Genomic DNA, 115,924 nt, shown 5'->3' on the forward strand with positions numbered 1-115,924 from the left:
GGCATCATTTTCTGGTGTAGGAATATACAGGGTGTTTATAAATAATTCATACACCCAGCACACGCAAAATTTAATTATTTTTTACTTCTCGAGTGTAAGTTAAGGAAGTATCTATAGTAATCGAGTCCATCTGACGAATGACCACTTCTGTCTGTCTGTCGGTCTGGTGTCTGTATCCATTTTTATTAGACACGTAATCTCCGAAGCTGATGAACCGATTGCTGTCAAGTTTTGTAGATACGTATATTAGAAATATCAAATATCATGTAGGTGGTTAAATCCTAACCAAAATTTTGCCAATCATTGATAACGCCATTTTAAAGAACTCTATGATTGATTTAACTGTTATACAACAATATACTCCTATAAGTGTGGTGTACGAACTCGCTTTGAGTTTTTCCCTAACCGTCCAAATTTTTGCAAAAACTTAAAGCAAGGCATCCCGGTCGTGGTCTAATGGTTAAGGCTGAGGAATGCGGACCCGACGTCGCGCGTTCGATTCCAAGTTTGGCTTTCGTTTTTTTTCCTTTGTTTTTCTTTTCCCCTTGCATTGTGTATTATCTATGTTTATAGCAAATTTTTTATTGGTCACACGTCTGTATACAGGGTGTTATTGGAAGTTACGTACAACAAAATTGACAGTTCTTCGCGAAGTCTAAGAAGTCTGAAAATCTTATGTTGTGTTATCAAAATTATAAGGAGAAAATTAACCCTTATCCAACCTTTTTGGCCGCCACTGAAATATAAACAGGTAAAATTAATTTATTTTAGTAAATCCTAGCAATTGTAACAATCAAACTTTTGTCAAGACTAAATGTTGCTATAGAAACGAGAGATGATCTTTTTATCAGAGGCGTACAACGAATTTGGACATAAATTTTAATAATTTTTATCTCTAAAAGGAGAACACTTTTACTTGAACTTTTTTTATTTTCTACGTACCTTTCAATAACACGCTGTACAATAATGATAAAATAAAAATTATAATATTCAGAACATTTTGTTTGACTGTGGTTTAATTAATAATTTTAGTCCTCTGTTTTGAGAAAACAAACTCATCCAAATCAAACTAATTTTTACATGACATTCTTTCGATGTATACACATAAATAAACACTTCAGATTGCTATTACCTAGTGCTGAAGGACATTTTATCCCGTTAGTTAAGTGCTTTAAATATATTTTACATTGTCCGTACGGCGAGAGGCTGCGGGGTGTTATTTATGCCGCTGGTTTTATTTTACAGCGGATATTTCAAAGCGAAAATCGTAAAATCAAATTTTATAATTTTCTTAAAGAACTGGATTTGTCGGATTATACTTAGCCTTCGATCAATTTATTTAAATACATTAAAGAATTGTATCGTTTGTAAGAGATGATGTTCTAATCGTACTATATAGAATTTTGTTATAATCAAAACTTTAATAACTCACAAAAATTGTTTAAAGTGGACTCCATCTTACTATAAACACAACCTAACCCTGGTATTGTGATGTATGAATAATGTTTATAGACACTTTGTATTAATGAGTAGACTTTTTTAACGCAATTGAACCATTCATTGTGACCAATTATTTTTACTTGATCCCTAATTACGTCGATGGCACTGTCACTAAAATTTGGATTGTTGTTATTTCAACGTACTCTTGATTTTAATAGGGACCAAATCATTTCAATCGGGTTAAGTCGCAGTGATATGGAGGTAACCGCAGAACATAATGACCGTAAATCGCTGCCTCCTCGTCGATGACATAGCTTTTGTTAAATTCTTTTGTGTGAAGAACTTCTGGAAGTTGTTTTTTGTTATAGTGATCTTCGTAATATAAATAATTTTCTTCAAGAAACTTCTTAATTTCTTCTTTTTTCGATCCGGAATTTGGAATTTTTCTAGCCTGAATGGAATGATAACTTGGGTGATCGATTACAATTATGCTGTTGGTTGACAAATTTGGAAGAAGGTTAGTGGAAAACCACTCAAAAAATATGTCTCCCGTCATCTCATCGTGGTGATCAACTTCCACACTCTTATTGTTTTTCCAGGAAACATACAGAACTTTCGGAATAAAACCTTGTTTTGATTGTAAAATTATTATCCGTTGGCCTTCTCAATCGGGGCACGTTTAAAATACAATTTGAATTGCTATCAACCAATCCATTTTTTAACACGTCATGCGAATCGTACCGTGTTTCATATAGAAAAATAATGCTTCTGTCCTTTTTCCTGAATTTCACTACTTCACGAAGGTAGTATACCGTCATTCATTTATTGCTTTTGATTCTTTCATCACATGCCTTTTATCCACTGTTTTATAATCAAATCCCATATTTTTGTAGAAGTGTTCGAATTGTTTCAAGGCAACACTGCAATCCAATAATGTCTGGAATTTTTTCTTGAATATATTTCAGTGTCTGCACGTCATTATTTTTATATCCATCATAAATGATTTTTCTTACAGGGTACCTATATTCTTCTACTTTCAGTTTTCGAGCGACTCCCTTATCCACTCGTTCCTTTGGAACTTTTGTATATTCAGCTGTTGTTTCAATGAATTTTTCTTCTAGCACTACTTTTTTTTCTTTCAATGAATTATAGACATTAAGTTTAATTTGTTTTGCCCCTGGAGGAAGAAAAAGTCGTTTGAAGCAAACACCCCCACTGTTAATTTCGAAATTCTTTTCATGATTATCCACTGCCCCATATTCAAAATCCACTGCTGCGTCGTCTGCGAAATTCATTTCTTCATTTTGAACATTTATGGGTACCATTTCTTCAGTACTTATTTCGTTTCACGGTCTCCACAAGTTTAGTTATTTTCACCACCTTTGACTGATCGGAACGAAGTACTCTTATCAATTGAAAGCTACCGAGGTAGTAACGATTCTTTTATTTGCAAATGACTCAAAAAAGGTTTTTTGATTAAAAATTACTGTGCCGTTTATTTATTTGTTTACTTATTTATTTATTTTCTTAAAGACTGCTTAAATTGTTTTTCCATCAATTTTAATGAAACACGTCAAGTAACGTAAATTCACTAGCGTTTATTTTAAGGTAACGTTTTAAATTTGGTACAAAAACATAAGTATACACCTCTGTAAATCACTTGTGTAATATGCGTCAAGAATACAATATCACGTCTTTATTCCCTACGCTGCTGAGGTTACAATGGCAAGCCAGTTATTTCAACTTACTGCATCTTAAATAACATTATAAACAACCTACACTTAACTACTTAACACATGGTAACATTTAAAATAAAACATTCAAAAAAAATCCGCACAATAGCGACAAACCTTTATACAAAATTAAGCATAGGACTGTTACAAGCGCGTAATGCAGCACCATCAGTTTGTAGTACTTCACGGCTCCTTCTCGTAACGTAGACATCGGGTCCTTGAGCAAATAAGTTCTGGCACCTCGGACATACGTGTAAAAGTAACTGTCCCAGTTGAAGTTCTTCATTGAAAACTCGAACAGTTCCTTGTCACGTGTGGATAGCCTTTTCCACAGCAACTGCACATTGTCATTAGTAAAGACCCATTCTCGAGAGCTGAAGTAGCCTATGACGTCGGTGAATTTCTGCACCTTTTGGTAGCCCTTAACCAACCTGGAATAATAATAATAATGTTACGATACAAAGATTGTTTGACATTTATCATTTTCCAAGGATTATTCGATTACTGGAATACTTACATAGGTTTTTTGCCCAAGCAAACGGCGATAAAGTCCACCAAATATGCTGGAATGGTGTGTAAAAAGAAAACTGCAATTAGATGCTGCAGTTTCGAAGACCGCAACGTGAATATGTAATGCCAGAGGACGAGAGGACTCGGTACTTGCTTTGCATGTCTTTCAGCCAATTTGGTATAATCGTCTACAAAAAAACCATAGTTTATATGTTAAAGTAAAAAAAAAAACCGGTAGTACCCCACGTAATTGGGGACTCCGCAGAACTGACGAAATTGTAAATGGGTACTTGGTCTTCAAATTTGACGTGATGAGGCTCACGGCCGTTTTGCTCTTTGTTTTCGTTCAAAGTTTTTGTCGCAGCAACGTCGTAGGCAATCGCTAGGCCACAGTTGATGACGTAGTCGGCTGGTACCATTTCTGCTCTGTTTTCCTTTTTGCCGTAGAGACTTCTTAGGACACCCATAGCAGCTCCTACGAGTACTCCAGTGGCTCCGTAGAGGTTGTCGATCCATCCTGCTACGGGCTCTTTGAGGGATGCTATCACTGGAAATTCAAACATTGTATATAGATTTATCTTATATTCATCTATCTCTAACTTCGTGTTTTACTTTCTCTACAACTAACCTATAGATGGTCGAAGTACCGCAACCGGTAAGCTTTTTCCTTCGGTTCTGATCACATCTTCTGCTACCGCTTTAGTAAAGACATATGTGTTAGGGTAGTCATCCAGCAATCTGGAAAAAAACACACAAATTAGTACCAGATTTTCACTTTTTTAAAAAGTCACGTTGAACTTAGATGTTTTTAACTTACATGGGTGTAATTTTGTCCAATTTGTCGTCATCTAAAGATTCCAAAAGAGATAGTAACTTGTGGCTCTCAATCGGTGGTGGATAGAAGACTTCGCTGATTTCCTTCCTAACGCAGTGCGAAAATGCTGTAGATACGTAAATCATAGCCTGAAAATAATTAAATATATGGACTTTGGCAAAACTAATTGTCTTAAAAACAAGCTAGGAAAGAGCAAAACGTGCATAATTGTCGTAAAAAGGAACCAGGAAAAATAGGAACAGAAATCCTCTATAATAAAAGAAATACCACAATACAACTATGGTCAGGAGAAAAAAAAAGGGGACACCAGGAATAGCTTTTTTAAAATTTTCTTTGTTATACTCTTTGCTTCTCATTCTAAGTACTAATTTTATTTCTGTTCACTATAAGATCATTCATTTCATTCAGATTGCATGAAATCAATCACTGAAAAGGAGACAGGGTGGGTGGGCGGGGCTAATTATGTTCTTCTGAGTGGGAGTGGAAACTAATAATAGAATCCAGGACGTGAAAAAAGTAGAAAAAAAAACGCTAATCGTAACTTTTTTTGTTATACTATTTGCTATAAAATTTCTTATTTTATGCACTTGACGTGACCTGACCTGACTTCTCTATTGTCCCAAATGAACAAATTTTAATATTTCTATAAATATATAAAGACTACAAAGTACATTCTTCCAATATTAATTTCCTTTTTCATCTACAAAATTTTTAAAGCGAACTATTTTGACGAAACTGTAAAAACTGCTATATTTCGAGCAGCGATTTTGGGAAAACGATAGGAATTTCCGAAAAAGCGAAGCCGAAAATGACTTCTGCATATCGAAATCTACAAGAAAATGCCTTCAACAAATTTTCGAAAATAGTTGAAAATGGTCAACAATGTCAAAATCAGTCTTAACTTATCGAATACTAGCCCCGCCCACCCACCCACTATTTTCTCAGAGGATATGTCATTTGCCAAAATAAATCTTATTTAAACACATTCAGAGGCAGGGTAGTAAAACGCTTCTCGTCACGAATTGCGGCTCTCTGAATGATTCGCTCGTTATAAAAGGAATTGCGTCACTTGGCAGAGACGATTCGCATAATAAAATCGTCTATAGAACGCGGACATGCGGAAACGGTAAACCTGCATTTTCGAATTTTACGAGCTGTGAAAGCTGCTATCGTTTGAGCACAAAAATCTATCAACTATCTATGCATTATTAAACCGACGCCAAATAAATATTGTGTATATTATATAGTACCTACCAAGATAAAACCGATTTCGACAAATAACACCCTCTAAGAAAACAGAGGGGGGCTGGGTGGGGCTAGATATGACTGAACAATTTTAAGTACAGTTACTAGAACGAAGAGGGGGTGGGTGGGGGGGGGGGGGCTATTGCCTGTGTACTAAAGATTCAGTGAAGCAAAGTAAAACCTAGCCCCACCCACCCTTCCGTTTTCTTTTTTCTTGTGAAATAGGAAATACATTTCTTATACAAGTTTTTAGTTCTTTATATAAAACAGTTACGATTAGCGATTTTTTTACGTTTTTCACAGTCTAGGCTCTAATAGTTTCCACTCTCATTCGACAGAAGAATTATACATTTGCCAAAGTAAATCTTATCTTAGCAAGTACTCGCTCCGTTCACCCGCCTTCTATTTTCTTAAAAGGTATGTCACTTCCTAGTATTTGCTAAGATAAGACTGACTTTGGCAAATGACATAATCCTCTGAAAAAATTGGGGGTGCGTGGGCGGGGCTAGTACTTACTAAGATAAAACTGATTTTGGCAATTGCCATACCCTCTAAGAAAATAGGGGGCAAATCTAAAAAATATGAATGCAATGATAAATTACAAGTAAGAACTCATCATATTTTGGGTAGAATTTATTCGGCAAAATTTTGAGATGACGTTATTAATTTCTTGGGGGCAATGACCAGATATATTTGGTTACATGCTTACAATAACTTTAAAACAACTGCAAGATTTCAAAGTATTCATTTGTCAAAATCAATCTTATCTTACTAAGTACTAGCCCTGGCCATTATCATGAAATAATTGATAGGAAGCAAAATATTAATTAAAGAATTGGTCGAAAATTATTTCGACAGGACTTCCCTCGCCACCGAAGTGCAGTGCCACAAATCCCGCTTCTTTGAACAATTAAAAAATTAGATTTTGCGAATTTGTATTCAATCAAAAAATTTATTATAAACATTTTTGATGATGTTTTGATAGTGAGATTGGGCAAATTTTGGTTAGCGTTTTAGCATTGATTAAGCCCCGCCCACCCACCCTATCTCAATTGTGATGAATTTTTCATTTGTTGTCAGATTGATGGGAAGAGGTTAATTGCAAAATCCATTTTTCTCTAAAAAATTTATCATTTCAACTTTCTTTTAAGTTTGCTGTTGTAAAAAGATGATTATACGTATATTAAGAAAAAAAAAGACTAAATATAGCCCCTCCAGCCGGAATACAGACATTTTTGACGGAATGACAGAAGCAGACAAATTTTGATCTTTCCGTCATGGAAGTTCCTAACGTACATATAAAATACAATCGGTCCGGTAGTTTTGGAGATCATCTGCCTAATAAAAATCTGAATAGACTGAGCCACGAGACCTAATTTTTCATATTTATGGGTCATGAAATGTCGAGAAAACATGAAAGTAGCCAGTCGCTCTTCGATAGACTCGATTACAATACTTCCTTTATGAACCGATTTGCCCATAGCTCTCATTTTCGGTTTGTAAATCCATAGTTTTCTTTCAGCAACAGGATACTTAAAACATCTTTCACATGCATTTTCTTCTAGAAATTAGAAGGAGAAATATGGACTTTGCAATTAAGCTCCGCCTCCCGTCTCACGGTGAATAAAAAATGAATCACAAATGAGATGAGGGCGGGTGGGTGGGGCTTATTATTTCAACCATAAAAAAACACTTTTAAAATATCAAATGTTGGATTTGATGTTAGAATTATGTTTTAAGCGTAGTGTTATTGAAAGAAAATTCTATATTTTAAGGAAAAAAGCTAATGATTAAGCCCCACCCACCCATATCTCAATTGTGATGAATTTTTCATTTGTTGTCAGATCGAAGGGAGGAGTTTAATTGCAAAATCCATTTTTCTCTACAAAATTTATCATTTCAAATATCTTTTAAGTTTGTAAAAAGACGATTATACGTACATTAAGAAAAAAAATTGGTCTAAAGAGTTTAGACAGTACTTCCCTCGCTGTCAGAAACGTGACGATTGCACGCCTATTATGTTTTTTTTTCGCATTAGATTTCAAAGCATTCGGTTTTGTAGTTCTTGATTAAATCAATGAAATAAATTTGCGCATTCATTAATTTTTTGGGTCACCCTGTATATGCAAATCCAAAAAATTTCAATGGAATGATAATTCACAAGAAGAGACTCATCATATTTTGTACATTTTAGATAGGATTTATTCAGAAAAATTTTGGGATGGCGTCATCTATTTTTTAGGGGGGATGAGCAAATATATTTTGAGCAAAAATTTATCACGCTTAAATTTAAAACATTTCCAAGATTTCAAAGCATTCGGTTTTGTAGTTCCTGATTAAATCAATAAAATAAATATGCGCATTCATTAAATTTTTTGAGTCATCCTGTATATGCAAATTCCAAAAATGTGAATGGAATGATAAATTACAAGAAGAGCCTCATCATATTTTGTACATTTTAGATAGGATTATTCGGCAAACTTTTGAGCTGACGTCATCAATTTTTTGGAGGGGATAAGCAAATATATTTTGAATAAAAATTTATTATGTTCTTTATAATCTTAAAACATTTGCAAAATCTCAAAGCATTCGGTTCTGTAGTTCCTGATTAAATCAATAAAATAAATTCACGCATTCATTAATTTTTTGGGTCACCCTGTACATGCATACCCAAAAAATATGAATGGAATGATAAATCACAAGAAGAAACTAATCATATTTTGTACATTTTAGTTAGGATTTATTCAGCAAAATTTTGGGGTGACGTCATACTGTAAAGCATGTGCAAGATTTCAAAGCATTCGGTTTTGTAGATTCCAAATTAAATGTCAAAATGTTGTTTCCTAATTTTATTTATTTTTTTTTTTTCAAAAATCTGGACGTTTCGGGTAAAATCTCAATTCGGAGTCATAAACTACATGTGTAAGACTATATTATTTGATACAATTTAAAACCCAATTACTATGTACAATTTTGAAGTGACGTCATCACATTAGTGTTGGGGATGATTAGACAAATTTTGGTTAGCGTTTTACCATCTACATGATATATCTAATATAAGTACAAAATTTGACAACAATCTGCCTAGTACTGTCGGAGATTCTCTGTCTAATAAAAATCCGAGACGGACAGACAGACAGACAGACGGAAACGAGAGACCTATTTCTTCGTCTTCTAGGAGTCATGAAAGTTCAAGAAAATGTAAAAGTAGAGAGTAAAAAAAGGGTAAATATAGCCCCGCTAGCCGGAATATGTATGACAGAAATTGGCAAATTTTGATATTTCCGTCATGAAGTTCAGATTGCTATTCTATATTTTAAAAATTTCTAAACAAGAATCTAGAAAGTAATGACGACGTATTTTGGGTTGCGTTTAAAATTTATTCATGTGTTTAATAGTACCCAAGCGCAATTAAGGTTTGCAAATACACCTCAGTTATAAATAAGTGCTGACCGGTTCAACGGATTTGACTAAGATTCTAATAAAATAATAATGTTGTTGTTAATTAAGAATATTAAGAATAGTTATTAGAAGGAAGAGGGGGTGAGTGGGCGGGGCTACTCTAGAAAAAAGCTAAACTTAGCCCCGCCCACTCACCCAGATTCCGTGATCGGTCATTTTATTGGCTCTGAGAAAGAACTTGGATTTTATATTGACAAATAGAATCTATAGGATTACTTTTTTTTATAAATGTTGGTCTTGTATGTTTATTTAACTCCAGCTTAACAGATAGATAACTTGGTAAACAATTTGTGTATCTTCTCGTCAACCGTTCAACAGATTTGTGTAAGATTCTAATAAAATAATAACGTTGTCATTAATTAACAATAATAAGAATGGTCCCTACAATGAAAAACGGGTGGGTGGGCGGGGCTACTCTTTTTTTTGTTAGCGTTTTACCATCTAATATGTATAAATACAAAATTTGACAACAATCAGCCCAGGACTTTCGGAGATCATCTGTCTAATAAAAATCCGGGACGGCAGACAGACGGACGGACAGAGGGACAGACGACAGACGGAGAGACGGAAAAACAGACAGACGGAAACGGGAGACCTATGTCTTCGTACTGTAGGGATTATGAAAGATCGAGAAAACGTAAAAGTAGAGACTCGGTCGACCAACTCCATTACAATACTTCCTGAGCGTAATGCTTACGCTGAGGAACTAAAAATTGTCACTTTTTTTTAATTGTTCCGAATTTTTATTTTACGATAAAACTGAGAAAAAAAACTCTGCAAAGTTTAATATTTATTACTGTTGATAAGTTTTACTTGCTTTTGTAAAAAAATATTTTTTTAAAGTATTTTCTGGGCTTTGCTTTCTAAACACGTTCCTACGTAAGTAATACTAATAAAGCATGAAACTGATGAATTATTTAATTTATTATGCTTTTCTGGAGAATCTCATCCAACATTTTACCAAATTTTACGTCGAGTGAGTAGTGAATCTAATAAAGTTAAGCTTTAATTTAATTCTAATACAAATTTAAACGTACTGTTCAAAAAACTAAAACAGAAATGGTAATTCCGCAATTTGGTTTTTCAGCTTCTTTTTTTAAAGCGATGAATTTACGTGTGCACGTGGGCTGTTATTTTCCGTTTGCAAATTTAATCGCATTGTTTTTTGCTTTTTTGCTTTTGGCAAAATTGCTCATGAGTTTTCCCATACAAAAATTGGTTGATCACGTCATCAACATTTTAGCAAGGACACGTACATCAATTTGCATAGGTGCAGTAATACTATTAATAACAGTACTGTATCCTGAATTTTTTGGGAAAATGAAATGAACACTAAAACATGTCGCCCCATTTTTTTTTTTGAGTCATCTTATATATAAGCAATGCAAAAAAATATGACTGCATTGATAAACGACAAGTGCAGACTTTTAATACTGTACACACTTCGATGTATTCGATAAAATTTGAGACGACGCCATCAACTTTTTTCGGCATAACCGTAAGTTTTCAGAGCATTCTGTTTTACAGTGTCAAAGATAAGCTGGGAAATGTTCGAACATAGTTTTGATTTTTTTTCCAAAAGTCTGCGCGTCTAGGGTAATAATAACTCAAGGTGGATTCATAAATCACATATGCAGGAGTATGTTAGTTTATAAAATATGAATAACATTTATTCGGCAAAATTGTAAAATTTAGATAGCATTTATGTGGCGAAATTTTGAGATGACGTCAACAGTTTTTAGGGGGGTTGTAAACGAATAAATTTTGATTAGCGATTTACCGTGTTTAATTTTAAAACATTTGCTAAAGGTTTCATAGCAATTCTCCAGTAAGCTTTATTTTGGTTGTCAGACTTGTTTACCAATTTTGGTAATGATTTTGTTTCTCAGTTTGTACTTCACGTTTTAGTTTTTTGTACACTATATTTAAATTTGTATTAGAATTAAATTTACGTATTAAGTTTAGGTCTCTCAAGTCATTAAGTTTAATACTTCATGTGAACATTTGTTCTATTCTAAGGGTCATGAATCGTCGAGTAAACATAAAAGTAGCTAGTCTTCCGATGCACTGAATTGCAATAATTTTTATAAAATTCCAGTGAAAAGAAAGATTCATATTTGTGTACACTTACTGACAAATAATTAATTAATTAAATACCTAATTAAAAAGGAAACAATTAAATTATCTTGCAAATCTAGGAACGTTAAAATTTAACATCTCTTATTTGCAGTCTTCTATACTCACTCGATTTGAATTCAAATTTCGCGCTAAGAGAAACCGCATTTGAATAATCAATCTTTAAGTTGGTACTTTAATTTCATAAAATAACCATTGTTGTAACGAAAATTAATTAATTATTTATGCTTTTGTCACCGGAAATGAAGTTTCGTCAACGTCAACACGTGGCGTCAGTTTTTGTGCATTGTTTGTAAATTCACAGTTCACTTTATGATTTTTAACTGTTGCTGGTTCCAACACAATGTAACAGTCATGAAATTGTTCATATAAACCATGTGTTCAGAAATTCGCATAGTCAGGGTTCCTTTTTTTTTATCAAGTGATAACGAAAGTGTCTGGTTGTTTTTACTTAAATGTTACATTATAGTTTGCTAATAGTATATTTATAGCACTTAAACTGATTTTGAGAAAAAGGATCTTGAAGAGTTGTTGTTAAAGGCATACCCTCGTGGACTCGAAAAACGGGAGGGCTTTAATATTTTCTTATAGGATTGGTTAGTATTAATTTCAGATCTAATTATTTTCTTGCAGGATTAATAATATTTCGCGGCTTGAATTGAACATTTATTCCCGACTGTAGAGCGTTGCGTGTCATATGATCAGTTTTTACTTGTGATTCATCACTGCATTCATATTTTTTATTGATCAAATTAAAAACGAGTCCCCGTTTTCCCGAAAATGAGAAAATACAAACGCCTTTATTTAATAAGAATTGTAATAATGATTAATGATATTGAGAACATTGAGGGGACGAACTCATTCAAATCAAGCTAATTTCTACGTGACATTCTTCCGATGTATAAACATAAACACTTTCAAGTTGGTTTTCTTGTCGAGGATAACCTAAGGACGTACAGTAATGGAGTCCATCGGGCAATTTGGTACTTTTTTGGCCAAGTTCTGTCGAAGTAATCTTCGACCAATTTTTTTGTTGTAAGCAATCACTGGTTCCAACAAAGGAAATAGAAACAGCGAGTGAAGTGAGGAATAACATCCGTCAGTTTTTAGTTTCACTCAAGACCCTTCCTTCGACCCACTCTTCTTTCTTTTCATAACCGCGTTGTCACTGCGTTTCGATCAAGCAAAATAATTGCGTTTCTATAAACGGTTTTGTGAAAGTATGTCCAATTAAAAAGAAGGAACACTGTTTATGTAACACTTGTCCAAGGCCATTTTTACGGAGATGAAATTCAGTCTATCGGAGATCTATATGGTAAAAAAGTGAAAGTTGACATTAGAGAAGTGTAACGAATGCACAGTTATAAACTAGTTTTTGTGGGTATTTTCCGTGTTTTAGCTGCGATGCATGGTCAGAAGTGAGTCATGGTTTCACGGATTTGCGATTTTGCAGGAATTAAATCAGAGTGTGTTGAACCGAAGTTCTAAGGCTAGCTAGAACGGAATCAGCAATTTTTATTGGAGTTGAGGAAAACAACAAGCGGGACGTCATAAAATTAATGTTCCATTGAACGATTGTTGTTTACCTTTTCAGCTTTCAAATTGTTAATCTTGTCTCGACTATCTCAAGAAATTTATGGAAAAAAGGATTTACACATTCCACTACTAAGTACAGTCCTGAGTAATTAGAATTACATAGACAAGTTAATTAATTTGCTGATTAAGAAAGAAATAAAGTAATTGAGCAAGCAAAAAGGCAAATGACATCCTGAACTCGGATTGCTTAATCAAATGTTGGACATCAGTTTTTGGTATTTTTACTGATTACCTGCTATTTGTTGTCGAGTTCATTTGAAAAGTTGATAAATGTTTCAGTATTTATGGTTTTCAATTGTTTGTAAATTGTGTACGCTGGTTAGCATTTTTTACTCAATGGGTAATACTTATTTAGCAGTTTTTTTATTGAAACTTGATGTCAAGGCGATTTTTAGTTATAACGATTTCCTGTCAAAGAAAAGCAAAATTTTCCTAATACATTTTGCTACGTAGTTCGTCAACCTTTTGTTGATTTCAAATTGGACCGTTATATGATAATGAACACAGAGGAAATTGCAGGTACTAACAGACATACAAGCGGAAACATAAAATTAAACATCTGTACAAAGTGTCCTACTCGATTTGTGTAGTTAAGGGTACTTAACGTTTGTCGTAAGCACTTTTACAATGTTAATTTCCAGTTTTTATAGGTTTTGAAGTAAAATAAATGTTGTATTCTACTATAAATAGAGTTGCAAAATTTAAAAAAACTAGTAGTAGTACTTGAACATTAATGCATTAAATTGGGTTATACAACTAATGTAAATGTGCTGTTCATTTAAAAATATTTCAGAATGAAACCTTAGGATTATTTTGATTCTTGAGGTTCAATCAAGATTAACGCATTGTTTAATTAATACAAATGTTTGCACACATTGGCAAAACATTTAAAATTAATTTAAAAAATTTAAAAACTCAAAAACTTTGTCAGTGGAAATTTAGCCGGAAATAAATTTAAATTTTGCTTGTTTTGGGCTGTCGAACTACAATTTAGTGGGAATTTTTACGTTGATTTAATCTGAATTATTAAAAAAGCAACAAACGTAAATTTATTAATGCAACTACATCACTGCATTGTGTGTTGAAACAAATAAAAATTGTGTGAGATAAGAGATAAGATTTTGCATGAGCAACTAACTCTTCATTGTTTGACGTTATTGTCGATTTTTTCTACACTTATATTTTCATATTCAAATGATTTTATATTATCATTTATATCAGTCAAGGATAATGATGAGATATGCATTTTTCTTACGTTATATTTCTTATTATTATTTCCAGACGACCGGAATTTTTTGAGTAGGTAATTAAATTGTTATAGTTTCAGTATTTTCCGCATTAAATTTAAATTAGTTAATATGCCATTGGTTTTTACTATATAGAGGTACAAAGCAAAAACCACAAAATCAAATTTGATAATTTTTCAAAGAGGCGGGATTTGTTTCAGGGGCGAGGTAAGTTCTGCCGAAATAAACTTCGAGTTTAGGTAAGAACATCGTGCTGACCAAAATTTATTAATAATGTCCACCAACAATAAATGACGTAAAGACTTTTTTCCGTAGTAACTCATATTTACATTTTACAACATAACATAGTCCTATATTTGTGGTTTATGAGTCTGCCGTAATTTTTATCACAATTACTTTACAAAAATTTGTGTGCGCATAGCTCATATTTGGGTTACGTGCATAACCACTGCCGGTGAACGTGTGGATTTATTTCTACTTAAGTCATTTGACTTTAGACCAATTTTTTTGATTTGTGATCTAGTCACTCAAGAATTTATTAACAGAACTAATTTGGTTGAAAAGTGAGTCGTAATTTGACACGGTTTTCAATTAAAAAAAATTATAACATTTAATTCATTTTGTTCTTAAAAATGTACATTATTGTGATAACCTAATGAATACGGGTTGGCTGTGGCTGAGCTTAGAAAGTTGGGTTATAATATTATGTCAACAAGAATTAAACCCTTGTTGATTTAAAATGATTTATTTCTGATAAGTAACATATTTCATTGAATTTATAACAAATTTATGCAGTTTCGCTACATAAATTGACTCGGGGCTTTAGATTTCCAAATCTCGAGTAAGAACTTCCGGCGAAACACATTCATACTCTTGTACTTATGATTTTCACTTTTAGGTCCTCAATTTTATATATTGATTGTTTAAATATCGAGTTTTTCAAAGTCGGGAGCAATAACTAATCTAAAGGTCGTCGACTGAGAACTTGTTTGATCTACAGACCAGAGCGCACTCGGGCCAATATCGTCTCTAAGCGATTTATCTATAAAGCCGACTTTCGTTAGAGCTGATGTGAATCACATCCACTACTTTATTTTCCTATTTCTCGACTTCCCGAAGTTTCGATTTTTCTCTTCTTCAATTCTTCAATTTCCAATTTTTCAGGTTTTTTGATTTCTCAATTTTCTAATTTTTTAATCTCTCAATTTTTTGGATATTTATTTTGGTTTTGGAATTTTTCAATACTTCGATTTTTTGACTTTTCGATTTTTGGACTTTTTGATGTCTCGATTTTTTACTTTTTGGATTTTCAATTTTTTGTTAAGCTTTAGATGATTCAATTTCTTATGTCTTATTTTTTCAATTTTTAAAATTCTAAGTTTTTCGATTTCTCGAGTTTCCAGTTCTTTTTCATTTCAATTTTTCGATTTTGCGAATTTTAAAATTTTCTCCGATTTTTCTTTTTTTTTAGATTTTTCAATTTTTTGATTTCTCGATTTATCGAATTCAGATGTTTCGATGTTTTGATTGTTGAATTTCTCGATTCATCAATTTTTCAATTTTTAACATTTCTTCTAGGCTTTCGACTCCTCAATTTATGAATCCTTGATTTTTCGATTTCACGATGTCTCAGTTTTTGAATTTTTCGATGTTTCGATTTTTGGATTTCTCGGTTTTTCGATTTGTTACTTTTGGGCTTTTTAATTTTTCGATTTTCCAATTTTTCAATTTTTCAATTTTCTTCTGGGGTTTCGACTTCTCCATTTGTCACTTTTTCAGTTTTTCGATTTTTCAGTTTTTCGATATTTGAATTTTTCAATGTTTCAAATTTTAGATTTTCCGATTTCTCGATTGTTTGATTTTTCAGTCCTTCAGTATTTATATTTTTCACTTTTTCAAATTATGATGTTGCTAAATTTTCAGTTTTCCGACTTCTTAATTAATCTATTTTTTATTTTCCCATTTCTCGACTTCTCAAAGTTTCGATTTTTCACTTCTTCAGTACCCCGATTTTTCGATTTTTGGACTTTGCTTTTTTGGCTTTTCGATTTCTCAATTTTCAAATTTTTTAATTTCTCAATTTTTGGATATTTCTTTCAGTTTTTGGTATTTTCCATATTTTGATTCTTCGACTTTTCGATTTTTTACTTTTTGGATTTACAGTTTGGTTTTTTAAACCTTGGATTTTTCAATTTTTCGGTTGTTTTATATTGCGATTTCTCAAATTTTCAACTTTTCGAAAACTTTTTGAAAACGGAAAATTGAAAATCCAAAAAGCAAAAAGTCGAGTATTTGAAAAATTCAGAAATAGAAGAAAAATTAAAGAATCGAAAAACTGAAAAATTGGGAAACTTTGAGAAGTCGTGAAATGGTAAAATAAAAAAATTGATTAATTGAGAAATCAGAAAACTGAAGACTCAGAAACATCAAAATTTGAAAAATTAAAAAATACTGAAGAACCGAAAAATCGAAAAAGGTAAAATTTAAAATATTGAAAAATTAAATTTATGGTAAAATTGAAAAATGGAGAAACCCAAACATCAAAAAATGAAAAATAAAAATTCGAAAATCTAAAATTTGAAAATCGAAAACTGAAAAATCAACAAATTGAGAAATCGAAACTTGAAAATTTTAAAAATTGGAAAATCGAAAATTTAAAAATTCGGAAAATTGAAAAATTGAAAAATAGAAGAACTAAAAACTCAAAATATCGAAAAACCAAACATTTTAAAAATTGAAAAGTTAAAGTATCGAAAAATTGAAAAATTGACAAATCCAAGTATAAAACAGTCGAAAATTTAAAAATCAAAAGTTTTAAAAACGAAAAATTGAAAATCCAAAAATTAAAAGTCGAGAAAACGAACAATCCAGAACTCAAAACAACGAAAAGTCGAAATAAATACTAAAAAATCCCAAAACTGAAATATCGAAAAGTTGAAAAGGAAAAGAAAAATTGAAGAAAAATTGAAGAATTGAAAAACTGAAGGCAAAGTCTAAAAATCGCTAACTTAAAAAATCGAAAAGTTGAAAAATCAAAAACCTGAAAAATCGCACAATTAAAGAACTGAAGAACTGAAAAATCTAAACTTTGGGAAGTCGAGAAATGGGAAAATAGGAAAATAGATTAATTGAGAAATCAGGAAACTGAAAAATCAGGAACGTCACAATTTGAAAAATTAAAACATTGAAGAACTGAAAAATCGAAAAATTCAAATATCGTAAAATTGAAAAATGGGGAAATCCAAACATCAAATAATCAGAAAATAAAAAATCGGAAATTAAAAAATCAATTAATCCAGAAATCGAAACTCTAAAATTTTAAAAATTGGAAAATCGAAAATTTAAAAATTCCGAAAATTGAAAGAAGAACTATAAAACAGTCGAAAAATTGAAAAATCTAAAGTTTTGAAAACGAAAAATTGAAAATCCAAAAAGCAAAAGTCGCAAAACCCGAAAAGTCGAAATGCTAAAAATTCCCAGAACTGAAATATCGAAAAATTCAAAATTAGAAGAAAAATTGAAGAATCAGAAAACTGAAAAATCACAAAACTGAACGAAATATCCAAAAATTGGGAAATTAAAAAATTGAAAAATTGAGAAATCGAAAAGTCAAAAAAGCAAAGTTGAAAAACCACAAACTTGAAAAATCGAAAAATTGAAAAATCAAAAACCTGAAAAATCGAAACTTTGAGAAGTCGTGAAATGGTAAAATAAAAAAATAGATTAATTGAGACATTAGAAAACAGAAGACTCAGAAACATCAAAATTTGAAAAATCGAAAAATGTAAAATTTCATATATTGAAAAATTAAAATATCGTAAAATTGAAAAAATGGAGAAACCCAAACATCAAGAAATCTAAAAATAAAATTTCGAAAATCTAAAATTTGAAAATCGAAAACTGAAAAATCAAATCGAGAAATCGAAACTTGAAAATTTTAAAAATTGGAAAATCGAAAACGTAAAAATTCCGAAAATTCAAAAATTGATATATAGAAAAAGTGAAAACTCAAGATATTGAAAAACCCGAAATTTTAAAAATTGAAGAGTTAAAATATCGAAAAGTTGAAAATTTGGGAAATCGAAGTATAAGGCAATCGAAAAATTGAAAAATCCGTACCCCAAAAAATCGAAAAGTCGAAATACTAAAAAATCCCAAAACTGAAATAAAAGAGGAATTGAAGAATCGAAAAACTGAAAAATCACAAAATTGAACGAAATATCCAAAGAGTGGGAAATTAAAAAATTTGAAAAAATTGAAAAATCGAAAAGTTGAACTGAATAACTGAAAAATCGAAAAATCTAAAATTTAAAATAATGAAAAATTAAAAGATCGTAAAATTGAAAAATGGAAAAATCCAAACACAAAAAATAAAAAAAAAATAAAATTAAAAAATCAACGAATCAAGAAATCGAATAATTCACAAATCGAAAAGCCGAAAAGTAAAAAATCGAAAAAACCGGTGAATCCAAACATTGCAACATCGAAAAATCGAGAAATTGAGAAAGTATGAAAAAAAAAACACCAAAATTGTGACTAAAAATATGTAATCAAATTTTTTCCACCTTCATTCCTCTTGTGCTATTTAGAATTTATTATAGTAAATTTTCACAGTTTTTTTTTTTCTTCTATTCATTTTCCTCGTTCTATTATTTTTTTTCCAGTTGTGTCGAACAAAAATAGGATGTAATGTTTACTTTTAATTAGTTGTGCTTGGAGCAACTTTTTAAAATGTCTAAAAATCTTCATGGTTGGCATACAACAGATTCGTGGTTTGAAATCTTGCAATTGTTTTAAGGTTATCCTAAGCATGGTAAATTGCTAATCAAAATGTGTCTGTTTATTCCCCCCAAAAACTTGATGACATCATCTCAGTTTTTGCTGAATAAATCCTATTTAAAATATGCATCAGTGCATCCATATTTTAGAATTACTTATACAGACATCTCTTTTTTGCATCTTTAAACACAATACAATGCTTCTTTCAGTGTTCTTTGTTTGCAAAAAAAAATGTAAACGATTGTATAATTAAACGATTTTGCTTATTTTCTAATAGTTCTTAAACATGCATTGTTTTCAAACCAACCGACTTAATTACTAGTAAGCATTGTTTTCCGCATGGTCATCATTTAGTTGCAACTACGGTTTTATTTCCATTTTAGTTTGTATTAATAAATTCATATTTGTGAATCAATAGTTACAATTTCATTCACCCGCAAACTTAAAAATGGTTACAACTCCTTTATCTTAATCTTTAATTTCATCAGCCTTCACCAGTGACCTTTCTCAAAGAACCTCCACCTCGCAATTCTTCCTTACCTTCAAATCCTTCATTTGCTTGGCTATTTTCATCAAGTCCATGACGGCCCTGACGTTGATATTGGCGGCTGCGCGGATTTTCTCGTCGAAACGGACAGTGGCGGCGCAGTGGATGATGCAGTTAGTTTCGTTAATTAACTTGTCTAGGTCTTCGTCGCTTAAACCTAAATTGGGCAAAGAGCAGTCGCCGCTGACGAGGCAAACTTTGGTGGCGAAGTTGGGGCGTTTGCGTTTCAAGGGTTCCATGCTCTGAAACAGAAAAGAAAAATCGTGGTAGAGATTTGCCAACTGCCATGGGTGCGTTGCTCTTTGCTCCGGTGCACTTTTATCGAGGAAGTCATTTTGTCATGGTCAGCGAGTGTAAAGGTTTTCCAGATGTGAACTTGGACTAATCAAAGTGTAGAGAAGATTGATGGGAAAAATGGAACCCAACAACGGGTTTTGGTGTCATATTTATTTATTATTGTGGTTTTTATTTTTTGAAGGTTGTCAAGATGTGTTTTTTTCCTTTTTGACGTCAGTGTGTCAAGTGCATTATATAACTCAGTTTTTTTTTTAAATTCGTGTAACATTAGTGCTTTAGAGAATTTTGAATTTGTATTATTTTTCCGTACCATTAATAAAAAATTGTGATTTAAAATTTTCTCCCAAAAAACGAAACGATATAATTTTTTTAATTATGCCGTGGAAAAAATTTTGATTTGAATTAAATATTTAAGTCGCAATTCATCGTCATCATCAGGGTTTAAGTTAGTCTTGAAACGGACTGAAATATGGAATGTGTGTGTTATATTCACGACCTTTTAGACGTCAGTAGGCCATGGTATTTTTCTTTTTTGTTGGCAACCATGACTGAATGACGTGTTTTTTTTAATGTCATATCCGACATGTACCTTTCATGCATGTAACAGAAAAATGGTGTTTTTTTTTTTTGAAAAAAAAAGAATAGTTTACTTTTGGCTGATACCTGGAAATAATTGGTTTAATAATAATGTTTTTGGAAGATATTTAAGGTGGCAACAATGCTTAGGTTTCTGACACTACTAGATTTCCATGGCTTGCTGCTGTCGTGAATGCATTAGAACAAAATAAAATTAAAGACGCGCAACACTAATTTTTATTATCTTTTAATGTTTTGGTTTCCTTTTCTTAATTTTTTAAAATTTTTCTAAAATAGGTTTTGGTTCATTTTTTATTTCTTTCCATTTTTTTCGCCTAAACCTTACAATTCCATCTTTTAGAATCGTAATTTCAAAAATGTTCTGTAACATCATTTCGTCAATAGTTTGGAGCCGTTGTTGAATTGCTCCAGTAGTCTCAAATCATCAACAATTTCCTCACATGAAGACTTCTACGAGATTTTTCTTTATTGATACTGCCAGTTCAAACAAATATGTTGATTACATCTCTAATATGAACATCTAGCGATGTTTCTTGAATTATTAAATCACGGTATTTGGCCAGATATTCTTGCTTACAGGCGGTTACAGAATACACAACTCTTCGTTTAGGAAGTCCCATTGCGATAACAAGACATAACGATGAAAGTGTCTTGTTCAACAGAATAAACCATTTTCAATCTTCGCTTGCTAGCACAAAAGCAAAATTTTCATACGCAACCACCAAGAGTTCTGAAAATGACTGTTTTTTTCTTTTAAGCTTGGATCAACGAGAATTACTGTAATTCGCACTTGAAAAACATTGAAACAATAAAAACAACTATTTTAAATGACATATTACAAATGACATTAGACACTGATGTGACAAGTGAGAACTGGCTATAATGATGCATAATCACGGGCATAATTTCAGCGAAGCGGGATTTTTTAAATCCATGGCCAACTATGCCCTTAGAATCATTTATAAAAGCCTTGAATAACTTAATTTGTTCTTTGATTTTTATATTTTCATATTTGTTATTAGTTTTTTTTTCTTTATTCTGATATATTCTTTGATCTCTTGGTTCCACGAAATTGTTTGTTTTTTATGCTTATTTAGTTTTCAAATCCCACAAACTTCTTTTGTTGTGTTTAGAATTATACGAGGATGTTCCAGTGCATTCCATAATTCCTTTATAACCGTTTTTTATTCTTCCGTTGCATCTTTAATTTCTGTTCTACCCTATCTCCTACATTTTTCTTTATATTTTTCTGTCTTAAATACCCCTTGTGGTTTGTTTTTGAAGGAGTTTGAAACAATCTTGGAGGCTCCTCTTGTTTATTTTTCAATGAATTTTAAATGATCTTGAGATTCCTGCTTTTAAAATACCAGTGATATGTTGTTGAAAGAATTTCAAAATAAACTTGAGTGTTCCTGTTGTTTTTTTTTTTTTTATAAATTTCAAAGGATCTTGAGGCTTCTGTTGTTGAAAGAATTTTAAAGATTCTTTAATTTAATTTAATTTAATTTTTTAATTTAATTTAATTTAATTTGACGGGAAAACCCCAATTTACAATGCTATAAACTATACAAATTGAAATTATCTTAGAAAATACAGAAAAAAAAAACAAACTAATTAAGTAAATAAAATCTATATACTTATAAACCCTTCACTAATAATTTCTTAAAGAATTGAAAATGAATTAAACTTAAATAAATAAATATAATAAAATACACTTAATTCTAGATTTGAATTTTGATCTGTCACAATCAAATAATAAAAATGTTGAATTGTCCGCCATCCTGTTAGCCGTTTCCATCATACGTTTGATCGGATGATTTTGCGATTTGTTAGTCGTGGACACAGGTACCCTAAATATCACTGTGCTCCGAGTTTTTCTACTATTTGAAGGAGGTATTAGAAATGTTAGTTGACGCAACAAGCTAGGATTGTCTATGTAACCATTAACTAGCCCATGAAGAAAACAAACATCGTACATTTTACGTTGATCCTCTAATGACAATATTTTCAAATTACACATAATCCACGTATAATCCCCTCTTTGATGGACCCGATTAAGTTTGAATTCCAACAGTCGTAGAAATTTTTTCTGGACTCTTTCTAAAAGGTCGATATCTTTCTTATAAAATGGCGACCATACAGGAGAGCAATATTGAAGATTTGACTGCACCAAAGAAAAATACAAGGTTTTAAGAGCAGAGACAGATAATGTTCGACAGTGACGCCAAATGAGCCCCAGCATGCTTATTGATTTATTGAATATATAATGAAAATGCTCCTTGAACGTAAGTTTGGAGTCTAGAATGATTCCTAAATCTTTGACTTCATTTACACGAATTACTGACGATTTCCCTAATTGGTAATCAAAATACAACACTGATTTGACATTAAAAAAAGAAATTATACAACATTTTTTCAAATTCAACGGAAGTAAATTGCTCACTGTCCATTTATGCAGAGTATTTAGGTCTAGTTGAAAATCTGAAGCATCATCAACAGATTGAATAGTTCTGAATAATTTCAGATCATCAGCATATAGTAAGAATTTAGAGTGCTGAAATCCAATTGTCAAATCGTTAACGAAAATTGAAACAGTATAGGTCCACAATGTGAACCTTGTGGTACACCAGAAAATGCAAAGTATTGAGAAGACAAATGATTACCAATTTTAACTTGCTGAGATCTATTAAATAAAAACGATGTTAGCCACTTGATAGTCTTCCCACTGAAACCTAATTTAGTCATCTTAAAAATAAGTAACCTATGATTGACTTTATCAAACGCTTTTGAGAAATCAGCGTATAAAGAATCTATTTGACTTTTTCGAGAGAAAGCATCATTAAGATAACAGTAGTATTCCATCAAATTAGTTAATGTTGATCTGTTTTTATAAAAACCATTTTGTTTCTCAGAAATAAGAGACGAAGAAATCCACTGTAATTGTTTGGCCACAATAAAATCTAATATTTTTGGTATTACTGACTGATTACATACGCCCCTATAATTATCAATTTTACTCCGATTGCCTGATTTGAAGATGGGAGTTACATAGCTGTTTTTCCAAATTGTCGGAAAGTTCCCTAAAGATAAAGAAGTCTTAAATAACAAACACAATGGTAATGAGATTGAAAAAACACAGTTTTTTAGCAGAATACTAGGCACTCCGTCTGGACCAGGATTGCAAGAAGACTTTAATTGAGAGATATATTCAAATATTTCAGCAAGATTTACATTTAATCCACTATCGCATACTTCTCCATCAAGGCTGAAGTTAAAGTCTGAGTTGCTATTGTCATCAATAACATACACTGATGAAAAGAATTTAGCGAATAAGTTAGAGATATTTTCTCCACCATTGGCAAACGTATGAAAAAGACTCATTTCATTCGGGATGCCACGAGACTGTTTCTTATCATTAACGAATTTCCAAAAATATTTCAGAGGCCTTTGTAATTTATTTTTGAAATATTTAAAAAAAGCCTTTGAAATCCGTATTATTTTGTTTTTGAACGAGCTCAAAAACAATCTTTGGGAACCCTGTTGTTTATTCTTAAATATTTTTTAAATAATCCCGAGGTCCCTGATTTAAAAAAAAAAAATAGAATCTCAGGGGCTCCCTGTGGTTTGTTTTTGAAACAGCTTAAAAGAATCGCGGGGGCTCCTGTTGCTTTATTTTTGAATTACTTCAAAAAATCTTGGGGCTTCTACGAGTACTTTTGAATGAAATTTAAAGAATCTTGATGGTCCTTGTTTTGGCAAGATTAAAGTATCTCAGGTTGTACCCTGTGGTTTGTTTTTGAAAAGGTTTGAAATAAATCTTGAGTGTCCTGTTTTATTTTTGAATTTAAAGAATCTTAAGGCTTTTTGTTTTCAAAGAATTTTAAGGATTCTCATAGCTCCTATTGTTCATTTTTATTTTTGAATGGATTTAAAAAAATCATGTGGCTTCTGCTTTTGAAAGAAATGTAAAGAATCTCAGGGGCTCTCTCTGGTTTGTTTTAAAGCGAGTTTGAAAAAAAATCAGCAGCGTCTATTGCTTTATTTGTGAAAGAATTTTAAAAAATCTGAAGGTTCCTGCTTAAAAAAAAAAATTAAAGATTCTCAAGGGCTCCTGTAATTTGTTTTTGAAATAGTTAAAAAAAAAACCTTGAAGGTCCGTATTGTTTTATTTTTTAGTGGATTTTAAAGAATCTTGAAATCTCCTGATTTTGAAAAGATTTTAAAGAATCTTAGGAGCTCCATGTAATTTGATTTTGAACGAGCTCGAAAAAAATCTAGGGGGCGTGTTGTTTTATTCTTGAATGTATTTTAAAGAATCTTGATGTCCCTGATTTTGAAAAAAATATATAGAAACTCAGGGCCCCCGTGTGGTTTGTTTTTGAAAGAGTTCAAAAGAAACCTGTAGGGTCCTGTTTATTTTTGAATTTAAAGAATCTTGAGGCTGTTTGTTTTAAAAGAATTTTAAGGATTCTCAGAGCTCCTGTTGTTCATTTTTATTTTTGTATGAATTTCAAAAAATCTTGCGGCTTCTGCTTTTGAAAGAGATTTAAAGAATCTCAAGGGCGCGCTCTGGTTTGTTTTTAAAAGAGTTTGAAACAAACTCAGGAGCTTCTGTTGCCTTATTTTCGAACGAATTTTAAAAAATCTTAAGGTTCCTGTTTTTAAAAGAATTTTAACGAATCTGAGGTTTGTTTTTGATAGGATTTGAAAGAATCTTGGAGAGGGTCCTGTTGTTTTATTTTTCAACGAATTTTAAAAATAATCTTGAAACTCCTACTTTTGAAAGAATTTTGTAGAATCTCAGGGACTCCTTATGGTATGTTGTTGAAAGAATTTTAAAAGAACTTGCAAACCCTCGTTGATATTTTTGAATGGATTTTAAAGAATCTTGAATCTCCTGGTTTCGAAATGGTTTAAGGAATCTGAAGAGCTCCCTGCGGTTTGTTTTTGAAAGAGTTTAATAGAATCTCGGGAGCTCTTGTTGTTTTATTTTTGAATGGATTTTAAAGACTCTTGAGGCTTCTGCGCTTAAATGAATTTTAAAGAACTACTGGGACTCCTTATGGTTTGGTTTTGAAAGAGCTTAAAACAAATCTTGAGGACACCTGATATTTTATTTTTGAATGCATTTTAAAGAATGTTGATGTTCCTGATTTTGAAAAAATTTATAGACCCTCAGGGGCGAGTTCGAAATAAATAAATCTTGAGACTCCGGTTTTATTTTTGTATAAATTTTAAAGAATCTCGGGGATCCTGTTTTTTTATTTTTATTTTTGAATGAATTTCAAAAAATCTTGAGGATTCTGCTTTAGAGAGAATTTTAAAAAATCACTGGGGTTCCATGTGATTTGTTTTTGAAAGAGCTTGAAAAAAATCTTGAGGGCAGGTGATATTTTATTTTTGACTGGATTTTAAAGAATCTTGATATTCCTGATTTTGAAAATAAATTATAGAACCTTAGAGGTTCCCTATGACGAAAAAGCACGAAAAAGGACGAAGAAGGACGAAAAAATAAGAAAAGGACGAAAAGGACGAAAAAGGACGAAAAGTACGATAAAGGACGAAAAAGGATCAAGGAAAACGATAAGGACGAAAAAGGAAGTAAAGTACGAAAAAGGACGAAAAAGGACCAGAAAAGGACGGCAGGGACGAAAACAGATGAACAGTACGAAAAATGACAAAAAGGACGAACAAGGACGAAAAAAGAACGAAAAAGGACGAAAAGGACTCAAAAGGACGAGCAAAACGACAAAGGACGAGCAAAACGACAAAGGACGAAAAAGGACGAAAAAGGACGAAAAAGGACCAAAAAGGACGAAACTAACGAAAACGGTCGAACAGTACGAAAAAGGACGAAAAAGGACGAAAAGGACGAAAAAAGAGAAAAGGACAAAAAGGACGATAAGGACGAAAGATGACGAAAAGTACGAAAAAGGACGAAAAAGGACGAAAACGACGATCAAGGACGAAAAAGGACGAAATAGGACGAACAAGGCCGAAAAAGGACCAAGAAGGACGAAAAATACGAAAGGGACAAAAAAGGACGAGAAGGACAAAAAAGGACGAAAAGGAAAGAAAAGGACGAAAAAGGACGAAAAAGGACGAAAAAGGACGCAAAAAGACGAACAAGGACGAACAAAAACAAAAGAGACGAAAAAGGTCTAAAAAGGGCGAAAAGAACGAAAAAGGACCAAGTTCGATAAGGACGGAAAAAGAAGAAAAGGACGAAAAATACGGAGAAGGACGAAAAGGACGAAAAAGAACGGAAAGGACGAAAAAGGACGAGCAGAACTAAAAAGGACGAAGAAGGACGAAAAAGGACGAAGAAGGATGAACAAGCACGAAAAGGACGAAAAAGGAAGAAAATGACGAAAAGAACGAAAAAAGACCTAGAAGGACGATAAGGACGAAATAGGACGAAAAGTACGAAATAGGATGAAAAAGGACCAAGAAGGATGATATTAACGAAAAAGGACGAACAAAGACGAAAGGGACGAAAAAGGTCGAAAAAGGACGGAAAGTACGAAAAAGGACCAATAAGGACCAATAAGGACGATAAGGACGAAAATGGAAGCAAAGGACGAAAAGTACCGAAAAAGACGAAAAGGACTAAAAAGGACCAAGGAAAACGATAAGAACGAAAAAGGACTAAGGAGGACGATGAGGACGGAAAAGGACGAAAAGGACAAGAAAGGACGAAAAGAACGAAAAAGGACGAAATAGGACGAACAAGGACGAAAAAGGACCAAGAAGGACGAAAAAGGACGAAGAGGACGAAAAGGACGAAAGGGACAAAAAAGGACGAGAAGGACGAAAAAGGACCAAGTTTGATAAGGACGGAAAAGGAAGGAAAGGACGAAAAGGACGAAAAAGAACGGAAAGGACGAAAAAGGACGAGCAGAACTAAAAAGGACGAACAAGGACGAAAAAGGACGAAGATGGATGAACAAGCACGAAAAGGACGAAAAAGGAAGACAATGACGAAAAGAACGAAAAGGACGAAGAGGACGAAAAAGGACGAACAAGGATGAAAAAGACGAAAATGGACGGAAAGGATGAAAAGGACGAAAAGGACGAAAAAGGACGAAAAGTACGACAAAGGATGAAAAAGGACCAAGAAGGACGATAAGGACGAAAAAGGACAAACAAGGACGATAAGGACGAAAAAGGACGAACAAGGACGAAAAGGACGAAGAAGGACGAAAAGTACGAAAAAGGACGAAAAAGGACCAAGAAGGATAATATTGACTATAAAATACGGAAAAGGGCGAAGAAGGACGAAAAGAACGAAAAGGACGAAAAAGGACGAAAAGGACGAAAAAGGACGAAAATGGACCAAGAAGGACGATATTGACTATAACATACGGAAAAGGACGAAGAAGGACGAAAAGGACGAAAAAGGACGAAGAAGGACGAAAAAGGACTTTGAGGCTTGTGCCTTTGAAAGAATCTTGAGGTATCTCAGGAGCTTCTTGCAGTTTGTATTTCAAAGAGTTTGAAAAAAATCTTAAGGGCTCTTGTTTTATTTTTGAATAAATTTTTCTTTTAAAAGAATTGTAAGGAATCTCGAGGCTCCTGTTGTTTTATTTTTGAATGAATTTAAAATAATCTTGAGTTTTATTTAAAGTTGAAGTTTAACGGATCTTTTGGAATTAAAAAAAAAATCACATGAGCCGCCTGTGGTTTGTTTCTGAGAGAGTTTGAAGGAATTTCGGAAGCTTATCTGTTGCTTTACGTTTGAATGAATTTACTTAAGGTTACTGCTTTTGAAATAATTTTAAATAATCTCAAGAGCTAACTGTGTTTGGATTTTGAAAAAGTAATTTTTATTACACAGAAGGGAATCTTAGAATCTTGTTCCCGAAAATTGTTAAATTTTATATATCTGTTTGGAATATAGAAAATTCTCTTACTATTTAAGTTTTAGAAAACAGCATACCTACTCCTGTACTTGTGGTTCATGATTTTGTTTATTATTATTATTATACGTTTTTATTCCTTAATTTGTCGTGTTCTTTAGACACATAATACGATCTGCATTTACCTCTGCGGTAGTCAAGGTAGTCAGTTTTACAAATTAGAGGTCATGGAATCAAAGGCGGGGCCGAACACCAGTTTTTTTATTAATCAAATCAAGAACGGTTACACTTTAGCAGTCTGTAGATATTTCTACGTTACATTATAAGGGTTGGTTTAGTTTTATAATTTTTGGAAGGGAGGGTGTAAATAAACTTGGACCAATTTTTGTAATAAGAACATCTCGTTTTTCTTTTAATTACAAAAGGAATTATTTTCTTTGGTTCAAAAAATTAGGCAAGTTATCAAACAGCAGACACAATCGTAAATAATTCTTGTTGTTCTGAGTTTATGGTTTCTTGGAAAAATGCATTTGCGCCGATGGAAAATCTAATCCTCGATAGCAGATCAGCTGTTAAAAATTCACTACTGACATTGATATCACGATGGTCTTATTTGAAATTGCTTATTCAGACTGATCCAAAAAATGTATTAATGCGGCAATTAATTTTATTGAATAAATCAAGAACGGTTCACTCAATGTTTGCCAAAACAAAAGCACCTTGCGTGAAAACAAGTGCTAAAATTGACCCAATTTAAAATGGACTTTATTCAATGCAATTATTAACTTCAATGTAATATTAACTGTTGCACAGTTGCACACTTATAGTAAAAACATGTATAAAAATTTGTTGACTACAATTATTACATTTAAACTTGTTTGAATATGTTCCAGTTGCTAATTATATAAATGCAAACAACACAGATCCTTGTGGCCCACTCTCCCCATTGTTGATCCATTCCAAGGTAACTAGTTTATCGAACTCTTTAAAAGCGACAAGTATATCGAGATCAAGAATTCGAACCATTACATAATTTCAGAAATTTTTAGTGAAACCAGATGCTCTGACGCAAATTTCGTGGCAGACGGAATCGCCGTAACGCTGACCACATGTGTCCCCTATTGTTTCACATATGGAGACATTGACCTTGATTATTAAATTTTGTAATTAAAACCACCGTTTGTCACTTCAACAAATCGTTTTTTGTTGAACAATTATGAATTTTTAATTATGAACTTAATAACCATTGTTTGAGTTTTGCTATCGAATTAAATTATTCGGTGCAAAGGACAAGGTGAAGGTTTGCGCGATTTAAATGTGGCTAAAGTCAGGAAATTTGGGTATAATTACCATATAATGAGTGTGCAAATTATCGATTATTCATGCCTCGAGGTATTAGGTTTCATTTTTTCAAAATTCAAAGAAGGATGTTTAAATTACGTAACGGATTTTATTCTTCGTAAATAAATCTTCATTTCATAAACGTGCGTGTCAGTTTATCATCAGTTAATTAAATGCAAGAAACCGTGATGTGTTTATTTCACGATTTCTCGGGTTTACATTTATTAATCGTTAATTTCATAACGCAAAAGTTTGTAATTAATTAATTAGTGAATGAAATTTGGCGCTTTTTCTCATTACTAAAACAGCAAAAGAACAGTTAAAAATGGAAAAATGAAAATATCTTGGCTTTATTAGTGTTTTAGGTGGTTTTAATTTGTTATTGTAGACAGTTTGCTACCTGTCTACAATAACAAATTAAAACCTAAACTAAAACAAAAAATATTAGCCACACCTGCATGCAATATTAGTTCGTAGAAAATTACAATTCAAAGAAAATTTTCCATTTAAACCTTATTTGCTCATCGTCTCCTTTATAGCTGTTTTTTTGTCTGCTGCATATTCATGTATTGATTTAAATATTAGCAAAGTAAATACTATTTCGTAGGATAGCGCAAATGCATATCAAGAACTTTCAGGTTTGCGTGTTTGACGATTAAACTTAATGAATGTTTGTTATAAATTGTACTTAATTTTCGAACGATTATAGGGCAATTATAGTATTAAACTTTTTGCAGAAATGTCATTAAAAGGTAATAAAATGGAACATTTGTGCTAAACTGCAATTTAATTTATTTCTAGGAAACAGATTCATAATTTAGTACAAATTAAACTTTGGGCTTAAAATCTTTTAAATCGCGTTGTGAATCTATAACTGGATTATTTGCTTTTCCAAGTAATGGAAGGTCGTTTTCCGAGTTTTAGGCGCGATGGTTTTAAAAATTTCTAAGTTAGTTATAATTTCAAGAACGAATTTTTGAATTTCTTGAATTTGAAACTCAGAGAAAACTTGACCTCTTTAAATTTTACGTCTCGAAAATGGGAGAAATACTGAGGTCAGAGGTCTGAAAATTTTGAAATTTTTAACCACAGCCAACTTCAGCACAAGATGTTTTTGACTGCACTATTTATCTTTGGTTGAACCCGAGGTTTGATGGTGATGATTTTGATCTTAATTATGATCCTCTTTTTCCAAATTAAATAAGAAATTCTTAAGTACTTCATACAAAAAATTAAAATGGTTTTCACAGAATCTTCTAGAAAACTTTACCTTTAAAAATATTGAGATTAAAGTTCTGAAAATTTTGAAATTTTTAACTACAGCCAACTCTAAATCAAGATTTTTCTATCGCACTGTTGATCTTTGGTTTAATCGCGGTTTAATAATGTTCATGATTTTGCTTTTAATTACGTAAAAAAAATGAGTTCATAGAATTTCAGTGGAAACTTGACCTCTTTTAACTTTGCATTCCGCAAATCATAAATTTTCAGGAACACGCTATTTAAAAATCTTTGAAAATTCTGATTACAATTGAAAATTGAAACGAGGTCATTTAAAGATTTAAATGATATTTAAATAGTAATTCCGGAACGGTCTACATATTCTCATTTCTGAGTTTGTTAGAGCCAGGAAAATTTATAAGAATTTAAAAACAAGCTAAAAACGGAAAATACGTGTTCTTAAAAGGATTTCGAGTGATCAAAATTGTGAAAGTTATGAAACTTTTAAGTACAGCCAACTTTAAATCAAAATGTTTTCCACAGCATTATTTGTATTTGTTTAAATCCAAGGTTTAATCCAATTTGATGTTATGGAAAAATGTTAATTATTTTGAATTAGAAACACATTCGTCTAAAGCATTTAATACAAAATCCCTTATTAAAACGGCTATCACAGTCTCAGAGAAAAATTTAGAAAACCTGAACTCTTTAAATTTTACGTTCCGAAAATGTGGGAAATATCCTTTGAAAATACTGAGATTAAAAGTCTGAAAGTTTTTAAATTTTTAACTACAGCTAACTTTAAATCAAGATTTTTCTATCGCCCTGTTCATCTTTGTTTGAATCGACGTTTAACGATGTTCAAGATTTTGTTTTTAATTATATATACATAAAAAATGTTTTCATAGAATTTCAGAGGAAACTTGACCTGTTTCATTCCTACGCTCCACAAATGCTGAATTTTCGGGAACACTATTTAAAAAACTTTGAAAAATTTAAATAGTAATTACAAAAGATACCCGATTAATTTTATGATCCTTTTTTTCCAATTTGAATCAGAAATTCTTAAGCACTTTATACAAAAAATTTAAATAGTTTTCACAGAATCTTCCAGAAAACTTTACCTTTAAAAATATTGAGATCAAAGTTCTATAAATTTTGAAATTTTTAACTACAACCAACTCTAAATCAAGATCTTTCTATCGCACTGTTGATCTTTGTTTGAATCGAGGTTTAATAATGTTCATGATTTTGCTTTTAATTATGTAAAAAAAAATGATTTCATAGAATTTCACTGGAAACTTGACCTCTTTTAACTTTGCATTCCGCAAATGATAAATTTTCAGGAACACGCTATTTGAAAACCTTTGAAGATTCTTATTACAATTGAAAATTGAAACGAGGTCAATTAAATATTTAAATGGAATTTAAATAGTAATTGCGAAACGATCTACATATTCTCATTTCTGAATTTGTTAGAACCAGGAAAATTTATAAAAATTTAAAAACAAGCTAGAAACAGAAAATACGTGTTCTTAAAAGGATTTCGAGTGATCAAAATTGTGAAAATTATGATTTTTTTGAGTACAGCCAGCTTTAGATCAAAATGTTTTCCTAGCATTATTTGTATTTGTTTAAATCCTAAGTTTGATCTTATCGAAAAATGTTAATTATTTTGAATTAGAAACATATTTGTCTAAAGCATTTAATACAAAATATTAGAGCGGAGGTCACAGTCTCAGAGAAATCTTAACCTTTTTAAATTTTACGTCCTAAAAATGTGGGAAATATCCTTTGAAAATACTAAGATCAAAGGTCCGAAAATTTTGAAATTTTTACCCACTGCCAACTTCAACTCAAAATGTTTTCGATCGCACTATTTAGCTTTGGTTGAATCCGATATTTAATGGTGATGATGATTTTGGTTTTAATTAAGTACATTATAAAAAAAATGATTTGATAACATTTCAGAGAATACTTGACCTCTTTAGATATTACGCTCCATGAATGGCAAATTTCCGGAAACACTATTTAAAAAAGTTTAAATGGTAATAAAAAAAGATGACTGATTTTTTTTATGATTCTATTGTTCCATTTTGAATTAGAAAGACTTCAGAACTTTATACAAAAAATTAAAATGGATTTCACAGTATCTCCCAGAAAATTTTACCTTTGAAATTATTGTGATCAAAAATTTTGAAAATTTTAAATACAGCCAACTTTAAATCAAGCTGTTTCTATCGCACTGTTGATCTTTGGTTGAATCCGAGGTTCAATGATGTTCATGATTTAAATAGTTTAAATTATGTTATAAAAAAATGATTGCATAGAATTTCAGAGGAAACTTGACCTCTTTTAACTTTTGATTCCGTAAAAAATAAATTTTTGGTAACACGCTATTATAATTTAAAAAACTTTGAAACTTCTGACTACAATTGAAAATTGTAATTGATAACGAAGTCATCTAAATATGTAAATGAAATTTAAGTAGTAATTCAGAAACGATATATGCATAATTTCATTTTTGAATTTGTTAAGAGACAGGAAAGTTTATTCAAATTTATGAAAAACAAGCTAAAAACGGAAAATACGTGTTCTCAAAAGGATTAAGAGTGATGAAAATTACGAAAATTTCAGAACTTTTAATTATAGCCAACCTTAAATCAAAATATTTTCGATCGCACTATTAGTATTTGATTATATTCAAGATTTGATCTAATGCAAAAGTGTTAATCATTTTGAATTAGAAACACCTGATCTTAAGCACTTTATATAAAAATTTAAAATGGTTTTTGGTGCATTCTCCGAAAAAACTTGATCTTTTTAAATTTTACATCCCGCAAATTTGGGAAGTACCATTTAAAAAAAATACGGGGATGAACGTTCTACAATTAAAAATTGTAATTGAAAATGAGATTTAAATAGTAATTCAGGAACGATATACATAATCTCATTTTTTAATTTTTTATAGCCAGAGAACTTTATAAGAATTTAAAAACAAGCTAAAAACGGAAAATATGTGTTCTCAAAGGATTACGACTATGAAAATTACGAAAATTTTGAAACTTTTGTTTATAGTCAGCTTTAAATCAAAATGTTTTCTATCGCACTATAAGTATTTGATTAAATTCAAGGTTTGGTTTTATGGGAAAATGTTAACCATTTTGAATTAAAATCATTAATTTAATAACAACAGACTTGTTGAAAAAAATTTAATAAGGATATTTCAAATTATCATATTAATATACAGATTGTATTAATTGCTGATCTCACTCCGTATAAAATCTAAATTTACAGTTTTCATAGCTCACGCACTCCGGAAATTATAACACAAACTCCAAATAACATTGTTTGTTTTTAATTTTCCAGACCCGTCAATTTTAATTATCGCAATCCCCTTTAATTAGCAAATCATTACGAGATAATTACACTGCTCAGTCACAGTCGCATCAAACATTTCGTCAATTTTCTAACCTTCCAAATTTTCACTCATCCTCTACCAAAAAAATTACCAATATTCAATGATCTTCACCCAATTAACGCCAACGTTCTGTCGCAACGCTATGACGAAACTTATGACACGCACACAAACACGCAATGTATTTTTAGACAAGATGTAAAAAAAACTGTCACAAAAAATTTACGCACTCTAAATCTAGTCAGGCAGCTATTTCCATTCATAACTACTCACCGGACCATCGAAAATCTCCTCGAATCTGGTTTGCACATCCTTGCCTTTTTTCGGTCGTACCATCACATAGATTTTCTTCAAATCGTAACACTCCCTCAGGAGCTTTTCCATGCACATTTTCCCGAGGTAACCGGTGGCACCAGTCAGAAAAATCGTAGAGTTGGCGTAAAATTTCGCTATTTCGCTGGGTTCTTCCGGTACGACCATGTCGGCGGCGGTGATGTCGCCGCCTTCACGTTGTGGGGTTTCGTACATGGTGGCCTGCAAGGAACGAATTTGTGTGGTTTACTTTCGTGGTGGAGGACGACGTCGCAGCTTTAGTTTTAATTGTGTAGTGGTCGTACTTTGAATAGATAGTTGCTCTAAGAGAAGGACTTCAGTGTGTGATAGTTGTTGGTTATTGTTAGTGGTGGAGACTGAGGAGAACAGGATTTTGTAAAGTACTACTTTTACATCGGTGGGGAGTTTTAGTGGTACCGACACTAATTTACGGTACCACCTACCCTACACCAGATAGAGCTTTCGCCTAATTTTTATCTCCGATTCCACGTTAAAAAAATATTTGTAAACAACCGAAAATCCCACGAACTTTTCTCTTACCTTGAATAATCGTCTTCCTTTGATCAGTACCCGCAGAGCGTATTCACAGAACCACGTTCACTTTCCGAGCTCGGCGTGTGTAAAGGTGTCGAATGCCTGTAACTGACATTGCAAGTTCAGTATAAGACTTAACTTATGCAAGTTTACCCCACTTCCAGTAAGTACTGCTTCGAATCGGAATATCAGCGATTGTTCAAATTTTACATAGGTATTAGGGGACATTAACCTTGACTGCCGAATTCAAGAACAATTTTTCGAATTTTGCGTAAGAGTTGCTAGTCGGTGCTGCGTAATTTCCAGTGGTGTCACAACCGGGTCGCCGTTGGCAGAAGGTTCAGAGGTGAAGATTTACACAAAAATGGATGTGGTTTTGGTGTTGGAGGATAAGAGAAACTAGTGTAACGAAACTGGAAGCATAAACATTCAAGGATTAAAAGTGATGAAAGAGTGATGAATGGGTTCGAAACCGTGGAGGTTTTTTAGAGGAATTGGGTTGAAAAGAAATATTTATTTTATTCAAAAATGTCAAAAATTGGAGTTTAATGTTTCTGCCACTTTAGAAATTTTTCAGGCTCGAAACCATCATTTTAAGTCTGGCACTTCCTCCAGTATGAGTATATTCTTTGCTCCATGGTCAAGACTAATCTTTTTACCATCTTGTTTACACAAATGGCGTAAAAGTGGAGATTGGTATGTAGGTACTTAGCAAAGGGAATGAGATAAATTATTCATTCTTTCGTATCTACAAGCGCCTCATTAACAGTGTGAGCGTTCAAAAAAGTTCTGAATGAAAAAACATCTTTGGTTTTATTATGGATTAAAGATAATCCAGAACTAATTTGTAGTGACCAAAAAATTGTCTGCAAAGAATGCAGTAAACTCCAAGATTAATTGTTAATATATAAATTCAAATTTCTTTGCACCAAATTTATTAAAAAATATATATATTTAATTTTTTAAACTATCAAACGTAATGAAAATAATACTTTTTCACTTAAAACTGTAACGAGAGTTTTTTCACGATTTCATTGATTATGATAAATCTATAAATTTTTAATTTGACAGTTGTAATAATTTTAAAGCCATTTTTTATTAAAAAAAAAAGACGTGTGTAACACGTTTTGAAAGCTATTTTGTCACTCGTTTAATTGGCAAACTTTAAACTTGTGAGAAAAAAAGCATGAATCACTTACTTGAGTGTCTAATTTTAAGACGAATAATCCAAATGAACATTACAGCAGCATACCGACGAAATATGTATCAGCATTAAAAAAATTATTTTACAATATTTTCACTTTTTTGCACTTTGGTTTAGTGGAAAATGAGCCTAATAGTTACTGTTTTTATGAAACTCGTATGTATTTATTTTGACACTTTTTTAGGAATAATGAAATTTTTGAGAATATAGCACTTTATTTTATTTCCCTCATTCATAAAAATTACTTATTTTCTCTATAAACGCTATCATTTTTCGCCTGTGATCAATTGTCGCATGCGACCAGTTGTACTTGCGACGAATTGTGGTGCGATGAATTGTGACTGCGACCAATTGTCGTTGCGACCAGTTGTCGCTGCGACCAATTGACGCGGCGATCAGTTGTTTGCGATCAATTGTCGCGCGACGAATTGTGCGCGACGAATTGACGCGGTACCGCTAACACCTCAGTACTACTGAATTCCTTAACAATGCAGATATTAACATTAGAATTAGCTAGCAGCTCACATGTAGAATTTACAGCACATTTTCTTTCATACACACATCACCCTTGATGTTTAACATAGAACCTGGAATACGCGTTTCCCCTTTGAGACTGTTTATAAAGGACCACAGTTTTTTTGGATCATCTCGAATACAATTAGATACCATTGCAAAATAATTAACATGATCAATCTTAATACTCGATTTTACAAGTTTGCGATAATTCTTAAATTTAACACAAGGGATAGTTACAGGTTTTTTGCAACAACTATCTGAGGCATAGTTTTTTTCGTCTTCTTCCGATCTCCTTTTGCTTTTGAGAGAATAAGAATATTCAATCTTTATTTTTTCTCGAAATAGTCTATTTTCTGCAATATGATAATTCCTCAGACATATAGACTTTGCAACTAAGCTCCGCTCCTTGATCTCATGACAAATAAAATGTTCGTCACAATCGAGACCGGGGCGGGTGGGCGGGGCTTAATTTTTATTTTCTTAGTGTGTGTGTAGTTTTCTTTCAATAACACGATACTTAAAACATATGTTATATGGTAATATCTTGTAGAGACATATGATCTCATAATTTAAGCCACGTCCCCCGTCTCACAGTGAATAAAAAAATTAATCACAATTGAGATGGGGCGGGTGGGTGGGGCTTATCCGTTGATTTTCTGTTTGTAACATTTATATATGTATATATAGTTTTTTTTTCAACAATAAAATACTTAGAATATCAAATGGCGAATTTGAGATTAGAATTATGTTTTAAGTATTGTGAGAATTATATTCAGCGCAAAATAGACAACGGTTTTATTAGAAATACACCAAAGATCAGTTTTTTCCACTCTAATAATTTCTAATAATTATTCCTGAAAACACTCTAGCTTTCTGTCAGTACTTACGGATTGTTAAAGATAGTTCTCGACGTTTCAAAATTTATTGCTATTAGTCTCAAAAACAGATTAGGTATTATAACTACAAGGGCTTACATTTTGCCATTTTTTTCTTAATATGTGTAGTCTTCTTTTCACAACAGAAAGGTACCTAAAAAATGTTTAAAATGGTAAATTTTGCAGGAAAGTATGGATTTTGCAGTTAGGCTCCGCCCCTTGGACGAATAAAAAAATCGTCAGAATTGAAACAGGGCGGGTGGGCGGGGCATATATTTTGTCTTTTTTTTTCTTAATATACATAGCCATCTTTTTATAACAAGAAACTTAAAACATGGTTAAAATGCTACATTTTTGCAAGGAAATATGGATTTTACAATTATGGTATGGAGACTAATTGCAAATTTGATATTTTCTTAGACAAATTTTCATTTTAAACATATTTTAAGTTTCATGAAGAAGTCTACACATATTAAAACAAAAAGGCAAAATGTGAGCCGCCGCTCACCCGCCTGGTCTCGATTGTGATGATTTTTTTTTATTCTAAGATACTTAAAACACATTTAAAATGGTTTTGTAAGAAAATATGGCAGGACAGGCTTAGGCGGGGCTTAATCTTTGGCTTTAATTTTTCTTAATATACATAGTATTCTTTGAATAACATCTGTAGACTTATTTCGGCAACAAGAAACTTAAAACATGTCTAAAATGGTAAATTTTTGTAGTAATCAACTTAAATCCTTTTCTTCCTCCATTTCACTGACTTATTTTATTTACTTTACTTACAAATGCGACTTGAATTCTATTTTAAAACAAAGTCACAATTAACTAGATTTAAATATTGGGTATCGTTTGGTCAGGTTACAAGTTCACTATTGTAAAAATAAATAATAATTTTTATACATTTATAAGTATTTGTTATTTTGGTATAACCATGATTTTTTGACCAACAGTTTAAAGATTTGCCTAAGACTCTAATAAAACAATAATGTTGTCATGAAGAGGAGGCAGATGGGCGAGGCAATTGCTTGCCAATAGAAGACCCTGCAGGAAAAGTTAAACTTAGCCCCGCCCACCCACCCCTTCTTTCATTGGTTTCTTCTGAAATAAGAAATAAATCTTAAAGTACATAGTATAACAAAAAAATACGGTTATCCCTTTTTTTTAACAGCCCCATACGTATTCTACAGAAGAACAAATAAATTCCTATCATGAAAATCCGTGATAATTTTTCTCTTCAAACCCAGTTGCCTCACAATTAAATCTTCATTGATAAATAGTTTGGGGTTACGCACAAAAGTTTTAGATTTTTGCTTTTCTTTAATATCAGTCCCACTTCATCCTTAGAATTTAACACTATCTTTTAAGGTCGAATTTTATTTTCAGATCTATCTTTCCCTAATCTAAAAATCCCAATTTTGCCAGTATCTACTTTAACATCTAAATGTTTAAAAATATCATTCACCAAGAACATCATCCATAGTCAATGATTCATTATTACAAATAGGCGAGGACAATAATACTTAAAACTCACTCATTTGTTTCTGAAGCTGTTAAATGGCACTAGTAAGACCGGCAATTTGTCCAGCAACATCAATCTTAGAACAGGCAGTGCAGGTCCAGTTTATATTCTTTTTAGATCTGAGGGCACGAGTGTCTTTATCATTTAAGTTCGCACAACTATTATTATTGAAAGTATTTTACAGATGAAACAAGTAACCACTTCGCCAGCAGGATATTCTTTATTACAGCATTTACATACAAACGGTCATTATTGGAGCGGGAAAAAATAAAAAATACAGGGATACACACTTCACGCTTGTGCCCTTTGCAGCGACGTTGTAAGAAGACAAACACAGTAAAAAATAGGGAACGGTAGGGTTCTGTTACAGAGCACCCAGGAGCGAAAAACTAAATATATAGTGCAACACTATAAGGTAAGAGCGTAAAAAAGGGATTGTTAAGGTTATTCTTTATAGGAGCCAAAAAAGAATAAAAAGAACTCTGGACTCACCACAATTAAGTAAAGAGAAACTTCAGACCACTGATAACAGCAATATTAACACCCACTTCAGCAACATTTAAATTGTCAAACATTTAGCAGAAATTATGCTCTATACAGCTCAAATGTCAAACTCGCTTGTTCTTTTAGTGTCTTGCTATTATCTAGGTATACTTTTTGCGCAAAAGAAACGAGTATGCTTACTTAATTAACTGGTCCTCTCTTTCGTGTTGAAGAGATAAAATCAATCAAATGTCAGTTTTATATATGTATGTATTTAATGCCACCGTTGCGTACTTCAGTGCTGGCCCTGATACGATATGACCAGTGTTGGGGACAGATACTTTTAAAAGTATCTAGATACAGATTGTTTTCGATTTTTTAGAAATGTATCTAGATACAGATACAAGAAAACAGATACTTTTTGAAGCTTTGGCGAATAAAATAACTGAAAACATGTTTATGTATTTTTGTATGTATTATTTAATGAATTTTTTAAAATTAACAACATTTCGAACGTGTTGTCACCTAAATTATTTCTTCTTGGTGTCAGAATTTGGTCTCCGCTACTAAACATCCGTTCCACAGGTGCAGAAGAAGGGATTGTGGTATTAAATTTAAAAAATAAACATTTTACTGTAGCATAGTTATTCAAGACTCAAAATATTTTCTTTTTTCTTGCAAATAGGCCATCGCTTCGCTGTTTGATGTGTCGCAAATTGTGCAATATTTATTACGTACGCTTAAAAAGAATATTTTTTTTGTTTTTATTCCCATACTACAGCGTCCAAATTGTGTTTGAGTTTATCTAATAATTATCTCCAGCATTAAAATTAATATTTCAAAAGAATACGGGAAATGATTATTCTGTGCTGAAGGTCTGTTGTCGGCAACCTGTTATAAATTATTATTCTTTAATATCGGCTTACGATGTTTTTATGACCATGTCCGGTAATCGTCTATCCCGGTGCGGCAGGTATACACAATTTAGGAAGAATTGCTGGTTCCGTTTAAGGCAAAATAAGTACAATTTCTTAGAAAGGTATTTAAACACTTTATAGGATCAAAGACTGCTTGGCAAGCCGGAATCACCAGAGTGAAACTTTAAATTTTCAGATTTTTGTTGAAACTCATTTTATTTTAATCTCGTTTCACGATTTCTGAGAATATATCACGATAAATTATTCTACCGAGGGTTGTGAAAATATTAATTGTATTGCCCAAGATTTAAACTTAAACATAATCGGCACATTCTAGGGCAAAACGGACCTGCCAAGCCCGCCTCGCGTTAGGTCCAACAATGAAAAGTGAAGAAATGACACATGTGGCAACAGGAAAAGATGCTACATTTGTCTGAAAAATAAAGATATAAAACAGTAACAAATATGCGATTTATGCGAGAGAAATATATGTATTGAACATTCGATTAGTCGATTACAGAACTAATTTGTGCTAATTGAAAAAATTAATCATTATGTAACACGGAATTATTATTTTCTAAAAATAATAACATACCTTAAACAAATATTTTTACTATCAAAATTACTCTTATTTAATAACACAAATACAACCAGCGGGCCTATCGGATCCAGGTTGCTCAGGTACACAGATAAAATGCATTGCCCCGATAAGCGTAAAATGCAGTGAATAGTGAATTGTGGTTTATGGTTTTTAAAATACCATCTTACCATGGCTTAGATTTATTACCCCTCAGGATTATATTTAAAGATGTAGGTATAAGTACTGATGGCTGCAATGTAGGAAATAATGGTATTTAAAATATGAAAATTTCCGTGACAGAACACTATTAGTGGACTTCTTACCTCTATTTTTGTTTATGTGACCAAAATCACCAACATGAAGTATCAAAAATTACTACTAGTATAACTCAACTAATAACTACTGCGCCATTAATTTTGTATCTAGATACAGATATTTTGTGCTAAAATTCGATTTTATCTAGATACAGATACTAGATACCCAAAAATGTATCTAGATACTTTATTTAGATGCAAGTATCTAGATACTGCCCAACACTGGTGACTGGTATTATCTATAATTTTTTGTCATATGCTTAGGCGTTAATATAAAATATATAAATACATTTTCGCAAATTCCAGTTTTAAATGTTTCTAGTAATCAGGATTTGTTAGACTGTACTTCAGGAGCGATGTAACTTCTGCTTAAATAATCTTAATTAATGAAACATGAGATGTACAATCTTTATTCTGTTTTTTATTTTCTGAGCACAAGCTGAGGAATGGCTACTTTCGTGTTTTGCCGTCAATTTATGACCCTTAGGTGGTCTCCCGTTTCCGCGTTACTATCGTCTATGTGCCATATTTAATGTACGTTTTATAAATATTGCGTGGATGGTAAAGTGCTAACCAAAATTTGTCTGATGATCCCCCCAACAATTTGATAACGTCACCTCACAAATTTTGTAGGTAAATGCTATTTAAATTTCGGAATATCCTGTAGTTGTGATCTATGAATCCGCGTCGATTTTCACAAGAAAACAACATGAACTGGAGCACGAAATGTTAACGGTATTCAAAATTGAAGCAATCAGCTAACTAATGAATTTCAGTAAGTTTATATTTTGAAAATAAGTATATCAAAGAAACATTTTCTATTAGTTGATCCTTAATTTTTTATTGAATAATTCCTATCTAAAATGTCTAAAATATGATGAGTTTATAAACTTCTGGTTTATCATTCCGTTCATATTTTTTGGATTTGCTTATCCAAGGTGACTGAAAAAATTAATGAATGTGAATTTATTTTATTGGTTTAATCAGGAACTGCAGAACCCAATGGTTTGAAACCTTGAATTATATCTTCTTTTGTAATGTGAGAATGGAAACTAATAGAACGTAGGCTGTAAAAAAAAAAGCGTTAACCGTAATTTTTTTGTTATACTACTTATTTGCTATAACATTAGTTTTTTATTTCTGAAGAAAAAAATTAGAGAACGGGTGGGTGGGCGGAGTTAAGTTTAACTTTCTCCTACAGAATCTTTACCAGCAAGCACTAGCCCCGCCCACCCACCCCCTCTTCATTCCAGTGATTAGTCTTAATATTGTTCAATCATTTACCAGAATCAATCTTATTTTAAGACATACTAGCTATGCCCAGCCGCCTTCTATTTTCTTAATTAATACAATTTTGCAAAATCGAAATTTTTAAAATTTTTTGAATAACCTGGATTTGTTGGACTGTACTTCAGGAGCGAGAGAATTTCTGTCTAAACGACCTTAAACCAACTTTTTGACAGAAGTAATGTGGTTTTGATTTGGAATGACTGGATTAAGTAGACATAATTTCTTCGTCTTCAGAATATTTTTGCTTACCAACAAAGCCAAAACTTCCACACGTTTGCTTATAAGATAAGGAAATTCTTCTTTTTTTGAAGATTTCGCTTCGAACGATGAGGCCACATATAGAAAGGAAGATTTTCTGTATGTAAATAACTATTGAAAATATACCATCAAATTTTCTAGTGTGTAATGTTTTACTTATGTTGAATTTTACCTTCACATCGTTTATTGTTCGCCCAATTTCAAAATGGACTTCTTCGGGAATTTAGGGTCAAGAAGAACGAAAAGCTCGCGAGAAGAAAGAGTAATATTTCATTTAGATATTGTAACATTTTTGATAGCATGTCCCAAATATTTAAAGTCCAAACCTCAAGGTTCATATTTGGAATGGACACATTAATATCCAAAAGATTTTTCCGGGTTTTGGTCATGTTAATCCAGAAGCGTTTAGACGTTTCGTCCACTTTCAAAATGGACTTCTTCAGGAATTTAAAGACAAAAAGAACGGAAAGTTCTGAAGAAGAAAGAGTAATATTTCATTCAGATTTTGTAATATTTTTGACAGTATATCCCAAATATTCAAAGTTTAAACCTCACGGTTCATATTTGGAATCGAAAATTTAATATCAGAAAGACGTTTTTCTGGTTTGGATGATGTCAATCCTGAAGAGTTTAGATGCTTCTCCCACTTTCAAAATGGACTTCTTCAGGAATTTAGGGACAAAAAGAACGAAAAGTTCGGAATGCAACATTTCTGACAATCTGTTCCAAGCATTTAAAAGTCCAAACGTCAAGCTTCATACTTGGAATCGAAAAATTAATATCAAAGATGTTTTCCGGGTTAGGATCATGTGCATTCTGAAAAAAGTTTAGACGTGTCGCCCATTTTCAAAATGGACTTCTTCAGGAATTTAGGGACAAGAAGAACGAAAAGTTCGATAGAAAGAGACAGGTCTTGTCCGGAAAATATCCTTTCATTAATAATAACAATATGGTAGTATTTTATTTAGTTTTTTATAATATTTTTGACAGTATATCTCAAAAGCTTTAAGTCTAAACCTATTTATTTTATTGATGATTTCATCAAAATTAGTGATCAACAAACAGCCGTATTAGGGGTGAAAAAGGGGTCAGTTTCAAGTCAAATTAGCGACGTCGCAAAACAGCGTTGCTATCTAATGGATTGTATTAAATTAATATTTTCTAGGTAATCACAGTTTGTAGAAAATGAAAATACAAGTTTCTGTTTCTACATGTTGGTGATTTTATTAGATATTCGAAATTAATGAACCCTTTAAGTGTAGTGAAAACTGATTTCAGAAACTACATCAAGTGGGTTAATTTGAAATTCTGATGGGCACTAACATTGATTAAGAAATTACAGCATATAATCTAAAATGTGTTTATTCACACATTCTTCTACAAAGCTTATGACGTCACCTTTATTGAAAAATACGTCCAAGCACGAAGTATTATTTCCGTTGTAATAATATGTTAAATAAATTAATATATTTCTGAAATTTTGGAGACAGTGTTACATTGTATATTATAAAAGTCAATAGACATATTGGTGACGGTAAATTGCCAATTTCTTCATTTTGACACAAATTTCCAAATTTCAAAAAATTTTAGGGTTTAATTAATTTGTTTTGTTTGGTAGGTTATTATTGTAATGATATTAAAAAAAAACTAAAACACTGTTATGTCAAGTTGTCTATGGCCGCGATTGTAGTAAGTTAGGGAAGTGTTGTAACTATTTGACATATAGTTACCTAATTTCTTCCATTTTCGTCTTCCGTCTAATTCATCTGTTGGGAATTTTGTAGACAGAAAATCTCTGAAAATACTTCACGGAATGTTGTTAAGTTATAGACACATTTTTTAAGAATACCATGTAGACGGTAAAAACAAAATCGAATTTAATCTAATAATTCCCACCAAAAATTTGATGACGTCATAGCAAAATTTTGCTAGATAAATCCTGTCTATAATATGGGGTATGATTGATTTATACTTGTGACTTATTAATAGATCCTAATTTTGACCTCACGTACATAATTAATATTTATCCTCACTACAAAATTTATTAAAACACTTTTACTTGAAACATACACCATAACATTCTACTTTACCTCTCCCTGGATATCCACTCCTATTCTTATTTCTATTTGTATAGGAATTATCGTAAAAAATAAAATTTAGAGAATCAAATTTTATAAATTAAGAAACTGGACTTATTTTGACTTCAGAAAAGAATTAACTTCGGTCTAAGTAACTTCAGACCAATCTTTTTAGACCTGTTTATAAAATTCGGAACGTAAACAATCGTTATGATGCTTGTTTTATTCTCATCAATAATAATTAATGGTCATAGTAAACATCACAAGCAAAGTTTAATAAATACCTCAAACAACTAACAATCAATTTTTTGTTTACGGATGCTTGAAGTGTTCCATTTCGTGCTCATGTCACTGCAAACAATAGTGTTGACAATGAACTGGAAACATTGACACCTTTGAAAATTTATTCAATGTAGGTATTGCAAGTCAAATTCCAACCTTGAATTTCGTACAATTTCCTCTGGGAAACTTGTTCAGTTTCGGAAAAACGCCTAAAAATATGGAAAAATTCACAACTGATAAATAATTTCGTTACTGGCGACATGAGAATTGTATCAGAAAGGTTTTAATAAAAAAATATTCTCATATTATGTGCTTCGTTATGATTTTTACGGAGATCACAAAATTCACCGAAATAAAATTTCCCATTTAGACAAAATTTACTCCGAATGAACACCGGACGAAGTTTCTGGAGTGATTGTAGTATTCATTTCAATACGTTCCTTCAAAGGTGCAAAGATCGTATTGACGGAAACGACAAAAATTATTCGAGGTGCAAAAAACGAACGTTGACATTTTTGAAAATTATTTAGACAGGTGATTGTCCCAACATTAGCACACAATAGTGTTAATGTGAAAAAAAATCTGTATATTTACTTTTCAACACCTTCCCGTAGTACATATTTTCAGTGGAAATATAAAATAAAATTTTAATGATCATCGGAAAAATATCAGTCATTTTTCCAGATTATGCACTATTTTATAAAAATTTCTTTGCCAAGGACGTCCACAGCTATATTGTTTTTATTTTTTCTAGCTCTCAGTGAACGTTTTAATTTCAGACGCTGTGTACATGCATAATTAATAATATAATAGTTGATTCTATAGAAGGTTTTTTGGTTGTTCTAATAAATTTATTCAAATTATTCTGGTTATTTTCTTTCAAAAATTCTTATGCATAAATAAAATTATAAAGGATGTTTGCGATTTTTGTTTTCTGATAATACTCTATAACTACCATATCCGCATTTTTCCAGTTTTCAATTTTTATTTTGTCAATTTTTCTATTTACAATTTATCATTTATTTTTTTCAATTATTCGATTTTTCAATATTTCAATCTTACGATTTGCAACTCGTCGAGTTTTTATTTTCAAAATTTTTCAGTTTTTCGCTTTTCAAACTTTTGGATGTTTCACTTTTTAGATTATGAAATTTTTTGATATTTGAATTTTTAATAGTCAATTTTTCGATTTCCGTTTCTTCGTTTCGGTTATTTCATTTATTATTTTAGTTTTTCGATTTTTCCAATGTTACGTTTTTCAAGTTTTCGATTTTTTTAGTTTTTCGAGTTTTCAATTTTAGATTTCTCAGTTTCATTATTTTTCAATTTTTTGTTTCATCAATTTTTGATTTACAATTTTTCTAGTTTTCATTTTAAATATCTAATAATAATAATATTAAAATTTTTTCACTTTTTCAACTTTACAATTTTAGAATGTTTCCATTTTTCAATTTTTGAATGTTAGAACTTTTTCATTTATTTGATTTTCCAATTTTTCATTTTTGTAAATTTTCGATTTATAATTTATCCTTTTGTTCATTTTCTTTATTTTTTTCAATTAGTCGATTTTTCAATTTTATAATTTTTTGTTTTTTCAATTTTTGGATTCTGTAATCTTTCATTTCTTCAAAATTTAGACTTGCTATTTTTCGTTTCGGTTTTTCATTTTCTTGATTTTTAGAATTTTTTCAATTTTTCAATTTGTAATTTTTCAATTTTTCATGTTTTTTTGTTCCTTCAATCTTACGATTTGCAACTCGTCGAGTTTTTATTTTCAAAATTTTTTTTCATTTCGATTTTTTATTTACTTTATTATTTTAGTTTTTCGGTTTTTCAATGTTCTTATTTAATAATTTTTCTGTTTCACGATGTTAAATTTTTCAATTTTTCGATCTTTCAACTATCAGATTTTTTAGTTTTTCGGATTTTCAATTTTTGATTTACAATTTTTATAGTTTTCATTTTAAATGTGCAATAATAATATTGTAAAAAGTTTTTCTCTTTCTCAACTTTCCAATTATAGATTTTTTCATTTTTCTATTTTTGGATGTCAAGTTTTTTATTTGTTTGACTTTCCAATTTTTCATTTTTGCAATTTTTCGATTTACGATTTGTCTTTTCGGTTTCTCATCTTCTTCATTTTGTTCAATTATTCGATTTTTCAATATTTCGATTTTATAATTTTTTGTTTTTTCAATTTTTCGATTTAAAATTTCTCGAGTGTTCAATGTTTAATTTTCAATTTTTCGATTCTGTAATATTTCATTTCTTCAAAATTTTGACTTGCAATTTTTTGTTTCGTTTTTCATTTTCTTTATTTTTACAATTTTTCTATTTCTTGATGTTCCCGTTTTATAGTTTTTTGTTTTCTCAATTTGATTTTTTTTAATTTTTCAATTTGTAATTTTTCAATTTTTCATTTTTTTTGTTCCTTCAATCTTACGATTTGCAACTTTTCCAACTTTTGGGTGTTTCACTTTTTAGATTATGAAATTTTTCTAATATTTTCAATTTTTCTATTACCTTTTCTTCGTTTCAGTTTTTTATATACTTTATTATTTTAGTTTTTCGGTTTTTCAAGGTTTTTATTTAATAATTTTTCTTTTTTCCAAAGTTACATTTTTCAATTTTTCGGATTTTCAACTTTTCGATTTGTCAATTTTAGATTTCTCAATTTCATTATTTTCCAATTTTTTGTTTCATCAATTTTTGATTTACAATTTTTCTAGTTTTCATTTTAAATATGTAATAACAATAATTTAAAAACTTTTCACTTTTTCAACTTTACAATTTTAGAATTTTTCTATTTTTCAATTTTTTTATGTTAGAACTTTTACATTTGTTTGATTTTTCAATTTGAATTTTTTCAATTTTTCAATTTGTAATTTTTCAATTTTTCATTTTTTTTTGTTCTTATTTTAGTTTTTCGGTTTTTCAATGTTCTGATATAATAATTTTTCTGTTTTCCGATGTTCAATTTTTCAATTTTTCGATTTTTCAACTTTCAGATTTTTTAGTTTTTCGGATTTTCAATTTTTGATTCACAATTTTTCTAGTCTTCGTTTTAAATGTGTAATAATAATAATAATCTAAAAAGTTTTTCTCTTTCTCAAATTTCCAATTATAGATTTTTTCATTTTTCCATTTTTGGATATCAACTTTTTCATTTGTTTTTACTTTTCAATTTTTCATTTTTGCAATTTTTCGATTTACAATTTATCGTTTCGGTTTTTCATGTTCTTCATTTTGTTCAATTATTCGATGTTTCAATATTTCAATTTCATAATTTCTGGAGTTTTCAATTTTTAATTTTTCAAATTTTCGATTCTGTAATCTTTCATTTCTTTAAATTTTCTATTGGCAATTTTTCGTTTCGCTTTTCTTTTTGTTTATTTCAACAATTTTTTTAATTTTTCCATGTTCCGATTTTATAATTTTTTGTTTTCTCGATTTTTTTCAATTCTTCAATTTGTAATTTTTCAATTTTTCATTTTTAAAATTGTTTCGTTTTTCGCTTTCCCAACTTTTGGGTATTCCACTTTTTAGATTTTGCAATTTTTCGATTTTTGAATTGTTTGATGTTTTCAATTTTTCGATTTGCTTTTTTTCGTTTCGGTTTTTTATTTACTTTATTATTTTAGTTTTTCGGTTTTTAAATGTTCTGATTTAAATAATTTTTCTTTTTTCCAGTGTGAAACTTTTCAATTTTTTGATTTTTCGTTTCTTCAATTTTTGATTTACAATTTTTCTAGTTTTCATTTTAAAGGTGTAACAATAATAATTTGAAAAGTTTTCCACTTTCTCAACTTTACAATTTTAGAATTTTTCCATTTTTCAATTTTTAGATGTTAACTTTTTCGTTTTTGACTTTTTAAGTTTTCATTTTTGCGAATTTTCGAATTGTAATTTCTCGTTTCGGTTTTTCATTTTCTATATTTTTTCCGTTATACTATTTTTCATTGTCTCGGTTTTCTAATTTTTTGTTCTTTCAATATTTCCATTCTGTAATCTTTCATTTCTTCAAATTGCCGATTGGCAATTTTTCGTTTCGGTTTTCCGTTTGTTCTATTTTTACACTTTTCCATTTTTCGATGTTCCGATTTTATGAGTTTTTCTTTTTCAATTTTTGCAATTTTTCAGTTTATGGTTTTTCAATTTTTCATTTATTTTGTTCCTTCAATCCTGCGATTTGCAACTCGTCGAGTTTTCGTTTTTAAAATTTATCTCTTTTTCAATTTAGAATTTAGAATTTTTCCGTTTTTCAATTTTTGGATGTCAAGACTTACCAATTATTCGACTTTTCAATTTTTCATTTCTACAAATTTTCCGTTGTTATTTTCTTTATTTTTACAATTTACAATTTTTCAGTTTTTGGATTTTCCAACTTTTCGATGTTTCAATTTTAAAACGTTTCAGTTTGTAATTTCAGGAATTTTCAATTTTTAATCTTTTGATTTTCCAAAATTTAGATTTTTGAATTTTGCGTTTTCTGGATTTTTCAATTTTTCTTTTCTGATTTTGCACTTTTTCTAGTTTCAGTCTTAAACATGTAATAATAACTATCATTTTAAAAACTTTTCACTTTCAAAATTTGACGATTTTCGAATCTTTTTTTCATTTTTGGATTTTAAAACTTTTTCGTTTGATCGGCTTTTCAATTTCTCGATCTTTCAATGTTACAGTTTTTCGACTTTACAATTTTAATTTGATTTTCCAAATTTTCGATTCGATTCTTTTTTTTCTTCTTATCAAGTTTTCAATTCTTTTCGATTTTTAAGTTTCTCGATTTTTCGTTTTTAGTGTTTCAATTTCTCGTTTCTTCAGTTCTTCGATTTGCAGTTTTTTGATTTTCCACTTTTTCGTTTTTTCAGTTTTTTACTTTTCTAATAAAAAAGTCGAGAAATTACGAAAATCAAACTATATATGTTTTGTAAAATCGAAATATAAAAATATTAAAGACATCGTAAAATCGCAGGAACTGAAAAATTAAAAATTGAAATAATAAAGGAAATGAAAAAACCAAACATTGTAATGTAAAATGGAGAAAACGAAAATAAAAAAATCGGGAAAATGAAAAATAAAAATCAAGAACTGGAAAAGTTGAAGAAACAAAAATTGTAAAAGTAAATGAAAAGAAGCATGCTGCGCGTTCATTTTAGATGAGTTTTTCCATTACACAAATTTAAGTTGACGTCATTAATTTTTTGGAAGGGGATAAACAAATAAATTTTGATTAACGATTTACCATAATTATGATAACCCTAAAACGTTTGCAAAATTTTAGAGCATTTGGTGTTGCAGTTTGGATGTTAAATTTTGCAATTTAATGTTACACAATTTTGATTTTTTTTTTTTTCAAAAATCTGGATGTGTAGAGTAAAAACTGAACACGGATTCAGAAACATCTCAGTATCTTATTTTATAAAATTGAATTAATATTTACTAGTATAAATTTTGGTCCTATTGTTCGGCTAGACAGACAGACACAGAAAGACGGAAACGGGAGGCTATTTTTATGTGTGAATTTAATGTCCGCTGATGACACCTTACACCACATTTGATTAATGTTAAAATTAATTATTTTCTCCCTGAGGAAGCTAGTAAAACTGATTACTTAGGGGCTACGTCACATTAGCATTTAACCCTCACTTGAAACATCTGTAAATAAAATGTCAAAAAAATTGTTCCTTTTTAATGACACAGGAAAAATTCAACCTTATGTAAATCTGTTACTCAATATTCATGACTTTACCCCACTGAAGTTTTGATTCTTGACAAGAACTATGAAATACCTTTTCAAAATGTATATATGTATGTATTGTGTCCACACTGTATTATCAATAGATACATTGTAACATGGAATTAATAGCACATTCCACATCTATTCGCTAATTACAACCTAGTTGGCAAATATTTTGTTTAAACAAATTCGAGCAACAATTAAAGGGCACGAATGACAAAATCGGTACTTCGTCGACGCCTAGAAGAGTCAATGACATCGATCGACTGACTCACTAGAACAGTTTCTTTTAATTTTGTAAATTTACCTTGTAGTGCCATATGATGAAATATGTAGAAGCACGACACGTTCACTTTCTCCAAAAAATGAGTTAGAGTTATTGACAACCTTTTATTAAAGTACACACACAATAAACATTTGATTACATAAACAAGCTTGATTTGCATTGATGAGTACGGAAGCGAGAGGCAGTACTTGAAATTTAGTAACATTCAAAAACCTATTACAGAGGCAGCGATTTATCAATTCAATGTATCAATAAAGGTGCCATCAAACTTTGATTTACTGGCACAAAATAGCCCGAGTATTTTTATTGCTAATAAAATAAAATTTATAACGTGCGTGCGAAGTTAATTTTTGCCATTTACTGACTATTAAGCCACTGAAGAATCATTTTATTATCTATTATAAAACCGTCTCTCAACATGCACTAGTGTAGTAGAAATAAACTTAGAATGTTGTATTTTATTTTAGTGCATCGGACAGCGGTTTTTTCCGTCGATTAAACACCAACATCGGTTGCAAAAGCGCATCAACACTGGAGGATTTTACGACTTTAGCTTTTGTAAATATTCTGCAACACTTTCAACTGATATTTTCATTTAACCTTGTCCATTTTGCATCATATTCTAAGTGAACATGAGTGATTTAGGACCCTAATGAAATCTTATATTATTGGTGGGTTTGTTTGAGATCTAGCCCACACTCTAATTAAAACAAGTTTAGTCACATATGGTGGCGACTGGATATGCAAAAACTAAGAGAGAAAGAAAGACATGCGACAAACAAAGAGGATTTAGGAAATTTTTGTAACGTGGTGGAGGAAAAGTCAGAGCAACGTTATTAACTTATTAGCAAAGAGTGTGGTGGATGTCGTAATGGTACTTGGTTTTTAAGTAGGGTTTTCGTTGACAAGAAATGTTGCTCTGAAATGGCCAGAGAAAAATAATTAAATGCAGGAGTGGTAAATAAGTTTTGAATAGTTTTAATACGGAATAAGCATTCAACAATAGTAGGTAACACTTGGGGTTACGTACTCAAGGCTGTATTTTGAACAGAATGGAAAGAGTAAAAGTGAAAACGTGAATAATAATATCATAATCCATAATTTATTACCAACAATGATGTGACTTTTGTCATCGTTGAACTAAAGTATATAAAAAGTGGATGATCATTGTGACAAAATACTAATCACAAATATAAAAATTTGTTTAAAAAATCTCACTAAATAATGATTTAAACATGAAAATCAGCGAATTCTTGCTTCTGTATCAAAACATATCTTAAAACGTAGTTTCGTATTTAGGGACAAACTTTAAGTAAATTACAAATATCATCAGTTGAGTGATTTTTATTTTTCCTATATTGTATACTTAAGATAGGCAACCAACAATTTAACGTGTTAAATATAAATAATATTGTTACGTTGGATGGGTGTTTAAAATCAGCGTGGGTTAAACTCAACAATTTATTTCTTAGTAGCCAGTGTTGGGGAGAGATAATTTTAAAAGTATCTAGATACAGATTGTTTTCGATTTTTTCGAAATGTATCTAGATACAGATACTTTTTGAAGCTTTGGCGAATAAAATAACTGAAAACATGTTTATGTATTTTTTATGTATTGTTTAATGAATTTTTTAAAATTAAAAACATTTCGAACGTATTGTCACCTAAATTATTTCTTCTTGGTGTCAGAATTTGGTTTCCGCTACTAAACACCCGCTCCACAGGTGCAGAAGAAGGGATTGTGGTATTAAATTTAAAAAATAAACATTTTACTGTAGCATAGTTATTCAAGACTGAAAAATCTTTCCTTTTTTCCTGCAAATAGGCCATCGCTTCGCTGTTTGATGTGTCGCAAATTGTGCAATATTTATTACGTACGCTTAAAAAGAATATTTTTTTTGTTTTTATTCCCATACTACAGTGTCCAAATTGTGTTTGAGTATATCTAATTATTATCTCCAGCATTAAAATTCATATTTCAAAAGAATACGAGAATGATTATTCTGTGCTGAAGGTCTGTTGTCGGCAACCTGTCATAAATTATTATTCTTCAATATCGGCTTACGATGCGGCAGGTATATATGCATTTTAGGAAGAATTGCTGGTTCCGTTTAAGGCAAAATAAGTACAATTTCTTAGAAAGGTATTTAAACCCCTTATAGGATCAAAGGCTGCCTGGCAGGCCGGAATCACCAGAGTGCAACTTTAAATTTACAGATTTTTGTTGAAACTCATTTTATTTTAATCCCGTTTCACGATTTCTGAGAATATATCACGATAAATTATTCCACCGAGGGTTGTAAAAATATTAATTTTATTGCCCAAGATTTACACTTAAACATAATCGGCACATTCTAGGGCAAAACGGACCTGCCATGCCCGCCCGTCTCGTTAGGTCCAACAATGAAAAAGTGAAGAAATGACACATGTGGCAACAGGAAAAGACGCTACATTTGTCTGAAAAATAAAGGTATAAAACACTAACAAATATGCGATTTATGCGAGATAAATGTATGTATTAAACATTCGATTAGTCGATTCCAGAACTAATTTGTGCTAATTGAAAAAATTAATCATTATGTAACACGCAATTATTATTTTCTAAAAATAATAACATACCTTAAACAAATATTTTTACTATTAAAATTACTCTTATTTAATAACACAAATACAACCAGCGGGCCTACCGGACCCGGGTTGCTCTGCTACACAGATAAAATGCATTGCCCCGATAAGCATAAAACGCAGTGAATAGTGAATTGTGGTTTAAGGTTTTTAAAATACCATCTTACCATGGCTTAGATTTATTACCCCTCAGGATTATATTTAAAGATGTATAAATACTGAAGGCTACAATGTAGGAAATTATAGTATTTAAAACCACACTATTAGTGGACCTCTTACCTCTATTTTTGTTTATGTGACCAAAATCACCAACATGAAGTATTAATAATTAATACTACTAGTATAACTCAACTAATAACTACTGAAAAAAAGTAAAAAAAAAAATGTATCTCTATCTGCGCCATTAATTTTGTATCTAGATACAGATATTTTGTGCTTAAATTCGATTATATTTAGATACAGATACTAGATTCCCAAAAATGTATCTAGATACTTTATTTAGATACAAGTATCTAGATCCTGCCCAACACTGGTCGAAGCTTATGTTTAATAAAGTCTGTTTATTGGATTTATTCTCGTTCTTTTTATGTGCATCGCCATTGCAGTGTTGTTCAAAGTGTGATTTTTTTCGCACTTAAACTAGGAAACAAAAATGTGAATATAATTCAAGCTTCAGTATTTTAAATGTTTACTTACAACTTTTCCACACAGTTTGCAGAATACCTCATTGTCTTTGGTTGAAGAAGGAAATTGAAAATTAGTGTCTAAATTATTCCCTAACCATAATTTGATTTTATCGTTCATGGATGATTTTACCTTAGGCATTTTGGGGATTCTTTACTGTATGCACAAAAATCAAAACCGGCCCCAGCACACTCACTAACACGCAGAGACAATGGGCCATATGCATAAAGGTGAGCAGATGCTTATGCTCCAAAATTTTGGAATTTATTTTTTTATCGCAACAGAATTTGTTAATAAATCTTTTATCACACTGAACCCGTAACAAATTACAGACCTAATAATTAAAAAAATTGTTCATTTCGCCCAAAAAAACACGTTTCTTTGGGATTTATTCAGAAAAATTTCGAGCAAATGCTTTTGCTCACTATTTATTCATACGACCCACTAAGTATCACTAACAATAAACTTCTAAAATAAAATGCTTTTGCAGAGATTCACCTCCTTTCGGCTATATTCTAAATGAAATGCAGGCCAGCGTTGTCAGTTGGCGACGCCAACCCGTACCATTAAACTCAAGGGCGTTGTTTGCAACCCATTTTTAAACAATCTGCCAGCCGAAACAATGAATTCACGGAAAATCTCTATTGTGCAAGCACGTCCGCTTCGTTGGTCGTGGAATCCTATTTTAAGTCTTTTAAAATTTACAATTAGGTCGTTTAATTAACACTTTAGGTCTCTAACGGTAAATTAGGCATTTTATTTAGTAATAAATGGGCGTTAGATAAACAGAATTTTTTAAATTCGGATAAATATATAAATTTCACTGCAATGCCTGTAGTAGATATAAAAAGGCAAACAAACTAAGATGCGAAGCCTATTAATTACAAAGTAATTATGTACAAAATCATTCCGGCACAACTTGACTGATAGTATATGGATAGTATGTGGACCTTCCCAGTCTGGTGACAACTTCGAGCAACAACCTTTCCTTCGACGGGGATTATAAAGCCATACCAAATCCCCTGCCTGGAATCCTGCTGAGTTACCCTTGAGATCGTAGCGTGTTTTCATTCTGTTACTCGCCACGCGGATCTTATGGCGCAGCGTTTCGTGAACGTTCAGCAGCTTCTCCTTCAAATCATCGACGTGATCTATGATCTTCGGTTATTCGCTCGGAGAGCCGAACAAGATATCACAAGGTAGACGAAGATCTCTTCCGAAAACTATGCTCTCCGGTGTCTAACCCGTCTTGTCATGAACAGCTGATCGATAAGCCAGTAGGAACAGTGGAAGATGTCGATCCCAATCTTTCTCACTGTGGGTGCAACGGCGTAGTCCGTCTCTTCTGTATCCCTAGGACTTTAGTCGCCCTTTGGAATAGGTTTGCTCGGAAGTTTGTGCCTTGGTCCGAATAGAGTTCCATTGGGACCCCAAACCTGCTGATCCAATTGTCAATCAATCGGTATGGCCATTTGCTGAAGTAATCACTAGAGAGCGGATTTCTGTCGGGCTAGACAAGGCCAAACTCGGTACGGCTCGTACGGGATGGGAATTCATTGCAGTTAAGGGCTGCACTTCGTTTATTTGAGATTAGAATAACGCTGCTTCGTTGCACTCTGCTGTTAATTCTCGTTCTCATTTATCTAGCCGTTTGATTAATAAATCGTTAATTGTATTTATGGAATAAGTAACGATTAAATTTAGTGATTATCTATCACCCGCTACTGAGTCCCGGCGATCCAGCGCGTCCCCACCTATAATCGTGACGTAGCCCGACAGAAATCCGCTGTCTAGTAATCACTGACGACCATTATGTACTTATTCCCGTCCTCGGTCACCGGGAAAGGAGCTGCTATGTCCACTCCAATTCTTTCGAAAGGCGAACCGCCGTTGTATTGTTGCATCGGCCCTCTCGCTCTAGTCAGGGGTCGCTTGACCGCCGCACAGGTCGTACATTTCTTGCACCAGTTCTCGACATCATCTCGACAACGGACCCAATAGAATCTCCCTTCAACTTTAGAAAGCGTCTTATTGATTCCAAAATGAGCACCAAAAACGCCGTTGTACATTTCTCGGAGTACTTCCTTGGTTCTGCGTGGTGGTATGTTTCCCATCCGGCCTCTTCCAAGCTCGCTCAAGCAATCCGTTCTCGACACTCGGGGAATCCCACTGAGCCCATAACGCTTTGAAAGAGGGTGACTCGTCTGATATTTCCGACTAAGCTGGCCATTCTGCCCCATCTTCTTTCCATTTGAGCAGCGGCATCAACGTCCTCTTCTTGGTATTTTCTAAGCTATGCTGTAATCCATTCTTCATTTTCTACGACTGCTGTCCTTCCACAGTTGAATCTTGCCCCAGTGTTTGCAGTGCTTACACGGTCTTTTCGACAAAGAGTCTGCATTATTGTGGAGATTTCAAACCCTGTGTCGAATTTTGAATACTTTTGAAGTCGTTCAAGCCATCTAGCCACTTGTCCTTCGGGATTCTTCAAGTGTTCAACAGCCTTGACAATAGCCAACAACTCCTTCCTCGTAGCACAGTAGTTCTTCTCGGGTTTTGAAAGTACACTACTGAAGTACTCATGACTTTTTCTCCTTTGTAATGCACCTGTAACAATACAGCACCTATTCCAATGTTGCTCGCGTCTGTGTCCAAAATGAACATTCCCGATGATTGAGGATGGGGCAGAATAGGACTAGAGCATAGTGCGTTCTTCAGTCTTTTAAAGGCTGCTTCACATTCCACGGTCCAATTAAAGTGATGCTTCAAATCCGTCAACCTGTGCTGAGGAGCAGCAGTATCAGCAAACCGTCGATAAACCTTCTGTTGTACGTGCACAATCCCAAGGAACTCCGGACTACGTGCTTATTTCTTGGTTGGCCAATCGCGAATTGCACTGATCGTTGTTCCGGTAGTCTCGATCCCTTTTGCCGAACCAGTATGCCCCAGAAATTCTACTTCTTTTTAGAAGAAGAGGCATTTCTTCGGATTCAGCTTCTAGTTTGCCTCTTTCATTCGACTAAGTATTTCTTCCAGATTGGTCAAGTGCTCCTTAAATGTGTGTCCCATTACCATGATGTCGCCTAAATAAACCAAACATGTTTTCCATGTCAGAGCTCTCGTAATACCATCTCGATCAACCTCTCAAAAGTAGCCAGAGCGTTACAGGGTCCAAAAGGCATTACGGTAAATTAATATAAGCTGCTCCTGGCAGAAAAAGCTGTCTTTTCTTTATATTCTGGATGAATACCAACTTGCCAGTAGCCGCTTTTTAGGTCTAACGTGGAAAACCAGGCGGACCATGATAATGTTGTGAGCATGTCATCAATTCATGGAAGCGGGTAACTGTCCTTCTTGGTTACATCGTTCAGTTTCCTGTATTCTGCACATAATCTCGTTGATCCATCTTTTTTGGTGACTAGCACTACAGGTGAAGAGCAGTGTTGGGCGGTATCTAGATACTTGTATTTAAATAAAGTATCTAGATACATTTTTGGGTATCTAGTATCTCTATCTAGATAAAATCGAATTTAAGCACAAAATATCTGTATCTAGATACAAAATTAATGGCGCAGATGCAGATACATTTTTTTATTTCACTTTTTTTTCAGTAGTTATTAGTTGAGTTATACTAGTAGTAATTTTTGATACTTCATGTTGGTGATTTTGGTCACATAAACAAAAATAGAGGTAAGATGTCCACTAATAGTGTTCTGTCACGGAAATTTTCATATTTTAAATACCATCATTTCCTACATTGTAGCCTTCAATACTTATACATCTTTAAATATAATCCTGAGGGGTAATAAATCTAAACCATGGTAAGATGATATTTTAAAAACCATCAACCACAATTCAATATTCACTGCGTTTTACGCTCATCGGGGCTATGCATTTTATCTGTGTACCTGAGCAACCCGGGTCCGGTAGGCCCGCTGGTTGTATTTGTGTTATTAAATAAGAGTAATTTTAATAGCAAAAATATTTGTTTAAGGTAGGTTATTATTTTTCGAAAATAATAATTGCTTGTTACATAATGATTAATTTTTTCAATTAGCACAAATTAGTTCTGTAATCGACTAATCGAATGTTCAGTACATACATTTCTCTCGCATAAATCGCATATTTGTTACTGTTTTATACCTTTATTTTTCAGACAAATGAAGCATCTTTTCCTGTTGCCCCATGTGTCATTTCTTCACTTTTTCATTGTTGGACCTAACGCCAGGCGGGCTTGGCAGGTCCGTTTTGCCCTAGATGTGCCGATTATGTTTAAGTGTAAATCTTGGGCAATAAAATTAATATTTTTACAACCCTCGGTAGAATAATTTATCGTGATATATTCTCAGAAATCGTAAACCGAGATTAAAATAAAATGAGTTTCAACAAAAATCTGAAAATTTAAAGTTGCACTCTGGTGATTCCGGCCTGCCAGGCAGAATTTGATCCTATAAGGGGTTTAAATACCTTTCTAAGAAATTGTACTTATTTTGCCTTAAACGGAACCAGCAATTCTTCCTAAAATGTATATACCTGCCGCACCGGGATAGACGATTACCGGACATGGTCACAAAAACGTCGGAAGCCGATATTGAAGAATAATAATTTATGACAGGTTGCCGACAACAGACCTTCAGCACAGAATAATCATTTCCCGTATTCTTTTGAAAAATTAATTGTAATGCTGGAGATAATTATTAGATATACTCAAACACCATTTGGACACTGTAGTATGGGAATAAAAACAAAAAAAAAATCTTTTTAAGCGTATGTAATAAATATTGCACAATTTGCGACACATCAAACAGCGAAGCGATGGCCTATTTGCAGGAAAAAAGAAAAGATTTTTCAGTCTTGAATATCTATGCTACAGTAAAATGTTTATTTTTAAAATTTAATACCACAATCCCTTCTTCTGCACCTGTGGGAGGGGTGTTTAGTAGCGGAAACCAAATTCTGACACCAAGAAGAAATAATTTAGGTGACAATACGTTCGAAATGTTGTTAATTATAAAAAATTCATTAAACAATACATAAAAAAATACATAAACATGTTTTCAGTTATTTTATTCGTGAAAGCTTCAAAAAGTATCTGTTTTCTTGTATCTGTATCTAGATATTTTTAAAAGTATCTGTGCCCAACACTGTTTATAGTGTAGTTGTTAATCACTGCACCAATTTGGAAATAATGCAATAATTTATGCTTATATAAATATTTTTAACAATGTGTTGAAAGCCAAAGCCACAAAAAAACAATAATTGTCAAATTTATTTAATTTATTCAAATGCATTACAATGTATTTTAGGAATATTGTGTAGATACTAAAACGATAACCAAAATTTCCCTAATTATTCCGAGCAACAATGTGATAATGTCACCCCAAAATTTTGCATAGTAAATGTTATTTAAATTAAAGTAGTAAAACACATCTAATATGTATGAAGAAGCTACTTTCAAATTTTTTTTATTGTAAAAATCTGTATAAATATTCTGAAGTCTTTGCATGCTTAAAAACTCGTTTTTCGAAAATTGTAAGATATAAGATTTCACTTTTTTTGCTTATAATAGGTAAATACGAAATCATAGTGAAACACTGCAAGTACCATTACATGAGATACAGGGAAAAGAGAGGGTACAAGAGCTATGCAATAGAATACAAAAGGCCGTGGGAGAAGCTGAAAGTAGTGTACTGAGGCAAAGAACAGAATGATCAGTGATTTGATGATGAATGTAAAAAGACTTCGATCAAGGAGAAAACTATATAAGAACACATTAAGTAATGATTCGGAAGAAAATAAGGGAGAATTTAAGAAACAAAACACATGTAACTATATAAGATAATATGAAGGAAAGACAAAAGGATGCACCGACTAAAATTTCGCTTGAATCATATATCTTTATTTTCTGAAAATTTTGAGAAGTGAGTAAATTAAAACGACACCTATTTAAAAGGAAAACCGACTTTAATAAACGCAGATAAACGTTGATGAAACAATGATGATGAGATAACGGAAATTGCCAAAATATGTGTCGTATGCAAAATAATGATAAACACTATGCAAAATATGCATGAAATATATGTTAATTGGTGTTTAGTCTGCACAAACAAGCATTAAAATTCAAGTAAAAAAATAATGTTACCATATTACGATCTTAGCATTTTTTAAAAAGAAAAACCAAGACCTTAAATAAATTTTGCTTTAATAAAGTTTTAGCGAGATATTTGAGTTTTTTATTTTTCATAAAAACTTCAGTGTGGTCATTTGCATTAAATTTTAGTAATTTCAGAAGTAATTACGTTTTACATATTCCGTTTGAAAAGTTATGAATAGTGTTTCAACTTAAATCAAAATCACTGTTAAGTTTCGTCTCAGAAAAAACGCATAAGAAATTTTGCCAAATCGTTAGAATTATTATTACAAATGAACGATCGGATAGAAACCAAGCTTGTAATATCCGCCTCAGTTGTTATACAGGGTGTTTTTGAAATACACGTACAAATGAAAATCAGAAATTGGTTTCAGAAAGTAGATGACAGTAACAAGAACAAATTCTAATAAAAGTCTGTTCGTTCTCGAGATAAAATTGCATGAATAAGAACAAGTTAAGTAATGATTCGGAAGGAAACAATGAAGAATTTAAGAAAAAAAAAACAAATATAACAATATAAGAAAATATGAAGGAGCGAAAAAAGGATGTATGTATACAACAATTTTGGATTTGAATAGGTGCGAGTATTGCAGGTAATTTACGGTGAAAAAATAGTGTTTGTGGATTCTTGTACTTACCTACCATAAGAAGCAGGTAAATTAAAACGGCACCTATTTAGGCAAACCGACTTTCATAAACGCATAGTTCTGAAACAACACTATTTCATTTTAGTGGACAGTGGAAATTGCCAAAATATCGGTCGTATGCAAAACAGTGATAAAATATGCAAAATACGCATGCAATATGGATTAAGATATAAAAATTCAGTGTGGTAATTTGCATTAAATTGTAGTAATTTCAGAAGTACTATTTGGAGCACGCTTTGTGTATTCCGACTCAGTGGCGGCGTAAATCACGCTACGCCGCCACTGTTCCGCCTGACAATTTATTAATAGTGTTTCAGCTGAAATCAGAATAACTGTATGTTTTCTTCTCAGAAAAAACACTTAAGGAATGTTTGCAAAACGCTAGCATTATTATTGTTAATTTTATTATAATGATAAAAAGGCCAAGCCCGTTATGCTCGCGTCCTCTACTGTTCCGGAGGGCTACGTGAAGCAATCATTGACCCAAAAATACAAGTTTCTAAAAAGATTTTTTTCTTGTATTGATGAAGCGGAGGCAAATGAACTTAAAAAAATAATACACTCATTACAAGCGAAGCCACTAGATCTATTACTAACATTAAAACCCAACGTTAGTGCGGTAGGTAGTTTTTAGTCCACACATTACACATTGTTGTAACTATGGTTGCAGGGCTTTATATACCTTTCTTGTACGCCTGTACTAAATTCCAGATACAAAAGCAAAAAGACAAGTACAAGCATGACAGTAAAACAAGAAATAGCAACGAAAATTAAATTAAAGCTGTGCTTGGTCTGTTATATTTGATATTTGGCAGGTATCTATACGGCTAATAGACTAAATTTAGACGCTCTATGGCAAACTGATGGAACTGGCATTAAAATATTTCGCTTCACAATGTCCCTTCAGAGATTTAGATTTCTCCTTTGTTGTTTAAGATTTGATAATATTATCAATACCAGACAAGAGAGGAAAGTCTTTGACAAGTTGGTACCTATACGAGACTTTTTCGAAAAATTTGTTCAAAATTGCCGACAAAGTTACGTACCATCCGAATATTGTAATACAGACGAAATGTTACCGTCTTTTAGAGGAAGGTGTCCATCTAGATAATATTTGCCAAACAAGCCTGCAAAGTATGGCATAAAAATGTTTACTTTAGCAAACTTATTATGTATCAAAGATGGAAGTATATTTAGGAAAGCAGCCGCCTGGTCCATACCAGATCGATAAATCTTGTTGAACCAACATCAGGAACTGGTTCATGAGCTATGATCTCTTACTTGAATTACTGGACCAACATAAGCTCACAGTGGTCGGTGCAATGCGGAAAAATAAAAGAGCTGGCTCCAGAATTTGTAGAAACAAAAGAAAAGAGCATTCGTCAGTTTTTGACTTTCAAAATTAAATAACGGCAGTGTCTTATGTGCCAAAAAAAAGCAAAAGCGTTGTTATATTCATTACAATGGACAATTACAAAGCCATTGATTCGGAAAATGGTAAACCTGAAATTATTATATCATATAATCAAACTAAATGTGGCGTTTACACCATAGATCAATTGTGTGCCACATATAATACATCCAGAAAAAGCAGAAGGTGGCCACCAAATATAATTAAATGTGTTTTTGAAACATAATGCGTTCGAATCATAGACAGTAGCAGATTATCTGTGAAGTGCTACGAGATGTTTTCCAAAGTACTGATATTATACAATTTACGACATAATCGAGAGGCAATATTTCAACTGGCACATCGTGTATGTAGACACTCCTAAGTATGCCTAAAGTTCCTGCTGTTACCAAGCCGAAAGGACCATAGAACTGGTCGGCCCATCCGGTGATGGGTTCTGTATTACAGCTTGTAACTAAAATGACATAGTTACTACAGGATATTGTAGTCATTTCTGAGTTTCATTCCGCTAAATCAAGTACAACGTTTTGTGTTGACACAGCTTAAGATTAGCTGAACGTAACTCAGAAGTGGGTTTCAGCATTCAATTCACCAATAGGAGGACGTACTACTGCGACTGGCAAACTCTCACCAGCAGATTTAACCAAATCTTCCGAAATGTTCTTCGAGTAAACATAAGTGTTTGGAAAATTCTCCAATAAACTAAAAACCAAGTGAGCAAATAAATCACAGCATTAAGAACACTTACCGCGGAGTGATTTCGTCTAAAATATCCTCATGCAAAGAATTAACCACCGCGAAAAATTTTTCCGGCGTCAAAGGAGGCTCATAAAACTCTTCTTTAATGTCCAAATGTACGCAGTTGGAAAAAGCGGTAGAAACGTAAACAAAAGCCTAAAATTGTAACTCACTTTTAGCCACTGCTGTGTTTTCCTTACCTTAAGGTTTGCCATTCCTTTGGCCAATTCTAATATATCTCGGATGGCTCTGACAAACAAAGCAGCTTTTTTCAAACACTGATCAAATTTAACGCATGCTGAGGCATGAATGACGCAGGTGGTTTCTTTTTTTAAAACCGCTATGTCGTCAACACTCAATCCAAGAACCGGTTCTTCGCAGTCACCATTAACGATACAAGCTTTTTCCAAGACGTGTACGTTTTTGGATTTCAGTACAGCAAAACACTTCAAGACACATTTCAGGCACGACATTATGCGAATAAAAACTTACGGGTAAGTCGAAAAGTTCTTTCAGACGTTATTCGCTGCTTTTCTTTTTCTTTGACCTAATTAATAATAATAATAATAATAATATAGATTTATTCATACGACAACTACAAGTTGTATAGAATACGTCAAATCAAAACATATACATATCTCATTTCACATATATTTACATATATTTGTGTACTCAAATACTATAAAAAACACATTTATGTTAAAACACTATCTTGGAGAAATTCATCAAGCGAATAGTAAGCTTTATTTGTTAGCCAACCTTTCAATGTTTTTTAAAAAAAATTTACGTTTAATTTTTTTACATCATTTGGAATCTTATTGAAACATTTAATACCCAAATAAGCAGCACTCTTTTCGAAAAATGATGTTTTATGTTTGAGTATTTTCAAGACGTTTTCATTTCTGGTGGAATACTTGTGGTGTCCGTTTAAAGTATTAAAATTATTCAAATTGTTTTTCACATATATTGCAAGATGGAGAATGAACAAACATGGTACAGTTATAATTTTAAGTTCGACAAAGTATTGTTTGCAGCTGGTTCTACTATTTATGCCTATAATAGTTCTTAAAGCCCGTTTTTGTAATCTAAAAACTCGAGGTAAGTCTGATGATGAGCCCCAAACACTTATCCGGTAGTTTAGTATTGCATGAATATGGACAAAGTAATACATTTTTAGTAATTCCGTACTTACATATTGTTTTAACTGTTTTAAGGCAAAACATGAGGTATTCAATTTTTGACAGATATTATTAATATGAGATGTCCACGCAAGATTTCGATCTATAGTAACACCTAGAAATAAATGAGAACTTGTTCTATAGATCCCAAAGGAGTTTTCACTAGGTAACTAAATTCTGTCTTTAGTCGTTTTTTCAAATTTCATAAATTTCGTTTTTTTGTTATTAATATATAGGTTATGATTATCAAAATACTGACTTAGGTCTGTTATTGTTTTACTAGTGTGGAGAGAGATTGAATGATCCTTTTCCGCAGATATAATAGCTGAATTATCGTCAGTAAACATTATGATGTCTTTGAAATTAAAATCGTTAGTGTAAATTATATATAACAGAGGTTCCAAAACAGAACCCTGTGGAACTCCCTTGTCGGCTATCAATCGTTTAGATATTTTACCGCCTACCTCAACATAATGCTGTCGATTTTTTAAATAACTCTTAAACCTAATGTCCACAGTTTATGTGGTAGTATTTCGTGATTTACAAGATCAAATGCCTTGCTCAGATCTAAAAATAAGCCAATTGTATTTTTGTTATTATCCAGACAGTTAAACAATTTGATGACGAACTCTGTAATTGCTGATGTTGTTGATCTACCTTTAGTGAACCCATGTTGTTTTTCGTTTTTAAGATGATACTTTTCGAAAAAAAACAATTATTTTTTTGGCCACTATTTCTTCTATAATTTTAGAAAAACAATTTAAGATAGAAATTGGTCTATAATTGGTAGCTTCTCTACGATCTCCTTGTTTAAAGAGTGGATATATTTTAGACACTTTGAGCTGTTCTGGAAAAACACCTTTATTTAATGAGTTGTTTATTATTGTTGTTAAAGGTTTAACTACATTAGTGGCACACTCTTTTAGTAATATGGTATTAATTTCATCGGGCCCATTCGAATGACTGTTTTTTAGCTCATGAATTATATTAAATACTTCAGTTTCTGATACATTTTCAAAATAAAATGAATTTATATTAATAGTAGTTTTATTAGGCTTACTATTACTAATTTTGGTGTTATAACAAGTTCTTGCGATTTCGTTAAAGTATTTATTCAGATAATTTGCACATGTTATTTCGTCTTTAATTAGTTCTGAATTTATGTTAAGTTCAATGTGTTTCTTTTTTGGTTTTGTTTTGCCAATGATTTGCCAAGCAGTCTCATTCTTATTAGAAGCATTGCGTAATAAGACGTTGTTATATATTTTTTTGTCTGTTTGATAACCTTGGTATAAATTTTTTTGTACTTATCATAAAATTCTTTATTTTCACGATTTCTAACCGACAGTCTAAATAATTCTTTGAGTGTTACCGATGAGATTCGAATTCCTTTCGTAATCCACTTGTTTTTGATAATAGAATGCGCCTTGTTGTTACGTACCATTGGAAATGCTTTATCCATATAGAATTGAATGATATTTTGAAAACAATTATATTGCTGGTCAACTTCATTGCAATTAAAAACATCCTCCCAGGATTCATTTTGTAGTAAGTACTTAAAATAATTAATGTTTTGCATATTACTTGTTTGCTTATACCAATTCATATTTGGTTTAGCTATTTTGACTGTTTGTTTAGGCTTAGCACCGTGGCCGCATGATCAGACCACCCTACTGGGATTACTTTCGCATCGTACTGATCTGTGTCACAAGAAATGCATATGTTATCAAGACAATTCGGTCCTCTAGTGGGTTGATCTATTATAGGTTTAAAATAATAGGAACCTAATATATCACAAATATATGTCCTGTCGCGCGTTTCCTCTAAAAAATTAACATTGAAATCTTCGCATATAACAACGTTATGACTGTTTGAATACTTTGATAATTTATTTAAAAGTAGTTCAAATTTCTCCACGAATATATTAAAATCTCCCGTACTACTACTACGGTAAATACAAGCAATTATTACCTTATATATAGAGCTCTTAAATTTAATGGCGGCGCATTCAAAATTCATTTTCACTGACATCTTCGATATTTCTTCAATGGGTTCAGCATCCACATCCGAGTCTTCTTTGCAAAAAATGGCAACACCTCCGTGGCTATGATCTCTCCTGCTGAAGTGTTCTACAAGTCTGTAACCATCTAATTTCGCTGTTGTAATTTCATCATTGATGTACCAGTCTTCTGACACACACATGACTTGATATGGATAGTTAGCTAAAAAAATTTCAAGCATATCACTTTTATTTGTCAAACACTGGCAGTTGAGATGAGCCAAGGTAAATTTTTCAAAACTGTCCGCTTTTTCGTCGAAAAAATATAAATTTTTTTAATATAACTCCTACTGGCCAATTTTCAGCCCTATAAAGTTGGTCCATTAGTTGCTTGTCCGCACCTATCTTAAATGATGCACTCGATGCATCCCGTCTTTTTGGTAGTGGGTCAACTGTGAATGAGTGACCTAGGTATTTCTGAGTCAGATAATTCTGAATTTGTTAGCATGTAGACTTTTGATAGCCTCTCGTATTCTCGGAGGAGTTTTTCTAGGATGATTTTTCCCAAAAATTCGGTGCCGCCGGCCGGTTAAAAAGATTGTTTGGTTTTTGTAGAAATGTTTGATTTCGTTGAGTTCCGAAGACATTTTTTGGAAAGCCGTCTGAGCAAGGATTAAAGTAAGTTTGTTTGATGCGAATTTATAGTGTAGTTGTTAATCACTGCACCAATTTGGCAACAATGCAATCATTTATGCTTTTAACCGTGTTAGTCAAGAAACAATGTGGTGAAATGCAAAGTCACAAAGCAAACTGGCAAATTTTATATGTAGTTTAGGAAAATATATACGTAGATACTAAAACGATAACCAAAATGTCCCTAATTATTCCCACCAACCATGTGCTAACGTCACCTCAAAATTTTGCATGGTAAGTGTTTTTTAAAATAAAGTCGTCAAACATAATTATTATACCTATCGATTAGGAGGCTAGTTTCAAATTTTTTTATGATTTATTTAAATTTGGATTGTAAAAATAAAACTATGTAAAAATATCTTTCCTTGCAATTCGCAAAATTCTTTCATTGAAAAAAATCAAATTTTCCAACGAGGACTCGATGTATGAATCATGTGGGACACACTATACAATAAAACAAAGCTTTTTTGCAAACACGATTTTTTATCAAATCTTTATAAACATTCTGAAGTTTTTGCATTTTTAAAACCCGTTTGTCGAAAATTGCAAAATAATAGATTTCACTTTTTTTACTTACAGTAAATACCAAAGCAAGTTACAATAGTTATGTACAGAAGGCCATGGGAGAAGCTGAAAGTAGTGTGCTTATCAGAGGCAAAGAACAGAAGGATCAGTGGTTTGATGACGAATGTTAAAAAGACTTCAATAAAGGAACAAACTATATAAGAACATGTTAAGTAATGATTCGGAAGAAAATGAGGAAGAATTTAAAAAACAAAACAAATATAACAACATAATAAAATATGAAGGAAAGAGAAAAGGATGTACCTACTAAATCATATCTTTATTTTATGGAAATTTTGAGAAGTAGGTAAATTAAAACGGCACCTATAAGTGTAAATTGACCTCCATAAATGCAGATAAAAATTTATAAAATAGCAGTATTTTATTTTAGTGGCTAGTGGAAATTGCCAAAATATGTGTCGCATGCAAAATAATGGTAAACTATGCAAAATATGCATGAAATGTGGATTAATTGGTGTTTAGTCTGTACAAACAATTACTAAAATTGTTAGCCTTACAACGCGAGGATATTCCGGATCATAAGTTGTAAGGGCTAAAAAATAATGTTACCTTATTACGACCTTAGCATTTATTATAAAGAAGAACCAAGATCTAACACTACAGCAAATAATAAGGTTTTGCCGCTATGCAGGAATGATTAGGAATAATTTTATAGCCCCGTACATACTGCCTCCTCGTTTGACAGCTGACGCCTATTTAGTGTTTCTGTATATCAATCTGGGCCATCTTTTAGACGATGGAGCCCTGCTCTTAAGGCTTTGGTAGTGCGGAGATGGTTGAATCTAAATTGTATGGACAAGAGGATAGGAAGAAATGGATCAGTTTTATGGCCACCTCGTTCCCCTGACCCCAGTCCCTGTGATTTTTTTTGTGGGGTCACATAAAATTGTTAGGCTACCAAATCCCCTATTAACAGTGTTGAAGAATTGATAAACCCAACTGAAGATGTTTCTGCGCAGATTAGAGCAGACCCAGATATAATAAATAAAACACAGCCTTTAGTTCGACGTGCGGAGGCATTGGTGAGAACCGACGACCGTCACTTTAAACATTTGTTATGGTTTTGTTGTTTTATTATTGAGTTCAGTCAAGGTTTGACTTAAGTGTTTTGTTTACTCGTTGAAATTCTATTGTTGTTTTCTGTAGCTGTTTAAATAAAAAAAATGTTTTTTAATGACAATTTTATTGTTTACTGTTCTGGTTTGTTCAAAAATTCATTTTAAGAAATTTACAATGATATGCAAAACACATTATTAATTTAATTTTTTTTAATAAAATTTTGAGGAAAGTGGGCAATTAATGTGCGTCATGAAGGTTTTGGGACTAATTTCAGTAGTGAACAAGGCAGTTGTGAAGGTCATCGCTAAATACACTTTCACTTTCACCATGTTAATTAGCCGCGGGGGCATTCATTGATTACTCATTATCAAAATTCCATTAATTATCGAATTTGTTACTAATTAGAGCATAATTGATTTTTTTTCTGTAAAAGAAATATACCATGTGAACAGGAAATTAGACTTTATGTACATATTGCATAGTGATTTCTTCAAGATTTTTGTGACGTAACAATGGAATTTCAATATTGACCATGAGGAATGACGAATGTCTGAGACTAATTATAATTAACAATGTGAAAGTGAAATTGTAATTAGACAACGACCTTCACCACTGCCAATATACCTATGAAACATAATTTTTCTTTAAATATAATTGTTAGAACCAAAATATAAAGTTTATCAGGGTTTATGTATGAATTATTCTAAAATATGAATGATTATCCAAAATATTGTGTGTTGCAATATTATCAATATGGACATTTCAAACAAGAAAAAAGTCTGCCTAGTCAATACGAAATTTTTAAACATATGTATTTAAACAAAAATTTGTCTAAAATATGTTTTTGGTTTACTTACCGAAGGCAAAATGTAATATTACAGCAGCCCTCTTTTCAAGATTGTTAAATCTATGAAAGTCACATTTACTTATTTAAAAGTTAGTACACCCAACTCACACACCGAACGTCAACACCTCACGAAAACGAACAAGAACTAAAGTTAAAAATTTCGGTAAAGTTCCCCTCCCCACATTAACCAATTGCCGAAACGGGAGCTGGTAATTAAGCATGTAACAAACTTCAACAAGTCTAAACAAGTCTCAACTCATGACGTCAGAGTATTCAGAAAGTGAAGGCGCTGGTAAGTTTTGTGGAATTTAAAAGAAAATGATGTCTGCATATCTGCAAGTAAAATGTCTGTTCAAAATCCAAGAAAAATGCATTTACAAAATTTCAACAACTATCATGAGCAATTCTTAAAAAAAGATCATCAGAAATTATTTAATATGTACTCCTGTATTTACATTTTGTAACATCAGCCTGCTATCCCATTCCTCGACTATTGTTATTGCAGCTTGCATTATTTCACATAATGCGTCTGCGTTTTTTCCTGTCAGCAAAATGACTAGATCATCTGCGTACCCAATTGTGTGGTAGCCAAGATCAGTGAGGCGTCATAACAGGCTGTCAACGTCAGTAAATTTCAGAGTACAGGAGAGAGTACTTCTCCCGAGTCACGTCGTGCTTTTGTAGAGCTAGTCCTATGTTTTTGAAGGTCGATTTATCGAACGCTCCTTCAATGTCCCAGAACATTCCTAAGGTGGAGAGTTTGTTCTCCATTGCCCACTCTATACGATTTACAACTGTGTGTAAGGCCGTATCCGTGGATCTTCCTTGGATGTTGGGATGTTGGTTCGGATGAAGATGTTGCTTGCTCAAAGCGGTCTCCCGAATCTCTTTTTTCGCCTAGTCTTTCTAGCGTTTTCAGCAAGAATGATGTTAAGCTAATTGGTCCACAGGATTTAGTCCAGGTGTAATCTTGTCGTCCTGGCTTAAATATAAAGATAACCTTTACTTTTCGCCATGCATTCGGTATGTAGCTGAAGGCCAGACACGGCCGAAGCATTGACAACAAACTAAGGCGTAGTCTGCTCATTCCCCTCTGCAGTAGGGCGGGATAAATACCTTCCACTCCTGGAGATTTATATGGGTAAAAGCTGTCAACTGCCCACTCCAGTCTTGCCTCCGTGACTACCTTTGCCGTCAGCGCCCAGTCCTTCGGGGAAGGTTGAGTACCAGCTACATCCCTTTTGGAATAGGAGGTAGTCCTTGTTCTGCCTGGAAACACAGTCTGCAGCAAAAGTTCTGCGGACTCTTCTAAGGTGGATGTAAAGGTGCCATTCTCTTTCTTTAGGAAACCTGGTTGATGTTGTAGTCCTTGCGGCCGAAGCAGTCGACGTTATGTCGCTGCAGAAGAATCTCCACGTTTCCCGTTTCCTCTTTCTTATCCTTTTTTAAACTCTTTCCGGTGCTCTTTATAGGCTTCCCAGTCTTCAGTTTTCTTAGTGTCTTTTGCTCTATTGAAAAGTTTTGTTAGCCCCGATTGTTGTAGGCTGAGCCTTCAAGTCCACCATGGTGTTCCTTTGCCCAGGCCTTCCTTCTTTAGGGTCGCTTCGCTCCGTCTCCAAACTTTTGTCTTCGACCAGTAAATACCTCTTATCGTTCTTAATACTTAATATTCTACTTCAAAGACGCGGGACTTATACTTCAGGTGCGAGGAAAGTTTTGTAGAAGTAAATTTCGATCAATTCTTTTAACAAAATGTAAGGAAAACTTGATATTTTACCGTCGAAACGTTGTAAAGGAAGTGAAATGACTGATCAGCAACAGACATCAAGGCAAAACTTTTCCGAAATTTTTGATATTATATTTGCTGGCGTAAAAAAATTATACATTTTTGACTTGCTTAATAATTGTAAAATTTCATTTTTGCAAAAAAATTACATGTGAACTCCTAAAAACGCGAGCACGACACCAGAGGCGGATCTAGACTGTTGGGGGCCTGATGCTATTATTTAATTGGGGCCCCATTTATGAATAGAAGTTTTATTATTATTATTATTATTATTAAAGAAGCGACCGGGCAGAGGCGTGCCCTGTTGTGCCCGCGCTAACATCAAGTAATGGAGTGACAGTATTACTCTTTAGCTAGTACAATAAGTATCATATTTGGATTTAAATATTAAGGTAGACTCCGCTAATACAACTTCTTGGGGTAGTGCATTCCAATCATGAAAAACTCTGTTTGACAAAAATGTTTGTCTCACCGTGGTATGAAAGTTTTCCTTAAGTAATTTAAGGGGATGTCCTCTAGTACGTTTCGAAAGATTAAGAGTAAATAATTGTTTAATTGGAGAATGAGCATTACTTAGAGCCTACCACAATACGAAGGTCGGTTTCTACCAAAAGGAATTCTGGTTGCCCTTCGCTGTACCAGCTCCAAGCGTGCGATATCTCGTTTTAAAACAGGAACCCAGGCAGTGTTGGCAAATTCCAGTAACGGTCTCACGAATGTTTTAAAAAGTTTTCCAAATATGGATGGACTAGCTTTGGCAAAGACTTTACTTAACAGATAAAGCATCGAGTTAGCTCTCTTGGTGACACGCAAAATATGCTCACTCCAAGAAAAATCGGAGGTAACGAGAACGCCCAGGTCGACGTGAGATTTCGTTACGGATATCTGCATGTTGCCAATGTAGTAGGGGTGTCTTGGGTTTTTGTTACCAATATGTAAGACTTTGCACTTATCAAAATTTAATGGAAGTAACCAGTTACGAGACCAATCATATACAGCTTGTAAATCTTTAATTAACGAAGGGAATTTATCGCAGCTATTATATAATTTAATGTCGTCAGCATACATGGCGAAGGAGGATGATATAATTCCTTTGATGTCAGCTGTATCAGCAATGAAAAGTAATGGACCCAGCACAGAGCCTTGCGGTACGTCTTCTCTAATGACAAAAGATGGTTCGAAAAGTCTCTGTGCGTTTTATAGGCGGCTTCAGACTTCGTTCTTTTAATGGCGCGCCATAATGCTCGCTTTTTACGGACTAAACCTAGAATTCTGCTGTTGATCCAAGGTTTTGAAAATGATCTTTTAGAAGTGGTAGTACTGCTGCATTGTGAGATAGCATCAGATAACACTGTTTTAAAGATATCCCAGTTATTGTGGATCAAGCCATCCGAGAGGATTGATTGCCAATTAAATTGGGAAAGCCGATCGTTCAGTGGCTCAAAGTCAATTTTTTTCCTATGGAACCTGATAGTTCTTGATCTAGGCAAATAACAAATTTGTAATTTAGCCATCAAAACAATGTGATCTGAGTTACCGATTGGATTGAGATACTCTAAATTAGTGATCGAAGAATCATCGGATGTTATAATTAAATCAAGCAGGGAAGGTTGTTGGTTAGCCCTGTTAGATCTACAAAAAGCTGGGAAGATGCCGTGTATGTACGATTAATATTGACAGGCCAGTTCATATCTGGTAAATTAAAATCGCCTAAAATATAGATCTTGTGATACTTCGTTGTTATACCAGTAATGCTGTCTACTAAGATTTCATCGTCATTAAAATGTGTTGAGGGTGGTCTGTAAATACACCCTAAAATAAAAGTAGTGTAACTATTTGACACTTTCAAAAATAAGGAGTCTAAACCACCAGTGTCTACCGGAAGAGGCACAACAAGAAAATTAACTAGAATACAATCTAAAATGTACATACAGACACCACCTCCTCTTTTCCCAATTCGGTCAGTTCTAAATATTGTGTAGTCCTTGAGCGAAACTCGAGAGTCTACTATTGAAGAGGTCAACCACGTTTCGGTTAACAAAATTATGGATGGTTTGTATGTATCAACACAAGCACAAAAATCATCATACTTTGCCATTAAGGATGCTATATTTGTATATAATATTGAGTGAACAAAATAATGGTAAGAGAAATCATTGTTAGTTGTCGAGTCGAAGGCTGTCATTTAATATAAATTTGAGATAGGAGTATCATTTTAACTTTTACTAGATGCTGGTTCGTTATTCGGTAAACTAGGGTCAATGGTCATTTCATAGTTGCCATAAGTCTCATTTCCATCGATTGTATTGTTTTCGCTTAAATTTTTGTCACTCTCCCAGGCTTTTTTAATTTTCCTTTGAATTTTACGACACCTATTTTTTATACTTTTATGCTCCACGATCGGGTAAACGTCATACATAAGAAGGACACATTCAATATCGTCAGTATATTTACGTATTAAACCTAAAATATGTTTTTCGCCAGAGGCTTTATCCATAAATTCAGTGATCTATTCATAATTCAGTGGATATTGTTCGGTATTACTTAACATATGTTTGACCGGCAGAAGAAGCTCAGATGTTGATGTTAAACTTTCACAAGAATCACTACGTTTAACCTTTTTCGACTTGCGGTCGCTATTTCCAGTCAGGTCAAGAGGGACTATCTCCGGAGAGGAGTCACCATCAACATTTTGTCTTTTTCCGGCAACTTCTTTTAAATTTACAGTCGGTTTAACTATAGGATTTTTAGACGCATCGGTTGTGGATGTACTAGGACACTCATTGGCAAAATGTCCAGTCATTTTGCATTTGAAGCAAATATCGTCGAAGGTCAAAAAGACGCGATAATTTGTATTTTCATACTTTAATACCAAAGAATCTGGTAGGTTTAACTTATCGTCGGGTTGAACATAAATATGCCTACGAAAACTTAGCACATGTGCGTATTCACCGCTTTGTATTCCCGCTTTAAGAAACTACATTGGTGACACAATTGTAAAACCTAAAGCCTTAATTTGATTTTCGAAAACCAAATGCGGGATTGAGGGACAAACATTCGACAGAATAATGCGACGCGCGGGGCTTAGTAACCGACGCACATTGACATCAGTACCATTAACGTTAACAACAGAATACTTACTTACAACGTCATCTACTAGAGCTTTAGAGTCAAGATAAATACAAATACGATTTTTAGAAATCCTTGAGGCAAATAAAACATTTTTAGGAGTAACAATTTTACCTATTGCTACTACATAATCCATTAATTTTACGTCATCAACAGCGGACAAGACTAACGCTTGGTACGACACTTGCAACTTCGACTCCTACCAAATTTAAAGAGTGAGCTGCACATGGTACATAATCCGCGAACTTGTCAATTTCCTTAACACGTGCTTGAGGTCCATTATATTTTCCACTTATATTCGCAGCATTGTCATAAGACTGCCCTCGACAATTTTTCATTGAAAGACCATTTTCTTCTAAAAATAAATGTATTGTATTAAATAAATTCTTTCCTGTGTGACTGTCAATTGGTATAATTGATAAAAATCTTTGAAAAGCTTTTTCTTGGGAAGTGTATCTCAAAATAATTGCCAGTTGGTCCGTATGTGACAAATCTGGAGTAGAATCCACAATAATTGAATAATATCTTTTTTTCTTACTTGAGTTGCCATTATGTCGATTATCTCTTCATAAACCGTTTTAGACAAGTAACTTGCAACTAGTTGTTCGGTTTGGCATTTCACTATATGTTGTTTCAAAAAAGGATCAAATTCCGCAATAAGTTCCATAAGTCCCATAAAATTTCCATTATGTGATGAACCCCATTTTTCATCATGTCCTCTAAATGACAATCCTCTTTCACTTAAAAATTTAATAACTGCCGCAACTCGCATCAGGACATTGTAATAATACACACAGTCATTTTTTATTTTTTCCTGAAGATGCCTGTCAACAACGTTTTTGTTTTCTTTGCGGGATAACCAGGTTAACAGCGCCTTTTTGTGATCCTGAGATTCTTCATGACTGTCCAAAATACAAACTATGTTTGCCCAATCTGAATAACCACTCATTAAAGATGTTTGTACTCTGGAGAATAATTTGCACACTAAACAGAAAACACATCCTTTGCTTTTCGAATAGGATAACCAAGATCTCTCATTAATTGTTGCCAATTTTTTAAACGTTTCAGAAAATATTTGTTTGTAAATTGTCTGCTCTGTCCCTTATAATTCCTGATAAACTCAGAATAAATATTGTCTTCCCTTTTATTTTGAAAAAACGAGCTTTCTTTAGGCAACTTCCGATAAAATTTTCATTGATAAAATTCGGCCATAATGCTATATCTTTAAATTTATCGTTAAATATATCATTTACGATTTGTTTAGGCTCATCTTTAATCATGTTTTCATCGACTGTATCGGTGACGGTGGTATAGCGTAGTTGTTGCATGAAGTTCCAGCAGAATTTTTCACACTTTTCAAAATAACTTCATTTTCACCAGTTGAGTTATTGGAAGTGGAAGTAGAAGGTTGAGGTGTAAAAAAACTTGTGATTTTTCGACATTTCGCTATAATAGTTCCTGTTCATGTTGAAGCTTAAGTTGCCTCTTTTGGCTTCCAATGAGATATTTGCGCTCAGACATTTTATTTAATCAAATACCTAATGAATAAGTTGTATTATTAATATTTAACAAAACGAAAATAATTATCTAAATACCTTAAACACTGTTGATTCCAAAAGTGATAATATATAATTCGACGCAAACTGAATTATGGAATTTTTAACACACTGTAATATTCGCAGAGCAGTACACTTTTAAACTTACTGAACGAACAGAAAAGAATGAGGGAGTGAAAACAAAACGTTTTGTAAAACACGGTACCCATCTGCACCGGGAACTCTTTATGGTATCCCAGATGTAGGTGGCTGCCATAAATTAACGGAAAGGGAGGAAGTGACCAGATTTGCAAACGGTCACCCGAAGACGAAATTGTTTTTGTAAGAACCAAATTAGAAACAAATTATTTTTTTTTTACATTTAAGCCGAAGGGGGCTCCTTCCCTTCGGGGGCCTGATGCTTCAGCATCACAAGCATCCCTATAGATCCGCCTCAACACTATAATTTTTTCGTTATTTAAATATTGGAACATGTTGTGCCTTGCCTCAGCCATTTCTCAACTATATCAGCCACTCCTGTTCGTTTCCTAAGGACAAGTGTAAAAATGTAAATGTGTTTTCGTAACAAAAGCGTTCGAATCATAGATAATGGCGAATTAAGGGTGAACCTTTACGAGAATTCTACAAAATATACAGTGCTATAAAAAAAATTGGATATCGTAGACAAATAAAAAAAATCAATGGGTTTGCAAAACACATTTACCTACAGTACATATATCACTTAGTTTCTTACACTGTTACTGGTAATACTTGTCAACATATATTTGTCTTAATGTATAGATATTATCACAAATTACAGTTCTCAAAATCAGTTTTTTTATATTTTTAAAGAACCAAGATTTGTTGAACAGTGTGTAGTTAAGGGCTGGCGGAAGTCCTATCGAAATAATTTTCTACCAGTTTTTTTTTTATCAATTGTTTGTATTTTAGATTTTGTTACCTTGCAAACTTGAACCCTGTTACACAATAAACAAGCTCATTATCTATATAATTACATTTTCAACTAGGATTATCAAACAAAAATACCAATCACAAAGAAAACAAACTTGTACAGTAAGTACAGTAGCAATACCTTCGTCGCACAGTGTACCACAAATAACATTTTCATTTTTCTCCTAGCTTCAGAAATTTTCTTACCGCTCTCTTTCAACAAATACACATTACACCCTGTAAAAGATTTAAACAAATAATCGCGCCATTTTATATTTTTCATGTCAAAATTAAAAAGCTTTTTATCTTCTTCATTCATCTCGTTCCACAAATTTTCAGTATTAGTGTCATGAAAATGAAAGTGCCGAGTTATGAAATACTCCACCGAACTAATCTGTTTAGCTAACCTTTCATGGACCTTCACGACACTGAAAATTAATGTTAAGAAAATTTAAACAACGTTGTGACATACCCAGTGGGTTTTCCTAAGCAGAAGAGCGCAAAATCAGCAATATATGCAACCGTATGCAAGAAAAAAGCATATATGTCATGCCGAAGCTTATAGGGGGTAAATTGTAATCCGTAGTACCACACCATTTGGAGAGGAGGATTCTTTAAATAATGGGCAAAGAGAAGCTTCCGTGCCTCGTCTGAAATGTATACATTCGAGTCTAGACAAACACTAAATTTTGTTACTATTTACACCAAGTGCACATGTTTTCTTTTTTGGGAACGATGGTGTAGATGGTGGGTTTAGAAGATTTGGATGTTTTCCAAAGTACTGATATTATACAATTTACAACATAATCGAGAGGCACTATTTCAAGAGGCACATCGTATATGTAGACACTCCTAAGTATGCCTAAAGTTGATGCTGTCGTCAAGCCAAAAGGACCATAGAACTGGTCTGCCCATCCGATGATGGGTTCTACGTAACAGCTTGTAACTAAAACGACATACTACAGGATTTTGTGTTTGATTTGTTTCTGAGTTTTTTTCCGCTAAATCAGCTACAACGTTTTGTGTTAACACAGCTTAAGATCAGCAGAACGTAACTCAGAAATAGACGCTCAACATTAAATTCACCAATAGGAGGACGTACTACTGCAACCGGCAAACTCTCACCAGCAGATCTAACCAAATCTTCCGAAATATTCTTCGAGTAAACATAAGTGTTTGGAAAATTCCCCAATAAACTAAAAAGTAAGTGAGCAAATAAATTACAGTTCGCAGAATACCTACCGCGGAGAGATATCCTCTAAAATATCCTCGTCCAAAGAATTAACCACCGCGAAAAATTTTTCTGGTGTCAAAGGCGGCTCATAAAACTCTTCTTTAATGTCCAATTGTACGCAGTTGGAAAAAGCGGTAGAAACATAAACAAAAGCCTAAAATTGTAACTCACTTTTGGCCACCGCTGTGTTTTCGTTACCTTAAGATTTGCCATTCCTTTGGCCAGTTCTAATATATCTCTGGTGGCTCTGACAAACAAAGCAGCTTTTTTCAAAGACTGATCAAATTTAACGCATGCTGAGGCATGAATGACGCAAGAGGTTTCTTTTTTTAAAACCGCTATGTCGTCATCACTCATTCCAAGAACCGGTTCTTCACAATCACCATTGACGATACAAACTTTTTTCAAAGCGTCTACGTTTTTGGATTTCAGTACAGCAAAACACTTGAAGACACATTTCAGGCACGAAATTATGAGAACAAAAACTTACGGGTAAGTCGAAAAGTTCTTTCAGACGTTGTTCGCTGCTTTTATTTTTCTTTGGCCTAATTAGCATGTAGACTTTTAATAGCCCCTCGCATTCTCGAAGGAGCTTTTCTAGGATGATTTTCCCCAAGAATCCGGTGCCGCCGGTTAAAAAGATTGTTTGGTTTTTGTAGAAATGTTTGATTTCGCTAAGTTCCGAAGACATTTTTTGGAAAACCCTCTAAGCAAAGAAGTAGGCTTGTTTGATGCGAATTTATAGGTGTGGTTGTTAATCACTGCACCAATTTGGAAACAATGCATTAATTTGTACTTGCAAATATTTTTAACTGTGTTGGTCAAGACACAATGCGTTGAAATTCAAAGACAAAAAGAAAACAATTACTGTAAAATTTTATATGTATTTTAGGACTATTATGTAGATACGATAACCAAAATTTCCCTAATTATTCCGACCATCAATGTGATAACGTCTCCACAAAATGTTACACAATAAATCATATTTAAATTAAAGTCGTCAAACACGTGTATTAGGAGGCTACTTAAACCATTTTTTATGATTTGTACAGGGTGAGTATTATAATAACGGGACCCTGACCAAATTTCAATGTAACACAAAATTCATATCTCATATGATATTTTATTTTTCTATAATGTATAAAAAAAACAATTCTATTTGTCAATTTTGAGCTCCGATAAGTTTTTAGTTTTCGCGAGAAGATGAGGATTAAATACGCGAACGATCAAAAGGTTGATATGATCTTGATTTTTGGAGAATGCTGAAAAAATGCCGTTGCAGCAGCAAAGAAAGATATCCCGATAGGCGATGTCCATGCGACCAAATCTTAAGATGTTTAGAACAAACGTTAAGACAAAATTGGCTGAAAGAAACGAGAGATAGAGGACTTACAGCTACTGGTGTCGAAAATGAAATACGTGTAATTGAACGTCGATAAAGGAGAAAACTAGATAAGAACACGTTAAGTAATGATTCGGAAGAAAATAAGGAAGAATTTAAGAAACAAAACAAATATAACTATATAAGACTTTATGAAGGAAAGAAAAAAGGATGTACCTAGTAAAATTTCCCTCAAATCATATATCTTTATTTTCTGAAAATTTTGAAAAGTAGGTCAATTAAAACGGCATCTATTTAAAAGGCAAACCGACCTTCATAAACGCAGATAAAAGTTTATAAAAATAACAGTATTTTATTTTAGTGGATATTGGAAATTGCCAAAATATGTATTGTTTGCAAAATAATGGTAAACTATGCAAAATATACATGAAATATGTATTAATTGGTGTTTAGTCTACACAAACAATTATTAAAATTGTTAGCATTATAATGCGAGGATATTCTGAGTTATACGCGAAAAAATAAAGTTACTTTTTTACGATCTTCGCATTTATCATAAGGAAAAACCAAGATTTAACACTACAGCAAATACGGAGTTAATAAATTTTTCCGCGATGTTTAAGGGTTTTTTAATTTTGATATAAACTAAACAGTGTGGTAATTTGCATTAAATTCTAGTCATTTCAGAAGTACTACTTGAAGTCCGCTCTGTGTAACTATTCCGGTTGAAGTTATGAATAGTGCTTCAGCTTAAATCAAAATCACGGTTGCGTCTCAGAAAAAACGTAAAAAAAAATAAAAAAAAACTATTATTACAAATAAATGATCGAATAGAGGCCAAGCTTGTAATGCCCGCGTCATTAATTTGTTATATAAGGTGTTTTTTTAAATACACATACAAATGAAAATCGGAAATTGGTTTCAGAGAGTAGATGTAACAAGAACAAGTTTTAATAAATGCCTGTTTGTTCTCGAGACAAAATTGATTGAATATTCGATCAAAATTAGTTGGTTGTAACATCCATCGTAACTACATTGTAAAAACCAAATGAGGGAAAAACTGTAACGCTGGTTGTTTAGTAATAATCATGACACGTCCAATTGACGTTTTGAAAATAGATGGGTAGAAAAAAATGACAGCATTTTCAAGTAGTGAGATGAGCGACATGTTGTTAATGTACGGACGAGCGAGAAGATTACCAGATCACAGAACATTTAGTACCAACATTCAGCGTCTTCAATGGAATGGAGAATTTCGTCCACGCACCACAGATCGTGGTCGTGACAGAACACAGGCTGTTCTACATGTTGAACCTGATATTCTAGACCTTGTAGACGGCAATCCAGCTATTAGTGTCCGAAGATTGGCTTATCAGGTTGGAGTTTCGCTGTTTGTTGTCTGGTGATCACTGAATGAACAGGGCCTTTAACCGTACTATGTCCAGCTCGTCCAATCTTTAAAACCGGAAGATCTGCCCCTTCGTATTGCATTTTGCGAGTGTTGTCAACAGATGGGTTCTGGTTCGACGAAAATCCTCATGTGATACAAATATATGGAAGATAAAAGTATCACTAGATACAGATTGTTTTCGATTTTTTCGAAATGTTTCTAGATATAGATACAAGAAAACATATACTTTTTGAAGCTTTGGCGAATAAAATAACTGAAAACATGTTTATGTGTTTTTTTATGTATTGTTTAATGAATTTTTTAAAATTAACAACATTTCGAACATATTGTCACCTAAATTATTTCTTCTTGGTGTCAAAATTTGGTTTCCGCTACTAAACACCCGTACCACAAGTGCAGAGGAAGGGATTGTGGTATTAAATTTAAAAAATAAACATTTTACTGTAGCATAGTTATTCAAGACTGAAAAATCTTTTTTTTTCCTGCAAATACTTAGGCCATCGCTTCGCTCTGTGATGTGTCGCAAATTGTGCAATATTTATTACGTACGCTTAAAAAGAATTTTTCTACCGCCCACGTTTTTTGGTTTTCTAATAGAGCTATTAACGCACGCAAATGACGTCACAGCAGTTCGTTAATAGCGGAAAGGCGTTCTTTAATAGATCTGGTGTAATTTAGATCGGTAAGATTGGTAGCAATGACGAGAAATGTCAGGTGAATGTCAGTGGCAAATCTAAACTTAAAATTTCCCATGTTTCCGGACGGGTAACTTCTTCGCAAGACATTTTAACCAATTTTAAATTACAAAAACTCGAATTGGTTCGAATTACAATTATTGTTGTGAAAATTAGAACCTCAAATATATCGTGGTTAGCGTCAGACCGACCCATCACCAACCACGACAAAAGTCCCCAGATTAAAAAAAATGCAAATTTCAATTAAATTTTGGGAAAAAACGTGTGCGGTAGAAAAAATAGTATAAATAACTCGTTCATAAGGCCATTGAGGCACTCATCCTTTATATAACTCGCGGCTTCGCCGCTCGTTCTATAAACTTGGATTCGTGCCTCAATATTTGCCTTATGCAACTCGTTCTTTAATATACTATTTGTTTTGTTTTATTCCCATACTACAGTGTCCAAATTGTGGTTGAGTATATCTAATAATTATCTCCAGCATTAAAATTAATATTTCAAAAGAATACGGGAAATGATTATTCTGTGCTGAAGGTCTGTTGTCGGCAACCTGTCATAAATTATTATTCTTCAATATCGGCTTACGATGTTTTTATGACCATGTCCGTTAATCGTCTATCCCGGTGCGGCAGGTATATACATTTTAGGAAGAATTGCTGGTTCCGTTTAAGGCAAAATAAGTACAATTTCTTAGAAAGGTATTTAAACCCCTTATAGGATCAAAGGCTGCCTGACAGGCCGGAATCACTAGAGTGCAACTTTAAATTTTCAGATTTTTGTTGAAACTCATTTTATTTTAATCTCGTTTCACGATTTCTGAGAATATATCACGATAAATTATTCTACCAAGGGTTGTAAAAATATTAATTTTATTGCCCAAGATAATTACACTTAAACATAATCGGCACATTCTAGGGCAAAACGGACCTGCCAAGCCCACCTCGCGTTAGGTCCACCAATGAAAAAGTGAAGAAATGACACATATGGCAACAGGAAAAGATGCTACATTTGTCTGAAAAATAAAGGTATAAAACAGTAACAAATATGCGATTTATGCGAGAGAAATGTATGTATTGAACATTCGATTAGTCGATTACAGAACTAATTTGTGCTAATTGAAAAAATTAATCATTATGTAACACGCAATTATTATTTTCTAAAAATAATAACATACATTAAACAAATATTTTTACTATTAAAATTACTCTTATTTAATAACACAAATACAACCAGCGGGCCTACCGGACCCGGGTTGCTCAGGTACACAGATAAAATGCATTGCTCCGGATAAGAGTAAAACGCAGTGAATAGTGAATTGTGGTTTATGGTTTTTAAAATACCATCTTACCATGGCTTACATGTATTACCCCTCAGGATTATATTTAAAGATGTGTAAGTACTGAAATACACAATGTCGGAAATGATGGTATTTAAAATATGAAAATTTCCGTGACAGAACACTATTAGTGGACCTCTCACCAAGATGAAGTATCAAAAATTACCACTAGTATAACTCAACTAACAACTACTGAAAAAAAAGTGAAATAAAAAAATGTATCTGTATTTGCGCCATTAATTTTGTATCTAGATACAGATATTTTGGGCTTAAATTCGATTTTATCTAGATACAGATACTAGATACCCAAAAATGTATCTAGATACTTTATTTAGATACAAGTATCTAGATACTGCCCAACACTGAATTTGTGGTTAATGTTTGGGCAGGAATGATTAGCAATAATTTGATTGGCGCGTACACAGTGTCTCCTCGATTGACAGCCGACGCCTATTTAGAGTTACAGAATATCAATCTGGACCATCTTTTAGAAGATGTATATTAGCTACGCGAAGGATCATGTGGTATTTACACGATAGACCTCATAATGCTTTGGTAGTACGGAGATGGTTGAATCTAAATTTTATGGATAAGTGGATAAGAAGAAATAGATCAGTTTTATGGTCACCTCGTTCTCCTGACCTCAGTCCTTGTGATTTCTTTTTGTAGGGTCACATGGAACTGTTAGTCTACCAAATCTTCTATTAACAGTGTTGAAGAACTGTCAAACCGAACTGAAATTTGGCAGATTAGAGCAGGTCCAAACATAATAAACATAACACTAATTCGACGTGCGTAGGCATTGCAGAGAACCGATGACCATCACATTAAACTTTTGTTATGGTTTTGTTGTTCTATTATTGAGTTCAGTGAAGATTTGACTTAAGTGTTTTGTTTATTCGTTAAAATTCTATTGTTGTCTTTTATAGTTGTTTAAATGAAAAAAAATGTTTTCATATGACAATTATATTAATTAGGGATTTATTCAAAAATTAATTTTAGAAAATTCACAGGGATATGAAAATAGTATATTATTAGCCAAGGTTGCAGAGCCAAGCATTCTAGACCGAGCGCAAATTAGAACCCGAGACGCGCAGCGTCGAGGGCTCTGAAGCGCGATGTCTAGAAGTAGCTTTGCAACCGTGGTTAATATACTATTTTTTTCACTAGTAGAAACCATAAGACAATAAACTGAAAAAATAAACGTTCAATTTTTTGACGCAACATGATTTTGTTTTAATTTCTAATCAAACTTAATCTAAATCTTCAACACAAAGAAAACCGTTTATGCTTGTCGCTGAGTTAATCATTTTATCTTCTACCGTCTACCAACTACCATGCGTATACTCAAGTAATGTTTGTAGCACACATTTGTTCATTTTTTAAGAGATAATCACATCAAACATTGCGTACATAACCTCAATTTTTCTTTTTGAACCGGTGGTCGCAAAAGTTGAATTTGCTACCACTAAATGAGTCGACATTTGCATGCGTCATGGCTGCTAGTGAAAAAACACATTATTAAATTAATTTTTCTTTAATAAAATTTATCGGAAATTTTGAGGGGAGTTGGTAATTAATGTGTGTTATGAAGATTTTGGGACTAATTCATAACAGAATATTGTATCAAGAATAGAATATGTTCCTGGAGTGAAGACACCAAGTCCATTTATGAAGATATTGCATGTCTATTAATTGCCAAGTCTGGTTTACCGCTGGCAAAATCATTCCTAAAATAATGTATCAGTATTGCCATCCGAAGAGGAAATATAGCCAACGTTTTGAAGACGGTGCCACAACCTTCCAAATTGGTAAATTAGGCACCTAACTTTTAAGGCATACACACACATTCCATTTATATTACAGTACCGGTACTTGTATCTTCGTACCTCACCGGCACCAACTTCACTCTTTCTTTATTCTCTCATCCTCCGTCACCAGCACCCCCATACCTCACTCCGTCACACCCTCTCTCATCCTTCTCCTTTTCTTAAACACCCTTTCCGCAAATCCCATTAATATCTCATACATCTCCTTTGATTCCAACAACCTCTCAAATCGTCTTTCCTCTTCCCCCATCCATCCTGACCATTCACAACTCTTTCTTTCCTCAACTTCGCTATAACTTTAGCAAGGGCAACTTTTTAAAATTATATCATGACATCAACAACGTGGATTGGTCTTTTTTAGAAAGTCAGGAAGATGTAAATAGTGCTCTTGAGGGTTTTTATTCTTGTCTTTATAAGTTATTTGATACATCTGTTCCACGTATAACCTCTAGCTCTTCGAAATTTCCACCTTGAATTCTTAAGCAGAATATAAAAACAAAAGACTGTTACAGGCGTAAATGGATCAAATTTAAGGATGCTAAATTCTATATCGAATTCAAGCGATTAAGAGCTATTGTTAAAAAACAAATGGATAATGCCTACCAACTGTATCTAAACCATGTTCAGAACAATATCAAATCTGATCCTTCATCTTTATGGAGCTTTCTACATTTGAAAAATGCCACTTCTAGAATACCGGGTCAGTTACGAGACAATAATGGAAATATATTTTCGGAACCTCAGGACATTGTGGATGCATTTGCTATTACCTTTGCCAATGTATTTTCTGTTAACAACTCTACTCACACAGAGTCTACTTCTACTTCTTCAAATTCTTTCTCAATGTCTTCCGTCAACATAGAGGATTTAATTCTGATCATGTCAAATTTATCCAACAAACAAACATGTGGTGATGACTTAGTGACAGTGCAGGCTTTCTAGCTGCTCCCTACCCGGGAGTCTCACAAAGCTTTCAGGACTGGTCATACAGGCCTTCCTTCCCTATTCCGATTTGAACATCTCCCAGTTGACGTTTCCCATGGACCACCCTCTCCACTTTTTTATCTTCGATTTGAACTTCCCCCGCACACCTTCCACACCGATCAATATACAATTGTGGTCACTCACACCACAGTCTTCCTTAACCTCCCACGTGTCACACACAAACCTCTCCAACCAGCCACCAATCACTACTGTGACGTCAATGTCCGACTCTCCCATTGGCCCGCTAAAAGTGAACAGATCAAGTGGTCTGTTCAAAACCTTCAAGTTCCCCAATTAATTCTTCCAATTCGCAACCTCTCCTCTCACTCTCACGACCTGTCCTATTTCTACGTGACATTCTTCCGAAGTATTAACGTAAACACTTCAAGTACTTGTGCGGCGTCCGCCCAGAGTTAAGGGACCCTTCCTGGCCTAAATATAAAAGAAAATGAAATTTATTTATTTTTAATCTGGTTATTACTAAAATACAATTTCGTCTTAGCCTGAGCGTTTGTTGACACAGATGATCTCGAGATTGGGCAAAATGCAACTGGTCACTTCCGGCCGTTCTAGTAATTTATGACTTGCAGACAGTCAGCCACCTACTAAAGGGTTGCCGCCGCCGGATGGCTGTGTTTTGTTCAGTTTCAGGTCCTCATGCTTATTTTGATTTTCTGTTAGTACAGCAATTTCAAAAAATTTACATGTGACTCCCCAAAACACGAGCACGACACTATAATTTTTTGATATTTAAATATTGGAACATCTTGTGCCTTGCCTCAGCCTCTACTCAACTCTATCAACCGCCCCTGTCCATTTCTTAAGGATAAGTGCACTCCAGATCAAATATAAATAAATGTGTTTTCGTAACATAACGCGTTCCAATGATAGACAGTGGCGGATTAAGTGTGAAGTTCTACGAGAATTCTACAAAATATACAGTGCCATACAAAAAAAAAATGGATGCGTAGACAAAATACAAAAAATCTGTAGGTTCGCAAAACACATTTACCTATACGATATCATTTAGTTTCTTACACTACTACTGATAATACTTATGTATATATATTGTCTTAATGTATAGATATTATCATAAATTACAGTTCACAAAATATATGTTTTATACTTATTTTCAAAGAAGCGGTATTTGTTGAACAATGTGTAGTCAAGGACCGGGGGAAGTCCTATGCAAATAACCTTCGGACAGTTTTTTCAGTAAATTATTTGTATTTTAGGTTTTGTTACATTGCAAACTTGAACCCTGTTACAAAATAAACTCATTGTCTCTATAATTACATTTTCAACTAAGATTATCAAACAAAAATACCACTTACAAAGAAAACAAACTTGTACAGTAGGTACAGTAGCAATACCTTCGTCGCACAGTGTACCACAAACAAAATTTTCATTTTTCTCTTAGCTTCAGAAATTTTCTCACCGCTCTCTTTCAACAAATACACATTACAACCTGTAAAAGATTTAAACAAATAATCGCGCCATTTCATATTTTTCATGTCAAAATTAAAAAGCTCTTTATCTTCTTCATTCATCTCGTTCCACAAATTTTCAGTATTATTGTCATGGAAATGATAGTGCCGAGTTACGAAATACTCCACCGAACTAATCTGTTTAGCTAATCTTTCGTGGATCTTCACAACACTGAAAATTAAGGTTAAGAAAATTTAAACAATTTTGTGACATACCCAGTGGGTTTTCCTAAGCAGAAGAGCGCAAAATCAGCAATATATGCAACAACTGTATGCAAGAAAAAAGCATATATGTCATGCCGAAGCTTGTAGGGGGTAAATTGTAACCCGTAGTACCACACCATTTGGAGAGGAGGACTCTCTAAATAATGGGCAAAGAGAAGCTTCCGTGCCTCGTCTGAAATTTATACATTCGAGTCTAGACAAACACTAAATTTTGTTACTATTTACACCAAGTGCACACGTTTTCTTTTTTGGGAACGATGGTGTAGATGGTGGGTTTAGAAGATTTGGATGTTTTCCAAAGTACTGATATTACACAATTTACGACATAATCGAGAGGCACTATTTCAAGTGGCACATCGTATATGTAGACACTCCTAAGTATGCCTAAAGTTGATGCTGTCGTCAAGCCAAAAGGACCATAGAACTGGTCTGCCCATCCGGTGATGGGTTCTACGTTACAGTTTGTATCTGAAACGACATACTACAGGATTTTGTATTTGATTTGTTTCTGAGTTTTTTTCCGCTAAATCAGTACACTACAAGGTGTGCTAACACAGCTTATAAATTAGCAGAACGTAACTCAGAACTAGACTCTCAACATTTAATTCACCAATAGGAGGACGTACTACTGCAACTGGCAAACTCTCACCAGCACATCTAACCAAATCTTCCGAAATATTCTTCGAGTAAACATAAGTGTTTGGAAAATTCCCCAATAAACTAAAAACTAAGTGAGCAACTAAATTGCAGTACTCAGAGTACCTACCGCGTAGAGATATCGTCTAAAATATCCTCGTCCAAAGAATTAACCACCGCGAGAAATTTTTCCGGCGTCAAAGGCGGCTCATAAAACTCCTCCTTAATGTCCAAACGTACGCAGTTGGAAAAAGCGGTAGAAACGTAAACAAAAGCCTAAAATTGTAACTCATTTTTGGACACTGCGTGTTTTCCTTACCTTCAGGTTTGCCATTCCTTTGGCCAATTCTAATATATCTCGGGTGGCTCTGACAAACAAAGCAGCTTTTTTCAAAGACTGATCAAACCTAACGCATGCTGAGGCATGAATGACGCAGGTGGTTTCTTTTTTTAAAACCGCTATGTCCTCATCACTCATTCCAAGAACCGGTTCTTCGCAATCACCATTGACGATGCAAACTTTTTTCAAGGCGTGTACATTTTTGGATTTCAGTACAGCAAAACACTTGAAGACACATTTCAGGCACGACATTATGCGACTAAAAACTTACGGGTAAGTCGAAAAGTTCTTTCAGACGTTGTTTGCTGCTTTTATTTTTCTTTGGCCGAATTAGCATGTAGACTTTTGATAGCCCCTCGCATTCGCGAAGGAGCTTTTCTAGGATAATTTTCCCCAAGAATCCGGTGCCGCCGGTTAAAAAGATTGTTTGGTTTTTGTAGAAATGTTTGATTTCGCTGAGTTCCGAAGACATTTTTTGGAAAGCTCTCTGAGCAAGGATTAAAGTAGGCTTGATTGATGCAACTTATAGGTGTAGTTAATCACTGCACCAATTTGGAAATAATGTAATAACTTATACTTGTAAATATGTATTTTTAACTGTGTTGGTCAAGAAACAATGCGTTGACATTCAAAGTAAAAAAAAAATGAGAGAGCGGATTTTATGAAATTTGCATATCCGTTAGTTTTTGCATATAAATCTTGATATTTAATATGTGCACGAATTAATTATGTTCATTAGAAATGAATAAAAAAATTGCATATTTGCATATGTTTGCCTTCTGCTGCATATTTCACGTAACGGGTGCATATTCTGCATGTTTTGGATTTTTATTAAATTTTGTGCTAATTTAAAAAAATTATATTGTCATTCTATCAGCATTTATCTAGAATGACCAAAATTTCCTGAATCATGTTGCAAATTTTATACTGAACTTCAAATAACTAGGAAAGGTTACTTACTTACTTTTGGAAATACCGTTCATTCCAAATATTTTTGCTGCTCCTAACTGGTAAGTATTTTTACATCTGTGAACGTAGTAGATACGCAGTTTTTCTATTTACAAATACATATTAAGGATCACCGCAAAAACTTTTTGTTAGAATATTTCGAAAAATATTTAAAAATAAATTGTTACCAAAATAGTAATTAAATAGACGATTACTACTATTTTTTAATTTGTTCTGTATATTTTTTGTATAAGAATATTATTATCTTTAAAAATGTGATTTATGTATTTTTTGTAATAAAACGTATTGTCGAAGTTTGTATAAATGAATAAAGACCAGCGAACAGTAAGATAAATGTATATTGATAGTGACAAGTGTTAGGATAAATAAGAATGATAAGAATAGAATATTATGTGACCGTGCGGTCGAGATAGTTGAATGTTAGTTACGAATTGAGAATTGTGAATTGAATGTGTATGAATGAGTTAAGAATTAAGAATAAATGCTACCCTGTGTTCCAAGGTGGGGGTGGCTCTGGCTCCCACCCTTACGGGTGGGGATGGGTGAAACAGGTCCCCGCCAGAGGCTCTAACATACCCCCCGCCTTGAAACAATTACATTGTTTTAAGACCAAAAATAAACTATATGGAATATTAGAATGATAAATACAAATGAAATTACATGAATGGGATGGATATTGTTACAGAAAGCAATGAACATGAAGAAACGCATTAAACTTAAAAAAAAAGATATCTAAGACAAATTACATTGGTACAATATCAGCGAATACACAATATTTACAATAAACCTAAAAGTAAATTTACAACAATTATAATGTACCAAATCAATGAATAATACGACGAGTGAACAATATGGGGAATGAATATAACAATGGTACAAATATGAATACATAGAACATAGCAAAATAAATCAATAATGAGATGTATATAACAAATTGACAAGATGTATGCAATATGGTTAAATATAATGATAATGCATGCGATTGCGAAATTATCTTTTGCACTTCACCGACACTACACACACCACCACTTCCTTTCCAAAATGATGTTGGAGGGCCGCGTCCTAACCGCCACTGTAGACGCGGAAATTTCTCCTCCTTCACGAGGACCCATCTTGCCATTCCTGGAACGTTGGAAAATGGCCTTTGCCACCCTAACCTGCCTTTCAGTGTGGTCAAATATTCGAGGTACCACGACTTCCAGAAGTGTTGATGGTAAGCGTGGATGAGATGCCAAGGGATGGCCGGTTGATGGGAACGACGGCGTGGTCTTTTCCTGAGAGACCCGTTGATGGCTGGCCGAAAGAGGCATTGGCCAGGTATAAATGCGACCAAATTATTGCGGTCGCTGGACAGAGGCTTCGAAAGGCGCGAATTCAGGACGGCTTTAACTCTGACAATGAGCGCATACACGCCCTCGCCCTCAAGATGGTTTTTACCAGTAATTTCGTTATAACTCCGGCGATTCATATTTAAACTCTTTGAACTAAGATTGGAACGGTCAACAACCTCGCAAAGTTTATTGGAAGAAATGTGGGGATTTAGAATACAATTGTGTGACAGGTAAACGGAATTATTTGAGGAATTTTCCTTAAGTACCTTCAGGTGTACAAGGTCTAGGTACTTCCTTTGAGAGACAATAAAACCCTCGTTACGTTTATGATTATGCCCCTCTGCTAACAATAGCAGTTGGAGAGCGAGTTCTGGGGAATTTCCTAATTTAGGTAGATTTTCGAAATAAGGGACTGTGGAATGCCCCAACTTCCTCTCGACTGATAATAGCCACTTTGGATGCATTTGTGTAAACCGCGGCTGATTTTCCGAAAAGGGGTGTTTGACCATGAAATAGCCATCGGGTGAATGGCCTGTGGTAGTATACTAAAAAGAGGTTGCACAAAGATCGCTTTTAAACCCTCTGCTTAATGACCTACTTCCGGTTTTGACGGTTTCAGCTTCCAAGAACCGAGAAATAATTTGGGCTGAACTAATTTTGTGATGATGGGAAGTATTATTTTTTAAATATGCAAAACTGCCGCTAAGAATCAACCCCAGCGCGGTATTTTGAAGCACCGGTGGGTTTTTACTGAAATGACTTGTTATTTTGGGTTTAGCATTTTCGGAATGTTTTTTCTTGTCGAGTATTGCTACGTTTGACGTGTTGTCTTTAATATTTGAGTCTACGGATTCACATAAATATTGCGACCTAATTTTAAATTGGTTACAGACTAACAATGAGCCACAGTTTTTTGAATTAACTGGAGGACTTTTTACTTTGTCTAGTGCGGTAGATGACTCTGCATTAGAAGTTTTATCTAAATTAATTTGAGATACGCCTTTGGAGTTGTAACAATCATTAAAAAGATTATTTTTCTCTTCATTGGGTGTTGAATTTGGAAATTTTGAAGGATTTGATATTACACTAGGAGTTTTTGAAATAACGGAATCAAGAGGAGATTTTTTACCAATAGTGAACCGCAATTTACGTAGAGCATTGAAATGGGTTTTGTGAATTTTGATGGGTTCTCCATTTCTTAATTTGTGTACCTTTAAAGGCTTTAAATTTTGACAAGTTTTTTCCAGATCCGTGGTTGGTACGTTATTGTTTATCTTACATGAATTCGAGAAAGTACACAATGGAATAGTTTTCTCAATGAGAGCCTTATATAATTCGGATATTTTTTGAATATAATTTAGCACTTCTCTGATATTATAAATTATAGGTTTGATCGTTTCCGTGTTACTCGTGTCATTCGGGACTACTATTGTTTCAGATTTATGCTGAACTACAAGCATTTGTAATTCTGAATAAATTCGCTGTACGTCTTCATATCGACGCTTTAAGTGGCCTCTTTTTTGATGATTTGCAACATTTGATATAAAATTAGAATGTGAATCTATTTCGCTGAGAAGAATTGAAAATTTAACAAAAGTATTGTCTTGGATTACCACCATCTTGAGTACGAGAATAATGTATTACACCAACCAAACAGAATTAAAGCTTACCTGGAATCCTGGATTCCTGGATAGAATTATCTTGGCTGACGCTGAATGATACTTGAGGATTTTGCACAGCACTCGCGGTCGTCACCGATAGTTGAACACTGCGCGGATGATTTCTGGGTGATGTTTTGATAACTACTTTGCTGAATTCCAGCCGATGAATGATATGTTGAGAATTACACTTATCACTACCACTGTTATTCTGTCGCTAATCCGGCTCGAAGGACCATGTCGAAGTTTGTATAAATGAATAAAGACCAGCGAACAGTAAGATAAATGTATATTGCTAGTGACAAGTGTTATGATAAATAAGAATGATAAGAATAGAATATTATGTGACCGTGCGGTCGAGATAGTTGAATGTTAGTTACGAATTGAGAATTGTGAATTGAATGTGTATGAATGAGTTAAGAATTAAGAATAAATGCTACCCTGTGTTCCAAGGTGGGGGTGGCTCTGGCTCCCACCCTTACGGGTGGGGATGGGTGAAACAGGTCCCCGCCAGAGGCTCTAACACGTATGCTCGGGACACGTGTTTTTGTAAATTGTAAATAAATTTAGTTGGGTTATTACCTTTTTTTTATTTTTGGAGCATATGCAACTGCATATCTTAAGAAAATTACTGCATATTTTGCATAAATTTAATGCATACCATATGATCATATATTTCTCAAAATTTTGCTGCGTATTTTCCGTTCTCTATATATGTATTTTAGGAATATTATGTAGATACTAAAACGATAACCAAAATTTCCCTAATTATTCCGACCATCAATGTGATAACGTCTCCCCAAAATGTTACACAGTAAATCTTATTTAAATTATAGCCGTCAAACATATTTATTATATGTATACTGATTTCCATAAAAATCCGAACACCTTGAAGGAGTTGAGTCATTTTGTTCATATTATTTATCGTATCCGATATGGGGACAGTGATAGAAGAAATTATCAAAATTTCAACTCTTTTTACCCTTTGAAAACAACGTTTCGTCTAGCAGAATTTTGCTTTGCTCGTTGATTTGCGTTAGTTGTGTAGAAAATTTTAGGAGTATCGCATAGAAAACAATATGAAAAATGCCAAGACGTCGTGAGCCGGTTCATTTTCATCAACTGAGTGAGTTTGAAAAAGGCCGCATTGTCGGTATAAGAGAAGTCGGTTTTTCAATAAGGCAAATTTCGAACGGTATAGGTCATGATTCGGAAGAAAATAAGAAATAATTTAAGACACAAAACAAATATAACAATTAAGAAAATATATACCTATCAAAATTTTGCTCCAATCATATAACCTTTTTTACTGAAAATGTCGAGAAGTAGATAAATTAAAACGGCACCTATTTAAAGGGCAAACCGACCTTCATAAACGCAGATAAAAATTCATGAAATGACGAATTTTATTTTCGTGGAGTATGGAAATTGGCAAAATATATATCGTATGCAAAATAATGGTAAACTATACAAAATATGCATGAGATATGGATTAATTGGTGATTAGTCTACACAAACAAATATTAACATTGTTAGCTTTACAATGCGAGGATACTTTGTTATGAGCGAAAAAATAAAGTTACCTTGTTACGATTTTTATCAGACAGCTAATCTCCGAAAGTACTGGGTTGATTGTTGTCAAATCTTGTATTTATATTAGGAATATCATGTACATGGTAAAACGCTAACCAAAATTTGTCTAATCATTCCCACCAACAACGTAATGACATACCCGCAAAATTTGGTATAATTAATATATCTTAAATGTAATAAAATATTGTACTCTCACACAGGTGTTTTGTGAATCCACCCTGCATTTGTTTACTATTATTAGTATTATTATTATTGCTCAACTCCACCATCACTCTCTTTTACCACATAATACGTCGCTTAGTAATCGTAGAAAATAGCTCAGCTATACTGCTTTACAACGCATTCATATTTTTTCATTATTGTTGGTACGATACATTAATCAATGCACTGGATGTAATAAACAAAATTAAAGTATAATTTATTAATGAATGCATAAAAAGTCTCTCCGGGAAACGTTACAACAATAACGTATCCGTCGCGCCCAGACATAAACAATTCCAATACAAAATGTTCGAAAAATGATAAAATTTAGTTTTGTGAATTTTATTTTTACTTCCTAAGCGTAAGCAAAGGGAGTTTTGTAATCAAGTCTAGCGACTGACTACTTTTATGTTTTCTCGACATCGAGTTAATAATGTTTTGGCACGATATTCAGCAATTTTTAAATTTTGCTAAAAATCTTGACTGTGGTAAGTTGTAATAATTCTTGTAAATTTAAAGGAACGTTATTTTAGTGTCTGGCAATGACAACTAATTACAAGGATTGCTGAAAATTTAAGTATGCCTTTTGAAAAGGTCAGGTTTCATATGAGAAAAATAAAAATGTATAAGAAATATTAAAAATATCAAACGAATATTGCCTTCAAAATGACAAAGCTTTATTTGCCATTTCCATTTCACACACGCATGCATTTCTTTCTTAATGTTAAACAAATGAAGTTATTATTCAAAATGAAATAAATCTATTGTTTTGCAAAAACTATTAACATTTGTCCATGTCATCATATAAGAACTCTTGTCGTTGTAAACTTGAGTCTACTAAAGAGCCTTTAACAACAAACAGAGTTTCTAAAATGTCTTCCAACTCTCAAATTCGGCATTTCTTCAAAAACCAAACTATTTTGATAACCGGAGGCTCAGGTTTTTTAGGAAAAGTGTTACTCGAAAAACTACTCCGCGAGTGCGAAGAAATCAAAAAAATATACGTGCTGATGCGTTTCAAGAAAAACAAAACTCCAAATCAACGATTCAGCGAACTTTTTAACTACGCGGTAAGTTCTTACCAAAATTTAAACATTAATTCATCGTTTTCAAGTCCTTTGATGTTCTAAAATCCAAAGACGAAAATTTTCTGCTAAAAGTCTTTTTGATTAACGGCGACTCTCTGCAACCTCGTTTGGGTTTGAGCGAACAAGACGCCAACATTTTGGTACAAGAAGTGACGTGTGTTATCCATGCCGCAGCCATTGATTAAATACATATATGTATTTAATCAATGTCTGAGGTAACACTCATCATAAAATTCGTGACACGAAAAACGTAAAATTAAGCGTTGTTGAAACATCTAACTAGTGACCATGATATTGTTACGAAATAAACCCATAACCGCCCCGGCGCGACGCGTATGAGTTTTTATAGTATGTGTGTCGATCGACGGCCGAGCGGCGGGCGCATAAAGACAAGTCTGGAGCCGGTTACCGGAAGTCGCGATGGATACTCGAGAAAGATCTCGATCGGGGAAGTATGGGTTTAAATAGATGCCACCGTCGGGAACCATCATTCACCTAGTGGAGTCAGTCAAGAGCATCCAGTAAAATTCGCCGGAATAATTTCTGTACATAATCGTTGCAATAGTGAGTCGTGTAAATACCAGTTATTAAGAAATACAAGAAAATGGTAGCAAAAAGAAATCTAGTATTAAGGGAATGGGTAAAGTACAAAAAATAGACAATAAAAGAGAGAAAATTGTAAAATTGGCTACGTGGAATATCAGAGGTCTCAATGAACAAGGAGCGTTGAAAAAGTTAGTGCGAGAAATTAGGAAATATAGTTTTGATGTAGTAGCTATACAAGAAACAAAACAAAAAGAGAATCAAATAATAGAAATAGAAGACTATATATATTTTAATAGTGGGGATAAAAGCAAAATTAGAGGCACGGGCTTTATTGTACATAAAAAACTAAAGCAACATATATTGCAATTTCAAGCGATATCAGATAGGATGTGCTGCTTAAGGCTGAAAGGAAGATTTCAGAAGATTACGCTTATAAATGTACATGCACCAACGGAAAAAGCAGATATAGAAGTAAAAGAAGAATTTTATGAGACGCTCGATAAGGAATATGGAAAAATAAAAAAATATGATTTGAAGATTGTATTAGGAGATCTAAATGCAAAAATTGGTCAAGAAGAATTGTTTAGACCAACGATTGGAAAATATAGCAAACATGAAGTTACAAACAACAATGGTCAGATTTTAATAGATTTTGCTAGAGAGAAAGATATGATCATAAAAAGTACATATTTCCAAAAAAAAGAAATACACAAAGGAACCTGGATTGCACCAGAAGAAAGAAGTATAACCGACATAAGAAGTTATAGAGGACCAGATCTGGACACAGACCATTTCTTAGTAGGAGTAAAAATGAAGCAAATAGTACCAGTTGCAAAAAACAGGAAGAACCAAGAACGCAAAAACTTAAAAACGTGTATTAGATTGAAAAATGAGGAGGAGAGGAAGATGTATTTGGAAATGGTGAATGATTGGGTAGCAGGTGAAAGGCAAGATACAGAAGATATAGAAGATTTATGGTTGGAAGTTAAAAATGGAATAAAAAAAGGGTCATCACAAAGCACTCAAGAAACATGGAAGGAAAATAAAAACGAAAGATGGTTTGATAAGGAATGTGAAGAAGAATTAGAAAAAAGGACAACTTTAAGATTGAAGGTATTAAAAAATGAAACAGAAGAAAATTTAATGGCATACAAAGAACAGCGAAAAATATGTAAAAGGCTCTTACGCGAAAAGAAAAGAAAATATGAAGAAAGACAATTAGACGAGATAGAAGAAAACTACAAAAATAAAGAGATAAGAAGTATGTATCAAGGATTGAAACAAGAAAAAAAAGGATACCAATCAAGTTCGGTGTTCTATAAAAACGAAAAAGGTGAACTGGTAGGAAATGAAGAAAAAATTTTAGAACTCTGGCAGAGGTACTTCGACGAACTCCTAAATGGGGAAGAAAATGGAGAAATGATAGAAGAAAATTTAAACAAAGAAGATATACATGATGAAGAAGAAGAGAAAGCACCAAGTCTAAGAGAAGTAAAGGAAATAATAAAGGTATTAAAAAATAACAAAAGTCCGGGGGAAGCTCAAATAACGGCGGAATTACTAAAATACGGGGGGGGAGAAGCTAGAAGAAAAGATACAGAAACTTTTAGAACAAATTTGGCTGCAAGAACAAATGCCACAAGATTGGAACGAAGCTATTCTCATTCTAGTACATAAAAAGGGGGATAAGATGAAATGCTCCAACTATAGAGGAATAGCACTTCTGAATGTAGTCTATAAAATTCTTGCCTCGTGTATAAAAGACCAAGTAATAAAAAAAGTAGAGAAGGAAATTGGAGAGTACCAAGGTGGCTTCAGGGCGAACAGGTGGGTAGTGGACCAGATATTTACACTACGTGAGATACAAGCAGAAAGTTTTAAGTATAAAAAAGACACTTTTGTGTTATTCGTAGATTTCAAACAAGCATATGATAGAATCAAGCGCCAAAAGTTATATGAAGCTCTAAGAGAACTAGGTATGAAAAACAAGCTAATAAAGATGATAAAACTCACCTTAAAAGACACGGACAATAGAATAAGAATCAAAGGAAAATTGTCAAAAAAATTTAAAGTGAAAGAAGGATTACGGCAAGGGGACCCCCTCTCGCCAATTCTATTTAATTGTGCTTTGGAATACGTGGTTAGGAAAGCCAATTTGAATAGATCAGGGTTGCTATATCACAAAAGTCATCAGTGTCTAGCTTTTGCTGATGATGTAGCAATTTTAACAAGAAGTAGGACAGCACTACATAAAGCTATGGTAAACCTGGAAGAAGAAGCGCAGAAAATGGGACTGCAGATTAATGAAGATAAAACAAAACTAATGACTTGGACTGAGAAAGAGTACGATAGTCTAGGAGAATTAAGAGTAAATACAAATACAGGAAAAACGTATCGCTTCAAGGAGGTGGAAACATTTACCTATTTGGGCACAGAATTTTATAGGAAACCAGACATGACAAGACAAATCCAAAGCAGAATAATGGCCGGAAATCGTAGTATTTACGCATTTAGGAACATTATGAACAGAAATTCTTCAAGAGGTCTGAAGTTAAGGGTCTACAAGACAATTATTCGTCCCATTGTAATTTTCGCAAGTGAGACACTAGGAATAAATATACAAAAGATGTTGAAGATATGGGAAAGAAAAGTACTCAGGAAAATATATGGAGGAAAAAAAACAGAAGATGGATGGGAAAGAAGAACAAACAATGAGTTGGCAGAGTTATATCATGAACCGAACATAGTGGCAATTGTAAAAGGACAACGATTAAGATGGTTCGGAGACGTTATGAGAATGAAGAAAGAAAGAGTACCCAAGAAAATTTTGGAAAGTGGTATAGGAGGGAAACGTCGACAAGGACGACCAAGAACACGGTGGAAAGAAAATGTACTAAAGGACATAGCAGAGGGGAATATTGCAAACTGGAGGAAGAAACTTAAGAACAGGAAGGAATGGCGAGAAGGAACCAACCAAGCCATGGGCCAACTTGGCCTGGAGTGCTAATTTATATATATAAGAAATACATCGTTGAGTTTCATCCATGCCAAATTTATTCGCCCGCAACGTAATAATATCATAAAATTTAGTGCCAAATTTGAATTTTTTTGTAAAATATTTATTTTTAAGCGACCCTTTTTTGTGACAAATGGTATATTATACATATACCATTTGTCACAAATCATAGGTTTAAAAAATAATCTCATTATTGCTCCTTTGCTCTGTTTAAAGACGCTTAATTACACTTGACCTAGCTACATATTACTCTTAATCACATAATGTAACTCTAATTTCGAACTAAGATATAAAAAATAACATTTCCTTAAAAAAAGAATCCTAAAATAAGTGCCACAAACTTGTACAACAGATACCACAAAAGCGCTATAACAGTATAATGCAGCACAAACATAATCTTTATTTTTCTTTCTCCCTTAGAAATAGTATCAGGTGTATCCTTCAACAAATGAAGTCTCGCACCCATACAACTAGCACGCGCATATTCATTCCAATCAACTTTCTCCATACTGAAAAAGAACGACCTATTATCTTCCTCGTTCATATGATTCCACAACCCCATCACATTATCATTATCAAAAACCCAACTCCTTGTTGAAAAATACGAAATTAAATCCAGCATTTTGTTCAACCTTCTATAACTTTTAACGGCTCTAAAACGAAAAACTAATAAATGTGCAACCACTGACTCCTCAAGTACATTGTCGGTTTTCCAAAGCAGATGAGAATAAAATCAACGACGTAAGCCGGCACTGTGTGCATAAAGAAAACACAAATGTTGTTCCATGTCTTGTTTTCTCTGATGTCGAAACAGTAGTACCACAAGAGTTTCTCTGAGGCGGCTGACCAACAGTTCGGTATCACTATTTCCATAAACTTCTCTAAAATAAAAATTTTGGGTTGTTGTAGATTTTTAAAAGGGTACTTACGCCAAGTCTGACAGGTGCGTGTGTCCCCTACGTAATTATATATGGTGGTGGTACCATCGGAAGTGCCTCTTTTCCATGCGGCTGCTAAAACACAATTAGAGATAATAATCTACCGGTACTAATGGCGCTAGAGCGTCATGTTTCGCATTCAAGGTTCTAATAACACCCAGAGCGGCTCCAGCGACGATACCAATGACACCGTAGAAGTTATCGATCCATCCAGGCATGGGTTCTAATATGGTACTAGTAACTACGGAAAATTACAGGGATTGTGTTAGTTGTACTAGTTTTTCGAATCTTGTAAGATATATGGCTGGTGTAAAAAGCGATGCGCGTTGCGTGAGCAGACATCTTGAACAGTGCCTGACATCGGAAAGACAAGGAGCCACTTTCACTTTCCTAAGGATAACCTGTGAAGACAAGGTGTCTCTGGAATAGGTAAAACAAACACTCTTGTGGGAAGGCGCACAACTTAACGTGGTCCCCTTGGCTGAGCTACCAAGGCTGGTGAGGGCGACCCTGTGGATCCCGGGACCACCGGTGGATGCAGAGGTCGTACTTTGCCACCTAGAGGCAAACGCGTTGAAAAATGGCTTCTTTTCCGTCACGAGGCCAAACCCAAGGCTGCCTCTCCAAGCAATCTCTTTGTATTTGGGCTTGGGACGGATGAGGCCAAAACAACCAGGGACAGAGAGGGCAGGATCAACTATATGCTGTCCTCTTTTAACTTGAAACTTAAGGAGAACGAGGCGTCGACTCAGAAAGGGCGGACCCTTATGGAAGAGGCAGAAACCCCAGGGGATGAAGTCTCTATCAGTGGGGGTAGGCCCGTCCGAGATATAACCCTCGTGTCCTCTAAGATATGTATGAGAGTTTTGGTTACAAAGATGGCGCTGCAGCAGATAAATTAGCTTGATTTTGAATGAGTTTGTTTTCCAGCGTTATACCAATGCAGGAAAAAAGAGAAAAGGGCCAGAATCGCAGTACTGCAGGTCGCCATTATTTCCGAAACACCCACTGCATCACGGAGACGTTTAAACCGTGTCAGAAATAAAACGTTATTATACCTTGCAAATGTTTTTGCGAAAATTTGAACGTTTAGCAAAAAAACTGAAAGTGGATTCGTAACATTGAAATTATTTTAGAATACCATCCATTGAAATGACGTCATTAAATTGTGGGTGGGGATGATTAGCCAAATTTTATTATTTGTCTAATAAAAATGGATACAGACACAAACAGACAGACGGAAACGGGAGACATAGGAGTGGCCATTTGTCCGATGGACTCCCTTCCGCTCAGGAAGTAAAAATTTAATTTCACCGCTTGCTGCTCCAAATATATTTTTTATTGTACACTCGTTACTGCCATATAATCTTACAGAATTCGGGAAACTATACTTACCAATAGCTGGACGCACGATTGTTACAGGCACGACTTCACTAGCAGCATTGACGACATCTTCAGAGATACTTTTGCCGAAGATATAAGTGTTCGGCCAGTTTTTCAACAACCTAGTCAAAAAAAAACCGTGACGTAGTTATTTTAACACAACTAGACTTACTGTGGAGTCACGTCAACTAAAGTCTGGTCATCCAAAGCATTCACCACCGAGAATAAATTTTCAGTTTTCATTGGGGGCTCGTAGAAGTCTTCTTTGATGTGGTCGTTGAGACAGTTCGAGTAGGCAGTGGAAACAAAAACGAAAACCTACAAGCCAACTTATTTGGCAATACACAAGCTAAACGTTTCGCACCTTCAACTTCTTCATCCGTTTCGCTAATTCCAACAAATCCCTAGTCGCTCTAACGTTATAAGTGGCTTCTTTGAGCGACTGGTCGAACTTAACATTCGCCGCAGCGTGAATCACACAGGTGGTCTCCTTCAACAAGATATCGACGTCTTGGTCGCTCAAACCCAGAAGAGGTTGCTGGCAGTCGCCGTTGATAAGACATACTTTTTTCAAAGAGTTGGCGTTTGTGCTTTTCAGGCGATCAAAGCACTTGAAGAATATTGTTAAAGTGGTAGTACTACAAGTTTAAAAACTTACAGCGTAGTTGAAGAGCTCCTCGAAGCGCTCTTCTGGGGTTTTGTTCTTCTTCGTACGCATCAACACGTATATTTTTTCGATTTCTTCGCATTCTCGAAGTAGCTTTTCTATTAACACTTTTCCCAAAAAACCGGACCCTCCATGTATTTAATCAATGCCGCAGCTAACGTCAAGTTCGACCAACCTGTTAAAGAGGTCGCTTGCAACGTTCGAGCAACAAGAGATTTGTTAGAACTGGCGAAGAAAATGACGAGTTTAAAGGTAAATTTGGTGCAGACTTGACGCTTTCAACAAATTTATAATCTAGGTGTTCGTCTTTGTTCCTATTGCGTATTCTAACTGTGTTCACACACACACATTAAAGAGCAGTTCTAAGAGCCGTCAATGAAAGCGACCCAGTGGTTTGTTCCAAGTGGTGGAAGCTCTCGATCATGATCATGACACTTTAGAAGCTCCTCAGGAGGTGCCAATAGTGGTCATTAGCTGTGCCTATGGTACTTTTCGTTTTAAAACAGGTTGCTAAAAACGTGGCCAAACATATTATGTTTGGTAACAGTATTTCGGAACACCTCATTAGAACGATGGGTAAAGATTTACCAATAGCAGTCGTACGTCCACCCCTCAGTAAGTGCTATCTTTCCGAATGAAATCCGAAAGTTGTTGGTCTCTAGATACTAGTACCTACCATATCCGAACCCATAATTGCATAAGATTCCGTGTCAAATTGTGTTTAGGCAGCTGCTTGGCAACGAGGGACGCGTGACGTCACCACCATTTACAACTTTGTCGGTCGTAAGAACAAGCAAAACACTTAGGGTAAGCCTCTTCAGAGTTAAAGTTACTTCTACATATTTTATTTGCAGGAAGATTTACAAACATTTCAGTGACTAATTACTTGGAGAGTGCATTGAGGAAAGCTGTATGGCATATTTCTTTAACAACAGTAGAAAATAAAGTTTTGTATAAAATCTGCGCTTTCTTTTTATACATAATATAGATAAATAATGATAAAATAGGAATAATAACAATAATTTATATACATACACAGCATTTCGATCGAGGATTGATAATAATTTTGTTCCTCTGTTTTCAGACGATATAATAATAATTCAAAACAAACAAACTTCTACCTGACATTCTTCCGAAGTATTAACGTAAACACTTCAAGTGACGCATGTTGTTGTCTGCTCTAAATATATTTCACACTGTCCGTACTTTGCGTACAATTTCGTCTTAGCCTGAGCGTTTGTTGACACGTATGATCTCGAGATTGGGCAAAATGCAATTGGTCACTTCCGGCCATTCTAGTAAATTATGGCTTGCAGACAGTCAGCCACCTAGTAAAGAGTTGCCAGCGCTTATGGCTGTTTTGTTTTCAGTTTCAGTTCCTCATGCTTATTTTCAGTAGCGGCTCGTGGTCTTTTCGTTAGGTGAGGCAACAATTTCGTTTCAAAATCAGCAGGCATTAATTAACATGTTGGCAATTACTTTTGTTAAAAGACAGATTGTTTATTCGTTTTTATGAAAACAATACATTAGCTCTGAGTCAGTAACATATCTCTATATGGGTACACTTCTCGAATAAAATACATTTAACTGCTTCACACAAACCAACGAGAAGGTCTAAAGACTGCAGAATTTGTTTTATTAGCATTAAATATTAATTCATATGATCTAGGGCTGATTTAAATACAGCCTGTTATTGAAAGATACGTACAAAATAAAATCGGCAATTGGTCTCGAAGTATAGATGCTAAAAGTTAAGAAAAGTTCAGGTAAAAGTGTTCTCCTTTTTGAGATAAAAATTATTAAAATTTATCTCCAAATTCGTTGTACGCCTTTGATAAAAAGATCATCTTTCGTTTCTATAGCAACATTTAGTCTTCACAAAAGTTTTATTGTTACAGTTGCTAGGATAACTATTATGTACTAAAACTACTACTAGTATAAAGATTATGGCCTGTCCAAGAGATACCATATGTGTTGCCATCTATTAATAATTACACTTAATAATTAAGCAAAATTTTAATTTGATTTGACATTATGAGACTTCAAAACGTGTAATGGTCGTTTATTTCGGTATGAATGCCTTTGTGCCTTTCAAAAAGTGTTAATAATTCTTTTGTCGTTTTTGAATTATTAATAGATGGTAGCACGTATGGTACCTTTGGACAGGCCATAATCTTTATACTAGTCGGCCATGACTAAAATAAATTAATTTTACCTATTTATCCTTCAGTAGCGTCTAAAAAGGTTGGATAAGGGTTAATTTTCCCCTTATAATTTTGATAACAGAAAATAAGTTTTTCCGACTTCTTACACTTAGCGAAGAACTGTTCATTTTGTTGTACGTACCTTTCAATAACACCCTGTATACTTATTAATCAATTAATTAATAAAGTTCTGCTCAAATCTGTATGAGAGGTTCTAAATCTTTGACATACAATTAATTGTTCGTCGTAAGGAAACCGTGCTTAAATATTTAAACTTTATAAGAAATTCTGGAGATTATAGATTCTTATGTTGCTATCAGCATAGCAAAACTGACATTTTTATTGTCCTACTGTTTCCAAGTTAACTTAAAAGTTTTAATACATAACCTTGGCAATGCACATGCAGTGAACACCTTCCCTCGCGTCTAATTAACGCACAACTAAATGCACACCAAATGCATTCAGCATCCCTGTTCAGCATTGTGCAGTTTCACCGTGAGATAAAAAAATTCGATCTGATTGGCTTACGGGAGGCAGGCGTTGGTTCCTCCGCTGGCGCTTTGATAAAGCACTGATGACTATTGTCTTTCTCAAAAACATATTAGCACCACTGACTAATCATACTGAAGACATCCGTCTATCTGAGGCATGCCTCCGTCTGAAGCTGGCCTACACGGCGATGATCCTGTCGAAAGCGCGTACTTCAAAATATGTTACCAGACGCGTTTTAATAAATCACAGTGTTCCATAAAAGTTATTTGCTGTATCTTTAAAATATATTTGAAGTCAACAGATATTAAAACAAAAATTAATAGTCAATTTTTCCAGGGGAGGCACTGCCTCCCCTGCCTCCCCTGACGAGCCGCCGCTGCTTATTTTGCTTTTCTGTTAGTACAGTAATTTCAAAAGATTTACATGTGAATTCCCCACAACACAAGCACGACACTATAATTTTTCCGATATTTAAATATTGGAACATCTTGTGCCTTACCTCAGGCACTTCTCAACTATATCAACCACCCCTGTCCGTTTCCTAAGGATAAGTGCACTCCCGATCAAATATAAATAAATGTGTTTTCGTAGCATAACGCGTTTCAATGGTAGACAGCGGCGGGTTAAGAGTGAAGTTTTATTATTATTACTATTATAAGTTAACAAAAAATTGGGCAAGAAAAATTAATTTCTATGAGCCCAACGTTATAATAGTCTATTATCGGGTGATATGTATAAAATAGGTAGACAGATTTTTGTTCAACATTGAAAAATAATTGTGTCGATTTCTTTCTTAAAAGATGACAGAATCTGTGCAGTGACAGCAGAAGAAGGTAAACCGTTCCATGCGTCGAAGGATCGATTTGCAAAAAAGTTTTGTCGGCATTTTATCTTAACACTTTGCTTAGCTAGTTTAAACGCATGACCTCTTAGCCTTACGTCGCGGTTCAAAGGTAACATATAAGGGAGATCGCATTTAAAATTTGCGTGAAGTATACGATACAAACATATAAATTAAGTCACCTCTATTTCGACGATCTGCAAGACTTAGGATTCCTAGGTTAGAGAGTCGTTCTTCGTTAGATAGACGGTGATAGCCATAAGGAATTCTCGTTGCTAATCTCTGAACGGATTCAATAAAGTTGAGATCTTTGATCCAATCTACACTCCAGACTATGCATCCATATTCAAGAAGTGGACGACAATATTGACAGAAAAGGCGAACAAATGCGGATGGGGATATTGTTTTAAAGGCCTTTGAGATTATAAATAGTATTGATCTTGCTTTCTTACATATCATGAGAGATAGTGACACCTAAATCACAATAGGAATCGGAACTGGTTAAAATTACAGAATTAATGGTATAATTCAATTTAGGATTATTCTTTCCCAAATGTAGGACCAAGCATTTAGTCTCATTTAGTGCCAACTAGCGCACCAGAGGGAGATCTGATCAAGATCGTTTTGCAACCGTGCATAATCGGAAAGTGGATTACCATATAATTTACCATCGTCCGTAAAAGAAGAAATTTTGCATTTAACGTGCAGAGGAAGGTCGGCAACATAAATTAGAAATAGTAATGGTCCAAGGACGGAACCTTGTGGGGGGATGAGAAATTTTGGAACTTAAAGAAGACCTCACATACTTAAAAACTTTGTTTTTGTTATATGATATGAGATTTTCCTCGTATGTTTTTTTTTTATTAAAGAACGTTTTAGATAATTCATTGGAAAATGCTCTGTGAGCTTTGTAATCGACTACGGAGTAAGTTCTTTTAAATTTGTGCCATAATTTGCGTTTAACTTTAATGAGATTGAAAACATGATCATCAATCCAAGGTTTAACAGGGTTGTAGGTAAATGGTTTTAGCTTACTGTTGGAAATAACAGAGGAATTAACGATACTAACAAAATACCACCAGCAATGAGGAAGAGTCTGTTGTGAGAACGAAGTCTCCCAGTTAACCGCATTTATGTATATCTCGCTCCACTTTAGGAAAATGTATCACTCGTTTATACCCAGTCACTTTCTGTTTATTGCTATAGCTGATGGTCTGCATGGTGGCTTTAACGACAACATGATCAGATTTACCAATCGGAGGATCAAAATCGAGAGTGGAAATCAAATTGGGATCACTAGTTAGTAATAAATCAAGAGTTGAGGGAGTATCTCCGTCTCTGTATCTAGTAGGTCTGTATATAAGTTGGGATAAATTGTTATTATGAAGAAATTCAATAAATTTAGAAGGACCTACAGAATCCGGACAGGTACCAGTATCCCATTTAATCATAGGGAAGTTGAAGTCTCCAAATATGAAATGATTATGACAATTTGACTGTAACAATTCATTATGAATGTTATTATATAAAATGGCGTCATCTTCAGCAGTAGCGTATTTAGGACGATAGACACAGATGATTACAAAGGACAGGGTAGAAGATTTGCATAATATCGATAATGCTTCAGTAGTAGGCGTGGAAATATTAACAGTTGACACCAAAAAAGACGAGATAATATCATTATTCAAATAGACACAAACACCACCACCATTATAATCTGCGCGATCTGCCCTGTTAATAGTGTACCCAGGAATGGTTATAATTGGATCAGTATAATCAAGATGAAGCCACGTTTCGGAGATTAGAATTATTGAAGGTTTAGAAAGTTGAATATATGCTAGAAATTCGTTATATTTAGCTGGAAAAGAACAAAGATTAGTATAAGTAAGTGTCAATTCAGTAACACTAACGGCAGTTAGTTTTTTGGAATATTAATAATTTTAGGAACACCCTTGATGAATTTGATAGTGATATCGTTTTCACCCTTTTCCTGACGACTCTTCAGTTCAGTTCTCAGAGATTTAAGGTAAGATAATTGTTTTGGGGTTTTATCATCTGAGAATTTCAATTTAGAGAACTCCGTACTGGATAAACATGTCACCCTCTTTATCAGAATGGTTCTAGCCACTTGCGAGTTGGTAAACATTATTTTTAAAGCTCTAGGCTTCTTAGCTGACGTGGAGAAATTGCCCATCCTGCTAAAAGAGGCGACTGTAGAAAGATCGATGGCAAAACAGTCCAATAGTCTGGAAACAACTGCCTTGTCAAGCTCAGTGTTGTCTGTATCAGTGATACCATAGATAATAATATTATTGGATCTGCGAGCTTGTTCCACAGCTTCACTTATGACATCATCTGTTGAAGAAGCTAAGTCAGCACTAAAAGCCCTCACATCCTGATTAAATGATTCCTATGCGTCAGTGACACTATCAACACGTACCAAAAGGTCTTTATTGGCGGACTGAAGGTCAGCAATTGATTTTTCGTGGACAGTCAGTTGCTCAGTATGAGTTTGTAAAATTTTCGTTTGCGCTACAAGTGTTACATTGCATTTAGCAACATCATTATATAGTGCCATTTGAGAAGTTTTTAAAGTGGAAACTTCCTTGCATAATTGCTCGATCTTATTCATGATAGCATGGAAATGAGTAGTATTTAACGGCTCAGGTGTTGAGCTGCTACTGATAATTCTTATCTACATATATTGTCTTAATGTATAGATATTATCAAAATTACAGTTCACAAAATCTTTTTTTTTTATTTTCAAAGAAGCGGTATTTGTTAAACAATGTGCAGTCAAGGACCGAAGGAAGTCCTATGAAAATAACCTTCGAACAGTTTTTTCAGTAAATTGTTTGTATTTTAGTTTTTGTTACCTTGCAAACTTGAACCCTGTTACAAAATAAACTCATTGTCTATATAATTACATTTTCAACTAGGATTATCAAACAAAAATACCAATCACAAAGAAAACAAACTTGTACAGTAGGTACAGCAGCAATACCTTCGTCGCACAGTGTACCACAAACAAAATTTTCATTTTTCTCTTAGCTTCAGAAATTTTCTCACCGCTCTCTTTCAACAAATACACATTACAACCTGTAAAACATTTAAACAAATAATCGCGCCATTTCATATTTTTCATGTCAAAATTAAAAAGCTGTTTATCTTCTTCATTCATCTCGTTCCACAAATTTTCAGTATTATTGTCATGAAAATGATAGTCCCGAGTTACGAAATACTCCACCGAACTAATCTGTTTGGCTAACCTTTCATGGATCTTCACAACACTGAAAATTAAGGTTAAGAAAATTTAAACAACGTTGTGACATACCCAGTGGGTTTTCCTAAGCAGAAGAGCACAAAATCAGCAATATATGCAACAACTGTATGCAAGAAAAAAGCATATATGTCATGCCGAAGCTTGTAGGGGGTAAATTGTAATCCGTAGGACCACACCATTTGAAGAGGAGGATTCTCTAAATAATGGGCAAAGAGAAGTTTCCGTGCCTCGTCTGAAATTTATACATTCGAGTCTAGACAAACACTAAATCTTGTTAGTATTTACACCAAGTGCACACGTTTTCTTTTTTGGGAACGATGGTGTAGATGGTGGGTTTAGAAGATTTGGATGTTTTCCAAAGTACTGATATTATACAATTTACGACATAATCGAGAGGCACTATTTCAAGTGGCACATCGTATATGTAGACACTCCTAAGTATGCCTAAAGTTGATGCTGTCATCAAGCCAAAAGGACCATAGAACTGGTCTACCCATCCGGTGATGGGTTCTACGTTACAGTTTGTAACTAAAACGAGATGCAACAGGATTTTGTATTTGATTTGTTTCTGAGTTTTTTTTCCGCTAAATCAGCTACAACGTTTGGTGTTAACACAGCTTATAGATTAGCAGAACGTAACTCAGAAATAGACTCTCAACATTCAATTCACCAATAGGAGGACGTATTACTGCAACCGGCAAACTCTCACCAGCAGATTTGACCAAATCTTCTGAAATGTTCTTCGAGTAAACATAAGTGTTTGGAAAATTCCCCAATAAACTAAAAACCAAGTGAGCAAATAAATCACAGCATTAAGAACACTTACCGCGGAGTGTTTTCTTCTAAAATATCCTCGTCCAAAGAATTAACCACCGCGAGAAATTTTTCCGGTGTCAAAGGCGGCTCATAAAACTCTTCCTTAATGTCCAAATGTACGCAGTTGGAAAAAGCGGTAGAAACGTAAACAAAAGCCTAAAATTGTAACTCATTTTTGGCCACTGCGTGTTTTCCTTACCTTAAGGTTTGCCATTCCTTTGGCCAATTCTAATATATCTCGGGTGGCTCTGACAAACAAAGCAGCTTTTTTCAACGACTGATCAAACCTAACGCTTGCTGAGGCATGAATGACGCAAGTGGTTTCTGTTTTTAAAACCTCTATGTCCTCATCACTCATTCCAAGAACCGGTTCTTCGCAATCACCATTGACGATACAAACCTTTTTCAAGGTGTGTACGTTTTTGGATTTCAGTACAGCAAAACACTTGAAGACAAATTTCAGGCACGACATTATGCGAATAAAAACTTACGGGTAAATCGAAAAGTTCTTTAAGACGTTGTTCGCTGCTTTTATTTTTCTTTGGCCGAATTAGCATGTAGACTTTTGATAGCCCCTCGCATTCGCGAAGGAGCTTTTCTAGGATGATTTTCCCCAAGAATCCGGTGCCGCCGGTTAAAAAGATTGTTTGGTTTTTGTAGAAATTTTTGATTTCGCTGAGTTCCGAAGACATTTTTTGGAAAGCTCTGTGAGCAAAGATTAAAGTAGACTTGATTGATGCGAACTTATAGGTGTAGTTGTTAATCACTGCACCAAGTTAGAAACAATGCATTAATTTATACTTGTAAATATTTTTAACTGTGTTAATCAAGAAACAATGCGTTGAAATTCAAAATGAGAAAAAAAAACAATTACTGTGAAATTTTATATGTACCTACTTTAGGAATACTAAAACGATAGCCAAAATTTCCTTAATTCCGACCAACAATGTGATAACGTCTCCCCAAAATGTTATAATAATACAGTAAATCTTATTCAAATTAAAGTCGTCAAATGCATTTAATATATGCATTAGGAGTACGCTTTCAACATTTATTATGATTTATTTAAATTTTCATTGTAAAAGTAAAATTGTGTGTAAATATATCTCTTCAAACGTTAGAAAAATAGACCTTTGTATACCACTGTACACATAGTAAAAGACGCATTTTAATGCCATGTCTATAAAAATACTTTTTCTGACGGGGTCAGAAACAACAAGTTTTTATGCCGTCCTTGTTTCTTCTATCAATAAATCCCGATTATCATGCGTAACTAGTAAATGCTGCCAGTTATGTTAAAGGCAAAGACGCCGTATGATAGAATTGATTGCAAACAGTATTCATGGTGTGTAGTCCCTGATTGGCGGATTGTGTGGTGGTATGATGTAGTCAGTGGTTGGAAATAACTCAATTACAAGACATTAGTCATTAGTGTAATTCAGTTCCTTTTTAAGTAATAAGTAATTGTAACGAATTACTTTATTGAGCAATATAGTCACTTTTACAATTACTTTTACCCCAAATACTCAAAAATATTGTATTTGTTTTTCTCTACGAATCGTTTACCTGAGCTGTTGGGATTATTATACCTGGTTCGTCCCCACAAAGAGAACATTAACCCAGTAGGGAGTTAAAATCTAAAATGAGTTTGTCACAGAATTTGTCAAGAAATCAGGTAACCATAATAGACATAAGCTCTTCATCATTTTAAGAGTGAGCTAAAGCGTAGGAAAACACATATAAACTTCCGGCCAAATTTTTGCAAAAGTATACGTTAAAATTGTGATGAGTATGAGATTATCTTGTTTTCGCTATTTATGGGTCAACTTTGAAGTTTCAGAAAGCTATATTAGTAGAAATTGTATTAAAAAATCCATTGCTCGTTACAGAAATAAAATATCTTAATAGATAATTGAGTAAGCAGGGACAAAATATTTAAAATTTGTGGTCAAACAAACTATAGCCATTTTTCTGGTCCACTCAAATCTATAACAGGTAACCGATAGAACCCGTCCTTTTAAACTCCTTATAATCCGACAATAAAATTGGATCTAAGGTTTTCTAAATTTAATCTGTAAATCACAACGCCAAGTAAGAGACAATTAAAGACAGACTTTTAAGTTTACATTATCTTGTAGTCTCGTTCTAACTAATATTTACGATACATTTACACTTAGCCAATAAGATATTTTAAAATCTCCTACCAATGCAAAAAGAAAATGGATCAAAAGAAATGTAGGGAACAACTGCAAATAACATTTTGTGAGATCAGAAGGCCATAGGAGTGGCTTGATGAGGAATGTAAAAAAAGTCGATATACGAGAAAACTATAAGAACACGTTAAGTAGTGATTCGGAATTAAATAAGGACGAATTTAAGAAACAAAACAAATCTAACAATGTAACAAAATATGAAGGAGAGAAAAAAAGGATGCACCTACCAAAATTTCGCTTCAATCATATATCTTTATTTCCGAAAAATTTGACGACATCTATTTAAAGGGCAAACCGACCTTCATAAACACAGATAAAAATTTATGAAATGAGAGTATTTTATTTTATTGGGCAGTGGAAATGGTCAAAATATGTGTCGTATGCGAAATAATGGTAAACTATGCAAAATATGCATGAAATATGGATTCAATAATTGGTGTTTAGTCTGCACAAACAAATATTAAAATTGTTCGCTTTATAATGCAAGGATACTCTGAATCATGAGTTCCAAGGGCGAAAAAATAAAGTTACCTTGTTACCATCTTAGCATTTCTTATAAAGAAAAACCAAGATCTAACACCACAGCAAATTTGGGGTTAATAAAATTATGCCGCTATGTTTGAGAGTTTTTTAATTTTGATAAAAACTCCAGTGTTGTAATTTGCATTAAATTCTAGTAATTTCAGAAGTACTATTTGAAGCACGCTCTGTGTATTCCGTTTGAAAAGTTATGAATAGTATTTCAGCTTAAATCAAAATCTCTGTTAAGTTTCGTCTCAGAAAAAACGCATAAGAAATTTTGCCAAATCGTTAGAATTATTATTACACTGTAGATATCCATGTGCTAAACAAAAATTAAAATATAATTCATTAATAAATGCATAAACAAATAATTTTGTGAATATTATTTTTTCTCGACATTTCATGACCCGTAGAGTATGAAAAATTAGATCTCCTGGTTTAGTCTGTCTACCGTCTGTTCAGATTTTTGTTAGACAGATAATCTCCAAAACTACCATACCGATTGTGGTAAAATTTCATATGTATGTTAAGAATATCGTGTATTTGTTAAAACGCTAACCAAAATTTGCCCAATTTCCCTATCAATGTCATGACATCTCAGAATTTTTCATAGTAGGTAAGATTTAAATTTTATAAAATAGCATAAACCTGTATTTGTTTTATGGTTCAAATCTCTAAAACGGTACACCTCTGTGTTATTTTTAGTATTACATTGCATGTGTCGCAATTGATGTACGTGTCCTTGCTGAAATAATGTCGGCCGGGACATTTTTAAATGAGAAACTCACCAATACATACGAGTATAAGTATTGTTACGAAATAAACCCATACGCCGCCCCGGTACGACGCCTATGGGCCGTCGAGAACTTTCTAGTCTCTAGTGTATACGGAGATGACTCACGTCGATGACCGCGGCCGGCGCTCGCTAGAGAAAGGTGGAAGCGGAAGTCGCGATGGATGCCAGAAAGACCTGGATTACGAAGCTTCGAGAAGGAGAGTGTGGCTTTAAATAGAGACCACCTTCGGGAACGATTCATTCACTCAGTCAGCAAGTGGAGGCGAGTGTGCGAGTTAATTCAATAGTTAATAGTGTTATAGTTAGTTGTGTAAATTTGAGTTATTGAGAAATAAATTGTTGAGTTTTTTTAAATTCACCGATCTTACAGTATAGTCTTGCCCTTTACCAATGCAGGTTTTTAAAACCGGCTTTTTACTTATAGTATTAAACTTCGTATTAGTTTTCAGAAAGAGATTGTAAAGACACGCTTCTTTTAGAGCTTAATCAGACATCTACTACCTCGCAATGCCGGGTGGGATATCCCTAATAACAGGCATTGTTTGCATACTGTCGGTACTTTTCTACTATGCGGTAGTAAATAAAATAAATAATTTTCAAAAAATATATATTGTAGGCAAATATTTAAAAATAAGTTCGGCTTAACTGTAACTCCATTTTAGAAAGTGTGTATTCTTTTAAATAAATACAGAGTCTGAATATTATCGTGTAGGCAACATATTGTTAGGAAATAAACCCATACGCCGCCCCAGTACGACGCCTATGGCCGTCGAGAGCTTTCTGGACGTACGCACGGCGCTGATGGGTGAATCATCATTGCTGACGGTGTCGATTTATTAATCGCCCGTCAAACGTAACACTAGTGTCAGAAGTGGGATCAATTGTGACATAAATCAGGATTCGAATTTATTTGGTGCTACTAGGGGAGACCGGAACAAAGTAAACTTTCGAGAAAATTCTCTTCCGCGGTAAGAGTGGAATAACCGAATTAGACTTTCATCACCTGATATTGGCTTCGAAAATAGACGTCCGGCAAGACTCTAGAAGTTTCTAGAAGAAAATTTTGTGCGGATTACCACAAGAGCGCAAACAGCCAACATGGAGGAACAACTGACAAAAATGATGAAAATGTTGAGCGAAAATCAAAGAATAATGGAAGAAAATAGAAAAGAAGATCGAAGAATAATGGAAGAAAAAAAGCTATGCAAACTACACTTTTGAACAGCCGAAGCGAAATCCTCCAAGTCGTGCGAAATGAAGTGGACGAGGTGAGAACTGAAATGGAAAACAAGATCAAGGAGCTCGAAGAAAGATTACAAACACCACGACCTACAATTACGACCTCTGCAGAATTCAGTCAGGTGAGAGTTCAACCCCCTATTTTTGATGGGCAGACGTCGTGGACTACTTATAAGAAGCAATTTGAAGCTGCAGCCTTGTCGAATAGCTGGAATGACCAACAGAAAGCGACCGATTTGGTAGTAACCCTACGAGGTGCGGCCCTGGAGATTCTACAAACATTATCAGAAGAGAACCAGAGGGACTATACCGCCTTGACGACCGCCCTCGAACTCAGATTTGGAGATGAACACATCCGGCAAGTTTTCGAAGCGCAGCTTAAATCTAGGATTCAGAAGAGTAGTTAATCTCTTCAGGAGTTTGCGGCAGATGTTAAACGTTTGGTACACCTCGCCTATCCTGAAGCTCCGCAAGACTTCCAAGACAGACTGGCAGCAGAAACCTTCGTGAACGGGGTAAGATACTGTGAGTTAAGAAGAGTCCTGCAGATCTCCGGGTTCAAGAAACCATCCGAGGCGCTGATTCGAGCGTTAGAAGTGGACGCCGCATACAACAGCTCACCTCGTTCCAACGTTAAGATACGAGCTATCGGGGTTGAGGACGAAGTAAACCCTATTCAAGAGAGTCTCGATAAAATGAACGAGAACTTTGAGAAATTCGCCCGCGAAATAATTGCCGAAATCAAGACGGGCAGTTCTAGATAACATGGAGGGCGCCTAGAATGTTACAGGTGTGGGCGTCAAGGGCATAGTAGGAGGGATTGCCGTGTTAGATCGCCAGCGCCGATGAGGAGTTCGCAGCCGCGACCTCCTCTACATCAGGGGTAGGAAAACTAAAGGCAGTCGGTACCTCGGGGTACTGGCTGCCAAAAGAGAAGCCCCAACGACTATAATGGTTAGAGGTATCGCGGGGAGCGTCGATACTCCGACAATTAGCGGAAAAATCAATGGACAGGAATCGAAGATCATCATCGACACAGGAGCCGAAGTGTCCCTTGCACGCAGATCCAGGTTACAAAATTGCCAGATTAAGTCAGTATGTACCACCACGAATGTG

General features: G+C 33.6%; 3 protein-coding genes and 1 pseudogene across 6 annotated transcripts; all 4 read right to left on the minus strand.

Annotated features, from left to right (window-relative positions):
* Positions 1–3,018: 3,018 nt before the first annotated feature.
* Positions 3,019–35,228, minus strand: LOC135142706 (fatty acyl-CoA reductase wat-like). Of its 2 annotated transcripts, none has more exons than XM_064074454.1 (8): positions 35,137–35,228; positions 34,537–34,797; positions 19,524–19,772; positions 4,501–4,646; positions 4,312–4,421; positions 3,925–4,230; positions 3,691–3,871; positions 3,019–3,604 (listed from the first exon to the last, which is right to left on the minus strand). In XM_064074454.1, exons 2-8 carry the CDS (start codon positions 34,789–34,791, stop codon positions 3,247–3,249), a joined length of 1,605 nt encoding a protein of 534 aa, XP_063930524.1. In that variant the 5' UTR covers positions 34,792–34,797; positions 35,137–35,228; the 3' UTR covers positions 3,019–3,246. The 2 variants fall into 2 exon arrangements, with proteins under 2 accessions (XP_063930524.1, XP_063930525.1); XM_064074455.1 differs by lacking the exon at positions 35,137–35,228 and adding an exon at positions 34,881–34,963.
* On the minus strand, positions 35,180–70,219 carry LOC135142707 (putative fatty acyl-CoA reductase CG5065). 3 transcript variants are annotated; one of them, XM_064074458.1, is made up of 5 exons: positions 70,103–70,219; positions 66,881–67,131; positions 63,742–63,887; positions 63,586–63,695; positions 35,180–35,238 (listed from the first exon to the last, which is right to left on the minus strand). In XM_064074458.1, the coding sequence occupies exons 2-5, from the start codon at positions 67,109–67,111 to the stop codon at positions 35,180–35,182; spliced, it is 546 nt and encodes a 181-aa protein (XP_063930528.1). In that variant the 5' UTR covers positions 67,112–67,131; positions 70,103–70,219. The 3 variants fall into 3 exon arrangements, with proteins under 3 accessions (XP_063930528.1, XP_063930529.1, XP_063930527.1); XM_064074459.1 differs by lacking the exon at positions 35,180–35,238 and adding an exon at positions 35,410–35,543; XM_064074457.1 differs by lacking the exon at positions 35,180–35,238 and adding an exon at positions 63,082–63,447.
* A 16,094-nt stretch (positions 70,220–86,313) lies between these two features.
* On the minus strand, positions 86,314–88,693 carry LOC135142574 (fatty acyl-CoA reductase wat-like). Its single transcript, XM_064074294.1, has 7 exons — positions 88,686–88,693; positions 88,577–88,584; positions 88,262–88,504; positions 88,028–88,208; positions 87,698–87,983; positions 86,509–86,603; positions 86,314–86,431 (listed from the first exon to the last, which is right to left on the minus strand). Exons 1-7 carry the CDS (start codon positions 88,691–88,693, stop codon positions 86,314–86,316), a joined length of 939 nt encoding a protein of 312 aa, XP_063930364.1.
* Positions 88,694–99,685: 10,992 nt separating this feature from the next.
* On the minus strand, positions 99,686–102,826 carry LOC135142523 (fatty acyl-CoA reductase wat-like; annotated as a pseudogene).
* Between the last annotated feature and the right edge of the window lie 13,098 nt (positions 102,827–115,924).

The sequence above is a fragment of the Zophobas morio genome, unplaced genomic scaffold (genome assembly GCF_036711695.1).
Source record: "Zophobas morio isolate AGI-343-1 ecotype UQ-CSIRO unplaced genomic scaffold, CSIRO_AGI_Zmor_V1 ptg000049l, whole genome shotgun sequence".
Lineage (NCBI taxonomy): Eukaryota > Metazoa > Arthropoda > Insecta > Coleoptera > Tenebrionidae > Zophobas > Zophobas morio.

Coding starts and splice junctions, on each gene's coding strand:
- LOC135142706 (XM_064074454.1), bottom strand. CDS start 34,791: ATGTACGAAACCCCACAACGTGAAGGCGGCGACATCACCGCCGCCGAC. Junction 4,647..19,523: donor AGCAAATGAAGGATTTGAAG/GTAAGGAAGAAT, acceptor AATTATTTTCAG/GCTATGATTTACGTATCTAC. Junction 4,231..4,311: donor GGTACTTCGACCATCTATAG/GTTAGTTGTAGA, acceptor TTGAATTTCCAG/TGATAGCATCCCTCAAAGAG.
- LOC135142574 (XM_064074294.1), bottom strand. Junction 88,209..88,261: donor AGAAAACGTGTGCACTTGGT/GTAAATAGTAAC, acceptor TATAAATTTCAG/ACGAGGCACGGAAGCTTCTC. Junction 87,984..88,027: donor TGCTTAGGAAAACCCACTGG/GTATGTCACAAA, acceptor CTTAATTTTCAG/TGTTGTGAAGATCCACGAAA.
- LOC135142707 (XM_064074457.1), bottom strand. CDS start 67,111: ATGTGTGTGTCAGAAGACTGGTACATCAATGATGAAATTACAACAGCG. Junction 63,888..66,880: donor TTAAGAGCTCTATATATAAG/GTAATAATTGCT, acceptor TTACAATTTTAG/GCTTTTGTTTACGTTTCTAC. Junction 63,448..63,585: donor AGTAGTACGTCCTCCTATTG/GTGAATTGAATG, acceptor ATGTCATTTTAG/TTACAAGCTGTAATACAGAA.